Source organism: Anser cygnoides, chromosome 1, assembly GCF_040182565.1.
Source record: "Anser cygnoides isolate HZ-2024a breed goose chromosome 1, Taihu_goose_T2T_genome, whole genome shotgun sequence".
In the NCBI taxonomy this organism is placed as follows: domain Eukaryota; kingdom Metazoa; phylum Chordata; class Aves; order Anseriformes; family Anatidae; genus Anser; species Anser cygnoides.
In genome coordinates, this window is record NC_089873.1 from 210209116 (window position 1) to 210328771 (window position 119656).

The 119656-nt window shown below is 49.3% G+C and overlaps 3 protein-coding genes across 6 annotated transcripts; 1 reads left to right on the forward strand and 2 right to left on the reverse strand.

Annotated features, from left to right (window-relative positions):
• Positions 1 to 12616: 12616 nt before the first annotated feature.
• Positions 12617 to 33728, reverse strand: DGAT2 (diacylglycerol O-acyltransferase 2). 4 transcript variants are annotated; one of them, XM_048051076.2, is made up of 8 exons: positions 33514 to 33728; positions 27165 to 27284; positions 26320 to 26427; positions 25404 to 25474; positions 19265 to 19469; positions 15345 to 15519; positions 14815 to 15017; positions 12617 to 14044 (listed from the first exon to the last, which is right to left on the reverse strand). In XM_048051076.2, the coding sequence occupies exons 1-8, from the start codon at positions 33551 to 33553 to the stop codon at positions 13890 to 13892; spliced, it is 1077 nt and encodes a 358-aa protein (XP_047907033.1). In that variant the 5' UTR covers positions 33554 to 33728; the 3' UTR covers positions 12617 to 13889. The 4 variants fall into 4 exon arrangements, with proteins under 4 accessions (XP_047907033.1, XP_013046740.1, XP_066846122.1 ...); XM_013191286.3 differs by lacking the exon at positions 33514 to 33728 and adding an exon at positions 29702 to 29902; XM_066990021.1 differs by lacking the exon at positions 26320 to 26427.
• A 16636-nt stretch (positions 33729 to 50364) lies between these two features.
• Positions 50365 to 69659, reverse strand: MOGAT2 (monoacylglycerol O-acyltransferase 2). The gene is made up of 6 exons (XM_013191238.3): positions 69554 to 69659; positions 62688 to 62866; positions 53382 to 53586; positions 52363 to 52537; positions 52005 to 52204; positions 50365 to 50530 (listed from the first exon to the last, which is right to left on the reverse strand). The coding sequence occupies exons 1-6, from the start codon at positions 69645 to 69647 to the stop codon at positions 50376 to 50378; spliced, it is 1008 nt and encodes a 335-aa protein (XP_013046692.2). The 5' UTR covers positions 69648 to 69659; the 3' UTR covers positions 50365 to 50375.
• Positions 69660 to 80964: 11305 nt separating this feature from the next.
• Positions 80965 to 118329, forward strand: MAP6 (microtubule associated protein 6). Its single transcript, XM_066990022.1, has 4 exons — positions 80965 to 81866; positions 103664 to 103877; positions 105106 to 105302; positions 118104 to 118329. Exons 1-4 carry the CDS (start codon positions 81103 to 81105, stop codon positions 118171 to 118173), a joined length of 1245 nt encoding a protein of 414 aa, XP_066846123.1. The 5' UTR covers positions 80965 to 81102; the 3' UTR covers positions 118174 to 118329.
• Positions 118330 to 119656: the final 1327 nt, after the last annotated feature.

The following is a 119656-nucleotide window of genomic DNA, read 5'->3' on the forward strand; positions in this document are numbered from 1 at the left end:
ACGACGCCGGCAGGAGCGGCTGGGGATTGGAGGAGCCGTGGTTTTGATTGACGCCGCTCGGCCCTCCGCGTCACGTGGTGGTGGGGAGCTGTTTATATCACGTGGGGGGACGAAAATATTTTGCTCGGGGGGCGGGGGCGGGAAGGGAGGGGGGGGAGATGTCGCCATGGCAACGGGGAGAGGCCTGGGCCTGCTGAGGGGCGGACGGGCCCGGCGTCCCCACAGGGCGGGTGCTGAGTCCCAAAGGGCACGGTCCCTTGGCTCCACCAGTAATCCGCCTCATATCCCACCACTTCACCCAGTATCCCAGCAAAATGCCCTGTATCCCACCAGCCTGCCCCATGTACGCACCAACCATGTCATGCCAACGTGCCCCACATGATGCTAGCCCACCCCAAGCTGTCCCACAACATGCCATCCCACCCCACATCGTATCTACCTGCCCTTCATCTCGCCAGCCTGCCCCACATCATCCTGCCCAGCCCAACAGCTGGCTGATCCACCCCACGGGATGCCAACACGCCGCATGTCATTCCAGTGCTCACACCAGTCTGCCCTACATGCACACCAGCCCACCCCATGTTGTGCCAATCTGTCCCATATGACACCAACACACCCCACATGTACTCTGAACATCACAGCAAGATGCACCACAATGCGCCAAGCTGCCCTACATCACACTAACCGACCCAACAGTTGGCCAACCCACACTAATCAACCCAACTGTTGGCCAACCCACCCCACATCACGCCAGCTCACCCCATAACATGCCACCCCACCCCACATCACATCAACCCACCCCACACCATGCCAAACCACCCCACATCACATCAACCCATCCCACACCGTGCCAAACCACCCCACATCGCATTGACCCAACCCACAACACACCAACCCACCCCACATTGACCCACCCCACCTCACACCAACCCACCCCACATCAGGTCAACGTTGACACCAACACACGAAAGCCTGACACAGCCCTCTCCACGCTGCCCATCTCCATCCCATCCCACTTGGGCAACCTCCATCCCTGACAGGACGACCATCCCCACCACCCCCATACCACGTCCACATACCATGCAGCACTGGGAGCGCCAGTCCTGTCCCCGCGTCCCACTGGGGCCACTGGTCCCCACAGCGCCCTGCAGAGCTGGGAACGCCTTCCCAGCGTAGGCAGCCGCGCTGGAAATGCTCGTCCCCATCGCTGCAGGGACGGGACCCCGGGCTGGCTGCAGCAAACCAGCCGTCACCGCAGCACTCCACCAGGAACGCCTGTCCTGCCGCCCCAGCAGCAGCACTGGAAATGCCTGTTCCCACCAGGCTGGGAGGCTCTGGAAGGGCTGAGCACAGCGTGCAGCGCTGGAAACTCCTGTCCTCTCCTCCACGCGGCCCCGTGTGGCCTCCAGCCAGGGTTCTTGGTGTGGACGTCCTCACCAGGAAGACCTCCGGTGGAAGGCCACCACGTCTTCATGCACCTCCACCGTTCGTGGTCGTGCAATATTCATGCCGTGTTGATGTAGTTGTACCAAGATTGTCTTTAGCATGCATTTCAGTCTTGGATAGTTTGTGGAGAACATATTAAAATAATTTTAAAAAGGAAAAATAGAGTGGAAAGTCAAGTTTTCTGAAGCTGGATGGCCGTCCTTGCAGAAGTCATGCTCTTTCATCCTCCACCCTCCTTTCCCCAAAATACTTCTTAGGAGTGAAAAATAAAGCTGACAGACTGTCCCTTGATTAGTGTGGGTGGTTTCACCACACAGTGACATGTGAGTGGGGACTTTTTTCAAAACTTTAACTGAATCGGGTGATTCTGTGTGGGGGTGCCCAATAAATTTGATACCTTGAGCTTAAGTTTCAGACATTGTGAGCCTGGAGTTGTGTTTGAATTCTGGATGCTGCCGTCTCTGATTAGAAGAATTATTTCCAAACAGTGCTGTATTTTTGGAAAATCTTCTGGGAACTAGTGAAATTTCTTTTTTTTCCTTCTTGTGAAAAAAAATAACTTGCTGTTTCAGTATGTGGTATAGTAAAGTGCATTACTTTCAAGCGTTCTGACTCCTAAGCCATGTTCTCAAGCTGGAGGTTTAAACATTGTAATTTTGGACCTGTTGTATCAGTTTTATTCACCTCCTGGTTTCTGGTTCATTACAATGTGCGTGCTCCTTGCTTTTGAACTCTATCTTCATGCTGGAATATTGAAACTTGCTTTCTAGAATGAAATCTCGTTTGGTTTTGTTTTGTTTTTCAGTCTTTATTCCAGAAGTGTGAAAAACATTTGGAACAACAAAATTTTCCGTAAAATCCAGAGACTTAGTAATGCTTTATGACTTAGAAATTCTTTAGATATGCTTCCTCCAGCAAAACTAACCCAGCTCAGAATTATGTGTAATATCAGAGAAGATCGGAGTTGTAGGAATAGAGCTATTTCTGAGATAAAACACTAAAATGGTTTATGGAAACAGCATGAACATGCCACTTCTTGTTTGCCAAAAACATCAGAGGATTTAAAAAAAACAGTGAATCCTGAGATGATGGGTGTCATAAGCTGGAGTTATTCAGGGTTTAGTTAATACAGACGCGAACAATTGGACTCGCAGCAGAAATTCAATGCCTCGCTGCACAAACCCAACCGCTGTGACACTCCTGCAGGTTACAGAGAAACACTAAACAATGAAACACCACCACTGCAAAAAAAAAAAAAAATTAATAGTGTGGTAGGATATAAGCAACTTCAAGTGCTTTCTGTCCTCAGTAAACTAATACACTGTGACCAATTTATGCTGATTTCATGAATTCAAAGTCCATGCTACACTACAGTAGGCATTACCTGCAGAAAGACTCCCATGCTGTGGAGCAATAGCAGGGCTTTCCTATTTTTATTCAGTTCAATGAATTTCTCATTGAAAATTCTCTGAATTCTCTTCCTTTGAAATACAGATTTTGTTTAGCAAAGTAACATGACTTACTTCAACATAGCAACTCTCATGACCTGTATATGAAGATTGCATTTAATTTGCTGCTTAACATACACTGAGAGATCTAACCCTTAATTCAGGTACTAAAGAGCAAAATTTCCCCCAGAGGAAAATTCAGACATAAGCCTAAGTCAGCAAAGCCCATGTTAATTTATTAATCATTTCATAGCAGTGGAACTGATATAACTCAAAAAAAAAAAAAAATACGCTTCCTGCAGATTTCCAGCTCATGCTAGTTAAGATTTTGGCCTCATATTGCAAATCTCACACTTTATATTCATTTATTTGTTATTATTATCCTGTCCTATTGTGACAAGGACCTGTTCACAAGGACATTACAAAAAAGGTATTTATACATGATACCATACCCACAGCAGTACTGAGGTCTTTTTAGGGAATACCAGGGCTAAGGTTTTCATTTTACATTTGATTTCCACCAGCTTTGACAGGTTAAGTCCAGCCCTTGCCTAGTTCACATCACCATTCAACATGATAAAGAACCTAATCTAGAAATCCGGAGACACTTAATAACCTGGATAAGATCTGAGTGCAAACAAAATAATCATCCCTTTTGGGCTTAAAATAATTGGTTTGCTAATTAATAAGGCTTGGCGGATTATTTTAACCAGAGTATTTGCAAGCTGCACCTGGGGAGGGCCGTGGCTTCTTTTATCCTTGGTGCATCAGCAGTCCCACAGGAGCGGTCACGTTGGAAGAGTCCTGCAAATCTCAGCTGCACACCCGGCGTTACGTAGGACCCTGTGTAATTTAGTGACGCCCTAGGAACTTGTCATTTGAATTTCTAACCACATTAAAAGGCCAGTGTTATCTGTCCGCATAGTTTGGAAGATGACAGCACCACCTTTATTACGTCCCAGTGGATGTTCTTGGGTCTGTTTAGCATAACAGATTAAATTCCTGCAGCTGCAGCAAAATGCATGGATGCATGCAGCTGCCTGCCTCCATTACCTGCCCAGCTGCTGCTTTGTTGAAGTGAATCCAGCAAGCTAACAGGGAAAGAAGGAGTTTTCAGAAATATCACCTCATTTCTTGGAAAACAGTGTAAATGCTAACTTACACACGTGGTCTTCACACGTGGTCTGAACTTACACCAGCAGCCACTCACTTTGACCTTCGGAAAGTTAGAAATGGTTTCCTCTGAGCGTTTGTTTGGAAAGCAAGGTCAGAAAACACCTTAAATTATTATTAAGAGAATTTTAAGATGTGTTCTTAACAAGATAGGGTAAACTGTCATGCAGAATAAAGTGAATTTTTAAAAATCTCTGTGGAAAGCTAGATGAAACGCCACTCAGGAATATGTAAGTGTTGCCAGAAGTGCTGTTTGAAACTTTTTGTGTTGTATCTCAACACACTCCTGTGTCAGTACTGCTCTTGCTTAGTGGCACTCAATTTGAGACACAAGGGATGGTGTCCTTTCAAATGAAACATGGTGGAGAGGGTCTGACTGCATGTCAATTCTATTTAATAGATTATTTTATTTTATTTTATTTCATTTCATTTCATTTCATTTCATTTTTTGCAAGTTTTGACATGCCAGAACCATTGGGAATGGAAGCAATGGCCTTGTGGCTAATTCCTACCCCTGCCTTAGATCGGCTCAAATATGCTTTTTTATACTGCTACAGGGTATTAGATCATTGCAAAACCACTCAAGTGAGCAAGCATACTTCACTGACAGGTGAAAGGATTCCAAGTGCAGAACTAAACACTTAACTTTTTCGAGGTATTTAAAGAAGTGGGAAAAGCTTGAGCTTTGCCACTGAATGCCTGTTAAATAATGTAACTTATAGCCACAGCTGTGGGGGTTAAAAGAGCTTGTCCAGCTCTGCATTTGAAGACATCAAGCTTGAGCAACAGGGACTAACATAAGAGGCTGTGTTTGTGGGTGCTAAACCCTGGACCTGTTATGTACAGAGTGTTTTTGAGTCTGTGTTTTTAACAGAAGGTGGACACACTTGCATTGTCCCCAGAGGTTATCTTAAACTGCTGTAGGACATTTGCAGCTACCTAATAAAGATGTTTATTTCTGAATAAATAGCAACATATATCTGTGATCATCAGCTGAAGGGCTGTCAGGCCATGTGCTAGCTCTGGTCTAACATGGAAACGTTCAGAAAAATGCTGAAAATATGCAAAGGTGTGTGCTCGAGTTAACCACATTAAATCCCAAGGAGAGTTTACTAATTTGCAAGGAAATTGCCATTCATTTGCACTTCACAATCGCTGTCAGCTGCACAAATGGTTTTGTTAATTGATTTCATTAACTTGCCATAAGTTTCCTGAGTGTCCCAATACAGATAAACCCCACATCCGATAGAGTTCGTTGTATCTTTGACACGCAATCCAGCTATTCTGGTCACATTACGTGCACAAAGTCCCCTTTCAATAAAAGAAATCTTTAAGTCAGCTCACAACTGATAGACAATTTCCATGGAGGGCATGGAAGGGAATTCCTGGTGCTTTGGTGTGTAGAATATCTACATTATTTTCCATTATTTTCCATTATTTTCATGGAGAAACTTCCTGCTCAGACTCAGAGCAAACTGATGTTTAAATGATAGGCTCATGAGGAAGACCAGCAGCAGCATCCCAAAACAAGGGGATCCCTGTGTCAACCCTTACAAACTGCCTTGTTCCCATGTGGACAAGGTTGTACAAGAAGAATTGTTTTGTAAATGCTGTAGGCAGTGAGTGTCTCTTTGCTATGGGCAAAAGCTTTTGGCACCTGGGTTCTTCCCCCATCTCCACAGCACAATTACTAAACAGAGAGTAACAGCCAGTGAAACAAAACTTATTTCTGGAAAAACATGCAATGCTTTCAACCATACTGCTTTAAAACCATGCGTGTATTATTTCCTTGAAGCCTTCAATACAGTAAAGCATTGTGGTTTGGGGGAAAGGATGTTGTTTGTCCTGCTGGTTTTTCTGGGTAGCTGGAGAAACGTGTTCACAGACTGAAGCCACCCAACCAAGATAGGCTGATCTCAAAGCTACCAAAGTCAACAGATCAAAATTGAACATCTTTGGTGCTTTTTTGATCAGGTGTATGGTGAAGTGAGGGTTTGCAAAAACAAAACTCCACACCTCCTCAAGTCCTGCTGGCTTGGGATGAGGTTTACCAGGTGGCTAAGACATGATGAGGATGGTGGGATCCAGTTCAATGGTGGATGCTGCAACAGTACCAGCCCCTGCATCAGCCCTGACACAATCTCATCCTCTGCGTTACAGTATAACCTCTATACGTGAGCCTGATTTTTTATTTTGGAGAAGATATTTCAACCCATTTACTCCAGCCAGAGCGTTGCCGGTTAGTTTGGAAGTTGTTTGAGTTGGCTGGCTGAAAAAAATCCAAACAAAAGCTTATTGTCTAACAGAGCTGGAGGGGGGTGAAGTGGCAGGGGGTTGTAAAAACTCCCTTCAGAAGGATGTTATTGCTTCACCACTGTTGCCGTAAAGAAAAGCTCTTGACAGGAAAAGTTTAACGAGTTCAATAAATGTTCAAAGAACCTCGCAAAACCTTCTCAGTTTGGAAGCAGCGAGAGCCAGCTCTTGATAATACGTTGCGTTTTTGGGGTGGCCAAAGGGAATTGCTGACACGTGAAGCCATGCTGTGATCTTAGCAGGTTTCACAGGCAAGGCAGAATTGGGCCAAGACGGCTTGGGTTGTTTGAAAAAGGCCTCCTGGAAATGGCACTTGGGATTAAAGCTGTGAGCCTGCGGTGTGCTTACTCAGGGACACGTCTGCATTAAACTCACACGAGTTTTTGGCTTTGCAGGACCTCCGTATGAGGTTAGGGTGAAGGATGTCTTGCGTCCTGCTCGATCAGGGCTTGGCAAGGTGGTGTGTTGCCCTCTGAATGCTGTTGCAGCATAGCTGGGAAAACATGGTGCTGTTTTGGCTCAGATATAAATCCAAAACTCCAAAGCCCTTCGATGTGCTCCAGAATAGAAGATGCTGGATGAATCTTCATGATTACTGAATAAGCTTGGTAAGTTAACAGAGACTGCTGAACAAGTTTATTGCACCCTACAGAAAATGAATGTGTCATTGACTAAAAGGCAGAACAGGAAACAAAAAATAAGGGAGAGAATTAATCAGCTTGGGATAAGGAATACTACTTTCCAGTATTTTTCCCTCAGGGTTTTCAGTTGGCTATACGAGAAGGCTATATCTGTATTCATTAAATTGTATGCTTTGGGACCACACCAGACAGAGGAATTACAGGTCTTACCTTATATATACTATGGTGTTGATCCTTCTGGGGGCAGTCCTAGGGCTGTGCAGGTGAAAGCAGGACACCTCTGCAACTCCCCAGCCTAACAAACGTGCTCTGTCTGCTGATGGTATCGCTAACATGTCACATCTCCTGTGTGGGATTTAACTGGTAGGAGATGGAAAAGAAGCTGGAAGCACTGCTACAGGGTCATACATTGAGCTGAAGTGTTAGCCCCAATAGCTTAAGTGCACGACACAAAAACTCAAACGTTATTTTCCCTTGGGATAATTATTCTTTAATAGAAAGTTTCAGTGGATCTAGAAGATGAGCCATTGCTCTGGAGAAGGAACTGATAACAGGCAGCTTCTTTGCTCTGTAAGCAAATCCACAACCTTGGACTTTGCTAATTCCAGAGAGATTAAAGAGAAGTTAAATCAGTTGGAGCTTTCTGCTTGTTTGCAGGACGCTGTGTCCGCACAGTGACACCCACACCGAAGCAGCTGCGTGACCATTTTGCACATGGGCTCCGTCACCCCCAGCCACCCCAAAGCGGTTGCTCCTGGATCCTTCACTGGGGACTACATTAAAAGCCCATGTGAACCAAGCAGAAGGGTTTTTCTGATTTCAGTGAGCCTTACATCAAGGCCAGAAGATGGCAACTCACCGCTGAAGAAGCACTGGGCCTCCAAGTCACTGCAACGACTGTCATCCAAGCAAGAGGCAAAAAAACTAAGCTTCTGCTCAGGCATGGCCATGAAATATCCCCTGCCACATGGACAGGAGTCTCCGAAATAAATTTATCTTCTGCTTGATTTCAAGTCCCTTCCCTTTACTGTGTTTCCATCTTGCAGAGGTGCTGTTCTGACTCCCTGACTTCACCTGATGGGTAAGGGTGCTTCCCACCCTGTAAGTGGTTGCATTTCACCAATGAGCAAAGCAAATCCTTGTGTGGAATATTTATAGAGCTCTTTCAAGCCTTTTGAGTTGAAAGCCTCTGCAGGACGATCCATTAATGAATATGAAAGAAAAAAAAAATTGATGCAGGCGTTGGCTGGGAGCCCTCTTGCTGCAAAGCATCCCCAAGGCAGCATTTGTACTGAAATCTTTCTTGATCTTTGACTCGCCAGGTATCATTTCTAGGTCAGAACATTTTGACTGACTCTTTACTGATGAAACCCATACACCCATTTAGCACAATTTACTTCCAGTTTGTTGGAAGGCACATCCAGGCCCTCTGACATGACGAGGAGGGAGAACAGACGGATGTTGTGGCTCTGATACCTGTTCTGATAAGGACTCCAAACCCTCCTGTTATTTCATCGAACAAGACGTGTCTCAAGACACTCAGCAGCCCAGCCACTTGGTCAGGGGTAAACCTGTGGCCAGGATGGAGGCTGAGGGTTTGGTGTGCTCTGTCAGCATTATGGGCCCGAGGTGGAAGAGCTCGTTTGACAGTAGAGAAAACAGGCAACAGCTATTGGTGTCTACAGAAATTCTGGTCAGAGAACTTAATGTCTGGAGAACTGAGCTAGTTTTGCCCAAACTCATTCTCTCAGGGCAGGGAGAATAGAAATAAACATGACTCCAGTTCTTTCTGATGCCTGACTGGGAGAACTATGACTTCTTATTAAGGAACCTACAACAAGAATGCTTTGGGGATAGCACACAAATGAAATCATAGAATAATGGAATGGTTTGGGTTGGAAGGGGCCCTAAAGCCCACCTAATTCCACCCCCTGCCATGGTCAGGGCCCCCTGCCCCCAGCCCAGGCTGCCCCCAGCCCCACCCAGCCTGGCCTTGGGCACTGCCAGGGCTGGGGCACCCCCAGCTCCTCTGGGCAGCCTGGGCCAGGGCCTCAGCGCCCTCAGAGGGAAGAATTTCTTCCCAACGCCTCCCCTGAGCCTCCCCCCTGCCAGGCTCCAGCCGGTGCCCCTCGTCCTGTCCCCCCAGCCCTGACAAAGAGTCCCTCCCCGGCTTTCCTGCCCCCCCTTACTGATCTCCACCTGGTCATGGAGCCGTTGACCACAACTCTCTGAGTGTGACCACCCAGCCAATTCCTTACCTACCGAGAGGCCCATCTGTCAAATCCACACCTCTCCAGATATGAGATCTTGGCACAGAGGCTAATAATTAGTTGGGTCAAACAAGACGGGAGGGCCAGGCTGCACTGTAACCTGGTTCAAGGCACAGCAGAAGTCATGGAGCAAAGCCAGGAAAAACTCCCTATGTCTCATCAGCCAGCATGAGTGGATCAGATCTAGGAAAAAAAAAAAGAGGATCAGTCAATGATCAGGCCATGCACAGAGCTCAGATCCCCACCAGGCTTCTTTTAAAGCCTTTTACAGCCTGTTAAAACATCCTCATCCCTATGCTCCCAAGGCAGAAGGAGAAAAGAAAACCACAAAGCAGAGCAATCTCTGCATCGGCCTATTCGTTTCTTGCCCTTTCAGCTGCAAAAGGTGGTCTCATGAACCCCTGGCAGAAATTTGCCCATTTTCATCATACCAGGATTCTTCCCGAAAGGGAAAAACCTCATTTAACTGAGCTGTTGCCAACTAGCACCATTTTCCCGAGGATCATTTTACTGCGTGAAGCTCAGAAGGATTCGCGCTGTGGAGGTTCATTTGTTATTCCGTGTGGCGCTGCTGCTTGGGCTAAACTGACAAAATATTTATCCAGACGGTAATGCATCCATTCCCGCTCTGTGCCTCCGCCTAGTACAAAGCCATTCCAGGCTGGCTTCGTGGTTTCTCGGCATTACTACCTGGCATTTCCCCAAAATGCTTTTTTCTTATCGTGGAGTTACTGACAGGCACCTCTGGAGGGCAGCATGTCCTCTCTTTTTTTTTTTTTTTTTTTTTTTTTTTTTTTATTTTTCCCACCCCTTTCCTCAGTCCCTGCTCTGTTTCCAGACCTAATAAAAAAGATCCTTAAACCCAAACGGCCATGCCCTGCAAATGACACTTTAGTTTATCCTGCCCGAGTTAATGAGAGTCTCAAACCAAGTTGTGACATCCCACCATTTTTCCTGCTGACATGCTAACGCCATAAAAAAATATCACTTCCCTGCTTTGCAGCTGGGGAAAAAAACAGCTAAATAATCCTATGTAACGTGCTCAGGATCCCCTATGGCTGGCGGTTGAGGCAGGAATCATTGCGGGTGGCCTGCATCCTATTCCCATGCTTTTTTTTCCATATAATTAGCCACCTAGCCTTTTTCTCCAGCTCTGTTTGCTGGAGGGAGGGCTCTGATTTGAGGCAAAGGACATAAGCTACTTAAAAGCACAAGGAAGAAGAGGTGGCAGTGAAAATCCCCCTTCTTTGAGCCGGTAAGGAGGCACAAACAGGGACAAAAACAGATTGAAAGGCCCCCAGCTGCTTTCCTTCCCCTTTGAACAGGCAAATTTGTGAGCCCAGCCCCAGGCAGAAGGGAAGAGCATCCTTGGGAAGGGGTGAAGAAAGAGGCAGAAAGACTGAAGCCAGAAAGCCCTGAGGGAGGGGACGGGGGCAGCAGGACTCTTGCAGGGAGGTCTAAAAGCACCAGAGAAGTGCAAATGCACTTTAACACCAAGCTAAACAACAGCAGAGGAAAGGAAGTTGCTTAGCTAAAGGCAAGACAGGTCCGCCAGAAAGCAAAGATGCCCATTTCTCAAAAAAAAAAAAAAAAAAAAAAAAAAAAAAAAGAAAAAAAAAGGAAAGAAAGAGAAAGAAAAAGAAAAAAGAAAAAAGAAAAAAGGAAAAAGGAAAAAGAAAAAAGAAAAAGAAAGGAAAAAGGAAAAGAAAAAAAAGTACTAAGAACAACTTTATGTGATCTAGCAGAAGCAGAATCCCACCCCTTGTTACGGCCAACAGAAGGTGCCTGGACAAGAAGGCAATAAGAGCACAGTGCTCCTGACACCATCTCCATCCTTCCAGCAACCCGGGGCATGCCACCATCGAGTCAGAGGTGGCAACTTTAATTTCTGTTAATGCTTAGGTTATTTTACATTTTCATCTCTCTTGACCTGGTGCTGTGTACACCCAAGGCACCCCCTCCCCAAGAAGTGCCCATGTTGTGTTGGCTAGGGAGGAAGCAGGAGATATAGGTGCCTGTATAGGTGCCTATAGTCTTTTCCTAAATCAGTTAAAATCCCTAAAAACACCACAGGCCAGGTGAATTTTAGATAAGGCTCTTATCCACTGGAGAAGGGAAAACTGACTGCAGAAAAAACAAACAGCTCAGAGGGCGTCATTTGTTCACGAGATCAGCTCAGAACAGTGCTTGAACCATGAGCCCAGCACGGACCTTGGGCACAAGATGAGATCAAAGGAAAGAATCCTCCTACAAACGGGTGGTAAGCAGCTAGAAAATAACATTCAGGAGCAGTTTCACGTTAGACCTTAATTTATAGGACTTGGTGTCCCCTTCAAGCACAGCCAGTTTTGGGCAGAGCTGGCCCCGCCTTGCAGAAGGGACAATTACAGGAGATTCGTTAGCACAGCCCTGCGCAGGAGTGGGTCCTTGTTTGGAGCAGCTCCCTCCCTCCTCTGCTTTAGAGAATTTGCAAGCAGCAGCTGTGCTTTGATATAAAACTTGATAACCGAGCACGCAGCTTTGAGAAAGCTCCGAGAGAGACGTCCTCCCCCAGGTCACGCAGAGGGCTCGCAGCAGAGCATCCCAGGGCTCTGCTCCCAGTTTCATGGCTCTCCTCCCTGCGCCGTTCCAGCCAAGTCACAGCAACCCAGCGTTAGTATCTGCTAGCAGAAACCAGGACCAGATTTACTAGGAAGCAGCCAGGTTTATCTTCTAGACCGAGAGGCTTTCAAAGCCTATGGCCAAGCCTGAAAAAAGGCAAAAAAAATAATTTTTTCACTGTGAAAAGCGGCAGTGTCACCATAGTGAGTTTAAGCCCGTGCAAATAACAGGCTCACAGACCAACCCCCCCCAGCCCGACAGACAACAGGTTAAGCCCTCACTTGTTACTAAAAGAGCCCACATGAACTTACCAGCAATGCGTGCTATTTCTGGAGTGTTTGCACCTCCCGTGGAGGGAGGCTGGGCGCTCAGACAGGAGCTGGGAGGATGCAATCCTGCTCTTCCTTCGCTAGGCAGCAGCAATAAAGTCCCTTGCTGGAAGGAGCAATAGGGCATGAATTTTATCTGCTCAGCAAACAAGGTCCAGAGGTGGAAGTAGTCAACTGTAGCTCCTTACACACCCACACCTCTTAAACCACAAAGATTTTCTTAATCTCATGAGTATATCATGTGGGAATCATGCAGGTAAGCACGGGTCTCCTTTTGGACAGACCAACCCCTTTTCTCCCCATGAAAGCCCAGGCACAGCTGCAATTACACAAATAATTGGTGTAACACGAACCCAGCCACATACCACAACATGGAAGAGACCAAAGCAGCCCGCTGTTTTTGCTCAAGTTTTATTTCTAGAAATTTGTACAAAAATCGGTACTCTGTAATACAACGGTCTATCAAATATGACAGATGGACGTTTGTCGTCAGAGGCAAGATTCCAGGAATGTGAAGTACCGTCCTCTTGCATGGAAGAAAGGCACATTTTAGAGCTCAAAATACACTCACCGAACGTTTGCAAAGGCAGGTCAGACATGCAAGTAGTGCAATGTTTCAGGTTTACACAAACACGCTGTACTCTGAAGAAATCTCACTACAAGCACTGTTAGCAGCCACGTAAACATTTTATAAACACTTTAAAAAGTCGCTCACCAGATCCTATGCGTGAGAAGGCTACTCCTTTACATTCACTGGACAGAATATTTAAAAGCCATCTTTGGGCAGAAGTTACTCCTAAGCTTTCCCCAAATGATTTTTCTGGGATCCAAAACACGAACAGTCCCGCTGCATTTACCCCTACTGGCTTACCCTAAGGGTCTGCAACACTGGGGCCACACCATTGCACCGTTCCACTGCTCCTAGAACTTGTCCTCGGAGCTTCGTGGCTATGAAGGAGTCCTGTCTTTCCTGCTACGTACCACTGTGCAAGTAGCACCTGGGACAGACCTGCTTCTAAAGTGACTTTCCAGACACGAGAAGTGAAGTTACAGCCACCAAAGTATCCGGTACGCTGTATGGATCGAGGTCCTCTAGACTCACACATCCTTTGGTTCCCTGCACCGCGCAGGGTAGGTGCCCTGCCTGGGTTTTGGCAGCCTGCTGGTGCTTTCAGAAGGGGCTTTTCCGAAGCAGAGAAGCCCTTGTGCTAGGTAAAGCATGTCTCAGCATGGCTCTTGTGCAACGCGCCTGTAATACTGCTCTCCTGGTCAAATCAGCCTGCTACTTTCTGGTTGAGAACCAGCTGGATGCTGCCCTCCCAAAATAGCTTGCGCAGTAGATGTAGGAATGCTTCTAATCCACCACTGGCAATCCAACAGCATTATAGAGCAGATTACAAAGGCAATCATTTCCCCCATCCAAATCCTCACAGCAATGGGGAGTTGTGCTCTTTTGGACAGAAAGATGTTTGTAATGGGATTTATCTTAAGTAAATACTTTTTTTTTTTAATAATTATTTTTACAAGTGGTCTAGCAATACTTTAAACACTTTCTTTAAGAAGACACATACACCCACACATGCTTTCAAATGCATGATGACGGTTTGGACTCCTGGAGAAGATGGGCTGAATCCGAGAGAAGGAGGTGCTGCTGCTGAGCCAGTCCCTTCAGTTGACTTCCAAGACGTCAGTCTCTGGCAGACCAAATTTGCTCTTATACTTGTCAAAGAGTTTGATCAGGGAGTCCACGTACATGCTGTGGTAGAAGTCCACTTCCTTCTGGGATGGATTATCAATTTTGGGGATGGTGATGGGCTCGCCAACTGATAAAAAAGGAAAAAACCCACAGGTTAGGTTTAATGCTCCTGTATGCCCTGGAGATCTGTCCTCTAGGGCTACAGATGCATTAGCTCAGCACATTCACCCTGGCATAGCACAGCTTGCCATTGTGGTAGATGTTTGCCTCCCCAGTTTTGCTAGGCTCTGAAGCAAAACCATCCCACCACTAGGATCTAATTTCAAGTTTTCCATTTTAGCTACACAAAGAGCAGCAGGGCTTGTGTGCAAAATGGTGAGGAATTCCCATTTGCTGCCTGCAGCCTAGTGATAAATCCCCCCACAATTAACAGGAACTAAGGCTAAAAGCTGCGGTTCTCATACTTCCCCTATACACAATAGCAAAGAAACGCTTATTTCCCTAAGAGCCTTGTTCCTTTGGAATGGAAGACTCAAGAGGCACACGTTAGGGTTGGCATTAAGGCTCAGCTATCAGACAGCACCACGTTGCCAGTAGTAGGGCAAGCCGCTTCTGATTTTGGCTGTCCAAGAGCAGAGAAGGTAGCAGAGACACCATTTTGCCCAAAATGAGCTCACTGGCTCAACTGGCTGGCAGAGTATGATGGGAGTCTTGCAGCCTCTGGAAGCTGTTGTGGCTCATTCTCAACTTGAGCTGGGAGGTTTCATAAAGAAGGGAAAACGGAGTTTTATAAATGGAGTTTTGCAACACCCCAAGACCAAGCTAGAGTGGGGATATGGCACAGATTCAAGTATGCTGCTACCTAGGGAGGCACACATGTTCACCCCAAAATCTTACCGACAGTGGTGATGGGCTTGGAGTATGGTAACAAGCCCCACGTGTTGGAGGAGAAGAGGCCACGGCCATGAAAGATGCACGGAGCAAAGCCAATGTGCTTCTGAAACTTCTTCTGAACCCATCTTCCCCAGGAACCCTCCTCGAAGATCACTTGCTTGTACACTTCGTTCTCTCCGAAGGAGTAGACAGGAACCAGGTCCGCACTAGAAGGATGGAGAGGTGTTAGAACCCCCGTGCCCCTGGGCTGCGGTCAGTATTGCAGCACCACACGTTGCCGTGCACTCTTTAAGGCTGCACACTCACAGATTTTATTGGCCAGAGCTTTATTTGCAGCACAAAGCACAGACATGGCAAGTCTGCTAGACTTGGCAGAAGATGGGACAGGTTCATGTGTTTGAGGCTTTGGGCATGGAGCTGTGCAACACAGCAAGACTGCAGAAAGTATCCATCCAAGACATCATTTTCCTTAGGGGATGAGACCACTTTTTGTATGCTAACAGTACTGCTCGAGCGTCAAGGTTGCCTCTTACCCGTGCCGTAGAGCCAGTTTCACAAATCCTTTCCGGTTTTTCAGCGTCACGGAGTTCTTCCCCGGGGTGCAGTTCAGGGACTCTGCCGCTCCCCCCACCACGATGATGATGGCGTTGCCACTGCCGTTCTTGGATAAGATGTAGTCTATGCTGTCGCGGTTCACAGGACATATACCTGCAGAGTAGGGGGAGATATAAGAACCAGCTGCAAGATGAGGAACGGCCTGGATGATCCTGAAGACACCAGCCACCCTTGCAATCAAGGCACGAACTTTCTGCTTCTAGTTGAGTTGCCAAATTTCCCTGTGGTCATGGAAAAGGGCTGGGTGTATTATCAGGCAGCCTGTTCCTTGACTACACAAGCATTTAATAGGACTGGACAGCGCTAGACTTGGTCATAGACAAACTCCACCACCACCAGCTCTCAAAAAATTGCCTTTAAATGCAAGATTTCAGCAAGGATTTCCTTCTGTGCTTAGCGATACACAAGGCAGTTGTTTAAGTCCTCCTCCCTCCATGCAAACTGGAGCTGGTTTATCCTTAGGGTGGAGGCAAAGCAGCTGTGTGATTTTGATGGATACAAGTCTGAATCTAACCAGTTTCTCAGCAAAACCAAATAGTAGAATAAGTCAGCCTGTGAGGATGCTTTAGTGATACAAAAAAAAAAAAAAAAGAGACATCTAGTGTGGATTAATTTGAAAAATAATTCAAACTTCCAAAATAACATCTCAAGCCCTTGCATGGGAAGGGCAAGGTGCTCAGGTAAGTCCATATTCTGGGATGAGTGCCTGGGAAGGTCCTTTCCTCGATTGTGTGCTGGCAGGGACAGGGCTGTACTACCACCCACAGCACCTCAGGGCAGGGAGTGCTCTGCAAAGCTGAAGCACCAGGCCTCACTCCAGCGATCCCGTTCAGCCAGATGAAAAAGGGACCCTTTGATTTCTACTCTATTGCTCTGAAAATATTAAGAAGTGCGATCTTCTACCCCTCAAAGTCATGGTTTTACCCTACAGTTACTGTCTGAGCTTGCTCATGCCTCACATTTTTGGCTAGCATAAGCCAAGGAAAAACGAGATGCCATCATTTACATTCCCATCCACACAACTTGTCCGAGCTGCGCCGAGTACTTAAGGTCATTGCACCACGAAGGGCAGTAGTACATGCTATTTAATTTTAGAAGCTGATTCTGCACATCTCATGGTAGTCACTTGAACCAAGAACTGAAGTGATGAATGGGTCCCCTGGAATTACCCAGGGCAGGCCTGCAAGCCTTTGTGTGTATCTTTAAACACAGGACAACAAGGTCACCACCTCACCCCAGCTCCAGGCCACAGGGGAGCAGACCTTTCTCCAGATGGCTGGATTTGAAGATGGAAAAACTCATGCAACTTCATTCAGCACAGCTACAGCTGTCCCTGACCATGTTTCTCTGAAAGACTCAGCTGTGCTGGCCGCCCAGTAGGATGTGCTGTGCTCAGTTTTGGGGCCCTCGCTACCAGAAGGACATCGAGGCCCTGGAGCGTGTCCAGAGAAGGGCTCCGAAGCTGGGGAAGGGCCTGGGACACAAGTCCTGTGAGGAGCGGCTGAGGGACCTGGGGGGGTTTGGGCTGGAGAAGATGAGGCTCAGGGCAGGCCTTATTGCTCTCTGCAACTGCCTGAAAGGAAGGGGTGGGGAGCTGGGGGTCGGCCTCTGCTCACAGGTAACCAGTGACAGGACCAGAGGGAACGGCCTCAAGTTGTGCCAGGGGAGGTTCAGGTTGGAAATAAGGAGACATTTCTTCTCAGCAAGAGCGGTCAGGCGTTGGGACGGGTTGCCCAGGGAGGTGGTGGAGTCACCATCCCTAGGGGTTGTTCAAGGCAAGGTTGGACGTGGTGCTTAGGGACATGGTTTGGTGGGTGACAGTGGTGGTAGGGGGCTGGTTGGACCAGATGATCTTGGAGGGCTTTTCCAACCTTAATGACTCTGTGAGAGCCTTGGTACTTCTGCCCTGCCCACCAAGGCTCACTGACGACACAGCCCTGGCTATCAGCAGCACCGATTTATGTTCAGCCCCCTCACACTTGTCAGCAGGAGATTACTACTGCTCACAGCACTGAGCATGGAAATCCTTCCTCCAGGAAATGCGATGAGACATGCAGACAAGTGGCGAGTGCAGACTTGTGCTCTTTAGCACATTTATACAGTATATAGGATTTTCTGGCCATCTCCTTGTGCCTCAGAGGAGGCTTGCTGTAGCTTTAATCTCCACTGTAACACTATAATATGCAACAGTGGTTGCAAAATGGCTAAGGTTGTGTATTGGTACAGTAATACTTGCCAGGATTTCACTCAAAGTGGTTTGTCCACAAAACAAAGGATTCAGAGAACTATCAGTACTTTGCAAGCAACAATTTCCAAGCCTTTGCAATGACACCCTCAAGATTCAGTATAGGAAGAGTAAAGACAAATAATGGCTTTCAGAAAGATAATTTTGTCCAAGAGATCACACCTACAGTCTTCCTTAAATCCAGTAAGTACAAAGGGAGCAGGATTTCCCGCTGATTTAACTGTACTGGCTTGGCTACCCCAGAAAAGAAACCCTTTCTGCTCTAGGATGTGGCTCTGGATGGGCACAAGACTTCTTCTACCAGTCACCTTGTGCAGATTGAAAGGGTCTTTTTTAAGCAGAATGGCTGATGCTGCATGGATGAATGAAGCTTACAGCCGTGCAATAGTCTGGAAAGCAGATCCCAGCTTCTCGTGCACTGCTGTCCTGCAGAATTCCCAAAATATTTCCATCTAATGCAGGCAGACAGCAACCAGCTTGCTTCAGATACTGCTTTTTCTGAGCAGGGGCATGCACCTTTTGTACACCACGTCTAAGTAGTCTTCCTCTCCCTCACTTAATTAAGGCAGTAATCTAGAAACTGTCAAACCTAGACAAGCCAAATGCTGCTACTTCCTCACTTTTCCCAGCCACGAGTTAAGATCCAGCCAGAAGGCTGATACCTGTTTTAAGTACATTTATTGATGGTAAATGGTATTGATTATATATTGATTGCTCCAGGAGCAGCAAAAAGGTTACTTCATTGCTCATGTCACGGTCTTTCAAACCTTACTTCCTTGTCTCTTCCTAACTCTTGAGCACCCTTGCTCCAAAAGGGAAGTTCAGACCACACAAGAGCTGTTTCTGGAGGTTATCAGCGCTGCTTCCTCTGCCCAGCCATAATCTATGAATGCTCCATCATTAAAATAGTGGAGTCCATTAAAAAAAAAGCAAAACAAAACCCAACAACACCTAATAATGTCATTCAGCAGTTTATATCACTGCCTATTCTCTGTGGCCCATCTACAGGAATATTCCCAGGAAAAGGGCTTTTCTGAGCACCCAAATTCTGTAATTCTGGCAGGCATCTAAAACCAATTGATTGAAGAGGGCATCTACCACCACCATGAAGCTTGGCTGCATGCCGCCTCGTGCCATGAGACCCAGGAGCTCATGTTTCAAAGACTAGGGAATTCTTGATATTTTCACACAACGCAACTTCATCTACCAATACCTCCTACTACCAACTAGGATGACTTGTTTTACATAGTTGTGGCTGTGAAAGATGTAGACAATTACTGGATATCTTTAGTACGCCCTTGGACCAGAATATCTTTGAACTAAGGTTGAATGCAGAGAAGCAACAGCCCTTGCAGCCTGAGCATTTATTCACAGCTTCCATCTGACATCTATGTAGGTGATGTTTGTGTGATGCTATCAGGGAGAAGGGGTTGTACAGGTTTCTCCCACATTTTTTCACTTGAATCATAGAATGCTTTTGATTAAAGATCATCTAGCTCCAACCCCCTGCAATGGGCAGTGTCACCTCCACTAGATCTGTGTGAAAGAGGGGCAAAGGCATGGTTTGGAGAAGGAAAGAGCTCCTACACTCACCTCCAGACATTAAGTAGTCCCTCAAAATGGGCATCCTGAAGTTCCCAGCCAGGGTAGCAAGGTACGGTCGGATCCCGGGGAATTTCTGGCTGACGCCCGTGGCCTCTGTGCTGAAGTTGCAGAAGGCACCCAAGCCCATGATGCCATGTGGATGGTACCCAAAAATGTAATTCCTGGTGGTCAGCAGATTGTGGGTTTTAACCAGCTAGGAAAGAAATGGAGTGAGCTCACATGAAGGCAGATGTAATGTAATAATAAAAAAAAAGGAAAATAATTGAAAAAATAAATAAATCAAGAAGTCCCCAGTACAAGTCCACCACTTTTGTCCCCCTTCCCACCAAGAACAGCCCAAGGGCTGAGGATATTGCTCTCCTGGATTTCAGTGGCTGCATTAAGGGCTGCAGGTTAGACTTTGGCTCCTAGAACTGAGCAAGCAGAATAAACAGACTGATCTTAGTCACTAAGAGGACAGGCAGCCAAGCAGGAACAAAGGCTGGTTGCAGTAGACTGTGCCCTTTGTTTCTGCACTCTTCCCAAAGGTATTCTTGTAAGCCTCTTGTCCAAGCCAACCCAGTTCTTCATGGTCCTGTTAGCCACGGCTACGCCTCCTTCCAAGCCCCGTCTCGGCACGTTAGTGGCTCACACTCCAGTGAGAAGGGAAAAAAATAATTAGTGTCCCATAACACGAGCAAGTTTGTTTAATATCTGAAAAGAGACCTAACCGCTTAACACGGCTTCTGGCCACCCTCCAAGATGGAAAAAGGCATGGAGGGGAGGCTTACCATTGGAAACTGTTCTCCTTTCAAGAGATTTCACACTGATCTACACGCCAAAAGAGCCAACAAGACACCTCGAGCCATCCACAGCAGCGCTCAGGTTTCTGCAGGATGCACTCCAGTGGCATTGACCATGCTATTTGGTGTTGTGCAATGTTCCTAACCTAATATTCCCTTCTGTTTTCACACCATGGACACTCTGAAATTTCCTTAACCATGCACAGCACAACGCATGCCTTGTTTCCATTAGGGCCAGAGAATTTCCTTCCCCCTGTAAGTAACAGTGTCCCATGCATCAGAGCATCTTTCCCTGGCTGTATACAAGCAGGGCAAGTGAGCAAATTAAAGGACTGCTCCATCACTCTTTACCCTAAAGCCCAGAGAAAAACCAGATGCTAGCCTTGTTTCCTCTGCTAATACAGGAGTAGGGATTTTAAATCAAAATTACTTGTTTTTCCAGTTGCAATAACAACATTTTTTGCTGGCTGCTGCACCCCAGCAGCTCTCAGACCGGGGCAGCACCTACAAGCCCCGGCTGCCCTTCAGCACGACGCTCTGACCATCTCTGCAGCCCCTGATTGTACATGCAAAGGTCACGCTTTGTGTCAGCCCCTGTAGGAAAAAACCTGGTGTGACGCTGCGGAAAGCCGCGCGTTACGTACCCCGCCGCCGTGGCCAAGAAGTGCTTTGGCAGCAGCAGCACGCGAGCCGGTTTTGTTGAATCATGCTACGGGGAGCTGAAGCCCAGTTGCGACATGCTGAGCGAGTGCCCAGAAATGCCATTCCCTCCTCCTCTCCCCACGCTCCTGCTGCTCTCTGCAGCATTTGCAGGGTTTAAGACAGCAGCTGCAGCGGGCTAGCCAAGCTGGGTGTCCGACCCCTGCACACTTTCCTCTTGATTTGGGGTCACGTGGGGCTCTGGGAAGTGTCTGCAGACGTTTGGGGTTGCAGCAGCTCCGTAGAGCCTCATGGCTTATGTCACACCTTTATCCCTCTCCCTTTTTGCTTAATTAGGAGGTGACTTCGCTTTTCATCCCCAGGGTGCAGGGACTGTCCCTCTGCTTTGACCACCTTGGACAAATTGGGCTCCAAGACCACAGACTGGAAACCTCTCTCCCTGGAAGAGTGGAGGGAAAGGAAGCGATGGCATGACAAGTAACCCCTCCATCCGTCACGTCTTGCTCAGCTGTAGGAGAGACCCAAGACCTCATCCTCCCTCTGCACCGAGTATCGCTGCTCTCAGAGGAAGGTGCCTGGAGCAGAGGGGCTGTCCTTGTCCCTCCGGAGCAGGAGGCACACCACGCGTGCTGTCCTGCTGCTGCCAGCCCCTCGGCCACGTGCAAGGACACCCGGCTCCCACGTGGAGCTCCTTCCTTGCATGAGCCCGGCCAGACCAGTCAGTCTGTCTGTCTGTCTGTCTGCCAACATCTCCCGTTACAGAGGCGTGGAGTTGTGCTTCTCTTGGCAAGGATACGCTTGGTGCTCGGCAGCACGCTGCCTGCACATTGCTTGGTGCGAGCAATGCCGTGCCTGATTTTTCCCCCAGAGGTGGGAGCCTTTTCAGAAAGGTTCTCGCTCTCCGAAGGCCCTTCCCGAGGCTCCCAGCAGGGATTTACAGGCTCAAAGTCGTTCTGCCTTTCACATTGATGCTTTTCCCCAGCAGCTTGTCCCGTGCACTTGCCGCTGCCCTGCTTGGGATGCCCCATGAGAGATGGGCCAGCAGAAGGTGGGCACGTTTCATGGCTGATCTATATAATGGAGAACATCCTCCTCCTGCTAATTCAAGCCAGGACAGCCCCACACCACAGGCACCAGCCACTTTTGCCCGTGCAACACCTGCAAGTGTTGCTTAGAGCTGCTGTTGCATAAACTCAGCCCAGGGCTGAGCTGCCAGCAAAGGCAGAGCCTTGATGGCTCCCTAAACTTGGTCTAGAAACAGGAATGTAAGGGCTATAAGCACTTATTCCTGGCCTTGAGCACAAACGAATCTTTCCTTAGGAGGCTGATCACTTCCCACTGCACCAACACACCCAGCCTGAGACTGAGCACACCGCGGTGGGAGCAAAGGTCCATCCACCTGCTCGACCATTAGCACAGGCAAATTTCTTCAAACAGATCTAAGCCTGCCTGCAGGAGCCATAAAGCCGTGTAATCGGGGTAAACAAACCAAGCAGAGTTAAATATTTGAGTGCCAAACGGACCCGAAGACGAAGAACAGCACTGCCGGTTATATCTGCAGGAACAGGAGTAAATAATGCATGCAAGCGTGGAGAAAGGGGGCTGCAGAGATGGAGCCAGCAAAGAGCAGAATGAACGAGTTGTTTAGGTGAGTGCTCACATCCAGCCACAGCAGCCGCTGAAGCATGCAAAAAGCAGGAATTTACAGCTCCTCCTTCAGGATCCGCAACTAAACTTGCAAAACGATGGAAGGACTGCAGCTAGCTGCATCCCACCCAGCTGCGTGGTGGAAGAAGCTGCTCTCCCCTTCCCAGCAATGCAAACCAGCACCTGGACACCCCTCCAGGCTCTGGATATCACCGACATACTACATCCCCCACGGGAAGCAAAACCTCCAGCTGAGCAGGAGATGGAGAAGGTCTCGCCACACGCATCTGGCGAACACTCAATGCCTGACATCACCAAGAGCCAAAGGTCTGCAGTCATCGCTATCTGAAGTGTTATTTGCCCTGGAGATAAACAGCGGCAGCTCCTACACGCACGGGGGAGGGCTCCTTTTTGCCTAAACAAGACCTTTGGGTGGTGGAAGATGCTAGGGAAGCTGCTGAGACCTCACCTGCCTCTGCAGGGTCGAGTCAGGCACAGCACCATGCCCACGTCTGCAAGAGCTCGGGTCCCACCTGGCCGTTCAGCAGCAGGATTTAGCTCCCTGGCAGCTTCCTCAGCTACTCTGTGCGCTGCTTAGCGCTTAAAGCGCTATCTGCAAGGCCAGCCACTAAGCAGCAGACGAACTTAAGCTCCCGGTGCCCTAAAATAGCTCATCACCGCCGGAGCAGCCGCGCGAAGCCCCATCGAGCATGGACGAGCTCCTGCAAACTCAGGCTGGTTCCCAGACCCACTTGGTATTACGAAACACGACCTGGGTACCTCCGGGTACGATAGCCCTGGTGTTTCAGGAGGCAGATGCTGCTCAGTGAAGTGTAAAACCAAGCCAAGTCATCCTAAACAACCACACCAGAGCAGAGCCTGCTTCTCCCGCAGCTACTCCCGTAAAGCAAGCCCGCGGAGGGCTGCAGCAGGTCTAGCCCCAAGTTACGACACACAGCTTTGTCAGGTGGATGCCAGTTACATTTCAGCCCGGCCAGATCCTGCCTGGTCCTCCAGCTTGAGCTCACAAGCAGCTTGGCATGAGGAAACCTCAGCTCCCAGACCTGCAGCCTCCGAGGACAGCAGACTTTTGGCCTCCACACCCACATTTTTGGTGCTGCAGAAATGGGAGGTGGCTCTAATGATTTGGGAAATGATCTACGAAGCTACTTCCTATTTGTTTTTTGGACTATGGGTGAAATCTGCAGGCGGTACCTGCGCACAGCGCTGCATGCAGAGGTTGCAAAAGGCAAGCTGGACATTACGAGAGCTGCTGGCAAAATTGTTCGAGGCACTGATGTGACTGGCCCCCGTGGTGCTCAGTGGACGTGTGGCAGTGCAGACCTCAGCAAGCCAGCCCAAGGGAGGAACCAAGCCCTGCTGAGCCCTTACAGGCAGCTGAGGATCCAGCCAAGGTGAATTTTGCAGCCAGAAGAAGATTCAAACAATGTTTGTCTCTACACCAATCTCCCACTTAATGAAGACAGATAAGTAATTTATCCAAGGAATTCCCAGGCCTTCCACAAGCCCAAACAGAAGCTGCCATCCCTCCTGTTCTGCCCTTCAGCTCCCGTTTACCATTTGGCTCTGCAAACCTTGCAAAACTCCACCCCTTTAGCAACAAGGGAATTACAGCCAGAAGGGGACCTTGCAAATGCGCGAACTAGCAGGGATTTACCTAAAACTGCAAAGAAATTCAGTTTATCTACCTAAAACTGCAGAGTTCACATACCTGAGCAGCCCAGTGTTTGCTAAGCTTTTAATACCCACGGTGGGGCTGAGCCACAGGGCTGGATGATGGGTGCCACGCGAAGGGACGGTCACACAATGGGACCAGCCACCACCGGTGGCCCCCTTGGCTCAAAGTCTCCAGGCGAAACTTGCCTGCTTTGGTTTTCTGCAATATCAAGGCTTGTGGCAAGCCCTCAAAGTCTCATCTCCCACACCACAGCCTGCTCTGCTCCCCTTTAGCTATGGAGCCGACCTGGCAGCCTGTGCAGCTGCAATATTTTCCACGTACACCTAAACCTGCCAGAATTACCCATTAAGAGCAGCAAGAGCGTGGCAAGAGGCTCGTTGGCTGGCAGCACAGTCATGCCCCTGGGAGTTCGAGTGACTTGGGAAGAAGGAATCCAGGCTGTGCTGCTTTGGCTTCCTGCAGGAATTGGATTCTCCAACGCAATGGACTCCCTTGGAGCAGGGTGGCTCGTTAAATAGCCATCCAAGGTGCCTCCCTTTTGCTCGGCCTGATCAAACGCTTGCCAACAGCCTTATATAATAGTCCTTCCACCTGTGTGTCCTTCCAAAGGAGCATCAAGTTCCCCCCTTGCTGAATTTGCCCTCTGGTTCCTTCCAACTCCTTTGGTGAATTCGACAGCCCCCAGAGCAGGCTGGCAGCCCTGTCCTGGCTGCAGGATGGCTGAACTACCAGGGAAAGTACGAGCACAAACCAGGGACTTGGAGATATCCCCACCACTGGACCCCAACACCCCAAACCAGAGAGTTTAGAACTAATTTCACTGATTGCTATGAAATAAGGCTTTTGGTGCATGGGCTTCCCGGTTATTCTTACCCACCGCCCTGCTGTCCTATGGGAATAACTGGTAAACAGACCAGAGCTGAGCTAGGTTTACAAGTAGAGACCAGAGCTAGTGCTAGGCACAAAGCAGGATTGCTGCAGCATGAAAAAAAAAAAAAAAGCTAGAGGTAGCAGTAAGGTTCCTTTTTCTTAAGTCAGATTGCCTCAAGAAGTCTGGCAATAAAATCGTCAGAAGCAGCATCTTCTGCAAATCATGATCCTAACATCATGACCAATGTATTCCAGATTTTTTTTTTTAATTTTATTTTTTTTTTTTTTTTTTTTTTTACAATCACAGCTGCTCCAAGCAGTGCTATGGCAATGCTACATAAGCCATGTCCTGCTTACAGTTCAGTGTCATGGATAGAAATAGCGAGTGACCAAAGTCATCTTCACAGAGATTGTTAAAACTGAGTCTAAACCAGAAAATCTCATTGCACAGAGACAAGCTGGTGCTTACCCTTATCGGAAAATAATCCCTGAAGTACCTCCATATAGCCCAGTTTCTCACCCATTGGGATCTTCTTCCACCTGGAGAAAAAAATAAAAAAAACACTTTTAAAGCCATTTCCACCTGGGTACCCACCAAGAAACCTAGAGGGCTCCAGGCAGGTCGCTGCCTCCCTGGGGAAATCAACAGCTTCTTTCCTCTAAGGGAGTGTGACACCTACACCGTTCACTAAAATCAGGTGAAACCAGCAGTGCTGAGGACTTTAAGGTACTTCAACAAGCTGAGCAAGGCCTGATGACAAATTTGGGGTGGGTCAGACTTGGTATTCTGCCGTAGTTGGGTGTCGGACAACTCAAGGTAGAAACAGCTCGAGGTTAACCTCAGATTTCCCCTTTGGGGAAGGAAGGCTGAAACGCTGGAAGATTTCAGTAGTCTTTAGCACAAATCTCCATTGCTTAAATGTGGCCGTGAAAGGAATCACCAAAGCTCCCTGCCATTGCTGCAGTGGGTCTCGGAGCTGGTTTCTGCAGGCTTTTAGGAAACAGAAATAAAACTTTCCCATTTATTCACAGCAACACAGCCTCTGCAGGGGGGCCGTATCTTAATGGCCGTGCCACTACCTGCACCTTGCAAGAGCTGGAGAGGGCAGCAAGATCTTTCATTTTGATACAGATCTTCCTGATAGTGAGAACCTAAGCCTCAAACCCATCGCAGCGACGGGCTGTGAGCACCGTCTTGCACGAGCAGCAGTGCCTACGAAGCCTGCAGTCGCTGCTCCTGCCGAGGGCTGACGTTTGTACGCTTCACTGAGTAAAGCTCCCAGCGGGTGATGCCGAGGAGGGAAGTCACCCATTACGAGGAAGCGCCGCTTTGTCCAAACAGGGAGACAAGGACACAGGTATCGGGGATCGATTGTCTTATTTACCTTTCTTTGGCGTGTTCCAGTCAAACACCAGCCAGGCTAAATATAGAGCAGCGATCGCCCAGCAATCTGTGCACAGTATGTACATGAGGATTAAAGTGCAAGCAATACCTGGACAGGGCAAAGAAAGAAGAAAACCAAGTGGTGTCAGGTTCTGGGCTGCAGAGGGCATTTACCCTTGCACTGAGAGCCCCTTGCCTTTTGACCCTTCCGTAATGAAGTCTTAGTCTCAACCTGATGTCATTAATCCTCAATCAAATCAGATTTAGCTAAAAAAAATCACGATCTGGGACTGAGAGAGCTTCCTCCAAGGCTACCTGCTTTGAAGAATGTGCACAAACACCCAATTTTTGGTGTCTGCAAGCGTTTCTTTTCTCATATATCCAGCTGCTTTACCAGGCAAGAGTAAAAACTCCACCAGCACCAAGATTTCGTCGTGGCCATACACCACAGGAGTTTCTTCCTCACCTACACGAACCTGCTGCTCGTTACACCAGCTCTACACCAACCATCCCACCAGGTTGCCAGAGATCCCACCCACAAATATTGGGCTTTTATCACAAATTATCGGGAAAGGAACGGCAAGACTTGCTTGACTGACTGCAGTCAGCTCGTTTCTGCACTTGAATTCAGTCTTGCTTGTATGGTAGGCATCAAGGACATCTACGGCTTCTGTGATTTTTCCAGAGCCAGGCAAATTCATCCTTGCCAAAATATCACCCCGAATGTGCTCTGCAATAGCCACGTGCCCCAGAAACTGTCCTCAGCCACTGAAAGTTATGTTAAAGTCAACATTTTCTGCATTAAAAGCCAAAAGGTTTTGCTTCAGGCCACACAGTGCTACTCACCCATGATAAGGAACGTGAGGACCCATTGCAGCACGGAGATGATCTGCAGTTGTTTCTCTACTTTGGATTTGGATAGCCAGAACAAATCCTGCAGAGCAGAAAGAATGCTTGACCCTGTACCTAGGGAAAGCATAAAAGTCAAGTTACATTTGTGTACCAAGCACAGGCACTGCTTTTACAGGTGAGTAAAGATTGCAATGTTATACTCTCAAATCAGACTTTTAAAATCAGTATCTGTGCAGTTTGCTTTTGGAGCAAGGCTTGTCAGGGGCTGACATTTCCCAGGGAGTTTAAGCACCTTGGAAGCGCTGCCATCTGCAAACATGCAGCTGTTTTGGGGATGTTGGCAGGGATTTAATGGGTAACGTCAGTTCCCACCTGAGCAAGCCTCCAGCTCACCTGGCCATGAAAGCTCAGAGGGCGCTAACACGTCACAGCACACACCCCTGCTGCAAACTGCCAGCTCCTGGCAGCGGTGTTTGGTAACAGGGAAAACCATGAGAGTTTTTATCCTAAAATAAAGCTCTGACATCCCAAATCACAGGCAAGCGCACGCAGGCTGTGGTCTGAGCTATTCCTCATCAGGCACGTGCCCAAGGCAAGCTCTGCTCTCCAGCCTCCTGAAGCCCAAGACCTCAGGGATCCACAGCTCCAAGGGCAAGGCAAACTACCAGCATATTTCTGAACCAGTACAGGGGGAAGGAGGATTGAAAGCCACTTTTCAGAGTTTTCAACCGCTCAAGTGGGGAGAAGCCTAGTCAAAAACTGAACTGAAAGACCTGGTTTCTGTCTGAGGAACCTCTCACTGCAGGGTTTGCAGACAACCTCCACGAAGAAGCACCTGCAAGTGGGTTTTCCTTCACTTCTCTTCATTACTGTGTTTTACGAGCACCCTAATTACAGGCTAAAATGCAAATCCAGCTGCTGGCCTATGAGCAAGTCGGGAGGCGTGTTTACATATTTCCCTTTCTTCCCTGTTATTAGAAGGGCTGCAGTGCTGCTAAGCAGCTATTACGTTAAATGCATTCAATTCTTGCTCTTGCTGCCGCTGCTGCTGGTGGTGGGGACCACAGCTCATGCAGTAAGAATCTGGCTGAGAAGAGCCTCTAGAGCTGTGGTAGCTTCTACAAAGAAAGCTTCACTAATGCATGCTTTAACTATGCAAAACACCTCTACCACCTTTGCTAACTCTTGCTGGTAGTGTAGGCAGCAGGATTAAGGCACCGTGGCTGCACCTGCAGATCTCCTGCCCCAGGCTTGCAGCTCCTTTTGCTGCTCCTCTTCAGTGCCTCTCAGCCTGCACATGGTCCTGAGGACTGAGAGCTGCCTTCCCGAGTATTTCTGCTACTAAAGGACACCAACAGGGAGCTGCAGCCTAAATTCAGTGCCAGCTCACTCCTGCCTAGGTGATATTTAATCTGGATTTCCACCTGAACTCAGTATCAAGCAAGCTGCATCTCTGCAGTTATACATTCCTATTGCACAGCTGTCAAAAGAGCTTTTTTTTCTTTTTTCCTAGCAATAACTAAACCCATTTCCCAGGTGAGGTTAAGCATGCTGTCACCAGTACCTTTCTCTTCACAGTGGAGAGTTTCCCAGCTAGAAGGAAACGCAATGAGGTCTGGCCAGTCTGTTTCCAGGAGCAAAGCTTTTAGGGATACGGCCAGTGACACCACTACATCCTCAAAATAAGCCCAAAGTCTTAGAGCTGGTTTGTGACCCATAACGAAAGCCCAGCTCCATGTAATTGATCCTTCCAGTACCTGCAGCTACAGTACTGAAACATCTTTGGACTGAGGAACCCAACACTCCAGCCCTGGATCGCCTAAATCCCCTTCCCCTGGAGAAAACAACTGTTTAACCCTCCAAATGAATGCGGACTGCAGCATTTTCTAGATGCTTAACAAATTGTAGGCATCGCTAGCCCCACAAATAGACCAGACTGGGTAGCAGAAGTCAATCTCTCGTCTAATTTCTCGAACCACATCAAGCATTCAGCTCCTGCAGAGGGAAGGCAGAGGTTCAACAGCTCTGAGCAGGCTGCTGAGCACCTGCCTTGGACAAGTGGTGCCCTGGGGCAGCTATTTGCTGAAAGCAAAAACATCCTCAGCAGCAGTCAAGCTTCCCAACGCCAGAAGATCCAGTAGATACCACGGGCATCCACGTTACATTAACACTAAATTCCTGGTTAAGGATAAGGAGGCTTCACACGTGGGGTTTGCAGCCCCCACCTTCTTTCTGCCAGCCTCAGCAGCCAGCAGGCATGCTGGAGAAGATGCTCCAGACCTGGCATGGAGCAAAAGAGCTTTGACGAGTTAGAGACGTGGCTTTGGGACTAAACTCAGGGAAAAAATCCCACACTGGTACCTGGGTGCAGCTCTTGAAGGAAACCCCTTCCTTCCCAGGAAGGCCGACACCCAGCACTGTTCACAAATCAAAAACCCAAAGGGTAAACAAGCAAAGGAGATGCAATTTCTCTAATCATCAGGGGGCTCATTAGCTTCATAACCAAGTTTAATAAGGCCTATTAGACATACCCGTGATGAACCTTGAGGCAGAAGGACAGCACACCCCCCAGCCTTTGGCATCCATCCGCATCAGTCCTTTCCCCAGGGAAGATGTTTAATCCTGGGGCAACGCAGCCCCCCCATCTTCCTCTGCTGCCAGCCCCAGGACCTTTTCCAGCTGTCCTGATGGACGGTTGCCCATTCCAGAACAGGACAGCCTGCTGTTTGGGCTCACACCCCTGGCAACCCGTTCCTACGCAGCAGAGATCCCAACGCCACCATCCCTGGCCTCGGGGGTGATGCTGAGCTCCATTGGTGGCAGCTCGGGAGGATGCTACGTGGCGAGATGGCCAAAAAAAAGTGACTTCTCCGGAGGAGACCTCGCTGCTGCTGAGTGGCAGCAGCCTTCCGAAGAAGCTCAGGGCTGTTAGGCAGCCATCTCCCAGCTGGTGATGGGCTGAGTGCGTTTATTTAATTCCAGGAGCGCTCAGGAGATGCTACCAAGGGGCTCAGGGAGACAGTGAAGGGTTTGGCTGAGGAGGAGGGACACACCAGCAGCAAGGACCCAGCCAGGGACAGCATCTGGAGTGCTTCCACCACAGCTAATTGCAGATCAAGCGCTGCCATTTATCCAGGCACCGAGGCAGACCCAAAGGCTCCAGGAGAGGAAATAAACACGGCTCGACACATGGGCACCAGAAAACCCAGCCCACGGCACTCGGGCAGCAGGCTGGGTTAGACGAGAGGAAGCAGAAGCGTTACAGATACAGCCTGGCTTTTAACAAGCTCTCGGGGTATTTTTTAACCACGACGTTTACAAGACCACGAGCACGTTAACTCTCAGCCAGGAGTTACGCTGCATCACCCGGCTTGTTTGGATGAAAACCGTGGCTGAGCATAAGGTGCAAGTGGACTTTTGGAGCTACAACCTCAGCAACGAAGCTGACAAAACTAAGCTAAACAAACCAACACTAGGACACTTGAGAGGAGCCAGCCTCCCATCCAAGAGCAGGAGCCTGCACGGCAGGCTGCCACATCGAATGTGATGTCTGTAAAAACCCCTCGAGCAACAGAAGGTGCTCCAGGGCTGGGCTGACTCAGCTGCAGGACACAAGATCTTTGCTCTTCCAGCCTTGTTGGTTCCCCATCTACCACCACAAACCTTTGCTATGGAAAGCCAGCGTGGGGTGCAGTTATCCTGTCCTGTACGCAGCTGCACGGCACTTATATGTGCACCTAAATAATCCTGTATTAGCTGCAGTAAATGTCTCTGGAGGTCAGCGACAGAGCTAGCGGGGACGTCTGACAGCACCGTTTATGTCAGCCCCACCAGAAGGGAGCTGGGATCCTGCAGGGGGAATAAAATAGTTTGCTGTGACACTTATCCAGCAGTGAATCCGTATCTTCTGGTGGCCCTGAGCTTGGCTTTGGGTCCGAGCAGTCACAGCTGGGGGTGAAGGGAGGAAACCAGGAGAGGAGACCCAGAGCAGGCAGGAGTTTGAGGTGGGGGTTAATCCAGCAGGGCTTGTCCAGGACAGAGGAAGGGAACACGCTACTACATCGCATCGGTGTGCCCAGGAAGGAGAGGAGGTGACATGAGATAAGGACAGACGCTTAAGGACAACCTCGAGTGCTCTGACCACGCTAGCATCCCTCCTGAGAGCCAGCACCTCCTTGCTGCCCTGCCAGAGAAGTAGGGCAGGGCCTCGGCAGCCTCTGCCCGAAGTGGGTCAGGGCAAGAGAAGGCGACAGCCCCCTCCTACCCAGCCCGAGGGTCTCAAAAGTGCCATCAACCCCCAGGCACTGGTCCAAGGACCTTGCTATCCCCAACACGGGGCTGGTGCCTGAGAGAGGTCCCCTGCAGGGATGGATGGACAGGCAGATGCCAGCACCCAGGTTTTTTTTTTTTTTTTTTTTTTTGGTTGTTTGTTTTTAAAGGAATGGTCACCAATGGTCACACTTTGCCAATCCATTAGGGTAGGGACAGATTGGTGATGATGCCTGGTGCTTGGGCATTGGGACAAAGCCAGATGTCGGAGAGCAGAGGGCAGCGTGGCTCGCTCCGGCTCATACCACAGAGGCCAGCAGGCCTTTGCACAGGCAGCAGACTTGGGAAGGACGGCCAAGGAGGTGGCGAGAAGCCTGACAGGCTTCTTCTAACTCCTGGAGGTGGTGGAAGAGGTAAAAACCCATGACCGAGCAGCGCCAGAGGTCCTGTGCACAAACCACGGCACTGCACTGCCTCTGCCCGTCTGAGAGCTGCAGGATCCCACAGCACACACAGAAACAAGGAAAGAAGCACAAATATCACTGCCAGACCCCCACAAGGCACCTCGAAGGAACTGACCCGAGGAGAGCTAAGGCAGCTTTCCACCACTAAGCGGGATTAGCTAGAGATGAGGCCAATCACTGTCCCTAAACCACGCTCCGTTTTGCATTATGCACATGTCCCAGATCCATCCTTAACACATAACGGGGCGGCCGCTGAGGGCTCGGGTCAGCCCTACATATTTTATAGGTCTCCTGAATGATTTATCCTCTGCGCTTGGCGTGCAGTTAGGTCTCAGTTTAACTGTTGGCTTGCTGTTAATTTGGGTGACCTTCCTCATCCTGCTCCTTGCACAAACAAGCTAAGTTGCTTTAGGGACCAGAGGTGGGTACGGGAAAGGCACTCAGATCTTTTCCCAATCAGTTCATGGCTGATCCTACAGTCAGGCCTGACGGCACCCCCAACATCTCTGGGTGCCATGTTTTTGGCATAGCCCCGCACCCACATGCGGGGCTGGGCACCTACATGCAGGGCTGGGCAGGACACGGGGCAAAAACAAGAGCAGAGGGCTTAAATCCCCAAGGTTCAGTTCCTCCCAGCCCCTGCGAAGGATTTTTGCTCAACCAACAAGCCTCGCACAGGTCTCTGCAGCCCAGGAGGAACTACCGGTTTGCTCTTGCAGCCTTTTGCAGCACAGGGGTTGCTCGGTGAGCTTCCGCAAAAACCCCTCCTGCAAAAAAAAACCTGGCTGCTTGCAAGCCCTGGTGCTCCTCCAGAAGATCAGAGGAGGGCTACGAGCCCTTGACGAGCAAACCCTAAAGACTGTCGAGTTTCCTCCTGCAAAACCTCTGGGCTGCCCCATACTTTCCTCTGCAGCCTGCAACAGGAAGCGTTGGGTGTCTGCAGGGTATCGCCGCCGCCACCCAGCTCGCTTCGCTCGCCGAGGAAGTCACCGAGGGTGCAAAAGCAAAAAAATAAAAATAAAAAAAAAATCCTTCTCTGCTGCGCTTTGCAACCCAAACCCTCGCTTCCCCACGGAGCGTTGAACCCCTCGCTGCAAAGCACTAACAAATAGCGACTTTTTTAAAATTATTATTGTTATTATTTTGATTTAAACCTGCTGATGTGAGCGCCAGCGTTACAAAACCGGGCTGAATTCATTGCTGCACACTCCGCTCTGCCGGCAGCGCTGATAAAGGCACACTTCCCTTCCCACCACCGCCAGCAGAAAAAAAAAAAACAAAAAGGAAAATAAAAGAGGAAAGGCCTGTTTTGAAGCAAGTACCACATGTTTGCAGGGTGCAGCCTCCCTTAGGTAAAGCAGCCCCGGTTTTCGCAGCAGTTTCAGGAAAGCAGCCCGGCTTCCTAAGGTCCCTTAAAAGCAAAACTGCGGCGGGAGCTGCCGCAGGGAGCCCCCCCCCAGGCATTGCACAGCGCTTTTTCCCGTCCCCCTTCTTAAAAAAAGCAACCCTGGAGGCAGGCAGAAGACGGACGGGGTCCCTAAAATCATCGCCGAGCCCCGCAACATCCCCTCGGCCCCGACCCCCTTTTCGCCCCCCCCCCCCCCGGGTACCTCGCAGCACCCCCGAGTAGGCGGCGATGATGGTCTTCATCGCGGAGCCGGGCTCAGGTGCTGGCCGAGCCCATGGGATGGAGGCAGAGGGGGCTAGAGGGGATTTTTTGGGGAGCCCGGTGCCGCCGGGGCGTGGGGAAGGCGCCGGGAGCGCATCCCTATATAGCCCCGACAGGAGGAGGAGGAGGAGGAAGAAGGCGGGGAGGGGCGGAGCAGCCCTGGCACCGCTGGGCTATAGGGGGGGGAGCACCCTGACCCCAAGGTTTTTCCCCTCTCTGCTTCATTCTCCCAGCCACCAACCCCATATCGGGGGGGGGGTAATCCCCCAAGACCCTCGTTAGCGGGGTGCACGTCGGGGTTTCGGGGTCCGTTTCTTGCTCCCGTGCTCTCCCCGCCCTGCTCTGTGCTGATTTTAGGGTCCCCAGCGGGGTTGGGGAGATCTGGGTTCCTGGAAGGATCACGAAATTAAGAGAAAAACCTAGAAAAGTGCTTATCGGCAGCCCTCTGGGTTTCGTTAGTCGGGTGACAGCCCGCAGGTATGCCCAAGCCACCCCGAAAACCTCGTTTTGTTCTCCTAATGGGGAATTTTAAGGATCTACTGCTGAGTTATGCATCCATAGCCATCCAGGTGTTATTTAGGAGTTAAGGTACTAACTTAACTCGCCTGCTGAGCCATTTCTATGTATTTTTACAGATGGGGCCAGGTCAGTCTGTCCCAAATCCCACAAAATAAAACCAGATTCCCTATAATGGGGTCATGTCTGGCCCTGTTGTTAAAGGTTTTTTTTTCTACACTTCTGGAACAGGCTTATGCCCTTCCTCAACCCCATTTCATCTTTTGTAATGTGGAGGAAATAAAACCAACCTGCGTCTGAGAAGCGCTTTGAGATACTGCAAGGAAAACCCCATTGAAAGCAATGAGCATTTGTGGGCTCCCTATACATGGCAGACAGATAGCAACGATCACCTAAACACCCCCAAAAATGCTTCAACTTTTGCCTGCCTTTGTCGGGTTTGTGCCCTGCTGAGGCAGCACTTTGACCGGTGGCTCCTGGTGTTGCCGCTGCGAAACTGCCACTTTTTGGCCCGAGGAGACAAGTCCACCAAGTGTTTCGTAAAAATTCACATTTCCAGCCAACTCTCAGCTGTGGAAAGCTTAAATTGCAGATTCAGAGGTGAAAAATTTTTTTTTGTTTGTTTGTTTGCTTTTCCCAATCGCCTCTTTTGGAGTTGAGCTGGCCCGGGACTTGTTTGCTCCCCATTTGGCGAAGGAACGCCTTCCAGGGGTTGTAATGGCCTGTCGAAATCGGTACAAAAATGGAAAATTACGAGAGCCTGTCTGTAGAAAGGGTCTTGCCCAAGAGCTCTTGGATAAGAGTTCCAAAGGGGAGCCCGGAATAGAAAGAAATCACCGACAAAAATACTGCCGAGTGAAAGGGGAATGATCTCCTGCACGTCTCTGTTGGCTTAGGGTTACCCACAAGCAAAGAAAAGACCATGGGAGCTTTTCTTACCATAACCAGGATAAAATCCTGTAAAAAATCACATTGCCAAGTGGTGACAGCATGAGCCAAGTGGATAGGTAAGTGTTAGTTTGCTGTTAGTGGGCTGAGACCTCCGGAGAGTTAAGGGTTCTCCATTGCCCTTCTCTTGATGGATACCCACCTCATTGTACAATTTGGGGGCAAATTTTCCAAATCCTGATCATTTCCTTGCTCCGTACGCCAGAGTAGGGTCCCAACCTGGGAGAAAAGCTCACAAATACACGGGAGTTAAACTCATAAATATATATTAATAAAAATAAAAAAATAAATAAAAACCTCATTGTTTAATGGAGCAGAGGGTCGTGCAGGAGCACCAAGACTACCATCAGGCTGAGCAGCAGCTCGGACGCGTGACTTGGAGGCACAGATGACACTATATTTCTTGGGAAGAAGGAAAAATCAGTCCTGGACCCATGGAGGCACGGCCGAGCCCCAGGACAGCGGCTGCCTTCACGCGACCGGGCAGGGAACTGGCGGCCACCCAGACCCCGTCCCTCTCCTTTCACCAGCGCTCCCCTCGTGACATTTTTTCCTCTCCTGTCCAGCTCAGGGAAAATCAGAAACCGGCCCCGAATGACAGATTAGAGACACCCTGGCTCTGTTCCCCACGCAGATACTGTTTCCCACCAGGAAGACGCACACCGCGGTGCTCTTTCCGAAGATGTTTTTGCAAGTGCCCGTGGTTTGTTTTGCTCGGTGCTTACATTCTTCTCTCAGCGCAGCAGGCATACGACCCTGTATATTATTAACCCGCATGTGTGCAGAGATTATTCCCAAACAATAACATCCTTTCAAATACCCTGCTATTACTTCACCTGCGCCTGAAAAACACGGGCTGTGCACCAAGTAACACGGGCTGGAGGCAGCCTTCCAGCTCCAGGCACCCAAAACAATTCACTAAAGTTTTAGGCTCCTTTATTTTATTTTATTTATTTATTTATTTATTTTTACTGGGTTTTAGCAGCAGCTGAACCTGGCAGCAAAGCAGCAACACACCCTCATGCAGTCACATTTTTTTAATGCAATTTTCCTTAGGGCGATGCCCATTAAAGCTTTTGAGAATGCTACATATATTTTTTTCTTTTCTCTTATTTCTTCCATTCGGGGATTTGGGAATCATAGGTAGGTTGTGGGATGGGACTGCGGGACTTAGAGCCAGCAGCTGGCAAACAACACAGATGCCTTGTTCCTATAGGGTTATTTAGCAGCAGAAACTGCCCTATTTTTAAAGCCTGGCAGGGATCAGAGTTCAGTCCTCATCCACGGGCCAGGTGTTTGGGTGGATGCATGACGCTGCCTGTGTTTGGCATGTGCTCAAGCTGAGCTTATCTATCTCTGTAATTCTTCTTCCCTGGCTTGAAAACTCAGAGACATTTCCCTGCCTGTGGTCAACCCTCTGGTTATGGGTTTTTAAGCCTTATGTTCCCAGCCAGTGTTATTTTGAGTAGATTTTCATTTCCAGAGCAGACATAAGCTTCAGACACGGAGGGTTTGGGCCCTTGATCTGCCTCCATCTCCCCCTAAAAAACACCTAAAAAGGGCCTTTCCCCCCGTGTCCTCCTCCTGAGACCAGCCTATTTCTTCTGATGCCCGCAGCAGGAGAATTTGGGTTGGAAATAAGGATCCCCCCGAGCTCTCATAGCAGAGAGAAAGGAACACCCTATGGGAAGGGAAAGCCTTGCGTTGAGCAGGACTCGTCAGGCACACACCGTGGCCAAGCCATGCCCCACCAAGGAGCTCCCTCCGGACCTTCAGGTCACTGCTACCCTCATCTTGCATCTTCCCCTGAGCCATACTTATCCCCTTGCCCAGAGGGAGGGAATTCTCACCGTGAGAGATGTAAGCAACAAACTAGGTGATAAGAGCTGGGGTTTCATGAGGAGTTTGAACCCGAGTCGCCAGGCCATGAGATTTACTTTGACGACTCGCCAAGCTTTCAAAACAGCAAGGAGACCCTTTCCAAGTCCTGCCAGGGTTATTTTTCCACCTGCCATGCTCATGCCTTGGGCCGAGCCTACTCTGTGCAGCGGGATGATCCCTCCAAAGCCCTGTGTCCCCTTCCCTTGCCAGTAGATGTAGGCATCAGAGCCCAGGAACTTCTCACCTGAGCCTGAAATTTAACCTGAGCCCCAAGGTGGGAGGGTTCCTCTTTGCCTTCATCCTTCTTCATCCTTCTCCTGCCTCAATGGCAACAGTTGGCGGTCCAGGGAGTACTTATGGAAGTGTGGGGTTGGCTCAGACATCACCCAAGGGATGGGCATGAGCTTGGAGCCATGGGAGACACCCAGGTTGTGGAGATTTGTGTCCCCACATACCTACATGTTACCTCCAGAGCTCCAGATAAATCCCAAAGCTGTGTAAGACCCAGGCATGGAGATGTAAACCGAGATAAAATCTGGCTGGGGAACTGGAGAAGCACTGGGGATTCGTGTGGCTGTAGGAACTTCCTGCCTCACGTCCTTCACCCCTTTCCTTAGTCTCGAATTCATCAGCTTCAAAGCTCGCCTTGGTCCCTCCAGCTTCCTGGCCCTGACTTCTGGTGTGATCCTGTAGATCCTCTTTGTTAGGGTGTGTTGGGGATCATTTTATCACCCTGGGAGCACAGCAGTGCCCATGTTAGCTATTCTGAGTCGGCTGGTATAGTTTTAGCAGCCTGGACTGCTCCTTCCCAACCCCAGAGAAACCTTTTCCCCTCAGGCAGAAGCCAGCCACAGTTCAGCCACGCAGAGCAGGTGGCAACCGGGGCATTTCGGAGCTCTCCTGGCCCGTCCCTCCCTGCACACCGATGACCCCGGATCACACACTTCTCAACGGGGCACAACAGGACAGAAACATCCAGACACTCCGGCCAAGGCCATCTGCACGGTCCAGCGATCCCAGCCTGTATTTTGCCAGGGTCTGGCATTGCACTGGTTGACCTTTGGAGCGGAATCCACCCAAGTGGCCAAAAAGGTGTCTGAGCCCCCACCCCGAGGCTTGATTTTCTCCTGGAGTTGTGATTTCCACCCTGCCCCCAGCCCTCCTTGTAGCACCCCACTGGTATCTCGCAGGTATTTATCAGCTTTGTCCTTTGGGGAATTTGCTTAGGAACGGGATGTTTGCTCGGTGGTGCTGCAGAGCCTCTTCTCTGGAGTGATTTCTGTGCCTCAGGCATGCAACAACACATCTCTGGGACGTTTCCATCCGGCCACCCCTAGGCAGAGACAAAGAACAAGCACTGGCAAAGCTTGCATCCATCCACACCGTGCTGAAAAGCCAGCGGGATTGTAGGGCAGCCCTTCGGGGCAGAGAAGGGAAGGGTAAGATCTCGGGGCATCCCAAGCGTGCCCACCCGGAGGACACTCGCTCGGATGGCTGAGCACCTTGCAGCGGCAGCGACACCCACCCTGCAGCCCCACATCCCACAGGAATACGGCCACATCTACTATTTCTGGTGCTGGGAGGACAAAGAGCATGTCCTGCGCAACCCTTGGGTTAATGGCATAACCCGAGCACAAAGCGGGATCAGCTCTTTTCGGAGCACTGGCTTCTTTTTTTTTTGTTCACAAAGTTAAATGTTACTTAATGTTATGGGGGTTTGGAAACGCAGCCATTGCTTCTGCTTTGAAGCTGCACGTACACCTCTTTTTTCACAAGCAGAAGCAAAGTTCAGGCCTAAGCTGCAAGAGATACTTCACAGCGAGCTTTCTGCTGGAGGGCATTAAAAAAAAAATCACAGAAAACATATAAAAATAATAATAAAAAAATAGCCGCACCCTCACTTATCCCCCCGAGACAGATAGGAAGATTTATGCAAGTGGCTGAGCAAAGCCAGATTTTGGCTGTTGGCAGCAAGTCAGGGTAGAGCTGCCTAGCTACAGTCTAAAATTAGAGCACCTAAAAATTAACTGTAAGGCTAAAGAACTTTGGTCCCCGTGCTGAACGAGTGCTGGAGGGTTAGTAATAGACAGTCAACCAGCTCTGCTTCTAGTGCAGCTGGAAGGTTTTTTCCAGACAAGTCTTGGCTCAAAAAAATAGGTGGTTTTAGTGTTTTTTCTCAGTTATGCTTGTTTATTTCATTGAGAAGTGTGTGAGGGAAGAAGGCATGGCATGGTTAAATATTTGGGGGAAAAAGATAGAGTTTCCCAGAGTAGGCCAGCTCTGTGTTCTCTTAGGAAGCATGGTGCTGGACTCTTTATTTCTCAAAAAAAAAGAGCATTTTCAGCTCTTCCCAGTGATGAAGGCTGCATTTTCCTACAGGCTTTGCTGTGAACTCTTCGCACCTTTGTGTTTGGAACCAGACTGCCTCCAACCATTACTCCTGTGCAGGATCTGTCAATCCCAAGACGATGAGGAAAAATGGATGAAAGAAAAAAATGAGAAATCAAACATACAATACAGCCTGAATTTGTGAGGATGGAGCCAAGAGTTGTCCCATAAGATTTGCCTGCTTCTTTCCATCCTCAAAGCACCTTGCCAGCAGTAGCAAGCCTTCCCGAGCCATTTGGGGAGCATCACCCATGTGCTCCATGCACAGAGAAAACCTGGGGGGATTTCCCCCTTTGCCCCAGGCTTGGGGTTGTCTTCTTGGAGGCTGTCCCTTCCCTTGGCTGGAGATGTGCTGGTGCTTCTTAGAAACTGGGAGGATGCTCCTGGTCTTTCTATGATGTAAAAAGTGCTTCTCAGGATCGTGGGCAGAGAGATGTCAGTTTGGAGGCAGCATTTGTGATCTGTGCTACGTCTGGCTGCAACTTCTGTTATCAGTTTCAAGGCAGGATTGGACTTCTTGTGGGTCTTTTTCCCCAAAAAAAGGAGTGGTGCTTGGTTGAAAATGCCTCCCTCTGATGAAGGAAGAAGGATATTGAAATAGAAATCCATCTCCTTCCCTTGGGAAGTCCACTGAGCCGCACTAAAACCCTCCTGGTGGCACCCTGCAGGCTGTATGGCCAAAGGGGTTTGGGAACATTCCCCTGCCTTTTGGTTGCTTCTGCCAATCTGAGCGATAACCTGAGCCTTCCCACAGTGCTAGAACAGCTTGCAGGTTATGTGCTATAAAAATCACATAATTTCTGCAGTGTTTTTTACCGTGCTGCACTTCCAGGACTCCTCGTGGAGTTCTCATGGACCCCAATGGACTCGAGGACTGACTCACTCACTACTCTCACCAGAGGAGCCTCAGGCCCCCATGGTGTTAAATGTAGGGGATGTATCACAGCCAAATGTAGAACAAGTCAGAATTAACACAGTCTGCAGGGAAAAGGTACCAGCCTGCTTTCACAACCCCACGGGTCCCAGTGGGGTCGCTCCGCAGATGCACGTGGGCAGCAGGCAGACTCAGTCCCACAACCCCTTAGCACCCGGGGGTGATAAAGTCCCACGGACTGCTTCTGGAAACGAGCCCCGTGCACCCCAGGGTTGCACGATCAGGCCAGGAAAGTCAGCGAAGGGTGGTAATCCCTGGGCTGAAAACTGGTATCTGCAAGCTGAAGGGCTAGACGTGACCTGCACACCCTCACATTTCTCCCTGCAGCCTCTAAATATTTTTTCTTCTCATCCCATGATACTGTGACATTCAAAGCACTTCTGTTAGTAAAATATAATAGAGAATTGAAATTGGAAGGGATCTCCATAAGCCACTGAGTCTAGCTGTTAGACTACCTTGGGGCTGACCCAAGCATGGGGCTGAATAAAGATATATGGGGAGAAAGAGAAAGAAGAATATCAGCCTAGAAAGAAACCAAGCAAATAGAAAATACTGATTATTTTAAAGCAAGCAAGCAGAATTGCTAAATTCTTATTTAAAAAAAGAGAAATGAATAGTTGATGTCTGGGTTTAACCAGTATTTACATGGACAGAGCAAGAGCCCTCTATATGTTAGCAGTGTGGCTCAGTGCTCCCCGCAGCATCACCTCTTCTTTTGGTGGCTGTCTCTGGCAGCCTTTACGTCCCCTTTTGTTCCTTTTTAACCTGCCAGGCCAGCTGGCACCAGCTCCCCTGTAAAAAACACTTGCAACCCTGTTGTATCAGAGCTGGGATGTCCACATCCTCTGGCCAAAGACCGAGACGGGAGGGATTTCACGTCGCGCTCGGAGCATCTGTGCAGCGCAGAGGTCGGTGCTGCCCTGGCACACGACACAGATGATGCCAGGACATGCTGTCGGTTCTCCCTTGCCAAAGGTGAGTCAGAAAATGCTCTCCATCGTGATAACCCAGAAAGGACACCTTCTGCAGCCTGATCCAGGGCTTTCCACTGCTTTCCACTGGCTCCTGGCACACTGCTCAGCCAGTATCCAGTCAGAGGATGAACCACTTGGGCCAGTTCCCATTCTACTGGCGTTCCCAAGCCTTTCCGGAAGGTCTTCAGAGACTAAAACACATTATGAGCTTAAATACAGGGGCAACAGAGTGAAAGGTGAAAGCCTGTGAGATATGGAAGATCAGGAAACCCACAGGTTTCCTAGACACCTTCTTTCCCCTTTGCTCTGCTGTGGGCATTTCAAATTTTTCCTACTTCTCTTCCATTGCTCAATATTGGGGTAGGATCTCAGGCTACCAATTTGAGGTCAAGTATATAAAAAGACGCTGATTGCTCTTGTACAGATGACTAGAAACTGAGAATTTAATCTCATACAGTTCTACTGGGATGGCACTTACAGCACCCCCATCCCATGGGATTGTTCTGATGCTATTTGATTTCTGCTGCTCTCAGGGAGGGGATTAAGCTACTTTTCATGAAACCTACAAAAGCATGGATATTTCTTTGATCACATATTCCTGCACAGGCCAAGCAGCCAAATGGTGATGGGATCAGGAAGGAGCTGGTATGTGTGCCTGGGTGCTTCTGAAGATGCTGGAGCTAAACACAAGCTTGGTCAGCCTGATGGTCCTTCAGCATGTCATGTCTCCATGTATCACCAACTCTGGGTGCCTCTGGAACACTGCTGCAATTTTCTCTCCCAGCATGGAAAAAGCAGCACAGGGGATTTAGGTGTTGCATTTAGGAATCCCAGTGTATTTATAATCAACAAGATTTTCTTGTTCTGTTTGAATCTGCATGCTCTGGGGCTCCCCAGCTTTTGGTGACAGTGTGCTCTGGAAAAAGAAAAGGAAAAAAAAAAAAAAAAGGAAAACAAAGCAAAACTTCTTTAGGCTTGTCCCAGAGATGCCCAAAGATTTCCATGGATGCTCTCCATTTCCTGAGCTCTAAGAAATGTGTCCCTCATCACCTTCTCTTCTCTGCTCACAACTTCGCAGTCTGCTGCTGCCCTCCCACCCATCATCTCTTTCCCAGGTTGAGGACTTCTTCTGTGTTCTCCCCTCCTGGAGGAGGTTTGTACATCTGATTTTCTTTCTGTCCTCTTCAGATAAGAACTGCACTCTTTGTTTGAATGTTAACTCAAACGTCGTGAGTTTATTCAGTGGTACATAGAGGTTTTCTTTTTCCTTCTTTATTCCTTTCCTGATAGTTCATAGAACCTTATTTGCTTTTTTTTTTTTATTTATTGCATTTTTTATTTTTATTTTTTTAAACTCTAATGCTAAGCATTTTCAGAGAAGTACCCACAAGGATTTCAAGATCTCTTTCTCATATTGTGAAACAAACTAAAGTCCAGGTGTGTGGATTTGTCTAACTTGTTAATAATATCAGCTGTAAAGATGAAAGGTTTGGAAAAAAAAGAAAAAAAGAAAAAAAGAAAAAAAAAAAAAAAGATGTTCTAAGGAAACTGGGTAAAAGCTTACATGGGATTTACTGTCCTATGGGTCCCTAAAACAGACCCAAACCAGACGGAAAGAGCTGGAGGAATGGAGCCAGCAGGAAGTCCTCAAAGCCAGCTGCCTTCACCTCCCACACTGAGAGCCTCAATCCATAAATAATCTGTAAATCCTCGCTGAAAGCTTTGTTTTTGTAAGATTTTTTGCTCTTATCACCACAGTTTCTTATGCACTAAGCAGAGCAAAGCAGCAAAACCCAGTGATGGGCAGAAACATTGGACATTGGTGTCAGTAAGAAGGAAGAGGTGGTGATCACTTCCTAGCAGGTCATGCTAAAGCTGTGACTGTGGACCTGAAGAAATGATTATCTTCTAGGTAACTGTTTTCTATTATTACTTCTCTCCTTAATCAACACTTACCCAAACTATACCATATTAATTTGTTCAGCTGGATACAGAAAAGCACCCATAATCGTCTCTACTAATACTAGTGCGCCTGTGTACATACACGTATGTGCAGGTGTGTCTGTGTTTTGGTTATCATCTCAGCTTCTGAAGCTGGAGAGCACGAGGTTAATGGGGCTGCCATGAGTCTGAAGGTGCTTCCAATAAAAAAGAGCTGCTGGGAGTTGGCCTCTGGTAGGAACATGCCCAACTTTTCACTTACACCCCAAAGCTGTTGGTCTGTTCGTTGGCATTCCCAAAAGACTGATCTGTTTCCTTCCAAGACATCTCCCATGTGGCCTGGGTCTCACCGGAAAGAGTAAAAACCATAAATTAACTTCCATCCTGGATGCTTTGGGGTGACTGAGACTCTCATTTAATCAATAATATATCATGTGCAGTTCCTCTGTTTTTTAGCAGGACATTCTCTGTCCTTGGAGGGTTTGTGGTGCGATGGCCAATTGTCCCAAGGCCAATGCCAGGAGCATCCCGTGGATTTGTCAGTAGATGAGGGCAATGAGCAACCCAAACTTTCCAGGCTGCCGTGCTTTCATGGAAGAGGCTCGTTGTGCTCCAGAGAGGTGATTTCTTGATGTCTTGGGGCTGGATGATCATTCATCCCCATGGCTGGAGCCCTGTAGCTAAGACCAGAAGCAGGACTCAAACTGAGGCTGGAAATGGGAACACGAACCAGGAGCAAACCAACATCAGTGACAAAAGGAAGCAGAAAAAAGAGCCAGGAGGTGGCTTCAAGCCCTGAAGGACCATCACAGAGGACATCAGACACACCGTGCTGCCCACCAGGCTGGGGTGAAGCACCCTAGGGATGCCCTGCCTAACCATGGGCATGTCCTCAGGGGGGTCAAATGCGGCTTGACCAGAACAGCCGTCCCCACGTGAGGAGCAAGGATGTCCTCTGGGGACACCCCTGTTCCCATGGGAGAAGGGAATTTGCTGAGACTGCTCCAGCCAGCTTTACACCTGGGGACGCGCCTTTTTTATAGGACTTACATAAACACCTCGAGGATACTTTGCTCCATAGGATTATTTGGTAAGCAAACATCTCTCTGCACAGAACGAGTAAACAAAACCCAGTTTCAAGATACTGCCTGGATCTCTTTCCCATCTTTAACCCCAGTTTGTGACCTGTAGAGCCACAGAATTTTTCTGAATGACTTAACAAGACCCCAGTCTCTTGCTGGTTTCACATAAAAAAATAACCTGGGTTTGTTCTGGGTTTGTACAGAGACCCCTTCTTGCTGATATGGTGGTGATGCAGATTGCCTTCTTCAAACCTAAAGGCAAATGCAGGTGCTGGGTTGGCTCCTCTGATTCAGTCAGCTGCTGTTATCATTAGGGGTTACTCATTGCTTCTCATCAATATACAAATCCATGGGATGTTCCTGGCATTGCCACGGGTGATTAATAGCTGTGATGAGCTGGTGGTCCCAGCATGGCTGGTGCTGGGACACATCATCATTTGCTTGCATGCTTAGAAGAGAAAACATCTCTGTTTTTCCTTGCCTTGCCTTGCCTTGCCTTGTCTTGCCTTGCCTTCCCTTCCCTTCCCTTGAAGGGGGAAGGATCCAGAGCCCCAGAGGACTTGGGAAATGTTTATTCCACCCCTCTGGTTTATTTTTTATTTTATTTTTTATTTGCAGTTTAGTGACCCCTGAGTCTTTCACATCCTTTGGCACTGAAGGGAGCCAAGCTGCCTGGCCAGGATGAGACCATAAAACACCATTCAGGCATGGGGTGTCTCCTACAGGGTCATCATAGGTTGGGAAACGTTTCAAAGGATGCATTTGGCAGCTAAAGTGGGCTAGGCATCTGCCCCCAATCCTAGGGGCTTAGCCATAAGGAGGGCAGTGCTGTGGTTAAGACCCCGGGACACAGGATGGGGTATTCAGGTCTCGGCTTTGCCGCAGACTTCCCATGACCTACAGGGGGTCAGTTGGGTGGAAATGCCAGGGATTTGGGCCACTGGGGCCTGCTTATCGCTCTCTGGCCCTGGGATGCTCCTGGGCTCATCTTCATAGCAGCCTGGCTCCGAAGGAGGGGTTCCAGGAGCTCCCCCCTCCAGGGATTAGGGCTCCTATTTACATGTAAAGTGCTCGGCTGTTCCTGGAAGCAAGGAGCTCGGTGGGATTTGGAGGTAATGTCACGGGCCCGATAGAAAATAACGGCATGGAAAAAGCCTTAACCCAGCTCATTATTTCATCTCAGGGACACGGAGTGACTCGAGAGCACGTGCTGACCCCAGGGGAAGATTTGGGGTTGCTGACAAGTAAAATGAGGGGCTCGGTGTCGCCAGGAGATCCCGCTTAAAGGATCTCTGTTCCAGAAGGCAAAGGCTAAGCGCTTTGTAAACACTTCTGAGAATCCCGACCTCACGGTGTCTCCTCCGTGGAAGGATCCTAAAGCTGTGTTTACGTGCTCTTGGCAGAGCTCAAAGTACTCCGTGATGTGGAGGTGAATTCCTCCGGCACCCACATGCACCCTTGGCCATGAACCGTTTGTTTGCCATAAGCAGCCACGCTCTGTTCTCACAAATACCTCGAGGGTGGTGAAGATAAAAGCACTGCTTGCTTGCATGTGTTCCTCTTGAACTGTAGGTGATCAAAACAGACCAGTAACCCAGAACACTCTGTTCCCCCCAAATCAGGCATGATTTTTTTCTGTGCATGAATTTTTTTCTGTGCATGATTTTGTTTCTGTGCACGCATTTATTTTTCTGTACATGCATTTGCCTCCGTGCATGATTTTTTTTGTGCTGTGCATGCATTTTGTTTCTGTGCGTGCATTTATTTCTGCACATGCATTATTTTCTGCTCATGCACAGTTTTCAGATGCATTGTCTGCAGCCATTTCATAAATCCAAGTGATTTCAAATAATTTCCACGGTGCTTTCCCTATGTAACCTGAGCTCACACAGAACTTGAGCTGCTCATCAAAAATACTTTCGGGCTGCTTTTTGTCAGCTGTACCAGCCTCACCCAGGCTAACAAACCACGAATCCAATTAGCTCACAGGCATTACTTCGTGCCCCACACCCGAAGTGCTGGCCAGTGACAACATGCTTTTACAGACTTTTCCCCTGCTGGCAAACACACGCTTCTTTTTGAAGGTCTCGTGCTGCCCGAAGCACGTGAGACCCCCCCAGTGCCCCAGAGATGTGGTGGTTTAGCAGGTTGCTAGCACAGAATTAGGTGGCTTAGTGCCTCCGAGCCATTCTGTGCCAGCTGGGGATGGGACGTGGGCAGCAGTAGGCACGGACTTGAAAAATGAATCAGATGTATGCACTCTTTGTCCACGCAGCACGTTGGTCACTGCAGGTTATTTCTGTGCTCGTGATTTTTTATAACATGACCAGGGTGGTCTGCCAAAGTCCTGTACCAAAAGGCTGGGTCAAGAGGTGGGCTCAGGTGATGGGAGATGCAGAAAAGCAGCTCCCTGGGTTCAAATCAGACAGAACTAACAAATTGGGGGAAAAAATAAAAATAATAAAAAAAAAAGGTCGAAGTGTCCAAAATCCTTGGGGAGATCTGTATTTCTGGTTGGTTATTTTTGAAATGCTTTAATTGATTTTGAAAGCAAACTGATGGGTTTCAAATGCTTTTGCAATTTGATTTCTCATCTTGAAAAGGCGAAGGCTAAGCAGTGGGAGGGAAGGATGTTTGACATACCACATTCGGGGACTTTATTGAATTAAAAGCAGGAAATCCTTCAGCAAGCAGAAAACCAAAAGTTGTTCTCGTTTGCTGCAACACCAGGCAACCTTTTAACCCAGCTCCCAGGGCAGCAGAGCAGTTTGCGGGTCAAGCAGAAGAGCTGCAGAAGGGCAAAGCGTGTTTTGCTTGGCTTTCCTCTTCTCGGGGAATTAGCCCATATTTTGTATTCGTCGGTTGTCAGAGGTTTTCTTCTGAGCCTCATGATCTGAACCCGCTAAGTAAGGCAAAGCCAGATTAGAGCCTCTGGGAACCGAAATCCTGGAGAGATGATAAGGGAATTGGGTGGAGGAAGAGACAGGCAGGTGAGGAATATCTGATAGGTACAATCCTATTTTTTAGCTTATTTTACAATTTAGAATTTCTGTTGAGTCCCCAAAAGCTGAAATTTGTTAGTCCAACCTTGTCCATTCTGCAAGAGGGGTGCTGAATTTATCATTTCTCTTTGGTCTCATGTCTCAGGCCAAAACCAACAGCAGGAATAGCACATGGAAATGCTGGAAGGAAACATGCTGCATGGTTTTAGCTTTAAATAATTCTTATTTTGGAGTGAGAGCTTGGATAATCAGTGGCTTTTGCCTCAAACTGAGCTGCAGAGACCGAATCCAAACACAGAAACAACCTGGGAGGGATCTGGCTGACCAGGACCCTTCCCTTTCCTTGATGTTTGTCTTCTCTTGGGTTGCATCGGAGGGCTTTTAACCCTCCAGACAGCTCTGTGCAATGCCAAAAAGGCACAAAATCTTCTCGTCTTACGGCGTTTCACTCACAGGCAGCTCTGGTCCCTCGAGAAGATGAGAGTTCGCATTGCTCTGAGCCCCCCCTGGAGCAGCAAGCTTGCCTATGAATTATTATTCCTAATGTTATATTTAACACAAGCCCAGGCATTGACCTCTTCTGGGTTATATAGGTCCCTGAGGAATCAAGGACACGTTCCAGCCTGTGAGATAAAACTGACCTCAGACGAAGCCAACTATATATATAGCCAATGCCCTTCTCTCACCCCTCTCCTCCAGCACCGTGGTCCTCTCCATGGGGTCTCGCATGTCCCCAGCTGCCCCGCCAGCCTGCAGACAGCTCCCGTGTCCTGCTGCCCATTCCTCCCTGGGATTTTTTTCCTGATCACCTGTTTTCTGTCTTTTCTATCTCCGAGGATGGCATCCCAGGCCTGGACCATCTCAGGCCAGGACCATCCCAGGCCAGGACCACCCCACGTAGGTGCCTCTCCAGCATCACCACGTTGGCTCCACAAAGGGAAGCCCAAGATCTCCACCGGGGAACACATCCTTTTTGTCACTTCCCCATCAGGCTGGGACAGGGTCATGTCACTCCTGCAGATCTGATCCTTCATATCTGTACCAATGCCTTGTCCAGGGACTGGACCTCACGTCCTGCTTTCTCTCCCATCTCTCCATCTCCTCAATGCCACCACATCCAACCCAAATCCTTTCCCCCAGGTACAGGTGATTTCCACCCCATAGCAGCACCTCACTTCTTTTCCCATCGCATCGAGGTCTCAGCTCCTTGTCCTCACTCCTGGGGACCTCTCACGTCCCCACACACCCCACAGTGTCCTCGGGGACATCCCCATTGCTCCCCTCCAACAGTATTGCTGGGATCCTGGGGATCATGACCAGGAGGAGGGAAGACAGAGGAAAGGACAGGAAAAAAAACAGCTGGAGTTAGCATAAAGCTTGGGTGGTGATGATTAGTAAAAGAAAAGGGTGGGAGAGAATCACTTCTCTTTCCCTGGTGCATAAATCTTCCTCCTGCTTCGGCACCGCTGCCCTTCATTAAGGACAAAAAAAATAAGTCTTTTAATAGCAAACAAGCAAGAAATCATAGCAGGTGACCTGCTTTATTTGACAGGATTATAATGGGATTAAAGGAGTGGTTTGAGATGTCAACACGGGCTCCATCCAATTTTTCCCTGTTACTGCTTGTTTTCCGGGAATAGGACGGATTTGCAGCCAGACATTCAGACAAAGAATCCTGTGGAATGACTTTATCAGTGCTGAGCTGGGAGGAAAGGGAAAAGAATAACCCCCCTCCCCCCCCCAAGAGATATGGCCCTTACACATAATAACATCACCAGTTTAGGGGCGTCTTTTCCTTGCTAAGTGCAATTCTTGCAGCTGCAATACCAAAATCCGTGGGTGCTATGAAGTGCATGTGCTCTGCAGGAAGCTCCTCATGGATGGGGAGGAGAGAGGGAGAGGAGGGGAGAGGAGGAAGAAGGTGTTGGTGTAAGGTATAGGGCGATGTAAAGCTGATTTGAGCAGATGGCTTCCTGCCACCTCAAACTTCCACGCTGCAAAATCCCATTAGGTGCGGAGTTTAAGGAAGTTCTGGATATCAAGAAGCAGTGGCTATTTAAAGCCTTGACCACCTGCCAAACGGGGCTTTACGAGCCGCGTTTCCTGTCCCAAATCACTTCTCCCATCTCCTGGCTGTGCTCTCTCCGTAGGAAATGGCCTGGTTTGTGCCACGACGTGCTCGGTGATGGGACGACATGCTCCCATGGTGTCCGAGGCATTCCTATCACGAGGTATCTGGGATTAAATTAATTACATTATAGCATGATTCCTGGAGCCAGGACCGAGAACTGCAAGCAGGGCAAACCCCCTGGAAGAGATTTGCCCTTTATAAAGGTTTTATTTCTTTCGTGCCATAGGGGACGGCCTCATTTTGCTGCAGAGGGTGCCCAGCACCATGCTGGGAGCGTGAGCTTTCGGTGAACTGTAGTGCAGGAGGGGACTAAAGAGCCCAGAGCAGCTGGACAGAAGAGCACCAGGCAGAGAGCGATCATTTGTTGGTCAAAACAAACAATATTAAATAAAAAACACATAACCTAAGCAGAAATTACAGCTCATCTTCTCATTTTTGCGGCCTCTCCCTGAGCAAGGCATTCAGAGAGAGATTCCCACCTGTTATTTGAAGCAATGCCCCAAATTTTTCTCTGAAGTCAGAAAACTGAAAAAAAAAAAAAAAAAAAAAGTTTTATTTTCTAGTAAAGGTCTTTATATCCTTTTAAATATCTTTGAGGAATCGACTTTTTCCAGCACGACGTTTTTCTCAGCTAGGCTGTGAAAATGAAACTTGAACTAAATGCAAAGGAAACAATAATTCATCTCTGCCTGGAAATATCTTCAAAAACTGGCCTGCAAGCCAGGCTGGAAGTGTGACTTTTCTGCTGGGGGGTTCCAGTGGTGCTGGTTTCAAGAGTGCTGGTTCAATAGTGATGGGATTTTGTTTTCTTGTTATCTTCTATGTGTCCTCCAGGGAGAAGAAATGAAAACTCTGCTTCCACGCAAATGCTGGGAAAACCAAGTCCTTCTCCCCATGCTGTATGGCCCACGTGTTACCTGTGACTAAAGGGAGGATGTGAAGTAGTCCCAGAGATGGGGGAAAACTTGGAGCCTGGTCTCCACGACTCCACCTTCGGTGAGGAGCTCTATATAAATTCAAGGTGACTGTCTTCTGGGATGTTATATTTAGCTTTATGCTCCTCAAAGAGCTTGCACAGCTCTTCCAGGTATTTCTGATGGACTCGATCAACTTCTTCCTCAGAGGGCTTGTGCTTCTTCTGCACTGGGATCGGTTTCCCAACTGGAAAGGGAGCACAAAGATTCGGTCAGGTCCCTGTGGGTGCTTTGCATGCCTTAGCCCAAGCTGGGTCCCACCTTTCCAAGGACGCAGTGGGCAGATCGATAAGACCATTCGTGTCTCCTCTGGGAGACAGCACAGCCAAGGGGGTGGGGAGATGGAGGTTCAGCTCCCGGCTCTCCTGGGTCACATCTCTCCTTACCTCAGTTTCCCCATCTGCAAAGTCGGTGGATACTCTCTGTAAAGCTCTTTGGAGTGAACAGTGTTGCATCCCTATACATCCCCTACAGCTATTCCTAATGTCTCAAATACTTTTTTTTTTTTTCCAGAGCAAAACTAAATAATTTGATTGCCAGCACTGGAAGAAACCCATATCTCCCACAGCCACCAGCAGCAGGGGATAGGGAAGGCCCTGAGCTACCTCTCTTGCTCTGTGCTCTTACCCTAATTGTGTTTGCCAAGCGGCAGAGGGCTCCATCATCGGGTAACAGTGCTCCTCATCAGCCTAATGAAGATCCTTTGTGATACTGCTGTAAAACCATTGAGACAATCCAACCCGGTTGTAAAACTATTAGAAGTAATTGCTGGCTGTCAAACCTGATCAGTGGGGTGAGCTCTGACCTCTCCAAACAGCCGCTGTAATTAGGCTGATTCGCGGACCATCAGCAGCGCTGAGGATCCAAGCATAGAGTTATGGAAACCGGGCGGAATTTCATCAAAACCAACAATTTTCTTGAGGTTTGGTATGGTCTCTGGTCAAACCAGCCCTGCTTGTTCATGGGGTTTGTTGCTGGGAGTAGGTTGGGATTTGTGGCTGCACCTGCACTCGGTGCTGAGCAAACCTGCAAACCACGTCGGTGTTGTCCTACTTGTGCTTGTGGAATTGGCTTGGAGGAAGTCCTACCCAACTCTACCACGGGGGTTTGTACCCAGAAGGTGTGCTGGGCCTGGGGTTGGCAAAATATTTGCTCTGACACTTTCTCGGTGCAGTTCAGATGGGCTGGGTTGTGCAGTAAGACCAAGCCTGGGTCCCAGAGCAGTGTATGCAGGGACCCATGTATTATTCTTCCTCTGTGCTATCTCATTTGCTCTGAAGATGCTCCAACACCACTGAACTCGTCACATCATGAAGAAGCTCCAACACCACATTCAGCTGAACTCATCACATCACAGCCTCCAGAGCTGCCCTCAGGCTCAGGTGCTCTTCCCCAGTTACATTTTTAAGATTTTCTTTGTATCTTTTGCTGGGGAATTTTGCTGTCTTAGGGAAACCTTGTCCCAGAACCAGGAGCTTTTTATAAAAAGCTATGTCTAGGGTGGAAAGCCAAGATGGGTGAGCAGTTGGAGATGCTCCATTGCCAACAAATTGCTAGCCCACGGCATCTTGTGCTCTCGGGCATGGTGCCCCAGCTCAACAGGGTGTTGATAGATCCCTGATCCCCCACTTTGGCCAACCTCGTGCTGGGGAGGGACTTACCCACGGTGCAGATGGGCCGGCGGTAGGGGACCAGCCCAAAGCTGTACTGGAAGATGCCTCTTGCATGGAAGAGGGGAAGGGAGATGCCCATGACCTGCTGGAGCCGGTGCTGGATTCGCCGCAGCCAGGAGCCCTTGGGGTTGCTCACTTGGTCGAAGAGGTCGTTCTCCCCGAATGAAAAGGCAGGGACCAGCGGGGTGCTGTGGGGAGACAAACCCAAAATGTGGCCATGAAGATTAACAAAACCCATCCCCAAAACCCTTCACCACCCGCCCAACTCACCAGGAACATCCCAGTGACTGCCCACAGCCCAGAGCATCCCTCCCCAAGCTCCCCCTGACCCCATCCCTTTCATCACCCGTGCTCGATGGCCACGCGGACAAATCCCTTCCTATTTTTCAGCAGCAAGGTGCAGGATCCCGGCCGGGCATCCAGAGCCTCCTGTGCCCCGCCGACAATGATGGTCAGCAGGTTCCCCCCGCCTGGCCTCCGCAGCACGTGGGATGCGCTCTCCTTATCGGAGGACACAAGGCCTGGGAGGCAGAAAGGAAGAAAAAATTAACAACGTGGCTAACTGTGGTTTCCTCCCATTTTTCCCCATTATCCAGCTCCAGAGAGGTGCTCAGTATTTATTTGCACAGTTTTCCTACGCTCCGGTAAATCTCAGCCCAACTCCCCAGAACGGCGCTGGATTCATGCATGGCTCTGCCCCATGAATATGTGATTATTCCTTTGCTGTCTGGCCTACAAGTGAGGAACAGGGGAAAAAAAAAATAGGAAAAAAGTAAACTGAAAACTAGCTGCAGGGAAAATCTGTTTCGGCTTGTTGTCAGATTAAACCGTGTCCCACCCTGAATCCTTCCAGAGTCAGTGAAATGTTGGCTTTAGGTAAAACACACAGGAATTCCAGTGCCTGTTGCTATTTTAAAGTGACATTTGGTGCAGAGTTTGGCCCCCTGATGTTATTTGCTTACAAAAATTAGAAAACTCTAATTCAGAAAGAACAAAACCATGTTGTTTTGGTTAAACAGAAAACATTGTTTAAAAATGTTAAAAAAATCAATAAACGAATAAAATAAAATGGATGTTAAAAAAGACAATAAATTTTCATTTCTTCTTCATTTCTTCCTCTCCTGCTCCGTGGTTCTGCAACACAGCTATTAACTATTAATTAATAGCTATTAACTTGCTATTTAACTTTAGAGAGATTTTGTGTGCCACCTCCAGCACCCACGTCCATGGGTGGGATCAGGTTGGCCATAAATGGAGACAAATTCTTCCCTTGATCATCTCAAGCCTCCCTGGTGCTTTCGCCCTTCACTCCCTCCCCAAAAAATCGCCCGATTCACCCACGCATCACACTGCCGTCCTGCTTACCTCCACCCATCAGGTAGTCCCTGAAGAAGGGGACACGAAACCACAAGGAGAGCATCATCAGGTGCGGGGTGATGCCCGGGAAGACCGTGGAAAACCCCGAGGCCTCTGTGCAGAAATTGAGAAAGGCTCCCACGGCCAGCACCCCGTGGGGGTGAAATCCCATCAGGTAGTTCTGCCTGGGGTCCAGCTCCGCCGTCTTCACCAGCTGGGCACAGGGATGGGCCATGGGTTAGTGCCGTCACCTTGGGGATGGAGCATTGGCTATGGAGAGCAGGCAGCGGGGCTCTCGGGGGGGCCCTGGCACCCACCGTGCCTTCTGCTGGGAAAGGTCAACTGAAAAACTCAATTTTTTTTTTTCCTGCGGTGTATTTCGCTGCCTGTTTTCGTATTTCCCCCCACCTGGTGGCCCAAAATGATTTTTCCAGTGGCACAGTTCTTTAATCATAGACTATTGACTGGGCTTGGAAGGGGCCTTCAATGATCACCTCGCCCAACTTGATGATCTACACTTCCCACTAGATCTGGTTACCCAAAGCCCGTGTTGATTTCATCTGGCCTCGATGATGGTGGGAACCTCTTTTATTTAAAACCTCATCCTGTCCATTTTCCAATAAGGGAAAAAATGTAGAAAGTGTGATGGGGGTGATTATTTCCCCCTACGACCACCACCCCGTGACCAGAACCACCCCAGTAACGATCTTCCCATCCTGAAACATGTCAAGTGATCAGAGGGTGCTTTTGTACATTGTGGGGAGAGACCGCCAGCTCTCACGGAGCTAACAGGGAACAAAATGAGGGATTTATTACCATATGGGAACACCTGCAAGAACCCAGCCTCTTGTGCCTGTGTTAGTAACCCAAAGGAATCGATCTATGGGTCCATCAAAAAGCGACGGATGCCCACGGTTGCTGCAGTTTTTCCAGGAATGGGAAATGCCCGTGCTCGGGCTCCGGGGAAGGGCTGATTGCAGGTGCTGTGCAGCACAGGGTTGGCCCCTGGGGGCTGGCTGAGCGGCAATCCAAAATACTCGGCCACTTGAAAGTGTTTTTGGAAACCGGGAAGGAGAATGGGTGGCACAGCTGGAGAGAGGGTGATTAAACAGAGACGAGGGACAAGCAGGGTTTGGACTTGCTGGGACCCGCCTGGAGGGGAAGGACTGGTGTGACACCCCTCCTGCTGGTGCTGTGGGTGCTGAGGCTGCCCCTTTTACAGAGCCATCAGGAACATCCAGACAGCCCCAAGCACTCAGGCGCAACCAGAAACAAACCTCGGTGTGCTTCACCCCGCCAACCCTTCGAGTGCCCCGCTCCCATCCGCGGGCAGGTTGCAGCTAATGGTGCGTGCGCTTTCGTGGCAGAGCGTGGCTGAGAGTCACGAGGGTCTGTTTTTAACCTTTTCACATCACGGCCAATTTCCCACCTGTCCTAGAGCACTGTTGACTGTCTGCCTGTGCCTGCTCCTAATGAGGGGAGCGAGCAAACAACGGTGCCTGGGTGCGGAGGTGGGCAGAGGGGGGCTGCGGTGCTGAGCCCCCGCCACGATGCGCTCGTTTTTTGAGTGATTTCAGCTCGCTTCAGTGCTTCCTGCACTCATCGCTGGCCTCCTGCCTTTCATCCCCGTGTGATTTAGAAGCAGGGAAAGAGAAATGAGGAGAGGAGAGGAGAGGAGAGGAGAGGAGAGGAGAGGAGAGGAGAGGAGAGGAGAGGAGAGGAGAGGAGAGGAGAGGAGAGGAGAGGAGAGGAGGAGAGGAGAGGAGAGGAGAGGAGAGGAGAGGAGAGGAGAGGAGAGGAGAGGAGAGGAGAGAGAGAGGAGAGGAGAGGAGAGGAGAGGAGAGGAGAGGAGAGGAGAGGAGAGGAGAGGAGAGGAGAGGAGAGGAGAGGAGAGGAGAGGAGAGGAGAGGAGAGGAGAGGAGAGGAGAGGAGAGGAGAGGAGAGGAGAGGAGAGGAGAGGAGAGGAGAGGAGAGGAGAGGAGAGGAGAGGAGAGGAGAGGAGAGGAGAGGAGAGGAGAGGAGAGGAGAGGAGAGGAGAGGAGAGGAGAGGAGAGGAGAGGAGAGGAGAGGAGAGGAGAGGAGAGGAGAGGAGAGGAGAGGAGAGGAGAGGAGAGGAGAGGAGAGGAGAGGAGAGGAGAGGAGAGGAGAGGAGAGGAGAGGAGAGGAGAGGGAGGCTATGTCCTGGGACTGCAGCCATGCTCCAGTTTATGGGGGTGACAGCACCGTAGGTTTTAAAACCATTTTTCAAACCAGCAGCCAGTGAGGCTTACAGGAGGAATTGCTTTTGCTACATGTAACCAAGCAGTTCCTTCCCAGCTCTATTTCTGGGTGCTCATATTTCCTCTTGATGCTTTCCATTGCGATCACCCTGTGATGTATTTTATCTGTGGCAGTGCATACCTATTTTCAGCTGCCAGATTTTTCATCTTTCTCTGCATTACCATATTATTTTATTTTATTTTATTTTTCATTATTTTAACTTTTTAAGGTATTTATGGCCACAAACAAAGCTAAAAGCAAGCCCAGCTGTTTTAATGATGCTCCTGGATAGCACGTCTGCTTCTGATATGTGAATCTTTGCATCCCTAGTGGCCTCAATGCCAGTAAATCTGTATCCCTACCAACCATAGCTTTGGGCCATTAGAACCACCCATGTGTTATGGGGCTTGAACCTAATCCACGTATCCAGCTCCCTGCTCTAAGCCGCAGGCAATAGGAGGGTAGGAGCCTGGTTGCTCAAGGTTGATGGATCTGGTCGATGTTTCTGCAGCAGCACTGCCCACGCCTGAGTGGCTTTGCTGAATTAATTGCCTCTTCCAGCTTTGTAAACTGGAGGGGAGAGAAGGTCCCCGTCCTTGTCACAGCGTCTGCTCCTGGTTTGGGCCAGAGCTTACTGAGAAACCAAGGAGCTTGCACAAGGTCAGAAAGGAAACCTGTCGCAGAGAAGAGACCTGGGCAATGTCCCTTAAGCCATAGGTCAGTCCCCTGAATGGTAAACCACCCTTCTGGAAACTCTTTAACACAGTAACTCAATCCTCCCACTTGGTTTTTCCCTCTGTTTGTTCACTCCTTCCCCTCCTCCTGCCAGAGGTCACGCACAACAGGCTGCTCCCTCTCCTCCAGCGAAGTTAATACCTGACACCACACGGCCCACATTTTGTCTGTTCTGGCCCCAAAATGCTTAACTGGGCTGCCTGGGGGCTGCAGGGCTGGGGTTGAGGTGCAGAGGGGCGGCACTCTCCTCCTCCTCCTCCTGGCTCCTGTCACTTCTGCACCCGCCGGATGGCACCTGCTGCCCCGGGCTTTCTGGGTGAGTTGAGCCTTTAATCATTGCCAAAGGACTCGAGGGTGCAGCCAAGCCGGTCTGTGTGCAAACATCTAAGGGAGACGAGATCTTGGCCCGGAGTTTTCTTAGTAGGGCGAGACCAGTTTCTGATCCCAGCGGTGTCTGATGGGTGCCAAGCTAACGCGTATGACCCGTGGCCTGAAGGCAAAGAACTGCCGTTGGCTTTTAGTGGTGGGCTTGGGAGGTTTGGATGCAGGGCAGAAAGCCTTCTGGATCCCAGATCTGCGGTTATCTTGGCCCTCCCAACTCAAACTTTAATTTGAATTTGAAGGATGGGGTCTACTTTAGCCTTCCTCATGGATAAACGCTTTGATAGCTGCAATTGTTCATTGCTCCCAGTGACTTCTTGGTAGCAGACCCTCCCCTTACTCTCTCTACACAAATGCGGGTCCAAGACGTCAGCAAAACCCTGCCCCAGATCCCCCAGCTCCTGCAGAGGAGTGCTGAGATCTGCCCCACATGCCATCCTCAGCCACGTTAGGGGACTGCACGCGCAGAACTTCAGCTCTGATAAGAGACCACGTAGCGGTGAGGATCTCAGGCATACTTAATTTTAAACTGGATTAGTTAAACCGCATTAACATCCCTAGTAGATGCTCTTAGCTGGAATTAAAGTGGCCTTCATTTGGTATTTGGTTTGGATTTTTAATTCATTTTGGAGGGGAATTAAGCTAATTGGAATTAGGGCTTCTGAGTGACTGTATCAGCACAGGAGTTCAGCGCTGGTCTGACGAGGATGCTTTAATTTACCCCTCGAGATGTGGCTGGGGGTTTTTGGGTGTCACCTGTGGCCTGGACTGTTTTGCTCCAAATGCAGAAAAGCAGGAAGCTGGTGTGAAAATATAACCCTCCCTGAGCCCAGAGGTTTACACCAGCGTGTCCTGGGGACAGAGCAATTTCCAGCCCCAAAGCCAGCCTTGTCTGTAGGGTTGGAGGGAGCCAGAAGCGGTTAAGTGGGGAATTAGAAGGAGCCAGGCTGCGATGAGCATGGGTGCTTGCAGATATTGCAGAGTTGCTATTGTATTTTTATCACCCCCTGACCCCAAACTCCACTTTCAATGATGTTATATCCATTAATCAATTTGCTCTTGAGCAGGGTAAACTGCTCAGTTTTACCCTAAGCAAATCCTCAGGTCCCTTGTTGTCCACCAAGCACCTCCAAAGAGCATCTCCCACAGGAGGAGGCATGCAGCCAGTGTCTCTGCAGGATGAAACCACTGGAGGAACAAAAAGGAGGAATTACACCAAGAAGAGAGGTGGGCAGGTCACCCAGGGGTGGGAGACCAAAGGAAGGGTGAATGAGTACTGCCAGCAGCTCCCCGGGCAAACGGGGTTCGGGTCCTGGCAATGGAGGGGGTCTGAGAGGGATAACTGGAGAAAAAGGTGGCTCTGGGCACTGGGGTTTTCTCCAGGAGCTGCAATACCAGAGACACTTGAGGGCAGAGAGGAGAGCGCCAAGTCATGGGACGGAGAAGCTCTTCAGCAAAGGGGAGAGAGGTGGCTCAGGGTCACTTGGCTGTGCGCTGTGTTTGCCTTCTTTTCTCCTCTATCCAACAGAAGGAAGCCAAATGAATAGCCACGAGTACTAAAAATCAGAAATTATATTTAACGTCACGGGCCACGACGCAAGATCCCCAGTTACACATAGTACCGTGCTCCCAGGAAAAGAAAGAGAACGTTCCTGGCAAGCCCTGGTTCATGGGGGCTTGGACCTCTCCCACCCTGCAACGCCTCCTACGTACCCAGAACCGCAACGCACCCCAATAACCCCAGTCACGGTTTATGCAATTGTGAGAATGAATGAGCTAAGGGATGGAACCATCCCAAATCAGAGCTCCTAGGGGGCTGCAAAGTCTCCAGTGATGCGTTTTATTTCCGCAAACAACAAGAAAAAGAAAGCCAACGAGTGGCCAAGCACAACGGCAGAAGTTGAGGCTCTGCCAGATGCTGTGGATAACCAGGTCCAGCTGGCACTTAGACTGACCACAGTCGGTCAGAAATCTCCTCTGGCTCCCCACGAGGGGAAAACAGTGCTGTGAAGTCCACAGGGACCTTCTCCACACAGCAGGATCCTCTCAGGTTGCCCCAAATAAAGCTGCTAAGATGGAGCCTGCCAGGGTTGCTGTAAATGATGACAGCACACGAAGACGAGATTTGTCCCTCTAAGTCCTCCCCTTCTGCACATCCCTGGTGCTTCTCAGAGGAGGTTACCAAAGAGCTTACTTATTCTGGCTGGAGGGGTTGGGGCTGGGGAGAAGAAACAGTGAAGATGTGTGATTTCTTGGCCATACGATGAAGGAATTTGTTCTTACTTCAGCACTGGGTGTATTCTTCATGATAAAGGGGCCACAATGACAACAGATGCTCCTTCTGGTGGAGAAGGAGATGTGCAAATGGAGATAAGGGTTTGGGCAGAGACCTGGCAGTGGCAGACACATTACTGACTGCTGGTTGAACACAGCACAGGTAGGGTCATCCACGGTATCCAAAATCTTTCTGGAGGCACCATCAACCCCTAGCAGGCATCACCGGATACCTGCTCAACCACACACTGCCTGGAGAGATTCATTTTGGGATATTTTCCCCACTTCTAAGACCCAGCTGAGCTCAACATGTATTGCAGGCATATCATGTGGTTATGTGAAAAAAAAAAAAAAAAAAAAAAAAAAAGACTAGAACAGGGTTGGAATATTGGAATACAGGGGGATGAAGCAGAAATAACCTTTCTGGAAAAGGTCTTGGGCACCCCCCTGGATTCTCCATGCTTTTTTTTTTTTTTTTCTCACCTGCCTTTTAAAATCACCCAAACTCATTCGGGTCCTGTCTGACCCTACAATTGCCAATCCCCTAACTAAGATAGGCTGAGCTCCAAGGAGCAAAACCGAGCAGCAAAGTGTTTTTTCTGCACAGCTAGGATCAGCAGAGGGTGCTCCTCGCCCGCGCTCGCAGCCTGCACGCTCCTGCGTGGCAGATGCTTGCTGCAGCAAAGTGCGAATTCACTCTGCCTTAATCCCCAGAAAACAGATGCTCATCCCAACCTCTCTTCGCTTCTGCAGCCGTAAACATGCCCTGAGATCCTGTAAAAACAGGGTTTAAATCCCCTTCTTGACATACCAGAGCGCAGAGCGGCACAGGCAGCTCTTGCTGCCTCCCCACCTCCAAACCCTGACACTTGACCACGCTGTTTGCAGCAGGGATCCGGGAGGATTAGGAGCCACGTTTAATCTTCCCAGAATACCTAATCCTCCAGGGCTGAACGAACTCAATCTACGCACAAACGCAGCCCGCGGTGCTGGGTGCCCACCCCATCCAGGCCCCCCAAATCCCGCTTCCCAATTTATCCCCATTCTTGATGGTTTTTTTTTGGCAGGGGGGAGAGTATGGGTGGGTGTGCTCAGACCGAGCTCAGCTCCTTGTGAGAGCAGCATATGGGATGGAAAAGCAAGGTTTCTTTACAGTACTTAATTTCCACGCTGCTAGGAGCAAATCAGACCATCTCTGAGGTATGAGATGAAATGTGTGCCACACAAGGAAAAAAGCACATTTGGGGTTTTCAGGTGGGTAAAAAAAGATAGGAGGTGGGGTGTGAAACAAGGCAAGTTTCCCACTGTGTTTTTTTGGACCCCCTCTGACTTCTCCTATACCTGCAAGGACAAAGGTTCCTCCAACCGTCCCTGGGGGTGTTCAAGGAAAGGTCGGACGTGGCGCTTAGGGACATGGTTTGGTGGGTGACATTGGTGGTAGGGGGGTGGTTGGACCAGATGATCTTGGAGGACTTTTCCAACCCTAATGATTCTGGGATTCTATGAAACCCTGCCTGTCTGCACCCCAGGACCAGCGAGCTGCAGCCAAAACCAGTAGCCATGCTCCCTCTGCTGGTCTTTCCTCCTGGCAGTGCCACCCAGGGAGGGAAGGACAGACGGACAGTCCAGGGTGATGCTCAGTAGAGGCTGTACACAGCCAGAAGAGGTGTCTCTGGGTTCAGGTGGCAGCGATGTGTTAGCAGAGAGGTTGGTCTGACACTGCTCAAACTGAGGCTTATGGCCAGAAACAGATGACAGAATATATATTGCGTATAGCCACGTGGATAGCTCGCAGCAATTCTAACCTTGAAATAATTACTTGGGAACCCATTTGGTGTTTCCTACTAAATGCTGCAATGCACTACCTGTCCCTTATGGTAAAACCCACCAGGAGCTCTCCTGGTGTGGGTTCCCATTCCTCCCCAGGAGACTCTGATCTACTTTTTGGGGGGCTTGCCTTGCAGCTCAGCCAGAAATACTTAAATCACTGCAAAAGCTCCTGATAAGAGCCCTGGACAAGGGCCTGGAGAAGTCTTGCTAGCATTTGCCAGCTTCCAGTACAAAATTAAATCATCTCCAACAGTGGGGAGAGAGGGTGATGGTCCAGTTAAACCCAGCACATCTATTTCTACCAGTTGTACCGCAATCTGGTGAGAGGCAATCCCAGTTTGCACACTACCACTAACTGGACACAGTCACAGCCAGCACTGCCTTTTGCTTCTTCACCTTCACCACCCTAAGAGGCATATCAGGATGGGATGAAAATTAAAATGAGGGGAGTGGAATAAAGGAGAAATCAAAAAGCTCTGATTTTCCTGGTGCAACATTTGATTTTGGAGTATTCTGGAGGTGGTTCCTCCAGAACCGAGTGGTGTTTCCACTCTGATGACAAGGAGCAATGTTTTCTGGGACACACCGTCTGTGCAACAGGGTTGTGGTGTGGCAAAGCCCACATTTTACCTGCAGCACTGGGCTCAGTATTGTACTGAGTTGTGGCTTGCAAAATGGGGTTATACGACATCAGAAGTTACACTTTAGGCACCATTATTTTGGGGGCAGATGTGCCCAAGTGAGCTGTTATAATACAAATTTGCATTGCATCTATTCAGAAATGGTAAGAGAGATCCAGACAGACCCCATCTATTCTTTTTTGTTGTTGTTGTTGTTCAGCTCTGATTTCTGCCCTGAATAAATCTCCTTGCTTTCAGGGCTTGCTTTATCATGTGTCTTTCAAGAAAGGGCAGTAGCAGCAGCAGTCCAGTCCAAGCATTTTAGAGGATATGCACTAAAAGATGCCTTCCAGAGAAGGATTCCCTGTGCAGCAAGTCACAAGTTGCAAGGGAAATGTGGGCATTGGACAATGCTGACTTTGACACTCAACTGCAATGTTTCCTTAAAGGAATCATCTTGTAAATTCCCAGAGCGAAGCGCAGCTTGATCTACCCTAAAAACTCTCTCTATTGCATGACCCATGGATGCTGCTGTTGCTTTGCTCAGATATGCACCGACCTGTGATGGCTCTGAGGCAGGACTTCATCATGGTCCACGCATTCATGTCATGCCGAGGGGAAACTAAATAAAGACTGAGGGCAAAAGCCTGCCACGTGCACTAAGGTAAGTCAGGAAATGTCATGAAAGCCCCTCTCAGGGGAATGGCATCTCTGTGACATGGCCCAGGACACCTCTGCTTTGCCCATCCAGCCTCTTCTCCAGTGGAGAAGGCTGACCTTGCAGGGAGATGCAACCTCTTAGGCTTTGATCAAAAGCCTAAGAAAAAAAAAATCCAAAACTTTTTGACCAAAGCTTTTTGGTCGAAATTTATCTTTGCATCCACTGGGTAAATGCTGGGCAGCCAAAAGTGCAGGTGAATTGCAATATATCATGGGAAATGGGCCAGGGGAGATGTCCCTATCAGCTAGAATGCAGCAAGGTTAAATGGGTGTGTAAAAGGTGATTAAAGGATGTGATCGGGATGATATTGGGTCATGCAGTCATTCGGAGAGCTGGGAGGACAAGTTTTGCCTCCCGCCTTCATCACTGACCTCCTCCGTGTGCCACAGGGGATACCCCCCAGACCCACCTCCAAGCACAAAGGATGTCCTGAGGCTGGCCCTTAGAGGTTGGTCCCCAAAATCCCTAAAAGCCAAAGGGCTTGGCGGCGCTTACCGTGACGGGGAAGTAGTCCCTCATGTATCTCCAGACGACGCTGTTCCGTAAGAGCTGGATCCGTCTCCCTCCTCTGCTGGGTGCGTCCCTGTCCGTGAGCCACCACGCGGCATAGAGGGCACTGAGCAGCCAAAACCTCGTGAACAAGAGGCCGATGAAGAGAGCTATGCAGCACTGTGCTGGGAGGAAAGAGAGAAAAGCAGCAGTGAGTCGGGGGGCTGAGTTAGGTGGGAATGGTTAGAATTGGTTCTCCTGAAGGGACTTGGTCTGTTTGGCCCATGCATGAAGCCCAAGCTTGAGCTGGGCTCAGTGCTGGATTATTTTATCAGTGTAAGGCACCTTTGATGCAAGGAGGTGGTTTTTCTTCTTTTACTGTCTGCCCCAGGAATTGCAGAGCAGCTTAACCCCAGTCCTTGAAGAGCCATCTATTTCTCCAAATTTCTCCATCTATTTCCCCCTCTTCCCTCCAGACTGATGGACCTCTGTCTGCAGAAGGTCTTGTAGATCCCATCTCCGTTCCTTTGCTCCAACCTCTGCCTTATTAACGCCCATGTTTTACCCCAATGCTCCTGTTAACACCCCTGGATGGCACCTGGCATTTTGCTATGGCAGCAAACCAGGGCACTATGTCCTGTCTGCACAGCCCCGACCACTTTGTCCTGAGCCATGGTTTTCTCATTTTGAATTACTGTCCACGATTATTTTATTTTTATCTTCCCATGCGTAAGAGTTTACATTTTATTGATTTTTTTTCTTATTGATTCTGGACATTTTCCTCCACTTCTTGGGTTCACTTTAAGCCCTAATCTTGGCCTGCAGAGGATTTTCAGTCCTTTCAGCTTGGTGTCATCACAGATTCTATAAGCATGCTCTACTTCATTCCCCAAGTCATTAATGACTTGGGACTTTCCCAAGTCATTAAAGACCTTCCTGAGTTGCTTCCAGTCAGTGCTCAGCGTTGTCCTCTACCTCCTGCCTCCCTCTCGCCCTGCGTTTTGGCAGGGGAACAAGAGAAGAAAAGTCTGTGTGCCAACAAGCATCGCTTGGCATATCAAATACCACCCGAGCCCAGCACTGTGTGTCTGCGCAGAAACTGGGAAGCACTGGTGGCCACCGGGTAAAGCAGATACCCTACAAAGTGCCTGGGAAATAGCAGAGCTGTGTCCTCTCCATCAGCCCCCCGTGGAAGCCTTGGTGGCCCTGTTCTTTAGGGTGCTGTCAGGGAAGGGAAAGACTGAGCTAAAAACCACATTCGCCTTCCCCAGCTCATAGGTTACACCGTGGGTGGTGGCTTCTGTGGTTTTTTCTACCAGAGAAGAGGTATATGATGCTATATATTGAGTCCTCCTTTTAATTCCTGATTGCTTTTACTATAAAGGGACCAAGGGATGAGCCTTGATGCAGTTTTCTCTCTCAAAAAAAATGTGTTTTTCTATGATGCTGTCCCTGATGCCTGACCTCTTTCAGGTTTTGGGAGCATTTCACGTGTTCTCATCGGAAGAGAATATCTTGATAAGGATAAGTAGATTTGGTCTGCAGTCTATTTTTGTCGTAAGTCACCCTGATCCCGGAGCTTTGTGTGTTCAAACAAATAAACGCCACTTTTTTAAAGTGCTGGCATGATGGCACTGATTTCTACTGGGGAAAAAAAATATATATATATATATTAAAAAAAAAAAAAAAAAGGAATAATCTAACAGGATCCTAAACCTTCTTAAAGCTGAATTGGGATTTTATTGTCCTCATGCAGGCAGAAGCACTGCGGGGAGCAGTGTTTGAACGGGAAGGCAAGGCAGGCACCTGGGTGCAGAGCATGGGGAAGCACTGCAGAGCTCTGCACAGTTCCTCAAAGCTCCAGGTCGGGACAAACTGCTGCTACTGGTGCCACTCCTCTGAAATGCCCCAGCCACAATCTTTATAACTCTCAAGGAAAACAGCATCCAACATGAAAGGAAGCTCCAAGGTCCAGACGACACACAAGCACTGCTCGGGGAGGTTGCAGGTTGTACTGCACCTACCGGCCAGGTCATCACGTCTGCTGCAAAGCTGTGCAATGCCTGATTCTCCTTTTATCACGCCGTGCAAAGCTCAAGGTATGCCCTGCAAGGTGGAGGAGTGGCTCCCGTCCAGATCCATGCACTTATCATCCAAGTTCGGCTCTATCTTGCAATATACAGTAATTTGTTTCTCCCTCAATTCATTTGTGATGCAATGTTTTTTGGCAGGGCGGAATTTGCACGCGGTGACCTTCACTCAATATTAAGTGCTTGTAAAATCTGATGGCGTTTTGCTTGCTGCAAGAGAAGCACCCATTCCTGTGCCAGCACGGCCCTGACTTGCTAACAGACACCCGTGTGTCCTGTCCTCAAACTCTTCAACACAAGCAGAGCATTCCCGATCCACAAGGCACTGAAAAATAACATCCCACAGGAGAAAGGGCCAAATCCTGTGACTATTTAAGTAAAGGGCTAGAGGGAAGGATCGTGCTGCAGGACCGAGATTTATGTATGTTCCTGCAGACCCCCAGACTTTCCTGAATCAAGGAAGATGAGGAAAGCCAAGGGTTCCTTGCCTGCCCTTCCCTCGACCAGCAACCACTTCAGAGCTGCGCAGATGACAGCCGTATTTTCCTTGGCATCTGCTTTCCTACAAACAACTGTCATTTTCTGGGCTCCCTGCCAGGCGTACACTTTAAAGGATGTAACGAACACGGCATTAGGCCCTTGGCCAGGGAACCTCAGCAGATATCTCCCTTCTGGGGCCAAACTGCAGCCGACGTACAACCCGCTGTGCCCACGCAGCAGTCCAAAAAGGGCTGTCAGGTCTCAGAAAAGCTTCTGGAAGTGATGGCAGCCTGCGTCATGATGGGGATGGGGAGAAACCTCCAAGTCCCCAGTTCATTTGAAACCAGTCTTTGGGCCCCATCGGGTGCTAGGGCTCTGAAGAGCCAAGGACCCAGCAAGGATGGGGACTGCAGGTGCCTCAGGCACACACGTGGCAGTGGGATGTGGTTATAACATTGCCTTTACATTATTCTTTAAGGGAAAGGGAGGGGAATATTATTTCCAGTATTCGGCCATAGCATCCCTACAATACCCACCTCTCTGTCCCATAGCCCCCTTGTTTCCCAGCCCCAAGCTCCCATCTTTCAGGCCATGTTGGCACAACCAGGAGGAATGAGCAGGTTTGGGGGTGTGGGGCCAGGTAAGCGATGCTGGATCAGACAGACCTGATCCTCGTCTCCTCCTTCTGCAGGTCTGGACTTTTCATGGGAAGCCTGCCACGCACAGCAAACTGTGCTAAAAAAGAGTGTTCTGTACAAATATTGCCCCGTGGAGACCCAGACCTGGCAGGGTATGGAAATGGCTTATGTCTTTATGAGACCTTTCGAGGAAGGTATCATCACGGGTCTGAGGGCACTGTGTCCTTGCAATCACATCAGTTCGGTTATCTGGAAACGGCCAGATAATCCCAGGCTGGGCTGAGACTCTCTGCAGCCCTACCTGCACTACCGTGGAGAGCAAGGAGACACCCCTTCAACCTAAAACCAAAGGGCCCTTGGCAAGGACAGCTCCATGCAGACCCTAAACCTCACATTTTCTGTTCAGGCCAGGTGCCAGGAGGTTTCTCTGCCCTTGTCCATGGTGAGGTGCGTGGACACTTTGTTGTCCAGGACCTGGCACCTTGCACCTCCATGGCCAGAGGGGAGCCAGCAAAGAGAAGGTACATCCACATGGATGTGATGGCCTTCTTGGTTCCCCTCACAGGCTGGGCACTTTTCTGGGAAGGTTTTCCTCGAAGAAAGGGACCTCCTGACGGAAAAAATGAAGTGCTGGGTGGTGGGCATCCTGGGTTAAGTAGCTTTAATGTGAGCTGCAAGTCCCTCTCTGGAGGGAAACGGGAACCAGACGAGGATGCTCTGCAGGGTTTATCTGCTGAGCAGATGGGTACAGAGGTTTCAGGATGCATCTCCAAAGGGAGATGAGGTGCTACAGAGATGGAAAAAAACACTTGTCTGGGCAACCACTGCTGCTGGCTTGGCAGAGGGGTGAACCCTGCTGCACCAAAACCATGGGCATACCACATACAACACACATACGTGCCATGGGCTCCATGTGAGCCCTGAGCTATAAGCACACAAAAGAATTTTTCGGCCAAGTCGACACAGGGACCACGTCCTATCAAAGAGCTGCTGGGCCCAGCATTGCTGCTCACCCAGAATTTGCTCATTCAGCCTCAAATAAGGGGAACAGCAGCCTTCGGAAAGAGATTTTGGGCATTGCAGCAGCCCTAGAGCAGGTCAGACTCACGCTGCAGTTGCCAGGAGGATTTGCAAGATGCACGTTGTGGTCCTCAGTGCCAGTCTAGAGCTCTCAGCACAGACGAGCTGAGGCTGTGGGCTACTCTCAGCCACCAAGGGGCTGACTCACGCTGGCACTGCACGCCCTTTGAGCCAGCCTCGCAGACTGGAAGGGTTCAAGGGCTGGGTGTGCTGTGCTGGCTCCAGAAAGACAGCGGGCACAGGACTCCTGCCCCTGCCAGGGGCTGGTTAGCGTGGCCTCGGCCACGAGTTCTTCCATGTGGTGTGTCTGGAAAGGTGCCCGTGGCCAAGCATGAGAGAGGCTGGGGGAAGTGTTGGAGCAAATTGATGATTTCAGTGCCCTGCAGAAGCTTAGCCCCATCGCCTTAGGAGGTGGCACTGGTCTGTGCTGGGAGGGGAAAGCAGGGAAGGCAAAGGGGTCCCTACCCCACACCCTACACCCATTCTTGCACCATGAAATCCCCTTCCAGCAACCATCAGCATCCAAATTAAGCACAGTAGAGGAGGAATGAGCCCCTTGTGGGGATGAATTTGCACAGCCATGGCAACAGCAGCCTGCGGTGCTGCAGCCGAAGGGCGATCTCCAGCCAAAGGGCTGCAGAAATGTCGGGCAGCAGGCGGCTGTGTGTTTTTGAGAGCCCTTTTCTGGCAGCAGAAGGAAGCATGGCACTGCCTCAGCAAGAGAGGAGCAGCTGGTGGTCCTGCGTTGCTCGAGGAGGGGCTGGTCTCTGTGCCTGGGTGTTAAAAGACCTCCAAGACCATCTGGTCCAACCGTTCCCCTACCACCACTGTCATCCACTAAACCATGTCCCTAAGCACCACATCTTCACCTGGAGCAAGCCGTGTTTCCCTGCAGGAGGCAGAGCCCATGTTTTGAGCAGCTCCACGTTACCCTCTGACCACAGAGGGTTTCTCCTTTCTGCCCATCTTCTGGCTTTCAGCTGGCTCCAGCAGTCATCTCCATCACTGAAAAGTCAAATGCAAGCCTGCTCCTGGTACTAAGGAGGGGCAAACCTAAGAAGCAAGTTGTTTTGCTGGAAAATAACCATTAATACTCCTTAAGCCCTGGCTGCATCCATGCTGGAACACAGGGACAGGTTTCTACATCCCTTAACATCACGGCCACATCTCCACTACCTCCCATCCCTGCCAGGCACCATGGAAGGAAACCTGGGGACAGGGGCAGGGAGAGAGCCAGAGTGCACCCCAAAATGTCCCCGGTCTGGTTGGTCAGGTCCGGGGCTTCATGTTCTTTTCCAGATCTCTCCCAACATCCACATCTCCTCCTGCAAGGCCGTCTCCAGTGTAGAATCTGGCAAAGTGCCGCTCAGTAGGGGCCAAGCCTGTGCCACGAGGCAGGCAAACAGCCACACCATCTGGACCAGTATGGCCCAGTGCTCCAGTCCACCAGACACTGGTGCAGAGGTAGCCATTCAGCCCCAGGTCTGTAGAAGAGTTTCGATGGAGCCATCTTAGAAACTTAACGAGGCTCTAAAGCATAACCTGTGCTGTCTTCATTTCGGAGATGCTTGCATGCCAGTACAATTATAAACCCAAAGTTCTGCTGCCACTGTGTGTTGGGAGTGCCCAACAACTGTCCTGCTGTGATAAAGCAGAGGGCTTTACACAGACTCCATCTGAAATTATGAAGCCAACTGGCATGATGATGACAAACTCTGGGAAGCCACCTCATAGCCTGGCTCCTGATCACCCTGGATGGTTTTCACCCTCTAATTATCTGGCTTTGTCTCTCCCATCTTCTCATTTCCTTAGGCACATGGTTTAGTAGGTAATACTGGTGGTAGGGGGACGGTTGGACAAGAAGGTCTTAGAGGTCTTTTCCAACCTTACTGATTCTGTGATTGCTTGGTCCATCCTATCCATAACTTCACATCTCTCATTTCCAACAGCAACTGATGCTCTTCACACATCAGTGAGTTTGTCAGGGGCCCAGGTTGCTGCTGTGTTTCCTCTCCAACCTGCCTGGGTTTTCCCCAAAAACTGCCCTTTTGGGGTGGGCAGCAGGGTCTGTACAAAGTGGGGTTTCAGTTCCCAGGCTTGCAAAGCAGAGTCCCCATGTTCTTCCCATTGCACCACCCCACAGGCAGAGGAATGTCATTTCTCATGACTAATGTCATTTCTCATGACTAATGCTGAGCGGGGCAGCACCTTAGACCAGGATAACATTAAACCCAAGGAGCAGGAGAAGCTGAAACCCCCACAAGGATGCATGAGACCTGAAGATATGCCCAAGCACAGACACGCAGCCTGGGGCCACCATGCTGTGATCGGTGGTGGGAAGAGACAAAAACGAGGAGGAGAAAGGAGATGCTTTGGTAAGATGGAGCCACCCATGCTGCAAGACAGAGGCACGTGTGTGCAGCCTCTGCTGCTAGCCACTTGTCCTAACATGGCTTGCAAATCACTCAGGCTCCCTAAATGCCCCTCTAATGCCCCTCTCCTTCAATCCCAGACCTTCAGTCTTCTTGGGTTGGGGAAAAAGCTGCTCTGGTTTCTCGGAGAGGGAAAAGGAGCTGCCTCTTACCTAGACCCAGGAAGCTGAAGACCCACTGGACCACCGACACGGTCTGAAGCCTTCTCTGCAAAGGCAGAGAGAGCGGAGCAAACTTGATCTTCATCTTGGCTCTGCGTGTGCGCCTCAGAAGGAGAAGGAAGCTCGGCAAGTGGCGAATGCAAAGTGCAAAGTCGCCCGTCAATATTTACCCAGTCTTACAGTATAGGGGGTTGTGCAATGTGCAGTGGCACGGGGAGGAGAGGGACAGTGCTGGGAGGTGTCACCGGCTTTGTGCCAATGTGAAAGTCACCACGTGGTTAGACGGTGAGGGTTTCAAGCTTTCCCCACCCAAATCTAGGAGTTAAACTCCCGTCAGGACAGAATTCTGCCTTCATGTGCCTGTCACCTTCAAATTTCACAATATTTAGGTGCTTCCAGAGAACATTGGGCACTTGTGCATGTGAGCCAGGCATGACCACACGTGCTTTCTTGTCCCCTCGCCTACAAGACCCCCGTGCATGGCAGGTGGGGACAAGAAGAAGGGCCAAGAAAGGGCAGGGCACTTGTATTTGCTGATGATATGAAGCTGAAGGGACCACGTGCAAGTCTCCTCCAGCACTACAGCTTTGGAAAAGGAAAATTCAACCACCCTTCTTGCTGAAGCAACTGCAGGAGAGAGCAGGAGAGAGATGTAAGGAAGGAGACTGTGGGAGCAGTGTTGGCTGAGGTGGGAGGAAAAAGGCTTTTCTGAGGAGTGGCTTTATGATTCAAAATATGTAATGTGTAGATAAAGCTCAAGGCTGTGCCTGCTGGGCGTGCAAAGGGCTGGGTGGGTTTCTGTGTGAGCCATGGAGGTGTGCAAACAGCGCATGGGTGTTTCACTGGGGCGCACAAGCAGGCTCACACCTCTGCCAGAGGATGGATGGAGGGAGGGATGGATGGATGGATGGATGGACGGACGGATGGACGGATGGACGGATGGATGGATTGGATGGATGGATGGATGGAGAGATAGAGGGATGGAGGGATGAATGGAGGCATGGGTGGGTGGATGGAGTGGTGGGTGGGATGATAATGGGGTGGGTGGATGAATGAGTGGGGGATTGGGGGTGTGGAAGGGTGGATGGATGGGTGTTTGGGTGGATGGATGAGGCAGACAAGTGTCCACATGCATCCTTGCATATCTTTACATGGATGAATGAGAAAGGAAACGCAGCCTCGTTTTTGCATTTCTGCCTCTAAGCAGGTGCACGGGCTGCACCTTTGACACGACACATGCATCAAATTCCACCCTGCAATTTTCTGCGTGGACAATTTTCAGAAATTTGGGGAAAAAAAGAGTCCTTGCAGAACTCACAAGCCACTCAGGTAAACAAAGAAATCATCTCATGGGAGGCCCAAGAAAACCAAGGGTCTTGTTGTAACCAGGATACAGAGTAATACAGCTAACAGACTGAATTAAACAATAAGCTGATCTGCTACGAAAGCACCGGCGCACATACAAAGGCGTTGCCTGCTTGTCTAAGGGGCATTTCAAATCCCCAAGCTCACCGTGCCCAAGAATTACAGAACAAAAGTAAAAACAACCCTTGGCAAAAGTAAATCAGAGGTGCTAGCTGAAAAGTAATCCTCCCCTTTGTCAGGCCCTAGGAACATGCCAAGCTATAAGGAATTTACAGCTTTTAGACTCCGTTTTCTGTAGTCAATACAAACCACACAGCTCTGGTGAAACCCCAAGGGCTCTTTTCCTAAAGACACCGGTTGCTTTCATTGAGATAAAACTGGCTCAGGTGCCATTTGCATCCCTCCCCTTCACCATCCTTTGTCTCCAGGCCTTGTCTGCTTTGGAAAGCAAAGGAGGCTTTTAACCCGTTTGGCTCTGTTGCTTGGAGACGGGATGTTTCCTGGTGAGAAACCACCAGCGATTCCCAAAACGCCCTGCAGAGAGCTGCAGGTGCAGGGCTTCTGGTCCTCCTGCACTGTGCATGCCCCATTGTGGCTGGGGAGGCTCTTGGGGGACCAACGAGGGGACAGTCCTCGCAGTCCTGCTAGTGGGAAGGGTCCCACCTGAGCCCCGAAGGACACCCAAACAGCTAGGAAGTTTTCTGTTCCCAGATGTTTCGGGCCAAACCCCAAAGCAGACGTGCCCCTGTTTCCCTAAGCAGCTCTTTCCTTTTGGGTTATTATTACAAGAAAAAAAGCATGTTTCAGATTTACTGATGTACAAGCCGGCTCCTTGGAAAAGCTGACCAAAGAGTGAAGCGAGGCTCAGCTGGGTAATAAATATTTATGTCCTGCTCTGCCTCGGGCATGCCATTTGCTTTTTGTATCTCTGTTTCCTTAAATCAGGAGAGAAAAATACTTATAAAGGCCTTTGAAATCTTCGGCTTAAATTAGAAAGGACTCGGAGATTCCCAGACTGCCAGGAGGAGGCAAGAGAGATGCAGCTCTTTGCTGTGAGTAGGTAAAATAGAGGAGAAAAGAATTTGTATGGTGAGCAGAAAGGTGACAAATATTTCCATGAAGGCTGTGTCTAGAGGCCTATGAAACCCAACAAGCTTCCAAGCAGGGACCGTGGTTTCTGGAAGAGTTTTTAGTGGTGCTGTTGAAGGCTGTCCCTGAACCATGAGACCCCCAAGACCACTTCCAACCAGCCCCACTCCTTGGCCCCACCATCCCAGTGCTGGGATATTGAAGTCTAAGCCCAGGATTCCCACAGGATTGCAGCAGGCCAGGCATTCATGGGCATTCAGCTCGCTTCTTTGAGCTGTCTAGCTCTGAAGGAGGCAAATTGCTCCCTGCAGGCACTGGTCTCATGCTAGGGAAGACTTCAGCCCAGAGCTGTTGAGGAGCAGGAACTTGAAGGGGCTATTTTGGCCCATGTTAGCACCCCAGGCTACATCCAGGCCTATGAAAGGGCTATTTTGGCTCACATTATCACCCCAGGCAACATCCAGGCCTATGAAGGGGCTATTTTGTCTCACGTTAGCAGCTCAGGCAACATCCAGCCCTGTGAAAAGGCTATTTTGGCACACTTTAGCACCCCAGGCAACATCCAGGCCTACGAAGGGCTTATTTTCACCCACATTAGCACCTCAGGCTATATCCAGGCCTACGAAGGGCCTATTTTGGCCCATTGTAGCACCTCAGGCTACATCCAGGCATATGAAGGGCCTATTTTGGCTCACATAAGCACCTCAGGCTACATCCAGGCCTAAGTCATTCCTCTCTCTGCAGGGAGGCACCTCCAAAGATCTCGTCCTGCTCTTTACCAGTCCCCTTGTTCCGCTCTGCCCCTCTCCTCTTGCTCTCCCTTCCTGTTTCTGTCTTATTTCTGTCAGGACAACGGAAGAGGGGGGTGACAGCTGAAAAAGGCACTTCCATCAGCTCTGCACTGCTTTATAGAGAGGTCCTGGTCCCATCATGGTCCCCCCCATCCTGACTAAAGGTCTTGCTGCTACCGGAGCCCCCTTCACAACTCTTAATAGCCATGGGATCATAACTTTGAGGGGAAAAAAAATAGCAACATCATCAACAAAGAAGACTTTGTGATGGAGCTGGGCTGGTGTGAAACCCCTCAGGTCAGAATTGCAAGAAGGATTTTAGCTTTCGAGTGGCTTCATGCAGCTCTGGGCCAGGGATGCAGAGGCAAAAAGTCAAGGTGCTAGGGCTGGGGGGGATCACCTTGCAGTGTTCTTCTTGTAGGAAGGAGCCATGCTTAATACAGAGCATGTATTAAGAGCAACCTTACCTCAGGTCTGCCCCTGCAGTGCCACAGTCCTCTTGTCCCTGCTCAGTGGGAAGTGACGATAGGGGATGAGAAGGGTAATCTTTTATTTGGCAATGAGAAGATGTAGATTTACTCCCAGGGTTTCCATGTAACTTCCAGCAACTTTCCCTTTCTAGACTTGGGTGATGATTTGAAATTCAAGAGCAATGATAACGATGGGAAAATTTCACTGGCCCTCAGATGAATCTCCCCACGGCAGGATGTGCCTACCAAAAGGCCCACACTGTTCCTCCTGCTACTTCATGCTTCTCTGCTTGCTTTTACATCTTCTTTCTTCTCTCTTTACTGGCTTGGGTTTTAGTTGGGGAAGAGATGAAGCAGGAGCTCTCCTTAGGAGCATCAGAGGGAGATCATCACTGAGTGGGGACTGCAGGCAGAGCAACCCCCTCCAGTACCACCCACAACTAATCCCTACAAGTCCCATGGTAGCACCTCCTGGGGAATTTTGCTGCTGTTTAATTTACACTTATTCGCAGCCCTAGGGCTTTTAAACCTCAATTTTCTCAGTTTTTGTAAGTTTCTCAGCACTTCTCTTTATTTCCTGACATACCCGGGCACTTGCACTCATGTGCTCTATGATATATCTTCAGCCACATTCTCCTTGGCCTTTTCCTGCTCAGGTATTTATAGTTATTTATCCGATCTCCTGTGGCTTACGTTTCATCTGAGAACATAAATTCCTTTAATCCCTCAATAGGTCGTCCTCTGTAATCCCTTTATCAGCGGCCCTTGCGATTCAGTTGATCAATGTCCATCTCTGAGTACGAGAAGGAACCCGTAAAGCCCTGAGTCACTGCGCTGCGGGCTTTGCAAGTCACCGAGCTTTGCAAATCAGCACGGCAGGGTGTCCCCACCAGCCTGCATGGCCAGAAGAGAGCAGGTTCCACGTGGAAACCTGACCACGCTCCAGGATCAGGGCTGAGGAGGACCTGCACGGTGCAAGGAGCAGGGCAGTGACATGTATTGCGTGCAGGGGAGGCCAGGAGGCTCCACTGCTGTCCTGCTTTGCTCTGCTAATAGGAGCTGGATACAACCCCTGTTTGAGCCTCTTATTGAAACTCCACCACATGTAGGCCCTTCTGTTACACAGCACCCGTGGAAGAGCTAGAAGCTCTCTCCAAATCACTTTCCTTCTCTTCTAGCCATAGACAACCCTCTTTTTCTTCTCCGAAGAACCTCAGTCATCCATATGGGCTCCTAGGTCTCCCCACCAGCCTTATTTCCCCTCCAGTGGGAGGCCCAGATATCAGGAGGAAGCTGAGGACAACCTTTTAGCAACTCTCCAGTGGTTCCTCTGAGTCCCATGCCTTCTTGGCCCATCACTCCACCAGCAGTAAATGCATCTCCCCTGCAAGGTCCTCCTTGCTGCGGAGCCCCTCACTCCCCAGGCTCGTGCGACACTGTTGCGTTGAGTTTGTTCTTTGTCCATCCCCAGCTGTGGGTGGGACAGAAGCCCACTTCTCCCTGCTGCTATTTATTTAATGCAGATCATTTCAATAAACAGTCTCTCTGACATTACACCCTCATCTACCTGTTGCAAAATCTCCATAAAAATTTATTCTGAGATCTGGCTGGGTCAAATTCTTCCCTCTGTGTGCGGAATTATTCTCTTTATGCAGCTCTCTGATATGGATTTCCTTCAGCTGCCATCCCATTCAGCCTTGAAGCACCATCCCAACATATAGGAATCATAAACAAAGTCGACAAGGAGAAAAAGAACACCCCAGGCAGATCCTCATTCACAGCGGTTGTGTGTGATTAGAAAATGATTTAAGACGTGAGATGCCAGCAAAAGTCCTCTGTAAGTGGCCACCTGCTGTGCTGTCATATTCCCTTGTCCCTGGTGGCACTTGCTGGGGACAGGAGCAATTCAGAAGTGTCACTGCTGCAGAGACAGAGCCTGCAAAGCTGCGTGGGTGCCCGGGATAATCGTGCTGTGGCAGGGACATGGAGGCAGCAGAGCCATTGGGCACAAACGTAGGTAAAAAGAGCTTTCTGCACCTCACCAGGGTAGTGTGGAGCTGAATATTTTCTCTGAGGGGGGTCCAGGTGTGATCGAGGTCTAACCTTGGAGCTGGGGTCTCACCAGCTTCAGCCAGCAAAGCTGACGTCCGGGGTCCCTCTATAAGGGCAGAGAAAGACTCCTAAGGGAGTCTTTCTACAACCCCAACATTTTTTAGTTGCTGTTGGTGGTGGTTTTGTTTTGTTTTGATTTTTTTTTTTTCCATTTTCACTTCATGACACCTCTTATTGGAGATCTCCCACGAGCAATGGGCTGAGCTGCCATTTCCCTCCTCCGATGCTGGCAGGGAGGTTGGTGATCCCCAGGTGCCTCCCTTTGAGATGGCCACTGCTGCTTTTTCCTTTTATTTTTTTTTCCAAATAAAACCATCTTCCCCTCCTATAAGGTCTTGCACTGAGCTTTGCTGCACTGCTCCTACAATGCCATATCATTACTTCTTGGAATTATTGGGGGGTATGTGTATGCATGGGGAGGAAACGTGCACAGACAGCATGTGATAAGACGTCAGCCGCTGATCTGAGACAAAAAGCCGAGCCCTCTTCACCACTGGTTCCAGCAGGGAAAAATGGAAATCTGGGCGAGCCTTCACAGTGGCAGCAGAAGCAGCTTCAGACCTGCCCCAGGCTGGACACCAGTAGCTGGAATTCAGCTGAAAGTCATCCTGGCTTCATCTGAGGGTGCCAGGAGAGGATTCACCAGGTCCCCCAGTAATCAGCTCCCAAACCATGTCCATCAGCATTGTACGGGGGCATCTGGAGCTGTTCCTTGCCTCTGCACCAAGGGAAGCCAGCATAGACAGGACCCAGGACCACTGCCTGAAGGCAACACTGATTTTGGGTGCTGCAAAATTTGGGGCTTTCTCCATTTTGCACCCCTCCATGGTACCCTTAGTGTCATGCACACTTTGTTACAGCCCGATGCAGAGCGATGGCCATGTCCTTGGCCATCCCCAACCCTACGTCCCACCACGCAGCAGCACATTTGGCTGTGGCTGTTTCCCAGAAGAGGCTGGGGACGGGGAAAGCTGTCCCTGCTCTCTGCTGCGGTGGCTGCAATTTAAACGTGGAGGCATTTTTATTTATTTAACTCCCATGCTCTCTGAGAGAGGTTTGTAGCCAGCAACTCAATCGGGCTGATTAGAGCTAATGGATTTTACTTGACGTAAGCGATTAAATTATTTCCATGGCTGATTCCTGAAAGTGAATGAGCAGCTATGCTTCAGGATTTATATATAACTGTATAGTTCACTTCAGGAGACACCAAGCATTTTTTTTTTCGTTCTGCAGCTTCTTGCTTCATGCAGGTCTGCCTGGTATCTGCAGAGCCTCCTGACGCTGCAAAACCTCCCAGAGCAGCTCTGCCCATGTCTCAGCTTACGAAAAAAAAGGAGATGGGTGGTGCATGACTGAGCATTTTCATATGAGACGAGCCCAGAAAGAGGTTCAGAATCACCCCAGTCGCTGCGCACATGCAAATACCCAGGTCCCAAAGGGATGCGAGGCGCTGTGCAGAACCCCAGTGAGCAGGCGTGCTGGATGCAGGGCTGGGAACGCTGCAGCTGCAAAATGGGAGCTGCTGCAGTGGGTTCGTATGGGCTTGCAGCCACCAGAAACACACTAATGCATCACCTTGGGCACGGAGCTGCTGCCACATTGGTGCAACTCCTCGAGCTGAACCAGGCTGGGTTTGGTGCTGCAAATACACACATAGACTTGCCTGAAGGCAGACACTGCCCCCGAGCTGGCAGGGTAAGAGACTGGGGTGGGAACAGGTCTTGAAAGTATTTCTTCCTGCTCCATGTTACACTAAAGGCCACTAAAGGCCATTAACTACGCTGATAACCCTTAGTGCAACAAACCCGACAGCAGCGTGGATGGAGTACAGGATGCTTTCTGCAGAGCGTGTTCGCTGCGGGTATCATATCTCAGACCAAGATGCGTTTTACACCCTAATAAATCACCACGGCAGGCTTCAGGTAAATGGAATTACAGAGAGCATTTAAAAATAAGCACATCTTTGAGGTTCAGCAGCCGACAGGCTCGATCCCTTTGCAATCTTGCAGACCTTGGGTGGGTTTTCCCATCGTAGGGCGATGCTTTTCCACTTTGCCTTGCTGCTGGTCCAATCTATTTCTTTAAAACTACAGTGCATCGGCTGCAAAAGCCTTTTGGTATCATCCTGTGCAGAAAGCAGTAGGTTAAAAAAAAAAAAAAAAAAAAAATAAAAGCAGGACTTGGGCCAGGCAGTCCGATGCCAGCAGTTTTGGGACAACTCTCCCATCACTTGCTGCATGGCCTGGATGAGCCGATGGCTTCATCCTGTGCAGAAGGAAAATGCAGCGTGGGGAGAGCTGAATGCAAAGTTGTCATTGCCCCCTCCTGGGTTTGCCTTTATCGTAGTGGGTTTAAGAGGAAGAATTGGCCTACACTGTGATTAGCACTTCTGTTGTGGGTACAAAGGAGCACATACCACACTTATTATAAATGCAATACATAGGGCATTAAAAAAAAAAATGCGATTCCCACCTGAACGCTGAAGAGCTGCCTAAATCTTTAATGATGATCACCTCTTCTAATTGCACCGGTTGCAAAAGCAAGGACGATATAACCCTGGTGGCTAAAGCAATGCTTGTGTATAGACACCTCCATCTGCAAATAATAATGCATTTTTTTTTTCAAGGGCAGCCCTTCCACTCAGTCAATCCTAACAGTGAGGGCTCTGATGCCATCTGTAGAACAGGTTATCTCTATTTAACTACAGGCAAGAATGAAATTAAGCAAATCAAAGCAAAGATGGGAAAAAAAATAATAAAAAAACAAACCCTCAGGGCCTGAATCAGTAAGGGTTTGCAAAATGTTGAAGTAAAGAAACAATCCCAGCACGAGTAATCCTGCCTCTCACTGCATTCCCAGCAGCTGCAGGCGCTGTCTGGTGGGGATCAGCTTTCTGACTGCAATGCCCTATTCGGATTCAAGGGTCTCAGAGGGGTACGGGGTGGGATTTGGGGTTTTGAGTCCACGCTGGGAGTGAGCGTTAGGAGGAGCCATTGGTGGGACTTGCAGCAAACATGGGTTTGGAGGGGGTGTTTTGCTTCAGTTTTGCAGCTGCAACACTGCAGTGAAATGTGGAAAAATAATCAGGTGAAATAAAATAAATATGTGTGTGCATGCATGTGTCTGTGCATGCATGTGCGTGTCTGCATGCATGTGCATGTGTTTGTGTGTGCAGTTTTATCCATAAAAAACTGACAGGCAGGGGAAATCGGTCCGTTGCAGCCTGGCAATGCAGCTTGTTAAAGATCTGTGCGCTTGCATGCATCTGTGTGCACTTATTTGCACGCACGTCTGCATGTGTGTCTTTGAGCACACGTGTATGTGCACATCTATATGTGTGCAAGTACTTCCATGTCTGTTTGTGTATTTATGTAGGCATGAATGTGCATGCAAGGCATGTGTGCATGCCCGCACACATATGTGCATGCAAGCATCTGTGCGTGTGTGCGTGCCCATCTATATGCAAGTACATTTGTGCAGGTGTCCATATGTGAACATATATGTGTGTGTGTCTGAGTCCAAATCTGTGTGCATGTGTGCGCATGCATGTATATGTGCATGCACATGTATGTCTCTGTATGAAAGTCTATGTTGCACACGTGTGTATCTGTGCCAGTGTGCATGTGAATACGTGTGGATGTCTGTGCATGTGTCCCTCTTTTCATGTGTGTGTGTGTGTGCACCTGTGCCTGCGTATGTGTGTATATTATTATGCATGTGCATAGGTGTGTATGCATGTATACGCGTGCATGTAAACATGTGCATGCATATGTACATGTGTGTACAAGTGTGTGCCCACATCTGTGCACATGTGCACATGTGGAGGTGTGTGCCTGACTGTGCCTGTCAGTGCATATGTGTGATTGTATGTGTGCAAATGTGTTCATGTATGTGTGCTTGTGCATGTGAGTGCATGCATGTGATTGTGCACATGTGAATGAATGTCTTGCATGTGTGTGTGTATGTGTACACATGTATCCAAACAAAAGTGTGCATGCATGTGTGTATGTAGGTGTGTGTGATTGTGTTCACATTTGTACCCATATATTTGCACAAGTATTCATGCATGTGGTTGATGTGTGTGCATGTGCACATGCAAGTATGTGTGCATATGTGTTTCCATATGCAAGTTCGTGTGCATGTGTGTGCACAAATGTGTATGCATGTGTGTGCAGACATGGGTGCTGCTGTATGTGTATATAGACAGACATGCAGGTGTGTGTGCATGCATATATGTGTGCATATGTTTGTAAACGTGTATGTGCATGTACACATGCATCTCTGTACATGTGTGTGCTTGCACATGTGCACGTGTGTGCATATGCATTCATTTGCATACATCTTGCATGTGCATGTCTGCATCTCTGTCTGAGTGTATAGGCATGGTTTTGCATGTGCATGTGTGTACAAATATGAGTGTGCATGTGCATGTGCAATACAAGAGAGTGCAAGTGCGTGCATGTATGTTTGTTCAATAAGTCTGTGTGTGTAGATGTCTTCCACAAGTGTATGTCTTCCAGGTATGTGTGCAAGTGTGCGTGCCTGCATGTGTGCAGGTGTGTGCATGCATATAGGTATGCATGCACGTGCACATATGGTTGTGCAAATGTGCATACAAGTGTAAGATGCATATGTGTGCACATTGCATTTGCATTTTTGTGTGTGCACATGTATGTGCATGTACATGTGCGAGTGTATGCAAATGTGCATGTGCATGCAAATGTGCATGTACACTTATGTGAATGCAGGTCTGTCTGGTCACATGGGTCTTGTTCACATGTGTGACTGTTGCCTATATGTGTGCATGCATGTGCACAGGAATGAGTACTCACATGTATGTGCACATGCACATAGCCATGTGCAGGTATCTGTGCATGTGTGAGTGTGCATACGTGTGTAAGGATATGTGTGCATGCATGTTTGTGTCCTTGTGTGTGTGTGTGTTCGTGTGTGTACATGTATGTGAAAGTGTATGCGTGTGCATACATGTGCGCATGTGTTCATGTGTGCGCAAATCTGTGCATGTGTGTGCAAGTGAACGTGTGCATGTATGTTATGTGTGCACGTGTGTGTACACATGTTTGTGTGTGAATGTGTATGCATGTGTCCATGTGTGTTAATGCATATGCACGTGTTCACATGTGTGCACATGTGTTTGTGTGTGCACGTGTGTTCATGTGTGTGAATGTATTGCGTGTCTTGCATGTGTGTTCTTGTGTGTGCGTGTGCATGTGTGCATGTTTGTTTGTGTGCACATGTTTGTGCATGTGTTGCGTGTGTTGCACATGTGTTCATGCGTGTGCACGTGCGTTCATACGTGCACACGCGTGTTCCCCTGCACGCACACACGCATTTACATGCACACGCACTGCGCAACTCCCTGCACACCCTTACACCCCTCTCCCCCCACGCACTCCTTTTCTCCCCCCCCCACCTTGCACACCCGGCCGTGCACGCGCCCCCTCCAGGTGCACGCGTGCAGGTACACCCCTCCCCCTCCCTAAAACCCCTCCCCCTCCCCAAACAGACCCCTCCCCCTCCCTCCCTTCCTCCCCCTTCCCCCCCCCCCCCCCCCCCCGCGGGCGGGGCGCGTTGCGCTGCGCTGCGCTGCGCGGTGCCTGCGCTGCGCCTCCCCGGGCGCGTCCCCTTTCCTCGTCCCCCCTTCCTCGTCCCCTCTCCCTGTCCCTTCTCCCGGTCCCCTCCCGTGGCCACCATGGCGTGGCCCTGCATCACCCGCGCCTGCTGCATCGCCCGCTTCTGGAACCAGCTGGACAAGGCGGACATCGCCGTGCCCTTGGTCTTCACCAAATACTCGGAGGCCACCGAGCAGCAGCAGCATCCTCAGCACCCCCAGCACCCCCTGCAGCAGCAGCAGCAGCCCCAGCCCGTGGTCCCCGCTCCCCCCCAGCGCCCCTCGGTCCCCATCGCCACCCAGCCCGGTGCCGATGCTGCTGCTGCTGCTGCGGGAGGAGGAGGAGGTGGGGAAGCGGCTCCCGGGTCGGCACGGCCCGGCCCGGCCCCGCACGCTTCTCCCCCCGCCGATTCGGTGATGCGGCACGACTACAAACCCTGGAAGGTGCAGCGGCCGGAGCCCAGCTGCAAGCCCAAGAGCGAGTACCAGCCTTCGGATGCGCCCTTCGAGAAGGAGACGCAGTACCAGAAGGATTTCCGCGCCTGGCCCATCCCCAAAAGGGGGGATCACCCTTGGATCCCGAAAGCGGGACCCTCGCCGGTCCTCGGTCCGGAGCGAGCATCCCCGGAGAAGCCGGCTCAGGAGAAGAGGAGGAAGAAGGAGGAAGACACCGAGGCCGAGGAAGAGCATCCCAAAGCCGGGGCCGGGAGGGAGAAGGGCCGGCAGAAGGGCGAGGAGCCCGGGGGGCAGCAGGCGGAGGCGGGCAGGGGCAGGGCGGCTGCCGATGCCCTCAACAGGCAGATCAAGGAGGAGGTGGTGGCGGCGGGGGTCAGCTCGTCCTACAGGTGAGACCCCCCCGGGGCCACCCCTGCCCACCCGGTGGGAAGGGGAAAGAGGCTACGAAGCTTTGTGGGGCCGCCTCTTTGGGGTGCCGATGGGGTACGGGTGGGTGCTGTGCAGGGGGGGAAATGTGTGGGGTCTTTTCGGGGGGGGGGCGGGGGTTCACAGCTCCGGGTGGGGCTGCAGCCCCAAATTACCCACCCCGAAATTCCTAGTTCCCGAAATTCCCACTCCTGAAATTCCCACCCTGAATTTCCCACCCCGAATTTCCCACCCCAAAATTCCCACCCACAAAATTCCCACCCCCCCAAACTCGCCCCCTGCCACCAGCTTGTCTAGCATGGGGAGCTTTGGACCGTTTCACCCCCAACACCCGGATCTCCTGTGGTCCTTCCCCAGAGCATCCCTACGTGCCCAGAAACCCGCTGCGACCCCACCGGCACCGATCCCACTCGCGACGGGGCCGGCGGCATCCCCGAGACAAAGCATCCCGGGGACGCGGCAGGATGCGGGTGACGCGCGTCCTTGGGTGGGGCAGCCTTCGGATGCTGCCATGTTTAACGTGCCGTGGGGTGGCATATCCCCATATCCCCCCCCCTTAATCCCCTCCCCGGGTCCGGGTGCCCCAATTTCACCCGAGGAAGGGACCCCCTTTTGGGATCTACGTGCGCTGAACTCCTCGCCGCTGGTGTTTTTGGATGCGTCGGGAATGCAAAACAAAAAGTGGCGGGGCGGCTGCTGCCCTGCCGCGTACGTTTGCAACGGGGATTTGCTGCGATCGTGTTTTCCAGAGCTTTCTTTTGGCAGAGCCCACCGCCGCCGAGAGTGGGGTGGCGGTGGCAGAGAGCGGGGCTGGTGGGGCTGGCTGGGAGCAAAGCCTCACCGCGGTCCCGTCGCTTCTCCCCGCGCCTACGTGCGTGCCACGGTGGTGATGGTGTTAGGAGAGAGCCCGCTTTTCTTCCCTGGGGAGGGGTTAGGGAGCAGGCTGTGCATCAAACAGGTAATAAATCCATGCGGATTTCAAACATCCTGGCCAGGAAATGGCTCAAACAGTGAGATTTGGATTATTTTGGGGGTTGTAGTTTGGGGCCAGGCCTGGCTCTCCCCTGGGATGCCAGGGATGCTGTGGGCGCTGTGCATCCAGCTGCTGGCAGTCTGCTGAGATGCCAGGGATTTTGGGGTTCTCTGTTTTTTCTAAGGATAAACCCTTTTGTAGGGAAAAGGGTTTTCCAAGCGCAACACGCCGTCCTTTAACCCGCTTTGTGCCTCTGTGATGTTCAACTCGGGGCGTTTTTGTCTGCTCGTCTTACAGGGTGTAGGTTTTTTGGTGCTGGAAGCTGTCCAGGAGCTGGAGAGCTGCTGTGCCGCTCTCTTCCACTGGTGCAGAGGGTAATTAGGCTTATTTCCCCTAAATCTTTGGATGCTCAGCATCCCGCCCCTCCGTGCAGCCACCATTGCAGCAGGGCTGTGCATCCCCCCTTACAAAAAGGTCTTGGGGCAGAAGGCTTCAGCCTTCCCCGTGTTGCTCCTCAGCTTTTAGGACACCCCCAGGGCTTTTCCTTCCCCCCAGCTTCCATGATTTTGTTCCTTGCAGCTCATTGCAGGAGGAGTTGTTTGCTCTGCCACTCAGCCCTGCGCCGTAAGCGCCTCTTCATCAATGCATTAGCGATGTTGTGGCTAATTGTTCTCGTTTTCTGCTCAATTTAGGCATCTTTTAAGTGTCGCTTATTGTCTGGGTTCTCTTTTAAAGCCAAATTCCCCAAATCCGTGTTACTATTGAGAGCCTTGCTGCTCCCAGGAGCCCCTACGGGGTGAGCCTTGGACATCTCCAAGGATGGAGACTCCAAAACCTATTTGGGCAACCTTTTGGGCCACGCAGGAGCCAAAACCATCCCCTAATGACTGGGGAGCAGCAAGGATGGCTAACACGGGGCTTGTCCTCTGCGCCCTTTGCCATGCTCATGCGTGGGTGAAGCCTCCCTGCAATCACCAGCACAGGGAGAAGGGGGAGATTTCCTTACAGCCCTTTGCCACTGCTGCAGATCAGCGTAATGGGATGCTGGGAAGCAGCTCAGGGGTGAAGCCAAGGAAGATTTTTTTGATGGTTTTAAAACTTGCTGCATTGCTGTGTTTTTTAGCGGCTAGGGAACATCGAGCGACCAGCCCCAGGCCGTGAAAAAGGGAGGAATTCCCCCTTTTAACCTCTTTATACCGAGTGAATAGTGCACTGGGACCTCCACCACAGAGCAGAGGGTGCCTGGTGGTGATGGGCACGGGGGACGGAGGCTGCTCCCAGCCCTGGTGATGGATGCCAAGGATGTGCCCCGTGTTTGTTAATGTTTGAGCCCAGAAGATTTCAGCAAGGCTGGAGCAGCAATGGCAGGACTGCATGCATCTGCAGGAGCCTCTGCGTGCCCCAGGGATCCTACAGAACATCAAGGGAAACGCTGGGAGGATGAGCTCAGTCCTAAAGGTTTCCATATGTGAAGTGACTCCTGGGGCAACGTATGGGCTGGAGCCCTTGGGATCAAGGAGGTTTGGAGGTGGTTGAGTTGTGCACGATGGCATCTGCTGGCCAGGTGGTGCCATGGGTGTTCCTCTTCTGCAGTGGGGAAACTGAGGCAGGGACCCACCTGAACTCACACCATGCTGTAGGGCTGGGGACAGAGTGCAGCCTCGGGACATCATTCCCCTGTTTGGTGTCCTGTTTTGTTCCTGAGGTGCTGGAAGCCACCGCTGTGGCCAGGTGTGCTTTGGTGTGATGCAGGTTCCAGCACCGAGGTGCTTCTTGCCTCAGTTTCCCTCCCAAAAACGTGGGCTGCCCAAGCAATGCTATGGGAGCAGTTTGCATCTCCCTTCGCCACTCTCTTCTCTGCTCCTTGTGGTGGTCTGTGGACCGTGAGGGACCAATGTAAGGACCAGGGCATCCTTCAGCAGCTGGGACAACTAGGGTTAGGTGGCTGATAGGACTTTTAGGTGGACAAATGGGAGCCAGGACCTGGCCTGGGGGAACTCATGGAAAGGGCCCCATCTTTGCTGCTGCATAGAGCCCTTTCTTGTTCAGCTGTCTGGTGTCCTGAAAGGGGACCTGGTGGCATCATCATGGGGTTTCGTCTGCGTTGGGCACAAAGGTGGCCCTGGTGACTCCAGTGCTTGAAAGCTTGGGAGTGGGCTTTGTCCCCTGAACTCTTCTGGGTGGAGCAAAGCAGGGATGGAGGTGATGGGGATGGAGATGATGGGGATGGAGGTGATGGGGATGGAGAGGATGGAGATGGAGGTGATGGGGATGGAGGTGATGGGGATGGAGGTGATGGGGATGGAGATGATGGGGATGGAGGTGATGGGGATGGAGGTGATGGGGATGGAAATGATGGGGATGGAGAACAATGGGGATGGAGACAATGGGGGTGGAGGTGATGGGGATGGAGACGATGGAGATGGAGGTGATGGGGATGGAGACGATGGAGATGGAGGTGATGGGGATGGAGGTGATGGGGATGGAAATGATGGGGATGGAGAACAATGGGGATGGAGACAATGGGGATGGAGGTGATGGGGATGGAGACGATGGAGATGGAGGTGATGGGGATGGAGTTGATGGGGATGGAGATTATGGGGATGGAGAGGATGGGGATGGAGAGGATGGGGTTGGAGAGGATGAGGATGGAGACCATGGCCATGGCGACGGAGGTGATGGGGATGGAGATGATGGGAATGGAGGTGATTGGGATGGAGACAGTGGGGATGAACGGACTCCTAGGCTGGAGCTGTCCCTGGGGGTCTGGGAGCAGGGACAGAAGGTGACCAGGTGTGCAGGCAGTGGGGTTTGCTGGGGGCAGTGGAACAATTTGAGGTGTGTTTGGCAAAAATACACAAAGGAATGAAGGTTTCCCATTTTTGTTTGGAAAATGATGGAAAAATGTTAAAGTTAGATGTATTCTGTTTTGTTTTGGTTTCCTCCATCTTGCTTTCTTCTCTTAACATTTTATTTCCATGAAAAAAAAAAAAAAAGATGTAACAGGTAAAGGGGAAATATCGCCCCGTTTTGCAGAAATGAGAAATATTGCTCCCTTTGTGTTGAAATGAGTAAAAAGGCAATGAATTTTCCCCAGAGAAGTGATATTGAGAAACCTAGTTCTCAAGTTCTTCACCAGAAAGATATCCTTTTTGACCAAAGCAATTATTTTTTTTTCTCCAATTTCTTTTCCTATCAGAGGAAATAAAACAAGAGAGGCTTCAACGGACAAATTGGAACTGCCTCTGGTATTAATTAATTGCCTGTTGCTAATGTGCTGTCATTCATCTCAAGCCCGGAGGTACTAAGGATGTGGAGCAAAGGGGAGACCGTAGAAGCTGTAGAGATGAATGACTCAGTGCTGGGCACCTGCTGGGTCTTTTTCTGAGAAAGGGGAGTTAATTCGGGGAGGGATGTCCACACGGGAGGGCTGGCGCAGGCTGTGTGGGGATGGGGAATCCATGCTGCATCATTACGGTAGTGGAAATGTGGGGCTGAAGGACCTCCCAAGACGATCTGGTCCAAATTCCAGTCCTGAGGAAGGAGATGATGTTTCTAGACCATGCCAGGCTGATTTTTATCCCATCTTTTCTTGAAAATCTCCATTGGAGGACATGGCCCACCTTGGTGAGATGCTCAGCAATGCTGCTCACACAGGTTTGGTTGGAAATTCTCCTTTGTCTTCTGAGATTTCTGATCAGATCATAGGCTATGTCTACATTAATAAATTAAACAGTGCCAAGACATGTTCCTGGACACAGGGACGTGATCACCTGCACCTTTCTGTTGTTGCAGTGGTCCCATGCATATTTCCCAGGCTGGGTGTGGGACGGGGTATGAGCCAAAAACTGATACCAACACACAGCTTGGGTGCAACCACCTTGTATTGGGGGTTAAAAAGTTTAATCATGTAAGTGAGGACTGTCACAGTTTTTCCCGTTCTGTTTTTTTTTTTGAGCAGTTTTTCCCCTGTTTCTGCTCTGCTACATCACCTCAGCAGGGACCTTTAGGCACGTAGGACTGGATGGGATGCTCTGGACCAGTAAATCAAATCGTAGGCACCCTGTTGTTCAGCCTTTTTCAGTAACGTGTGGTACCACTCTCAGAAATTAGGGATTTTTACTTGCATGACTCCAACTTGAACAGTGTGCCAAGACCCCAGCCTGGTGGTTCGGAGGCATCATCTCATTTCCAGCCTGAGGATGGCGATGGCCAGGTTATGGTTTGTTTTTGTGTTAGCATTGGGTTATTTAGTGCTTTTCTTCTCTCTGGGGGTCCCTGCCCTGTGTCCCTTAGTCCATCAGATTGCTTGGCTCTGCAGCTAGCAAGCCAAAGCTTTTTAGTTTCTGTTGTATTCCCTGAATCAACCCTTCCCCTCAAAATCTTCCTGAATTAAATCAGCATTTTCAGGTGCAGACGCAGAGTGTTGTTCATGGGTTTGGAGAGGAGATTCCCCATCTCCATGTCACGTTTGTGCTATCAGACACCACAAGAGGAGCACCTCTGATAACCAGGACCTCACATCGTTCTCTTAGGCAGCCCCAGCCACGGAGCTGCCATCCCATAGCAAGAAATCCTGGTGTTTAGTACTATTACTACCTTTTCATCCCGTTTTGAACAAGGCAGTCAAGGTCAATCCCTTTCTTCCTGGGTGATATCCCCATCCTCCTCCATGCTGGTGCTGCCTACAGCGTTGTGTCATTAGGAGGTCTCATCACTATTGCCCTACTTTTTTTTTTTTTTTGTGCCAAAGTCAACCTTAAAAATGTTAAACACTGCTAACCTCCTTCCAGGCTGCAGCTCAGCCTTCCGATGCCTCGCATTTCCCTTTCCCATTTTCCCATTCTGCTGATGTTCACGTTCACGGGCTTAATTAATAATTTCCCACGTGGCCCAGGATCGAAGCCTTTCGATAGATTTTCACATTTCCTTTGTCTGCCAGGTTGGTTCTCGTAGCAGAGGATGTGTCAGACATCCCTGCTGCCCTCCCAGGCGCTGCTGTGTCTGTTCAGACCACCAGCCTCTCTTGCACACGGGAGCAGATGCTGTGGAGCAGACCCCAATTTCACTTGGCAGCCTCAAGCTGATGCTGTGAAAGTAAACAATAAATAAAGATAAGAGGAGAGGGATCATCTAATTCAGACAGCAGGACTATTCCCGTCCTTCCTTTGCCAGATAAATCACAACGAGCTGTTGTAAATTTGTCTTCTCTCACATTTAGAGCATGACTTCTGCTTTTCCTGTCTCCTAAAACCTTCGCTTTCTAAGTACTCCTGCACTCCATCCTACATCAATCTTGCTTTTCTTTGCCCTTAGCTGAATGTATTCGTGGCTCTCCCTGGTGCTGATAGCTCCAGATGAGCCTTGTGCTGTGCAGGGCTGAGCACAGCGCCGGTCGGATGGGGAAGGACGGGTTCAGGAAACCTGGAAGCTGGATTTCTGTTGATTTATAACTCAGCATCCTGAATATCCTTCAGATGTCCTCTCTCTCTGGATGTATTTATATACACACACGTGTATAAGAGTGTTCAGGAAGTTGCTGCTTTAGCCTCTACCTGCTCTCCCCTCCCTGTGTCCAGCACTGCAGGTGTTTGGGAGCAAACACGTTTTGCTTTTTATTAATAGCTCCTTTTGCTTAAAAGCCCTCCAGGACCAGCCCCATGGATGCAGCCCACCTCCTGCACAGCACCATCCCTCCCCATGTCCTTCAGCACTCGCACGTTTTTCCCCCCCAGCCCCACCAGATGACATTTGGGGAGCAGACGGAGATTTCAGGCTGAGATGTTCCCCAAGGTCACTGGCGCCACGCTGATGTTGGGCTGCTGCTTTTCTTTTCTGGCTCTTTAATAGGGCTGTGCAGGTGCTTTGCTGCTTATCTTGCTCAAAAAGGGGGGGAAAAAAAAAGGTGTTTAAGGAAGACAGTGGCCTTTTGGAGAAGAGCTATATATTAATTGCAAACAGCAGGGCTCCTGCTCCTAGAAATCAACAGGGCTCTTCCCTAGAGCACCAGGGTTGGTGCTGGGTCTTAGCTCAGCCCAAAGCCTGGATCAGGCCCCCTTGCTCTCCCCAGGGCCCTGCAGGACCAGTGTGTCCTCTTGCAGATCCCTGCTGCCGGCACGTTTGGCAGTGAATTAAATCCTCATGCCCCTGCACTGATGGCTGGGATTTCCTTTTCCCCACTCATCCCAACCCTGCTGCCTTTATACATGATATTCTTCTTGTGGGGGTGCTTTGTGCAAGGGCTAGCTGTCGATTAAATGATGTTCATATGCAATTAGTGATTAGATTGGCTTTTTCTTCCTCTTTGTCCTTTTTCTCCTAATTCCTTCTCATTAATCCAGCTAGAGGGGTACTCTGGCTGCACAGACAGAGAAAACATTTCCCAAATAAAGGGATCCAACATATTTCTCCTAAAACAAAGATGAGCAGACACCTTAAGAAACATGCATTTATGGGGGAGAGAACAGTTTGGGTTAGGCAGAAATCCAGTTAAACCATCTAAAAATTGTCCTTGAGAAGGTTGGAGCTGGCCAGACCAGGATGTTGCAGTGAAGAAAACTCAAATTTAGGGTTATTCCGACGTGGGGTGAGGAAGCCCTTCGGGACCAGCCCTGATGGCTGAGCCTCAGGCTTTTCTTTTGCCTTTTATCATGAAGGTGGCCACGTTTCTGCTCTGGGACAGGGAGCTGTGCCTAAAAGAAATCCATGCATCGTGCTCTGGTGGGCTGGAAACACAGGAAGGGCCCCAAATCCCGACTTGTCCCATTCCCTGATTTGGGAAGCAGTGGGACACAGGGCTGGTTCTTTGCAGAGGCGCTGAAGGAAAGCTGCAGGTGCCACTTCCCAGCAAAGTGGGGGTCCCTTTCCCAGCCCACATCCCCTGATGGGCTGTGGAGCTCCAGCAACCCAGAGCCTTGGGCGGGAGGTTGCAAAGATGCTCGGTGCCTTGCAGGCTTTTTTGCAGCTCGAGCCACACTTTGCTGCCAGTGCAACAGAGCAAGCTCTGCATTGGTGGAGTTATTTCATCTAAGGGGGGAATTAGATGCAAAAGTCTGATTTTTTTTTTTTCCCCATTTCTTTGCTGGGTTTGTGGATTTTTGAGCTCCTCTCCAGACCTGTTTGCCACAATTCCCCTTCATGTTTGTCCTGGGTTTGCTAACTAACCTGCTGACCCCTGCCCATGGAGGAAAAAGAGATTTCTCTTCTCTGGCCAGCTGTGATTTTCCTCCCCCTGACCGCTGCAAGGGCTGGAAACCTACAGAAACCACGGGCACCTCTGGTCTTCCAGTGTCTCTTCAGACACACCTAGCAGCCTTTCAGGGGTGACATACACATGGCCATTTTGTTCACAGCCTGCTGGGGATGTTGCTCCCTTGCAGGGTCTGGAAACCAGGCTTTTGGCCATGTCATACTGATGTTTGGAGGCTGGGAAGTCAAACGGGGTAATCTGTGAAGCCATAAGGGAGTGAGGACGCGGTGCTTCTGCACAGCGCTTTTGGCATGCTGCAAAATAGGAGAAAAGAGCTGGTTTATATTGCTTTTATGCCATGGAAAGGGCTAGCATGTCTACAAGTGGTCTGCTTCTGCACAGGCTGCTTTCATAACCTCTTTGCTCCAGCATTTAGGCACTGAAATACAGAGAGGACGCATTTTATTTTAAGCTCTCAACTTGCAGGCAAACAGTTCTGGTTGTTTTAACCTGGTCCCAGATTTGGATTCCAGCAGGCACCATGCAGAAGGTGAAACGAAGGGAATCACTCTGGTCTGGGTTGTTATGTTCTCCCTCCCTGTGCTGCGTTTGGAGACGTGGAGACATCCCTCGGGAGGGTGGAGAGGTGCTGCAGGTGTGCTCAGAGCTCGTGCAGGAACAAATGAGCACCCCACGAGGCAAAAGCAGGGCAGTTGTGCTGCAGCTGCATGGCTTGTAACGTGCCTGGGTGACTGCATGCTCAGAAAATGTGAAAGAATATGAAAATAGTGTATAATTCTCAGTGTAAGACCATATGGAAAGAAAAGATATTTATTTACATCACTGATGTGCAGCACATAGGATAAGGGACACCAGCCACTGAGTCCTTATTTCACCTCTTGTTTTCCCCTGGCTGGCAACAGCAAACTCATTTTTGGACGGATCTTTGATATTGTTTAGATGATGACAGTTGCTGTGTGTGGGCCTCTGCTATAGTCTGTCGTTCCCAGTGGGCTAACAGAAAAAAGGCTGGCATATGTAATGTGCGGCAACCCTGATGCTCTCCTCCTGCTGTGGGAGCACAGACCTTCTGGGTCGGCTCACGGCACGGTGGAGGTAAGGGTCTGCTTCATCCCTTCTGTACAGGGTGCAACCAGCCTTAAATAGCCCCCAGGCAGCTCAAATTTGTAGTACTGCCTCCCTCCTGCCTTTGCAGCTGATTCCTTCTTGCAGTCAGGAGATTCATCCAAGTGCTCTCGTGCTGAGGCCATCGCTTGTGTTTGGTGAAATCATTTTGCGTGCTGGAGTTGGAGTTCAAAGAGGTCTTGGTGTATTGGCGAAGGAGCCTGAAATCAATAGGAAGCAGTTCAGGAGGGAAGAGGGCATGACATAGGTAGAAACCACCAGTAGTACTGGTACAGGTGGGAGGAGCTGGTGCAGGAGCAATCCTGCAGGGAATCAATCACAAATCAGATGTCAGTAACGTTATCGCATTGAAAAATAGCACACCCAGAAAATAGTAGTATTAATAAAAAAGACTCTTCTTGCAAATAATGTGCTGGGATGTGGGTAGAGAAAAGTGATGTATAAGATGTAACATACCTCCACATGAGGAAAGTCAAGTCTTACTCAGGTTGTGGCTCTCTGTTTTGGCAGAGTCCTGAGGATGTCCGTCAGAGAGGTCAGGAAGGTGGAAAGCATGGTGACTGCAGAAAGCAGGAAAGTCCTGAATTATTTTGGGTAGAAACACCAGAAGAGTGGGTCACTGCCTTCGAAAATACAAGATACAGCCATCTGTTGGGGTGCTTGGACCCATTCTAATCACCAGAGGAGCAGGGCTTGGATGCTGAATGCTAAAAACATACTAAGAGTTTTGCTGGAGAAAGCCCAAAGTCTGAGGGGTGTTGCACATCTCTGGAGAAGCCAGCAGGACATCTTCACAGTCCATCTCTTTGACTCTAGAAAAAAAAAAAAAAAAAAGTCATTACCATTCATTCCCTGCATTGATTTTCTGTCTGCAGTGACCTTGGTGCTGCTTGCTTTTTTTTTTTTTATGCTCCCCAGGGCATGGGTTGGATCGAGCAATTATAGTTTTAATAAGAGGTGCCTGGGTGTACACATGATGATATTTGATTCATATCATCTTGAGGGCTTTTGCTGCTCCTCCACCACTTCCCCACTACCCTCTGTCCTCCCTGCCATGCTCCTGCTCCTTTACTCCATGCTGGGGTACAGCTGTTGGAGTCTTGTCCCATGTTGGACCTTGGTTTTCAAAACCAAATAGCCAATAACCCATTAGTGGGCTTGAATCCTGCTAGGATACGTAGCTGGGGAGTTGAAGTGAAAACCATTATTGCTCAATGGCAGGGGTTAATATGGGACCACTGCCTCTGGCTGAAAACCATTGCATGGGGAAGGCTTTCATGGAAAACCACACGATTTCTGCACGTGAGAGCATGTCCATGCTAAGCTCCTGGAAATCAATGGAAAAACCCCGTTGTAAGGGGCAGGATCAGGGTTTGGTCCAAGAGAGCAGAAGGAGCATCAAGTGTAGGCAGGAATTGCCCTTTTTAACCTGATGTGACAGCTTTAGGGCAGTCATTTTTCCCCACCCTCCTTCGGGCTGATTTTTCTCCTGGCTGGAATGTAGGTTATATGCAATATTTAATTATTAGTTAATATAAACATTTTATGAACTGTTACAAATGGTGAATTATTTATGGGAGGGGAAGGAGTGCTTTTCCTGAGCCTTTCTGCTCTGTCGGATGCAATAAATATCAATCTAGGAGTGTGTTTAAAACATGCATGCCCTGCCTGCGAGACAAGAGCAGTGCCTTTGTCTCATCTCTCAATTAAGTACCTGCTTAATACGCTTGTCCCTAGCATGTTTTATTTCTCGATTAAGCTTGGAACATCTCCAAAAGAAGAAGTATTTGCAGATCATCTCGTTTCCAAACGGGTGTTATTTACCCAATGGATACAAATGGCTCCGAGAGGCTGTAAACATTTGCTGCACACACCAAAGTGCTTAGTAATAACCAGTCCTCTTTCCAGTTCTTTGCAGACGAGCTATAAAACTTGGGCTTTTAATTTATTTTATTCCCCAAATTTACTGCCTGGGAGGGTTTTATTTTTGTATTTGCTCTAGGAGGGGAGTTGCAGTGCCCACATCCATGTGCTAGCAGCCAGGTGTGTTGTGGCAGGTAGGGCTGGGATTGCAGAGAGCGTGTCGTGGGCACGCATTTTTATTCAGTTCCACATTTACAACATCCTTTTTGACAAGCAGATTTCCAGAGGTATTTTTAAGGCTCTTCTAGTGGAGCAGGCAAGAGCCTGAGCTGCTCTGGGAGCCCTGGACACACGAGCATCAGCCCAGCACGGTGTCAAAGCCCCATTTGCAACCTCCACCAAATGCTCCAGGGAGGTACCAAAAGACCCCAAGACATCAGCCCCTTGGGTGATAACATCCCATGGTCTTCCAAAATCACGTCAATAAAAAATGCTCCCAAAAGTGAGAACAGTATCCAAGTCTTCCAGGCTTTTAGGGTGTTTCTCCCCAGCCCGTGCATCTCGTGGGGCTTTGTTTTCAATGCACAGCGATCCTAAATCCCCTCCTCTGGCACACACAGCCGTGTCACGTTTCATGATGGAGATGCACATGCCCTGGGATTTTCTTTCATCTCTTCTTGGTTTTAGCTCCCTGGTGCATGTTGCATCGGGAGATTAAAATTCACATTTGTGCTTGGCTTTCCCCTCCACAGGGAGTAAATCCCACACCTTGCCCGCTGCTCCTTGCTGCTTGCTGTGCCTCCAGCATGCAGGCGCTCTGATTTTGTGGGTCTGTGATGGCAGCAGTGCATTTCCACCAGTGTTTTGGCATTTACAGCCCCGGGGGCAGTGCTGGCAGTGATGTTTTTCATCAGTCACTGCATGTGAGTGACTTCGAAGGGAAGACACGACCCATTTTGCCTACATTTTGCCTTCACAGCTTTCCACTCCTTGTGATGCAAGCACTGGAGAAAGCTTTGAAAGCAAACAATTAATTATAAAATAACCTTTTTCCAGAGCCTGCTTCCTCATATGAAGCTTTCCCAGTCCTCCTTACACTCCTTTATTTCATGACAGCTTTCGTGCGGACAGCGCGGTACCAGCAGTGACCAGTAATTGCTTCGTGCACTTACATACATCGGTCCATGTTTTAGTTAATTAGGAGGAGATTTTGCAAGGCAGCCATCTGCTCCACTGCCCTGCGCTGTCTCTTTCCCAGACTCCCCAGAGATGGCTCTGACGGTCCTAGCACTTATGGGTTTGGTGCCATGGGACTCATGCAGTTGTTTGGGTGCCCGAGCCGTCCCCGCTCCATCGTTAGTGACGCCCAAGTGATGCTGATGGCTTCCCAGGCTTGAAGAGGGGTGGTGGGGAAGCAGAGAGCATTTCCTATGCTCATTTTCTACAATTCATCTTCTTTTGTGCCTCCTGCAGGCAGGGTTAGCTTCTAAGGAAAGATGGGTTGACTTTAAGCAGCGTGGACTGAGTGTTGCAAAGTTAAATGCGATGTGCTTTAATGGAATGATATCTTCAGAAATAGGCACCTAATTCTGGTCTCCGTTACACCTGTGCAGCCCCAGGGACTTGTGACGCGGGGTTTTGTCGCTTCCTGAGGAGCTGCATGGGCAAATTGAGCCTTGTCCTCTTCTCCCCTTTCCAAAAAACCCACAGCATCCTCCTCGAGTGTCAGCCTGTCTGCTCAGCCCCTGCTCAGTCTTTCCATGGTGCTTTTAAAGTCTCTCTGTTAATTCTCTCATGTACACTCTGGAGTGGGAGCTCTGTACCTTACCATCCAGAGCATGAAGCACATATACATCAACATTTTGCAGCCCCTGAAGTGAGACTGTATTAAGGGTCAAGATGGGGGGAAATCTGACTCAGCCTTTAACTGCTTTTTTTTTTTTTTCTAACAGCTTAATAATGTTAAAGTCAAGATCCTCTATCAGGACTCAGCTCTCTTCTTTCATCTGTGCCCTTCGCCCTCATCTCTATTATACTTCTTCCAAAATAATAGTTTTAATTTTAACTAAAGAAGCACTCAATGGGTGCATTGCACGGGAAGGCATAGAATAGAAAGCAGAATTCAGAAACTCTGTCAAAGCCAGCAACTCTCTGGTCACTATACATGCCAAAAATATTTTGGTAAAGAAATATCACAAACCCAAATACATGAATGAACGTTTTCACAGCAAAAACGAATGATCGGACCATATGTAGGTTAATCTTGCATTCGTATACTTGGTGTGTTGCATTAGTGGTAGCTGTGTAGTTGTCACCCAGCACATGTCATATACAATGTGCTCCCCATGCCTGGCTTTGCTTGCTGGTGGAGTGTGCTTGGGGCACGGTCGAAATGCAGCTTATTGAGCTGACACACGTATCATACTGTACCTCTTCAGGTACAAACATGCCTGCTGGACGGATGAGGTATGGTGTGTCATGCGTTTGAATTCCCTTTCCTGTTCTGAGAATATGGTATTATGCATCAAAGCCTATATACATATTTGGTTTATTTATTATTTCTTGTATTTTACTTTGTAGACTAAAATAGGATAAAATCAGTCTATTTTGGAGCCTAAGCATGCATGTGTGCTTTGCTCTCGCAGGTGATATTTTAGCTTGGAGGATCTGAGCTGTGGAAGTAGATCGCTTAGGAGGCACCTGGCTGTTCCTGCACCCAGATTTCAGTGGTCTAACAGAAAATAAGAGGCCGTTCAGATTTCAGCTTGGCCTCTAAGCTGAGCTGCAGGCTCCTCTGTCCATTAGGCATCAAGGAGACAGACCCATCAGTATGAGTGGCAATTTGGGCTCTGACCTTCCATCGGGATCTCCGTCTGACCTGCTGGAGCATCACAGGTAGAGGGGATGCTGCCAGGAGATGCTGGGGTTAGGCTGTGCCTTTAGCTGCCCTGGGCAGTAAGGAAGAAAAGCATAATATTCAAGATTTTCTTTGCCTTGGACTTTTGGCAACATGTTAAAGCTCTAGCCCAATGTAAGGAAAAACTTGAATACTGCTTATTCTTGAAACAAAATTTGCCATGGAGCTCAGTTCATGGCTCTTCTGCTTCTCTAAGAATGTTCAAGGGGACCCCGACCTGAGCCCCCTCTTTTCCTCGCATGGCCACCCCACAGTTGATTTTGCCCTGTTGCCTCTTAAACATTTTGAAACCAGATGACTATGTCTTATATGAAAGCCTACACCAGCACTTTAAATAACTGCAGCTCAGACTAACTAGATCCGCAATTTTTCATGTTTTTTCATTAAGTCCTAGAGCACCTGGTGCCCAAACGGCATGTGAAGGGTGTGCAGATGCAGTCGTGTAGTGGCTGCTGCAGCGAGGAGCGCAGAGCAATGCCCCAGCTCAGCACTGCCGTGGCAAAACAATGGCTGCTATTAAAGCTTCTCCCTGTTCCTCCTTTACCCCCTTCACCGCTGGATTTATTTCTTCTCCCATGTCAGGATGAGCAATTACCCTGTCATGCAGGCTAGAAACGAAATCAAAAAGCAACGCTAATTTTGAGCTGCATTAGAAACGCAGAAAGAAGGGAAGTAATGATTCCCTGAAGGGAGGAGAAACACAGCCAGATGAATAACGTCGCCGCAGCAGAAAGCCAGTGCTTCTATTTCATGTCAAACAGCCATTTCCTGACCTTCCTTTGGAGAAACCCATCCTTCCGCATCCGTGGTTCGGATGATAATTTGAAGAAATTCAGGCAAAACCTTACCTGTCATCCCCGGCACCACCCGTCTCCATCTTTTGCCTCAAGGGCAAGCCCTGCAGTTCCAATGCAGCTGAACTGCAGCATCACTAACGCATCCCCAGGCTGGAGAAGGGCCAGGATCTCGGGAACGGGAGCTGGCAAGGAGCTCAAGTGGCTTCACACCAGAGAAAGTCAGGACAAGTGGGGGGGGGGGGGTTCCCCATCATTTGGGGGACCACAAGTGGAAAAGGTCTTTGTGAAAACCCTCGGAGAACGGGGCTGCTACAGCAGGATGTGTGGAGCACTTGGGACCAGAGCTGGTGTCAGCAATGCTGGTGGGTGATCTCCCCTTTGCCTTGTTCCTATAAGTGCCTGGCCTCTCGGTGAGATCTTTTTATTCCTACTGCTGGGGGGCTGGTTGTGCCAGGAGTCTATGAAATACAGTTGCTTCACTTGACCCAGAAAGCTTGGTTTTCTTCAACCTTAGCACGTCTTGCTGAGACAGTTTCCCCTCTTAAAAATCACGTCGTCGATTCACATATAGCTTTTTCAGTGTGGTCTGCCAAGCCATGATTCAGGAAGTCATTTATGCCCATATTTACATGTAAGGAGCAGCTAAGAGCCATTGTGCATACGCTGGAGCATTTTGCTGAACTAAACCAACACATTTTTAATTCATCCAATTTGTCTTCAGACACTTGAAGCAAGGTGCTGAAAACGTCTCTGCACAAGCAGCCTCACTGATCCATGTGTCCGTGCCTTGGTGGTAGCTGGGACCTTGTGCACGTTGTCTTGTGAGGGAGGCACTGCTCCGGTTTCTGCAGCCACGTCTCCCCGTGGCAGCACTTTTCCCAAACCCCATCTTGCTACAGTCTTGTGTCAAAGCATCCCTGCCACGAGCCGGTTGGTTTGTTTAACCTTGTGGCAAATCGGACAGTCAGCTGCCCATGTGGAGGGCAGGTGGGATGAGACACTGCACGAACAAAGACAGCACAGCCATATTTTAGACCCTTGTCAAAGGGTCAAAGACCCTTTAGACCCTTGTCAAAGTCACTTGTAGCAAAGTGAACGTTGGAGTTGTGCTGAGTTTGGTTACAAACCAGCTTATTAGAAACCCGGTATCATTTTCATATTTTCCTCCCTTTTTTCCATCCTCTGCAGGACGCATGAGCTCGTGTAACATTAAGAGAAATTTAGAGAGGCACAAACCGGCAAATCCCCCTAGGGATGTGATTCACACCAGGAGGGTTCAGGTCTCACTGCTGCTGGGCTTAGCCTCTCTCCAGACCTCTAGGTGGACCTTTCCCTGTTTTTTAGCATTTCAGCAGTGGGATGGCCCATTGTTACCTACCCCGGAGTCCCAACTCTTCATTTTGGTGAGCATTTATCCACCAGGAGGTAGAGCAGATGCTGATGGATGTCCTCTAGCTGGCTCGGACTATGCATTCTCCATGGCTGCCTTACAACAGGGATTTGGGGGATTGCTGCATGCCTACAACTGGAGTGCAAGTGGGGGCTCACCCATTTTTAGCATACCCAGACCTCTCCACACTGCTCCACGTCCCAGGTGCTGACTGTTCCTCTGGTATCTCTCTGTCCCTAGGCACGAGCAGCCTCTGGGCTGTTAGCACTGGGGCTGGTCTTCGAAAGATGTGTTGTTCTCTGAGCTCCTTGGCCCTTTTCAACATTCGCTGTTGCCTTCAGCTGTATATCTGTGAGGTTTTGAACATGATCAATAATCCTGCATCCTTGGAAGGCCGAGCTGTGTGGCCTTTGGGCAATGCAATACCCATGATTTGTAGGCTGCTGATTCAAGCAGCTTTCATAAATGGATTGCAGCGTGCTTCTGTTCTGCCAAAAGACTTGACTTCATCCCTTTTGGTACATTAATCATATCTTGCTTGTAGCCTGCTTCAGTCCGTGCTGAATTTGCCCTGTTGAAGGCTCAGCACTTTCCTCACCAGGTCTAAACAGGGATGTCCACAGACACTGGTCCCTCCCCAGCCTGCTCACACTCACTCCATTGTGCATTGTCAAAGCTTCAAATTCATGTGTTAATATATTGCATTGTTTTAGTCTTTGTGCACAGCTCATTAGATACTGGTTTGTCCAGACTGGTTTGCTCTGTGTGCATATATATGCATGTGCCTGCATGCATGCATTAGTGGTTGATTATTATTGTTTAAGAAAAAATAATCTTGGGCACCAGGAGTTTCATTACACCATTCACAGTCTCAGCTCAGCCTTACAGTAAATTATTGTGTACAAAATAATAGCATGGGCATTAGAGGATAAAGCTGTCTTTAAGCATCCACGGAAGAGCTGGAGACAGGGCGCTTGATGCAGCAGGCAAGGAGCGGGTGCTTCTTGCACTTGCGGTGGCAAATTTTGTACGTTGGCAAGAGAATTGCAATAGGAGTTGGCTGGAATTGGCCTCATCACCAAAGGTGGGTGGGATGGGAGGTAGGGTGAAATGGATGAAGTCAGTGTCTTGGGGTGCAGGGGACACGCTGTGTCAAAAAATCAGGAGCAGCAAGAAGTCATCCACATCCAGGACTTCGGACTTATTTCTCTAGGAGGCATGAACACGTTGTGCTGTTTGGTATTGCACACAGGACCTCAGCATGGGGAGTGGTCCTTTATTCCTGAAAATGTCTTAGGAGTCATGTTTTGGCTCTTGCAAGACACTAAACACTGAACAGGCTTATCAGTAAAGTTAACTGTGTTTGTAGGAAGATATATATAGGAGGTTATATTGAGTCTGAATGGAACTTTTCAGTTCACGTTAAAAAAGTGAACAGCTTTAGGATCAAAACATGCATGTACTCTTCATACGAGCAATTCTTTGTGAGCAGAGTAGGGAGGCTGCACCAAAATTTGATCGCAGCCCAGCTAGCCCAATATCTTCTGGTTAATCATGGCCAGGACCAAATAAATGGAGGGAGATGGGAGATTCCTTCAGTGTGGCCATGGGTTGTAGAGAACACCTAACTGCTGAAGAATGGTGTTAGCTATTATCTCAAAAATGTGTTGCTGAAATTTCCTTTGATAAGACTAAATATTCTCATTGTCCATCTAAACAGACGCAACTTAATTAAATCTCATTATATGCTGCACTTCAGTGGCTGGCAGTGAGTTGCAGAGTCTGACCAGGCATTCCCATTGCTTTTAGGTTTCCCATCCTCTCATTCCACTTAACATCTCTTTTCCTATGTTAGGAGAAAGAAAGGAGCTGGAAAATATTTGGGAGAGAATAATACATTTTCAAAAACTACAGTTCCAGAAAGGCAAAATTATTTGAAAATCCCAGACAAATTCATTACTTAGTTCGGCCAAAATGCACATATATATTTCCATTTAGTGGAATATTAAGGAGGAATGTGATTTTCTGAAATATTCCTTCTGAAGCAGTTTGCCATTTTGCTTCATAATGGTAGTCAGAGTCATTTCATGTTGTCCTGGGCAGAATAAGCAAAAATGGGAAAGAAAAAAGTTACAGAAATTGACGAAGAAAGTTAACTTTTGATTTTAGAATGAATGAAACATTTGAGGCCAACCATGCTGTAAAGGACTTTTTTTTTTTTTTGAGTGAAAAATCTGTGTTTTTTTTTTTTTTTTTGGGGGGGGTGGCATTAAGCCACAGTTTTCCAGATGAAGCTACAAACGTCCCCTCTGCACAGGACTCCACCGTGAAGTTCCCAGCCTCCCTTTTCTGTGCCCTTCAGTATTTCACACTTGCACATCAGGATGAGGGAATAAGGCTGGGTTTGGTGCCGGTAAAACTGCTCTCACCAGAACCCATTTAACATCCCGTGCTGATTCTGAACAAACATGGCCTCCCCTTGAAGTCCTTTAAAAGCTTTGATGTGGTTAAACCTGGTCCTGTCTCCCTGTCCATCCTCCCTTTGGCTCTGCTCTGGCTGCAGGAGATGCAGGCAATGAGTGCCTACGTGGCTGTTGGTGAGCATCTCCAGAGGGTTGCATGCCGTAGCTTGGAGCTCACACCAACCCCATGGTTTGCTGCCTATTATTTTGCAAGACGTCTTCTCATCCCATGCAGTGTTATGTTCTGGTCACGTCTTGTGGGGTTAAACTCCCATTATCTTCCGGGAGTTTTTTCTGCTGAGCTGGGCTTGGAAAGGTCATCTGATGTCTCACAAAGTCTTTTTTGTTGTTGTTGAGTTTCATTTCGATTTCCATTTGAGGTCAACACTGAGTTCCCGATTGATTCCAATTATACTTTTTAAGGCTGGGATCAGAACTGGGCAGAAAATCAGGGGACTTGCAGTCTCTATTTCAGCTCAGCCCCTCCATGTCATGCCCAGAGAGCAAGTCTTAAAATCTTCCTGAGTGAAATGGAGAGCCCTGAAAATCTTTAGTGTGGTCACAGCTGGTCCAGGATGGCTCTGGTGGGACTCCACAGGGACATGGCCCAAGCCCTGGCTTGTGTTCCATCACTAAGGTCCAGCCCCTACATGCCTCCATCCTTTGTCCCTATTTCTTTGCTGCCATAAATGACAGCTTGTGCTTAGCTTTGCTGGTGGGCTGTTGGTATGTGGGGGCTGGCCGGCCACCTGGCTGTGGCCTTAGAAAGAAGAAAATTAATTTTACCTGGAATTCCCTCAGCTGAAAACACCATTCAGATGTTCCTTCTGTGCCCACTCGCTGATTTTGAGGAAATATGTTGTAATTTTCATCTCTGAGACTTATACGTCTGCCACAAATGTGACTGAAAATAGCAAATGGGTTCAGAAGTTGCTAGGAAGGGATCAGAGGGACAGATAGACGTGGACAGAGAGAATTATTTTACGGTGTTGAAGCCTTTAAAAAGCAGTTGAAAACTTACTTGTGGGACAACAGTGGATCCTAGGAAGAAGCTTCCTATCTTCGGAGGAGCATGGGATGGAAATTATCAGTGAGGTTTTCACATCTTTAATCCAGTTCTGTAAAGATGTTTCCTATTCCTTTTCTCAAGACTTCCTATGGGAAAGGTATTCTAACAGTGGGCTGCAGAGGACCTTCTGTGGAGGAATGGGTGACATGGTGAACAGCAGCCAAGGGAATATTTACATATTTCCTTCAGTGCACCACAATTTCATGTAGAACAGCATCCTGCAAACAGGCAGAATGGGTGCGCCTTGGGCAGTGCTATCCAAGCCCCAGAAGGGCTTAATGATATAAGAGGGGGAAGGACATGAAGAAATAGGGGGAAAGAAAATTGGGTGTAGCTGGAGTCGATATTAAGACAGGATGGAGAGTTGGAGGTGGGATTTGGCTCACAAAATACATCCCTACATTTATGTGAGTGTCTTCATGCATGCTGGATGTCTGTGTTCCCAACAGTCAACAGCCCCAAGAGCCATTCAGGACACCCTGGGCAGGAACCAACCTTTGGGACAGGGAAGGGCTCTCCAGGCTCCGCAGACTGTGTTGCATTGAGTACAAGGACATGGTCACCCTGTAGCTGCCGTGAGACCTCAACGTAGGCATCTTAAAAGGAGGAGCGTGTGTGTATGAAAGCTTGCTTGAGCTTCTGGCCTCAGTCCAACTGCCTATTTTCATAAAAGTAGAAGCTGAGTATCTTCAGGACCATTTGTCATATTTGGTTGAAGCTGATTGAGACGCTCGGAGCTGTTACGGGAAGGGACTAAGTGGCAGAGATGTGGTACCCTCACATGGGGCTCAGTGACATAGCCCGTGGGTGGGTAAGTGGGCCAGGGCAGGAGGGACAGGGTCTGCAACCTCCCGTTGCTTCAGAGGTCACAAAATTAAGGGGAAGAGCTTTTTTCCCCAAGGAAAAATCACCCCTTTGCAGAGGGCTCCTGTCACCCCTCTTAGGATAACTCCTGGAGCTTGTCTTGGAGTCTTTAGGATCTGAACACACTGCCTGGGACCACGTCTGAGCACAACCTAAGTTAGCAACACACAGGGGTTTCTCCATCTCCATTCTCAGATGAAAGGCAGTTTTTAGAAAGAAAATTAAATGGGTTGCTTCAAAACCAGAAACATGTTGGTGCTATGTTGGGGCAACTAAAAAATACGAGAGAAGGATGGGAACCAGAATGTGTCCACAGATGCTAAAAGTCTTTGCAACATATTGTTGTTTTCTCAGAAAGTTGCAGCTCTGTCTAAAAGAAATGAAGGACTTGTTTTTTTCAGTATCTCTGAAATTCATCTTCATCTAATACAGAAGAGACCATAGCTCGCAATACACGATAAACAGTGCATTTCCTCATTTGCTTGGGTTTACACCTGAGACAGCTTTATTTTTTATTGCTCTTTTATAGAATTAACAAAAGCTGTTGAGCATAATTTGGTGAAATGTAGATGAAATGATGTAGATGTGATGCAATTCAGCACTCACGCATGAGGGTTGGCTGTAGGAAGTTTTGTTTCCCTACACTTGTACCTTGCCTAAAGGGAAGCTTGGTGAGAAGTGTGTGTCCGGGGTTGAGTTACCAACATGCAGGAGAACATGAATTTCGAGGTTGTTTTCTCAATATTTATTTCCACTCTAACCATGAGAATTGGGAACTGCTTGCAGATAGCTTCAGGGCAAAGGTGACGCCAGAAAAGCCTTGATGGTTTCACCCACAGAAGTAGCTATGGGTTGTCCAGTGCCTACGACTGGCTGGCTTTAACAGATCAAATTTAATTTGAAGTTTTCCTAATGTATTGATGCGTATAAGATGGGGTTGAAAATGAGCTGTGAGATCCTTTTTTTTTTTTTTGGTAAACCTGACTGAAGGCAGAAGCCCTCCCAGTTAGAGCAGTGGGCAGGTTGTTCCCACATCACCACTATTTTCCTTGTTTTAATTCCTGAACCCTTTTCTTTTTTTCATCTTCAGAAATGAGTTCAGACCATGGATAGATGTCAAGCCTGTGAAAGCTATAAAAGCCAAGGCCCAGTACAAGCCACCGGAGGAGAAAATGACCCATGAAACCAGTTACAGCGCTCAGTTCAAGGGGGAAACCAGTAAGCCTGCTCCAGCCGATAACAAATTCCTGGAGCGCAGAAGGATACGCACTCTCTACAGTGAACCTTACAAAGAACCTCCAAAGGTGAGAAACACAGCGGAAGGGTCCCAGGACCATCACTGCTCCTGGTGGGACATGGCCAATGCAGTAAGGCTGGGCTGAACCTGCCTGTGCTCATTTCCCTGGTGTGGCATCTTCATTTCGGACCAGTGGGTGCATCAAGGGTTTCACCTCGCAGCTGGGGTCTAGTGGAAGTTGATGCACTTTGGAGTCAGAACTTCCTTGTGTCAAACTATAAAGAAGTGAGAATAGGGCCCAAATGAAGTGGTTTTGCTTTGTCATTTCCCAGGTCATTAATCTGGATGGCTTTCTCTTTTTCCCTCTAAAGATATAGGCACACCACATTACACTTTACCCCAGGAACAACCTGGTAAGATCCAGATCTAGATCTGCAATTAATTCAGAGAGCTCCTCAGGTTTTGACAGTAAGCATGGTTGGCTTTGATTAGATGGAGGATGTGTCAAGAAGAGCTTGGGCTGAAGTCTCGTCCAGCCTTCGTGTTCTAGCAGCAACAGAGGATTTGAATATAAATGGAGTCAATCCATGCAGTATTAAACCTAGGACTGTTTGTCCTTCTCAGAGTCTGTAACTGCTTAAATTTGTGAGGTCTCAGAGGGATAGCATGGAGGAGCTGAAGGCTTCCCTTACTCCTTAATTTTGAAGCTGTCCTCCTTACTTTTGGGGCTGTAGAAGCAGGTGGATGCAAGACACTGGTGTAGAGTTTACTCAGGTACCACTCAGTGCCCCGCACACCAGCAACCTCCAAGTAATTTTCCTCCGCTGTAGCCATTTATTAGGGAAAAGCAGATGGAGGAATCATGCCCTGCAAGAAAGGTGGGGATTTGTACCTGCCTCTTTGTTCTGAACATCTTTTCTTGCCTTTGACTCCAGAGAGACAATCCCTCCTAGGCTTGCAAAGCCCCTCCTGAAGTCAGAGGCAGATAGAAAAATTGATAAAATGTCTGGTAATATTCACCCCGCTCTTTGCTTTACTGTGCCCCGATTTGGATGCAATGGGCACTGCTCTGCTGGCTTCATGGACACTGTGACTTGGGGGCATCAACACCACGAAAGGAGCTAGCCATTTGCAACTCAGCATGCACCCAGCTCCTTCGTGGCAGGGCATAGCTGAGTAGATAAGTGATGTTCGTGATGTTTCTCATCTAAATTTTGTTTTCCACCTGTCCTTGTGTCTCTCTCTCCCTCTCTTTCTACGTCTCTGTGTTGTTTTGCATGTCACCCTCCATGCAGGTGGAAAAGCCTAGCGTAAAGCCTTCCAAACCAAAAAAGACCACAACAAGCCATAAACCCCTGAAAAAGGCCAAAGACAAGCAGATTGCATCGGGCCGGGCTGCCAAGAAAAAGAGCGCCGAGACCTCCAACACAGCAAAACCAGAGGACAAGGAGAAAAGTAAAGAGATGAACAATAAACTGGCTGAGGCGAAAGAGTAAATGTCACTGCACTTTCCTTTCTTTCTCTTTTTTCTTTTCCTTCTTTCTTTCCTTTTTTTTTTTTTTCTTTCCTTTGATTAAATAAAGGCCACAAAATTAATTAGAGGCTTCTAATCTGCTTTTTGTTCTGATTGTATTAGAAGCTTTTCTGTTTTATTTCCGAGGAGGATTAGCGAATCCTTGTTTCTGAGGTCAGGTTGTTCTGCTTTGCCTGCACAACACGGCTCTGCACAGAGTGAGGGCAAGCACAGGAGGGATGCGGGAATGCACAAGCGGGGTCGTAGGAGATGAAGGTTATGGATCAACTGTGAGTACATCCAGCAGCCTGTCCCTTTCCTTTGGCTTGGTCCTTCAGTGCTTTGACAGCGTGGAAGTGCCCGTCGAGGGGCTGTGCTCGCATCCCTCGGGGCCCTTTTTGGGGTAGGTTGTTGTTCAGTCATCTCCCACTGGTGTCAGCAGGCAAAAGCCCTTGGAGAGGATCAGAGGTTCATTTGTGGTGCCATGGATTTGCCATAAATCTGCTAGAATTGGTGGTGTGGCTGAGAGCCATTTCTTCTGGTGAAACCGGTGGGAATTTTGCTCCAGAAAGCAACGGGGAAGGAGATCCCATTGTAAATAAAGGGCCAAATCTTCCCCCAGGGTAGCTGGGGGTAGCTGTGGTTGCACCTGGGCAGCTTCACCCCTCAAGACCACTAGAAGGCCTTGATTCAAATTAAGAGGGAGCGAAGGTGCAGAGAGCAGCAAAGACTTCCCAAGAGCATGGCAGGCCAGTATAGGTTATCAGCAGGTTGTTCTTCCCCATTGTTTCACCTAGGATATGCATCTTTTTAATTGTTCCTGGTTTGTTTTGAATCTTGGTCTGTTTTCTTCACTTCTGGGGTGCCAGTAGACAGCGCTAGATTCCAGAAAAAAAGGTTTAGTTTGCAGGTGTGGCCTTCCAAGGAATAGAAAGAAATGAGTCACCAAGGTTGGCTAGAGCTGTCGGCCTCCGTTGTTTTGACTCTACTAGTTGTTGGAGCCCGCGTTGGTTTGTAAGTATCCTAATAGGACCATAAACCAGTTGCTGGGATCCCCAGACTCCCTTCAAGCAAGATCTCAGGTTTTCAATCTTACCGTGCCCAACAAGACCCATTTGGAAGCTGCAAGCAGAGGGGGACCATTTGTGAGCAAGTATAGACTAGCCAAGCACCTTCAAATTGATTGGACTGGGTGGATTTCCACAAGCTGGAGGGCCAGACTGGCACTAAATACCACAAAATTTGGGTCATTGAGTCAGTGGGAGCTGGGTCTACGGTCCCAACCCAAATTTACGTACCTAACTCCTGTCTTGGGTCCTACATACATCAGGATTAACCCTGATCTGACCAAACGGAGCTGTTAAAGTCTGCTGTCGCAGTTGTGCAGAATAGGTGCAAGTGAAGGTGCAGGGTCCTTCTTTGTTTTTGCAGCTCCATATTTCTATCCTAACACGCAGTCCAGCTTGAAACTTCGAGAGAGTAGACAATTGGGAAGAACGAAGCGAGAGATGGGAAGTAGGGCAGGGAGGCGGTGTAAGAGAAGAGCTTCAGAACTGTGTTGCTGTAAAGATGTTTGAGTGAGGAAAGTCTTGCTGCTGGGACATCTGAGAGAAGTGAAACTACCTAATAGGAAAAGGGATGGGCCGGGAGGGTGAAGAGTCCCATTTTGGAACCTCACCCCGTTAGGATGGGATCTCTTGGAAACAGGCATGAGTGATGGGCTATAAGGCTGAGAGACAGTTTCCAAAGAGGAGGGAAGCTCTGTGGTATAAGGATAGTGACATTTGCTGGCCTTAGTGATGAATAAATGCCAAGTTCAGTGTATTGTGTGATGTGTCCTGTTTGCCTTGCGCTAACAGCCTAAAGCTTTGAGTATAAGTAAGTGTAGTGTTCTGAATTCAGTGGTGTATTTCCAAGCTTAGCTGTGTTAGAACTGTGTGCTATGAGCTAGTCAGGTTGTGTATGTGGAAAATATATATTCATATATAGAAATATATATATTTAAACCTCCGATGTTTAGGAGGAAACCAGGGAAATCCTCCAGGAAGTAAAACTGTGGAAATCTTTGCGAATGTAATGCATTTTCGATGTGCATGCTCCATGGAGACGCTGACCTGTCCATAGTGACCATTGCTTTTTCTGAGTGCTCAGAAGCCCCTGCAGCACTGCTCGAGTGCAAAGCTCAGCTCTGTCTCCAGAGCAGCTCGGCGAAAGGCTTGCGCTGAATTCGCGGAGGGGAACGCAGCTCCCAGCTCTTCCCACCCCATTGCACAAGGGGCAGCTGGCCAGAGGAGCCACAGCTTCCGAGACTCTGTGTGGTTTCTTGGCATTTAGGTGCTTCATCCATCTTCACACTCTTCAATAACGTCCCTTCTTATCTCAGGATATAGCAACAGCCGTGAAGATGACGTGTGGCAGCAGGCAGAAAATGTCAGGAAGGCACGTAGACAGTTACCAACAGCCCAGCACGCTGAGCTCACTGCACACATAGAAAGACCACACAATGCCACGCTCCTGGTTATTTTTTTGCCCTAAATTTCACATTCCAAGTGACAGCGCAGTTGCCACCATCTAGCCTTGAATTCAGTGGTAATTTAGCCCTTGAATTCAATGGGAACCAAATTTTGCCCAAGGGATGTCAGTAAGAGCCATGCTCCGACCACCTAACCCAAGCGTATCCACAGCCTGGATCAGTTACTCAACATCCTGGTCCTCAAGGTTGCTTCTTCTCCATGAAGAGCATCCATCATGGTGTTTGAATTAAATATGAACAGTGAGTGGTCAGAATGTGGCCTTATATTTCCTTAATACACAAAGGTTTTGGAGGTTTCTGACTGCAAAGCTAGACGTGAAGGGCTTGCCAGTGGTCAAAGCGCCTTCTTTAGTGGAGTCACCTTCCAAGGGCCATTTATCTGCCTCGTTTGGACACCTCTCTTTGGGTGGGATGAATGAGCCTTGGAAGGTTTCAATTTTTGCAGAAAGAGCCTGGGAAACCATCAGGGCCTCCATCTTAGAGGGCCACCGAGTAGGGATGTGAATCCTTCCTTTGCTCCATTGCACCAGGTCCTCAGCATACATCTGAGCACATGGTTTAGCATCGCATTTAGTGCCGGGAACAGCAGTAGAGTCAGGCCTCAGGGTGAAATCCTGCATTGCTCAACCTCCCACAGACTTTCTGCCCGTCCAGCCCACTCAGGTTTATCAGAAAGGAGACAAAAACTCTGCCGTTTCAAGTTCACTTTGGACTCTGAGCTTGTCGATCCCACTGGGAAAGAGTGCTCTGCTGTTCTGTTTCCAGCTACCACAATGCTGACTGTTTCACCGCTAACTTGTAATATGTTTTTGCTTTCCTTGTAAAAAGAAAAAAAAATGTTTTGCTTTCTGCCCTGTGAAAGTTCCTATGCTGTCAGTTGCTTGCTTTCTCATTTTCACTGTATTGTACTGTTTCTCCTTTCTGCAAAATGGTGCTAACTGCTTACCAAGCTCCTGTTTTCTGACTGCTTTGCACACCGATCACCTGCTTCTTCATTTGCAACGCGTCTGGTGTAAAAACACGGCTCCCATGAATTCCACAAACTCTTGCCTCTTGGAGGCAGATAGGAAGTGTCTAATTAATATTTTGTGGCCTGGGTTTGGTTGCATATCACAAATTGTCTCTTGTAATGTGTTAAGCACACCTCCTCGTGGTGCTTTTTCATTCTTGCTGTTCGTATGAGAATGACACAGACACACACACACAGACACACACACACAAATTAATGTATAGCCAATTGATTGTGACGTGCTTGTGATCTTTGCTTGCTCAAAGGGTTTTTTCTTTTTTTTTTTTTTCCAATGATAAATAAATGCTAAAGACGAATACCACCTCCTTGATCTTGTTTTCTCGATAAGAAGCACAGCTAAGTGAAATACCCTCCCAACCGTAATCAGGTTTGGATGCCCACCCTCCATGCCTGCCGTAGGGATACAACTGAGCTGTTGCAGTCTGACTCCCTTTAGGTGCCTGCTGCCCTCAGACTAGCCTGACATGAAAGCTAAGCGTTTGCAAAGGTGAAGATGGACAGTGAAGTCATGTGGACGGAGCAGGTAGTTGGCTTTTATTTTATATACGCATACCGTGTGTTGAGCAGAGCGTCCGTGCGGTGAGTGTCTGGCACGCCGGCTGCTGCTGCACCTCGCTCGTGTGCACGCTGCACCGGAGCAGAGAGCAGACATCGGGCTCCTCCGGGAGCTGGAGGGAGGGGAGATGCTGTGGCCCCAAGTGATTTATTTACACGCCCTTTCCCAACTGCCTACAGCTTTCGCTTGTGCCCCGAACCTCCTGAAGGACCCACGAGGGGTCCAAGGGCTATAAATCCATGCTGAAAGGAGGTGGCAGATGCTTGGGACGAGCACTTTCAATGCACAGCAAGCCTGGCCAGCTTTGAACAGGCACTTGGCACTGTGGAAGTGCAAAGCACTGACTTGTGCATCGGTGGGAGTGCTGGCTCTCTGGGAAAATAGTGGTTCAGAACAAAGGAGGGCTGAGGGCACAGCTTGGTTTCAAAACGGTGAGCCCTACTCTTAGTTTCATCTCTTTTTTTTCTTTTACCTAGCCTCTAAGCTCCTACCTGCAGTTTTTATTTTTGACCATGTTTTCTCTTTTAATGGATATTCCAATAACATCCCCACCTACCTGGGAAAAATTGCCTGCTTTGGGGCTGTATGCTGAAATCTCTCCTCCAGCATTGTGATGCTGCCTTCCATGGAGCACTGACCTTTTTCTGCATTGCCATTGCTGGGTGCTATTTTTCATCACTGCCTCGTTTACAGCTCACTTTCTGAATTTATTCCATCTGTGACTACATGCTAACAACAATGCTGCTTTCTGATGTCCTGCCCTATCACTGCCTTCCCTCTCCCTTCTCCACCAGCCTCATCCATTCATCCATCATGCATAACTACATGAGTTCTGAAGTGTTTCGGCTGGGCTGTAGGTCCTGGGATTTATCATTTCACCCCTCCACAGTTCATACTGGAGAAAATGTTCACTCTTAAGAGACTGGTCATTGATGGGGCTTATCTGCGACAGTACATGTTGGCCTGCAAAATGTTTCCACCAAGACACAAAGGCAGAGTGTCCTTCCCCTGCTGCAGCATGGATGTGTGGTCTGGTCCCACCCAGGCACCCACACTCAGTGCTGAAGAACATCCCCTTGCTGCCCTATTGCTCTCTGAAGTTGCTCCACATTGCAAAGCCTGCACACTTGGAGGGGATTTGATGGTTTTCTAGGAGAAAGTACCTCCTAGATGCTTTTCTAGCAGACAGCAGGACCAATTGGGCTGAGACCAAGCATTTGGGACCTGGGCTCCCTGTTCATCAGCCATCACTGTCTGAATCCACTGCTACTGACTAACTCATTAATCTTCACCAGGTCATTAGTGACAGGCACTGCCCACCCATTCCCAAGGGCTGTTGTGAGAGTGATGTCTCTACAAAGCGCTGGAACTGAGTTATTAAAAATTAAATGCTTTGTCTTAGAAGGAAATTTGGTGTGGAGGCGCTGGCTGGGTGTAATCCGGTGCTTTCAGATGCATCGTGTGCTCACACACCTGGGAGACTTGTGCAGGGGAGGATGAAGAGGTTGGGGATGAAGAGGTTGGTGCCTGATGCTCTCCATCCCTCCCTTTGTGGGATGTTGCCATTCCTGGCATCAGATGGGAGCTGGAGCTTGTGTGGCTTGGGCACAGGACTGAGGTTTACTTCTTGCTGTTACCAAATTTCTGAGCTTCCTCTGAAAACCTCACTGACCATTACCTTACGTCCCTGGCTGGTAAACAAGGGCAGGAGCAGGGGTATTTCATCAGCTGACATGTCAGCCCTTGTACAAATGCAGCCTCTTGCTTCTCAGGATCCTTTGGACTTGGGGTTTGTTTAGAGGTGTGCCAGCGCAGGAGAGAAAGGGACTCTTTAGGAAGATGTCTCTGCCATAGCTGGCACCTCCTGGCATCCAGGGAATAACCACCCTCCCCAACAGCAACGCCAATATGAGCTGAAGAAGAGGAGCTGTGCAGGAAGAAGTGTGAAGACATGACCGTGTTCAGCGCCGTGAACAGAATCTTGCACATTGCTGCAAAATATCGTGATGTGCAGACACCGACTTCAGCTCTCCCCATTTCGAGCAGTGTCTTGGTAAGTTTGATCCAGTTGGGGATTTCACAGTCTGCCTCAATTTGCCCTTATCCCCACGAGGTTTTGGGGCTGGGAGTGATTCCAGTAATGCAGCTGAGCCTATTCACAACTCAGATGTCTGCGGGGAGGGGTGGCACAGCTCTGAGTACTTCAGGACTGGCTGTTTATCATGAACTGTGGAGATTGCTTGTAACCAGACTTATTTTCTGTTTCAGGGCGCCTTGGAAACAGCTGCCTGATGAGGACTGTCATGCGGAGGAGATGTGAGCCCAAGGATGAAAGAAAGGCCTGCTAAGGGATGCAAGGCACCTTTGTGCTGTCTAAAACACCAGCTTTCCCTGCAGGGAGCCTAATCCACGGAAAACAACTGCCAGAAAATGATGGATGAGGAGTAGTGACAGATCCTGGGGATGTGTGAGGGCACTGGGGCATCGTAACCACAACCCCTCCTTCACTGTCAGCAGTTTGCTGGTGTGAGAGATGGAAAGGGGGAACACTTCTGAACCCCCCCCCCCTTGTTGTCATCTCTCCACCTCCCACCCCACCCTAGCCAGAGCCACGCTGCAGCCCTCAGCCCCCAAGAAAAGCTGATTCTTCCCATATATCTGTGAGGAGCATCCTGGCCTGTGTCAGGAGTAGTGCAGCCAGCAGGGCCAGGGAGGTGCTCGTCCCCCTGGGCTCTGCTGTGGTGAGGCCGCACCTCGAGTGCTGGGTTCAGCTTTGGGCCCCTCGCTACCAGAAGGACATCGAGGCCCTGGAGCGTGTCCAGAGAAGGGCTCCGAAGCTGGGGAAGGGCCTGGGACACAAGTCCTGTGAGGGGCGGCTGAGGGACCTGGGGGGGTTTGGGCTGGAGAAGAGGAGGCTCAGGGCAGGCCTTATTGCTCTCTGCAACTGCCTGAAAGGAAGGGGTGGGGAGCTGGGGGTCGGCCTCTGCTCACAGGTAACCAGGGATAGGACCAGAGGGAATGGCCTCAAGTTGTGCCAGGGGAGGGTCAGGTTGGAAATGAGGAGACATTTCTTCTCAGCAAGAGCGGTCAGGCGTTGGGACGGGTTGCCCAGGGAGGTGGTGGAGTCCCCATCCCTGGGGGTGTTCAAGGCAAGGTTGGACATAGCGCTTAGGAACATGGTTTGGTGGGTGACAGTGGTGGTAGGGGGATGGTTGGACCAGATGATCTTGGAGGGCTTTTCCAACCATAATGATTCTAGGATTCTACCCTGCCTGGCTCTGGGAGGGGTCTGGGTCCAACCACGGGTGAGGAGCACCCTTGCAGGGCTCCCCTGGTGAATTGGTGCTTTGGAATCACAAGGCAGCAGACATCCTTGCTCCTGCTCCGTCCCCTCTCCCCAAGTCCTTCTCCAGCTCCTTCCCATGCATTTTCAATGCCCTCACCACCCCACCATACCCTGTCCACCCTCCACAATGTCTTCCTTTTTACCTTCAAACTCATTTTCCCACCATCCTCCCTGCAAGCCTCTGCCCCACAGCTACTTCCCCAAGCCTTCCCTTTCTCCCACTTTCAGCACCTCCAGGGCATCCCAAATACCCACCTCTACCAGGGATCTTCTCCTTCCCCTCCCTGAGTTACTGTCTGGTGTCTGGTCTCGTCTCTCTTGGACTGTAAGCCTTTTTTCTTTGCCTGTACTGTGGTAGCATTCGCTGTTTGGAATAAACAATACCTCACCCTCCGACGGCCCTTTTCTTTCTCTCATTTCTTGGTGTGGCTTCAGTGGCTGTGTCTGCAAGTGCCCGGTGTGTTTGTCCTCATGGCCAGTCCTCAGTCGGTCCTGCTACCACGGCTCTGTCTGTAGTCTTTTGGGATGGCTCTGCTTGTGTTTCTGTTCCTTGGTGCCTTTCTTTCTTTTTTACAGCCACAGGGACAAGCTTTGTTGTCTAAGTGGGAGCCTGGCGTATTCAGAGCTGCGTGACTGTCTGTCCTTTGCAATTTTGATGCATCTGATAAGAGCTTGGCCTTTCTCCAGCATTGTGTAGAGATGTCCTGGGCTGGCAGGTGGCTCAACAAATGTAGCAACTGAGGAGAACAAAGGAGAAGTCTTGTAGCCCAGGGCAGAAGAAGCTGATGTTAAAAGAAATGTATTTCCTATATGTCAGAAGAAACCAACGTGGAAGAAATTGTGTTTCTCGACACAATAGAGAAAGCAGTGGGCAGAAGTGCATCGCTGGAAAACCAAGCAGATGCACCTCTCAGGGGAAGAAGCAGAAGCTGGCTTAGCAGCAAGGCATGTTTCAGAGATGGATGCACAGGAGGCTTCTGGAGGTTCAGAAGATGCCCTGAACATCTGCTTCTTCCATCCCGGGCTTGGACTAAACCTGCCCATGGTCCCTTCACCCTGTGAGAACAGCAGGGACCCAACTGTGACGAAGTCTCAGGGGGGCCCCCTGCTCTCTCCTAGCTCACTGTCAGCCTTCCTTTCCTAATTTATTGCCTGACAGTGCTATTTGGTCCATGCTGGCTGGAGGTCTCAGTACACACCACTCTGCCAGAAAGCAAAGGAGACTCTTTCCAAGCTGAGTGAACAGCCAGGCTCACAGTGTGGCCATCAGTCTTGGTTTCATGGGCCATTTGCAGAAGTTAGGTCAGAAGACCTAACTCAAGGCCAAACTGAAGCTTGTTGGGCATGGATCAAGCAGTGCTTGGTCCCCCAGGCTTCCTTCTGTGATGTTCTGCCTGACTTTGGCAGTGCAAGAGCACACAGAAGAGAGGAAATGTATGGGGAGGGCCAGTCCTCCCTATGAGAATCCTGGAGATACACTCAAGGACAAGTGAGACCTGCAGCTGGGTTGTGCTGACTTCTCCAGGCTGTAGGAATTTTGGTGTAGATACTGGAGTGATGCAGTGGGAAAAGAGGATCACTTGGTGTGGGCAATAGCTCCAATACCTACTCCCTCCTGCTGTGCTTTCACTGTGCCTCCTCTTCCTCCAAACTCATACTCTAGGCTCCAAAAGTGAAGAAGCTCTAGAGCAGTGTAAAATAACAGCCAAAAATCTCAGCTGCTCAGCGTTAAGGAGTGAATGTATTTAGGACAAGATGCCTGCATGACACTGGGGTGTCTAGATTAGATCCAGACCCAGGCTGAAGCAGTTCGTTTGCCTGCTGTAACTTGCAGGTATAGCTCCCACTGCTTGGTGCTGCTGCTTTTTCCAAGGGATGTGACGGAGACCAGATGCTGAGTACAGCACTAAGGCTGTTTCCCAGGACAAAGAAGACTTGTGTTTCTGTCACTGCTCTACTGAAAGCAAACTTGGTGTGCAAAGTACAATAAAGCATTCAGAAGAAGTGACTGGCCGTGTTTTCTAACCTCATTGTTAAAGTGTGTGCCCAGGAATCGATGAGTTTATGTCTTCCAAGCAACATGAACCTGTCACTGTTATCCTGGGCAAGTGCCCCAACCAAGAGGTCAGTTCTTTCCCAGAGGAGAGCCATCTCCTCACCTGAGTTATCTGGGAAAGAAGAGACAGATTTCTCATGCTTCTTTGCAAAAAAATATCCCTTTGATGTCAGACTTCACAGATATGTGTGCCTAGAGCTGTGTTGCTGTTCCTGAGCCACCACGAGAGGATTCCTTCTACTTCTAGTTGCTCTTGAAAGCATTGTCTAATTTTCCATGTGCCTGGAGTTGACTCTGCTTTATGACTTCCGAATAGTTAAACTGCTTTGAATGAAGATAATTTTGCAGAGGAGGATAAACATCACCAGCTCTGTTTTGATGTGAGGCCACCAAAACCTTTGGAGAAACAGGGGTGAGCCATGGGCAGGTCCCCCACATTTGTGAACAACGGGATAACTCCGCCAGGACCCACCATCGTTGGAAGCAAGTTTGGACTCCAAGGCACAAGAGCACAGTCCTTGCAAGGGATGTTGCCCATCAGAAGTGTCTGGAGGTCCTGGTGTGCTCTCTGCTTTTACACCAGGACCAGCAAAGAAAAAACCATGCCAAGTGTGTCCGTGGTGGTCATCTGGCTTTTTCCAGACACCAGGTGCTGCCTCTGGGAAATGAACCCCTGCTGAATTTTCTACGTTTCTGTCTCTTGGCCGTAACCTGAGTAATGATCTGTCACCTCCAATCCACCCGTTCTCCATTTCTCACCTTGTCACATCACGTAATTAACCTCTCCTACACAAATGGGTTTCGCCAGCCAATGGTTGGCCGCCGACAGCCCTCATGCATGCAAAGATCTCCAGCCTGTTTCCTTGCTTGGCTGAGACAAAGACTATTTCTAAATGTTGCTGCTTTTGTGTTAGGACTTGTTACGGTTCAGGATCTGTCTTTCTTTCCAACCCTCTGATTTTCACCCTCCCAGCACACTCTTCCCAAGGCCGGTACCCAGGGCTGGACCTCCTTGTGCAGCCCCACAGAGAGCAGCTGGGGCTTGTGAGAGGCTGTGCAATGCTGCATTGTCCCTGGGCACCAATGCCTGGGGAAAATAATGTAATTACCTCCCCCTCTATACTCCTCCCTGCTTAAAACAGGTTCTGAATGAGATTTACTGGGAAGGACAATCACGCGTTTCTATGTATTCAATGCAAACAAAGAGGATGGGGATGGGGATGGGACGCAGCCTCTTTCTCCTGCAGGAGGCTGGCTCCTAGCCAGTCTGTGCTACAGAATCACAGAGTCACATCTACATGGCTGTAGGACGCACACACTCACGAGGAAAGGGCCAAGGGATTAAAACGGAGCAGTAGCCACCCTGCAGACACGCACTCTACATGCCAGCCTTCATGGCTGCCTCAGCAGAGGCACCATAGTGAGGTTGCTGGAAAGGGTGAGTTCCCCTGAAAACTCCAGCAGGGTTGGACACCAAACCCAAGGAAGACCTGGGATTAGCCTGGCATTGCCCTGCTACAACCTGGAGCATCACACAACACAGACGACCTGAGCTTGGGCCCCATAGGTGCTGCATCACCCCATAGTAGACCAGGTGCAGACACCTGGCCGCTTCCTTGGCACCTGGAGTAGCTGCGGGCAGCTTTCCACCTTCCCAGTGGTGTGCAGGTGCCCTCAGATGTGCTGCCCACTGGCAAGGACATGCCGACCTCTACAGCCTTCTCCAGAGTCCAGAAAAACAGGTCCTGTCCCAGCAAATGTCCGCGCATCGGCAGCACAGGGCTGGTTGGACCTGACATGGACAGCTTCCCAAAGAGCTGCCCTGAATTATCCCTCATCCTTTTATTTAGGGTGCTGGGCTCACCCCATTCCCAGTTAGGCAGCCAGTAGGCTGGCAGGACTCCTGCACAAGCTGTCCCCAAACAGTGACACTGGGGACACTGGGGAAAGACCTTGCCAGCCTCTGCCAACCACTTCTGGCAATAAATGGCTCTTCCCTGTAAGCACGAAGGGCAGGACGAGGGCGAGTATTTGAGCAAGAGCTGTCCTCCCGTGGCTCAAACATGGTGTTGCCCCATGAACCTCTTGTACAGGGCAGGTTTGTCTCAAGTGTCCCGTTTTTTTCTGGTGTCATCGGCCAAGGAGATGGTTATAGCATCTCTTCTCCTGGCCCCAGTGCCAGCCTCGCCTTCCCCTCATGAAGATCCAGGCTGGGGTTTTTCCCTACACAAAGCCAAGGGCAGGCTTGGGAGGACACAGGGGGGGTCTCCTTAATTCAACCACCACACAAAGATCCATTTTAAAGCTGAACAGGTTTCTCCTGCTTCTCCATTTGCTTTCTGCAGCCTCACAGATCCCTCCCCATCCATCACACGTCTTGCCTCAGCCCTGGAGATCTTCCTTCTCCTTCTCCTTCCTCATGAAGATGAATTCCCCTGTTTCCTACACTTTCCTTCCCTCTGCACCCCCTCCACTCTCTTCCTCCAACAAACCCTATCCTTCCCTCCAACATCCATCCAGAGACTGTCCCCACAGCATCTACCCTACCTCCAGAGCCTTGTTCCCTCTTGCTCCATCCAAGGCCACCCCAAACCTACCCTACAGGAGCTGTAGTTTCCCCACAGCATGTGTTGCATAATGCAAACTTGGTGCTCACGTTGATGCTTCTCTGCTGTTTTACCCCAAAGACAGAGCTGGCCCCAGAGATCCTACAACACAGATCCTACACCTCAGTGTCACCAGCACCTCCTGGTGTCACCAGGGGTCACGGAGGTGCTCTTGGATGGGGTTTAGCACATGTTAGATGGGCTTTCTTTCCTTTTTTTTTTTTTTTTTTTTTTTTTAATGGGCACTGGGCACTTCCTGAGCAGCTCAAGAGCTCCCCTGCGCTATAGGGCTTTCCCCGCCTGCCTTGAGGGAAACAAACTGCTTCTTTGTGAGACAATTTTACAGCGAGGTGCTCTTTCGTTGCAGGTTATAATCAATTGGCAAGCATTTTTCATAGCTGACCCATGGTCCTGGTCCCAGCTAAGTCAAGAGCTCCAGCCCTCCCGATTTTATGGACATCCATGGGTTTTGGAGCAGCTTCTTGCAGGGACGAGGACCAGGCTCACCAACCATCCTGAGAACATACCAAACACGTGCAGGCTGCATGGGAGTGCTCTGCAGAGCCAATTCCAGCTCAGGGAGGACATTTTGTTTTGGTGCAGCAGCCAGTTGCTCTGCCAGCTTTGCAATGATGCTCTTTCTCTGCTTGCAGGACCCCTGAAAAAAACCCTGGTGCTACAGACCAAGAACCAAGTACCTTAGTGCAGGACCAATGCACATGAAGCTGAGCACTTTCTTCTGAGCAACGGTTGGAGCAAACGTATAGTCTGCATGAAATGTGTATCGTCTGGCTGGCATATAATAAAGCTGATGATCAGAGTTGAATGATAATTTCTCTTGTCTCCCAAGTACTGAGAAGTTACCAGGATCTGTATAATGCAGTTAGCATGACTGTGCCTTGATTTATTTTCAGTAAAGTCAGAAAAAGAAAATGGGTCCAATTCTCCCTTTATTCAGTGCTGTGAAATGGCACTGGTTTCATTGCTCTCTCTTATTTACACAGGCAACAGGGAATTCAGATTCATAGACGGAAGCATCATACTGGGTTTCAGAGGTTATCCAGGAAGCCTAGCTGACACTCTCAGCAGGTCTTTTCAAAATCCTTGGAAGCTTTATAATGCACTATAAATTCTCAGCCACTGTCAGGAACCCACATTCAGATGTTACCAGGTTAAAAATGTCTTGTGCAGCATCTGGAAGAGCAGCTGATCTCCCTGCTATTGCATTGTAGCCAAGAACATCTCAGGTCTTTTTCTGAGGCTTTTAACACCCAATTTGTTCAATTTGCCATTTATGGTAGATCCTGGACAAGACACCTTGATGGCAAATTGGAATTAGAGATCAGAGTTTTTGCTGAAAAATTGTAAAGTACAAACTAGAAATGTAGGAGAAATGCTTCTGGTTCATGGGATTAGTAGGCGTGTTGTGCTATATCTCCATCTTCTTTTTTGGGTGAGGCTGCCTATGTCCATATGATGTATGCAGCACTTAATGAGAGATGTACTCCAGCCTAACAGCCCTGCAGATGGCCAAGAGCACGAAGCATCCAGACTTTAATAAATACCTCTAGGTTTAGCCTGAGGATTGTGGCACTTGGAGCAGGATTTTTTTCACCTTGCACAAGCACTAACCTTAAGCAGAAGGCTGTTTTTCCCCCCGGAATTGATTACTCAAGGCAGCAGAGGTAGGGAGACATGGGCAGATTCCATGGAGCACGGCAGCTCCAAAACCAGAGTCCAGTTCAGAAGGAAACTGCCTTGGGCTCGGAGAAGTTGTCTAAGTATTTCAAAGTGCAAATGCAAGCCCCTGGCCCTGATACACCTCCTCCTCCTATAGATGTGCTCCTCATATACAGACTCCTCTGTTGGAAATCAAGAGTATTTCCAACCTTGGCTGGGCCAGCTGTAGAAGGAGGTCTGACTTGTAAATTCAATCTCCTCCTGCAGTGCCCCTTGGTTCCTACTGCTATTCCTTATTCATATTGTGCCACTGCTCAGGCACCCCATGATGGCCAAAATCCCAAGGGTGCCAAAAGCTGCACAGACACGGGACAAAAACACTGGGACCCGCCCAAAGGACCTTGAAAAGTAGTAATAACAATGCCTCGAGATCCTGATGGTTGTGTTGTGAGTTCTCTTTGGCAACAGGAGGTTGGAAAGATTCCCCTCTTCTTGCTAAAGGGATAAAATACAGAGGAGTATATGT

Coding starts and splice junctions, on each gene's coding strand:
- MAP6 (XM_066990022.1), top strand. CDS start 81,103: ATGGCGTGGCCCTGCATCACCCGCGCCTGCTGCATCGCCCGCTTCTGG. Junction 103,878..105,105: donor CTTACAAAGAACCTCCAAAG/GTGAGAAACACA, acceptor CCCTCCATGCAG/GTGGAAAAGCCTAGCGTAAA. Junction 105,303..118,103: donor AAACTGGCTGAGGCGAAAGA/GTAAATGTCACT, acceptor CTCTGCTTGCAG/GACCCCTGAAAAAAACCCTG.
- DGAT2 (XM_013191286.3), bottom strand. CDS start 29,762: ATGCGGATGGATGCCAAAGGCTGGGGGGTGTGCTGTCCTTCTGCCTCA. Junction 25,475..26,319: donor CTGGAACACGCCAAAGAAAG/GTAAATAAGACA, acceptor TTTTTTCTCCAG/GTGGAAGAAGATCCCAATGG. Junction 14,045..14,814: donor CAAGCCCATCACCACTGTCG/GTAAGATTTTGG, acceptor CTTTTTTATCAG/TTGGCGAGCCCATCACCATC.
- MOGAT2 (XM_013191238.3), bottom strand. CDS start 69,647: ATGAAGATCAAGTTTGCTCCGCTCTCTCTGCCTTTGCAGAGAAGGCTT. Junction 62,867..69,553: donor CTTCAGCTTCCTGGGTCTAG/GTAAGAGGCAGC, acceptor CTTTCCTCCCAG/CACAGTGCTGCATAGCTCTC. Junction 50,531..52,004: donor CCGGCCCATCTGCACCGTGG/GTAAGTCCCTCC, acceptor CTCCCTTTCCAG/TTGGGAAACCGATCCCAGTG.